Source organism: Plectropomus leopardus, chromosome 6 (genome assembly GCF_008729295.1).
Source record: "Plectropomus leopardus isolate mb chromosome 6, YSFRI_Pleo_2.0, whole genome shotgun sequence".
NCBI classification, from domain to species: Eukaryota; Metazoa; Chordata; class Actinopteri; order Perciformes; family Serranidae; genus Plectropomus; species Plectropomus leopardus.
In genome coordinates this window covers 25,750,544-25,863,039 of record NC_056468.1, presented here as the reverse complement: position 1 = coordinate 25,863,039, position 112,496 = coordinate 25,750,544, and the positions used below count along the sequence as shown (strand labels likewise).

Below are 112,496 nucleotides of genomic sequence, written 5' to 3'. Positions count from 1 at the left end.
AGGCTGCTTTCATGAAATCATTTAGGATTCATGACCATAAATATAAAGGAAAAGGAGAGTGAGTGTGAGCAGCCACCTCCTGTGATAACGTTTCATTTCACTTCTGTGACCGGCAGCCTATATTCCTCTTTGTCTTATCTTTTCCCTCTTGAGATGTGATGATGTTATCAGGTCGGTGTGGTCCCAAACGTTTAATTTCCAGTTTCTGCTCGAGGGGTAGAGCGCTAAATGGCACAAAAGTTAAACAGTCCTCCTTAGCTAAAGTCAGCTAGCAAGATGTGCGCGGTGCGAATACATCTGGGACTTCCCTCTTATACATCCGGGATTTGGGGCGCTGGCCGCGATTTCACCATAATGCATCCATAGTGTCAGGCCCCACTTGCTAAACTGAAGTGAGCACGCGCACACATGCGCAGCCGTTTGTCCACAACACTGCAGGTGCAGGAAAGAGGCGAGCAGCATCAGGCACAAAGACAAATTTGCACACTACTACACTACAAAAAAAAATATTGAGAGGAAATTGCATAAGTAGTATAATATGAAAAATTGCAAATATTTCATGAAGTAGACAAAGCTGGATTTGCTATTAATTTAAGCTCAATGACATTATTGTTTTTGACATAGGAAAGCCTATAATCTTCCTTTGCACAACAGTGCCCACTACTGCTGTCTAACATCAGATCTCTTAGAAACAAAACCCACAAATACAAATCCTAAATCAAATCCAGACCAACAAGTACTACAGGAACTGCTCAGCCATCTGCCTGACTGAGACTAGGTTAGACCACACTGTGCCAGACCAAGAGGTATATGTCCCTGGCCTTCAAATCAACCGGTTTCAAATGCAGCTTTTATCTCAGCTGCAATAAAGACTCTGAACACCTTTCACTAACCCTGACAGCTGTGCAACACTAAAACTCTTATGTCAATCCTCCATATGGTCTGCAATTTTTTTCTTGTAATGCCATGTGACTAATGTGATGGGATGTTAATTTTGTCATTTATGATGTAAGTGACACTGTTATGTATTGAGCTTGCACACCATGCTGTAGTGAAAGCAAACTTCAAAGACCTCAGCCTTGTGCTCATTGATAAATGATGGATCGATTCATGAAATATCAGGGTAGTTTTGACCACATACCACAATACTGATATTGCAACGATATTGTAGAGTTAACTGTTGGTGCTTTTACAAAATATGTGCGCAATGACAGTGATAGATAATCATCAGTAATGTGGATATAATGAGAAAGAGGGTTAAGGGCAATAACAGATAGAGGTCAGAGCATATTGGTGAGTTCAGAAATTACATATCTTTACTGTAATGCAGCCTTTACAACCAAGAGAAGACAACACTTACAATATCAGAATATCCAAAATCTAAGATGATATCTAATCCTATCTCATAGTATTGATATAATATCAACAGATATTTATATTGCTTAGCTCTAAGACCAACATAGTCACACCACCGGACAGGCTGCTAGTGGTTATCTAGTTAAACACAAACCCAGAGGAGACGCAGTATGAAGATCTGTCAGTTATAGCACCATCACAATGTGAAACAATTTACCAATGATGATCACTAAAGCACCTAGTAAGGCATGTTTGAGGCTACTAATAAAATTCCCTCGTTAAAAGTCATGCATGAGTTTTTTGAATGGGTTCTTGGTTAGATGCCTGAAATAAGGTCTGTGGTTAACTCAAGCTGAGGAGACTTTAATGTTTTGTTCTATGACATGAAATACATCAGTAAATACCCTAACTAGCAAACTTTGAAGCTTTTATATGTCTTAAAAACGGCAGTTGCTAGAAAGTGGCTAAATGAGAGTAAAGAATATCTGCACATCAAATCCCGCCAAACATGGCTTTACAGCCTGTTGCAGTGGCAACGTTAGATCAGACAATTGTTTATAGCCTAACATTATTTTTTTTTTACTCCTGGCCATTGCATTTAGGCTTAAAAAATCCCTAAAAGCGGTGTTCATTTGTAAGGATTGTTTTGCTGAACAAAATCTTTTGTATCATAAATGTTTGTTTGCAATAATCCAAAATCCAATGGAAAATCCCATAGGCTTTTTGACGACTGAACCAGGGCGAAGTGAACTTTCACGTGGGCCTACAGATGAACATCATCCCTAGGGCACTCTTTTAACCAAACTAAACATCCACAATGGAATGCAATTTAATTAGGGGTCGACTGATAAAATTATTAGTAGTAAATGAGACTGATAGTCGATATTTGGGATCAGTATGCCTTTACAATAAATATAAAAAGCTTTGTTAGAATCTAGATTATAACAAACTCCAATACAAAGCTTTCCTTAAATGCGTTTAGCAAATGTTTAACCAAAACCGCAACTTTTAACATCATACATCGAAAGTCTCCTGCAAATATTGGCCCCAATAATCGGCCCGGGCGATAATCTGTTGACCCCTACATTTGATTTATTGTGATGTTTAACTTTTCATTTGGGTTTTACTTGTCTTGAACATGTTCTTATTGATACTTATTATGTGTTGCAGTATATGTCTTGTTTTGCATGTTATGTTTTGTTGTGTGCAGACCTCAGGAAGAGTAGCTGCTGCCTTACTGACAACTAAATGGGATCCAAATAAAGAATAAAGCATGCATACATGCAAGTCTCCTTCATGATGAGGTGATTCATTTACCCCTAAACCTGTCCAGCTGCAGTGCCCCCCCGCCCCTCCCCAGCTGCATTCTGCTTTACAGTATGTGGTGCAGCAGACTATGTGCCATTTACACTGGGCCGCTGCTATACCCACATCTCTCTCCCTCTCTCATCAGTGCATGAGAAATTACCTAATGAGGAATGGGTCGCACATTTCCACAAACTCATTAACCCGCGAGCGAGTGAGACTAATTGCAGCGTTTGGGTAATGTGATTTCACATCTGTTACTGCAGCCCAGGACACAGTAGTCAGCACAGGGCTGGATCTGGTGGGCTGAGCCACACATAGAGCTAGATTTACCAGAACAACACACACACACACACACACACACACACACACACACACACACACAGACACTGCTGCAGCTCCAGCCTGGACAGGTGAAGCAGCAGTCAGTTTGGCTGTGGTTATAACATTTGATCAAATGTTGTCATGCAATATCTTGTAATTACATGTCTGTGTAGGATGGGTGGGCCACCTGCATTCAGACTGAAAAAAGTATAGTCTGCTGCCCCAGATAGGATGGGTAGTGTTGAGGTGAAAATACAGTTTAAGACAAATAAACAATGACTTTAAGGTGGTGACAATCATAAAGTATACAGCCATTAAAGTGAGAGATAATTAATTGAATTTGTTGTTTTTTTCTCTCTGTTCACAAAAGAATGTCCACTTATTTTGAAATTCAACAGCAGATTGAGAGGGTTGGCCAAAACAAATCCTATAAATAAGTAGATTAAACATCCATTTACATTCCTGATTTACACTGATACTTGTTTGCACTGACTGTAATGTTCAGTGAGTATAAACAATTGATAACCTGAGCTTAATTCCCTGCACATTTGACTATTGATTAAACACAAAAAAAGGAGATTATTTCTTAATTAACTGAGGGTCTTGCTTCGTTGGTTTGCTCCAATTAGTCTAGTCTGTAAAATAACACAATGTGGCCTGTTTACTGTATCAGGCTGTAAATGTAATAACAGTGTGATCCTGTGTTGTGCTGCTGCATGGCACACTCTTAAATAGCTTGGAAAATAATATTCAAATTGTTTTGTTTTTTTTTACTGTATGTTAGAAAACTTTAGGCTATTTCATTCAAGCTAATTGCGTATAACGGAAACACAGGGTTTGACACGCGTGCGCGCGCACACACACACAAACACACACACACACACACACAATGTGAAAGCACTGAGAGGAATAAATTATTTTTTTCAGGGTCTTGACTTGAGTTGGTATTTTCAATAATTCACTAAATTACTGCAAACAAATTTATGTTAATAGAAAAGGTGGGAACCAACTGTTTAATATGGGGAAAGTAATATACTTTTGTTAATTATGATTAATCCTTTGTTTAACCCCCCTGCATTGTTACAGAAACTCCAATTATAAGTTTACAGGCAGTGGGACTGCTTATGGTAATGCCATATCTCATCAATTACCATCCCGTGACCGTAAATTGGCCTCAGCGCTGACAACGAGATGAGGTTAACACGCTGATTAATTTGAGCTGCTGTGATTTCAGGCTCAAGTTGACACTTATAATCTTTGACACAGACAGTGAGGTCTGCTCACTTTCATAATGGAAAAAATTTATTTACTTCTCTCGGAGCTGCGTCTGAATTTACAGACATTTCACCTCACATCAGGATGATCTGAAATTAAAGTAACGCAATCAAGGTGAGAGTTTCTCTTATTAGACAACTGATGGGCAAGTAATGAGGAACTTTAAATAAATGTCAAATGATCAAAAGGTGTAAAAAGCTAAACTACTTAGTACTGATTATCTGTATTTTTGCTTTTATTGTGACATGAATGTAATGTAGAAAACACTAAGCCTAATAATAAATCAGAAATAATGAAAACTTGTCATTTTAACAACTTTAGGGTGACAGCGTGTCACTTGAGATTCATGAATGTCTCAGAGAACTGCTTTTGTCCATCGCTCTAAAAACATATAATTGATATTAGAATTTTCAGTGTTATGGATGCTGTCAATTTGTTTCCAACACTGTTTTTTGTAAGTTAAACACAAGCAGTTGGAAGACTTGGAGGAAATTGCAAAATATCTCGTATTTTTTTAACTTCACTCTCTAATAAAAATGTCCAGATTAACATGTTTTAACATCCATTTATCTAACTGATATTTTATTTATTGCTCATTGGGTTTGTACTCTTTACTTTGTGAGGGCCCTGACTGACAAGTGCCAGACAGCTCCCTCCTCTAACAATTGTATGTGCTGCATAAGAGGCCTGAAGTGTGCAGATGAACACAGTTATTGATCATGTGTCAGGGTAAATGGTAATGCATAATTTTGGGCACCTGTTGTCACGGCCACCATAGTGGGCGGGGTGGTGAGGGGAGTGGGACAGAGTACCCAGGGCTTCAAGAAGCCTGGAATGAGTAGTCATTTTTTTGGTTGGGTTTTTTTTAAAATTTTTTTTTAGACTGAACTTTGCATGAAAAAAATAGTGAAGCCTCTCTAAGGCCCCCTCCCCTGAAAAGTGGTTTAGTCCACCCCTGCACTAGGATTAGTCACTAAATGCAGCTAGAGCTGACTGAATGACTGCTTATTGCTCATTTATATTTCCTTTACACTCAAAAACAGATTTGCCCATTTCAAACATTGTGAATGTGACTGCCCGCATACTTCCATGCCCTCTTTATGATGGCATAATCATAGTCAGTAGATGGCACCAGAGGGGGGAGTAAAAAGTTTTGGACAAAAACAAACAAGGCTACGGTGGAAAAGGTCGTAATAATGTATCGTTTAGGGGGGGCTGCGTTGTAGTCAGCAATAGTCTGTGAGGCCATTAAATACATCATCACATGCAGACAGAGAATTATTTTCCCTATATTCATTCCCTTATGCCATTTTAAAAATAACTTCCATCATCTCCTATGGTCATGTCTCATTTGAATTACGCTACACTATCCCCATGATCTCTGGTGCGACTGCTCTGTTTTATCTGTATCCGTAAGCTTTCAGAAAACGTGTACAAATTGGACAAAATGAACTCGGAGTACAGACAGAAAACTCTGTCTGTCTTTGTATCTAACATTGAGCATAAACAAGCTCTTAGGTCATGTTTCCCTAAAAAAACACAAATTGGGGATTCAAAGGAAAAGGGAAAGAAAACGGAAAGAAAGCAAAAGGACTTTGTAAAATGAAAGTTGCTTGAGAGAGACATGCATGGGGGGGGGGGTCCACAGAGACTTCTTATGCATTGGGCCCAGAATTTGGTATTACGCCCCTGCTTGGTTTAACTCTTTATTATTTATTATAGATTTGCCAAAAGCTTATTGGTGCAAATTTCTTTTTGGTGCAAGAATACAAAATGAAGCCAGTACCTGTGTGGGTTCTTGTTAAAGTCTGTAGGCCTGCACTTACAGTTTTGTGAATAATAATATGAAAGCTACAGTGCTTCTGGTCCATCTGTGGCTTTAGATTAAGCATAGTCTTATTAAAACGCTTGAACGACACCAAAGTTAAAGCAACTGTTTGGGCATTATACTGTCTGTACAAACAGCCATTTGATAACTAGCTAATAGCAAATGTTGCTTCCCTGTGGCTGTTTAATGCAACCTATAACACGAGTAATCTCACGTTCTCTGGTATTTCTATAATAATATTACAACACTTCTAGTTTTGCTGCAACTAATTGATAATGTCATTTCTACTTTGTGAGGCAGCATCATAGCAGCAAACTCTCAAATAAAAGCTTGAGAAAGGCTGGTGTATACTATAGACAGACAGACAGACAGACAGACAGACAGACAGACACACACACACACACACACACACACACAGCTCTGTGACTCCTCCTGTTTAGTTACAGTCCATCCAGTCTGCTCAGTGGGATGACCGTCATGGTTAAAAGCAATGACCGTCACATCACAGCACTGACATCTTTACCGCTCCTGTCTGCCACACTGAGACCAGTCACCCTTCATAAACCCTTTAACCCTGTCACCTCAGACACTGGTCACTGAGCAACAACCACCAACAAGATGAGTTCGTGCAACAAAATTACATCTTAGGATATCATACACTTCAAGGTTGGTAAAAAATATAGTAAAGCATTTTTGAGAATCCAAATAAATTAGAAGTACCACCAACAACCTACCACAAAGGTAGGTCAGTACTGAGGGTCACAAATGTTTGTTTATCTAGGAATTTGTACAAAATAGTCATTATGATACCTCATCAACTTAATGGAGACATAAATCATTCTTGTTTTGACATTCTTGAAAATTACTTTTATTCATTTGTTCATTTTAAATTGGTACAAACCCGTCAATGTGGTGCATTTTGATGTAAGATCAAACATTTAAGAAATGTGTCAAGTAATAGCACATACAATAAGTTAAAACATGTCACAAAAAAGACCAGCGGGTACATAGCAAGAATGTTTTATCTACACAAAACATCCTAAAACAGCATAGGCCTACTGAAAGATCATTGTTTTTTTTTCTTCTCCTCTTCAGGTTTTCGCTCCCGTCTCATGCAGACGAGACTTAGGTCGCCTAACAAACCTTCAATCTGAGTGGGCACCATTTTCTCCTTAAATTATCCAAACGTTTAAATCCACATGCACGGTGCATGCCCGAGACCCAGTTCAATAGGCCCACCTACAGTATGGAGCATGTGTGGTAGGCTGTTACCAAAATTTATACCCAATCTTATAAATTACCGTTTGACATAACACAACTTCACCTGAACACAATAACGTGTGCGTAAAGACGCACTCAATGAAAACGTAAATACCACGATTGTTTGGCTCTCAATAATTAGGGCCTATAGTCTAGAGATCATTACAATAGATGTATTATCAATAGCTGATAAAATCCTTTTGAATTAACAAGATAAATAACCCCAAACCCAAGATATTTTTTCTTCCGTTTGTCCATCAGTGTTGTCCTTTTCTTTTTGTCATTATGTCTAGATGAAGTCACATAGTCTCCATTCTTTCGCATCTCAGACCTGATTAGCTCACTTGTTCTCTCGTTTTGATCTAATAGCGGGAATAAAAACAGAAAAAGAGCTGCAGGGTGGGGCTGGGAGAGGGGGGTGAGGAGGACAGGGGCGCGGTGGGGTGTTTTTTTTTTCTTTTAAGTCACTAAGTGAAACTCATGGACACTGTGTGCTCCAGAGCTTTGCGCCGCAGTGACGCGATGCTTGTCCCTCTCCACATGTCACTGTCCGGTGAACTACACAGCTGCGGGGAGCCCGATACGTTCGTGGGGCCGGAGAGAGAGGCCGACATTCCGGGGAAATGCGACTGGTAGAGATGGGACTGCAGGCCGGAGCCGTTGGAGGAAAGGCCGTTGGACAGACCCATGGAGTTTGGTGGCGGGCCTGGACCTAAGCTACACTGTGACAGAGACTGTGGCATGCCCGGCTGGCGACCCAGGGCCGGCGGGAGCTGCAACTGGGACACTCCCGGCATCCCCGTGGCCCAACGAGAGTCGTTGGCGTGGAAGGAGCACAGGCTGTTCTCCATTGCAGCCGCGGCAGAGAACTGTGGCAGCCCCGGTGTTGGGAGCAGCGTCCCCGGGGCGCGGAAAACATTGGTGGTCTTCTTCCTTTTCTTCCACTTAGCGCGTCTGTTCTGAAACCAAACCTGTAAGCAGAGAGACAAGACTGTGAGCCACCAGGAGGACAGACTGAGGAGCATTATGTCTGGAGCAGAAAAGTGGATGTTGATAACATGTTATGTGTTTGTGTAACCATGGGTGAAAGATACTATTTACGCACGATCATTTCACTAAAATCCCGCCATACAGAGACTTACCATAGGACTATAGTACGACATTATTACCTTTAGAATATTAGTACAACAAAATTGGAAAAACTAAATCTGACCGTGTTATCTTTCCAATGTTGAACTGAGGTAAAAAAAAAACAAGACATAAATGTGTAGGCAATTGGCCTAAGCACCTCTTATCAGAACATACTCGCCACTACACGCGTAAAATGCAGGAATTTAACGGAGAACTGTCTAATAAATTGCATTGGTATAGCCGATAGAACGATAAATAATGCATCTATTTCTACGTTATACCTCTAAAAATAAGGAGTCATAATGAGGTGACTGTAAATGCCAACCATTCTGCTACCGTCAATATAGCATCCTGTGTTCACACTATGATTTGGGCTGAAACAGTCAAAGTGCCATGGTTATGAATATCACTGTGAACATAAAACAATATACAGAAGGCGCTTTGTATAAAAATACAGCCGTCACATGAGGTTTTATTGCAGCTGCTCCGCAACAGTGGGCCGAACAATTTATCTTTCTAACATCTTATTTACAAGGAGATTAACTAAAAATTGCCCTAAATATTGTGTGGGCTTAAATACAAATGGCTCGCATTACTGTACACAATCCACGTGCAAATACCCATCCGCGCGCACGCGCGAGGACCACAAACACACCGACTCACGTGTGCACAGCCAAAAACGCACGCGCATCCCCGTTGGACTTTATAAAGATTTCATCATCTCCGAGCGTGATTAATGCGCGCGCGAGGCCGTGAGTCGATGCCTCCGTATTAAAAGTGAAATCTCGCTCTCATTCCGCTCAGCCATCCGTGAAACGTCGCCCAAACCCATTACACTCGGGGGGAAAGAAAATGCAATTTCTCATTCCATTAAAAAAGTACAATATATTCTTGGGTTCTATTAAGACGTCGCTGATAGAGCATTTTAAAGGAGAGGCTGTGGAGGCACGCACGCGGGGCCAGCACGCCCACTGAAGGCTGCACCTGCACGACCTGCACTAATGTTTACCAACAGCGAGCGCGAGCCGACCTGCACTGAGCGGCGAGGATCCTGCACTGCATAGAATAAAGAATTGATTATTAAGGTGACTAATGATTGTTCTGGTTTTATTGCTTTCAGTGGGATAATTTGCATGAATTTCACATCACTGGTTAATAACCCGTTCACTGTTATAAATAAGACTGAAATTGGTTGATAATGTGTTTGGTTTATTAAAGCCTGCTATGTTCCTGCATGGCTGTTCAAAAAAATAAGCACGGAATGTCTTAGCCAGTTGAAATTGTTTTAAAGTGGTTTATGTGTTAAATTTCCAAAAACACAAACTACTAAATACCATATTACATATTTATAAGTAAGGTTGTTGTTTTTTGTTGGAGTTTTTTTTTTTTAATGCCACATTTTCCCAGCCTAATAATTTTGGGGAAAGCGGTAATCTAATTTTTTGAAGCAAATTCTTAAACATCTAGTCTGAAATATTTTGGACAATAATGGGACCAGGGTATTTGTTATAGTAAGAAAATATAATTCTTAAAGCCTTAATATCGCCTATATATTTTTATGTAATTGTTGCAGTTCGACAGAAACAAACAAACAAAAAGTAAATTAAAAAAATATATATATAAACAAACAAAAAAAAAAGAAGAAAAAACGATAAATACTTTTGACCCCAATTTCAATATTTCTGGGGACTGTCACCACAGGTGGCGTTATACAATATTTTCTGAAATAAATAATAACCATCTGAATATTTTTGACTTCATGATGCCGGGTTGTGCTCTGCAACTGAGAAATGTGTCAGCACCTTGGACAGAGCCACTGGTATATTAGGGGCACGGCTTCCTGAAATTAAATACTGCTCTTCATCAGGCAAAACTTGAACTTATTACTGTTATTTTGAAAAATATAATTTAATTAAAATTCGCTTGAGTTGGTAAAACAACTGTTATTGGACCTTTAGAACACAACGAATCTACCTTATACACAATGCTCTTTAATGCGAGTATACAGAGGCTGGATATAGTGTTGTAAATAACCCTAAATAAGAAAATATTGCCAATTTATTATTCTATTTTAACGGCAACCTGCACAATAATACAATTTAAGTTATAGTTCAACGCAAATTAGACTGAACCATTGGTGCCAATCCACCAGTTAGCTGTGGGTTTTTTTTAAAGTATTTCAGCCAACACTTATTAACACCTGATGGCCACAAATTTTCTGTGCACAATAAAATCAATGACATAGAAAATGAAAATGATTTGAGGTAAATGAAATAAATATATAAGTGACGAGACTATCTTTTACAAGCGCACAGTGGGAACATTGGTCCTGCATTTTCATGTGAGTCTAGACTATTTTTTCACCGCCTTCAAGCTGGATTTAAAGGATGATTTTTGATTAATTTATCGTGCTGATAAACTTTGCAAGATCAAATCTGGACCTAAAGCCACGCCCTGCCATATAATGCCAGTGTTTGCATCCCTAAAATCCACATTGCATAAGTGTTTACCTGAACTCTGGACTCGGTGAGGCCGATCCTCAGCGCCAGTTCCTCCCTCATGAAGATGTCAGGGTAGTGGGTTTTGGCAAAGCTGCGCTCCAGCTCGTTGAGCTGCGCCGGGGTGAAGCGCGTCCTGTGCCGCTTCTGTTTCTGGCTGGCGGATTGACCGGAGCTCTGCTGCGGCTGTTGCTGCTGCTGCTGCTTCTCCTGCTCCTTGCCGTTCACCGGCATGCCGGCAGAGTTGGATCCCACAGTGGCGATGTCTTCTCCCGGCAGCAGAGTGGTTCCCTCTACAGAGTCCGAACCAGGGGCCATGTCTCCCGGATGCCCCTGGTCTGGCACCCCACCACCCAGCCGGCACTTGAGAGCCTCTCGGTGTCCGAGTAACTCTGCAGCATCCTTCATCCCTGAGAGGATGAGGAGAAGAGGGGCTTTTAGTGAATACATAGCAAATCTCACAGCGTAGCACATTTAAATGAGAATTGCATGAAATAGCTTTGCTTGTTTATGACAATAGACGTAATCCAAAGAATACAACAAATAAACTCGATTTAGCTTGGGTCGTAATTTTACACCGTAATTTTCGCTGTCAGATCATTCCTTATTCCTGACAAATTACTGTAAAGCATTGCTACAACCAACGATAAACCACTTAGCTGTTAACACAATTAACTACACAGTCTATCTATCACTTCACAAAGGTTAAACAAGAAGTTGAAATCTTACACTGGAGTTTAGGGCCGGAGTTTAGTGATGATAACTCACCGAGCCGAGCATCCAGGAGGTCGGCGTGAGAGAGCATCGCGTACCGCTCCAGGGTGAAATGCGCTCCAAAAAAATCCCACAACTTTGGGGCAATTTAAAAAGTATATATCGTCTAAATGAACGAAAATTCGGTTTGTGGTTAAAAAAGGAGGTCCCTTGCATTATAATGTCCTTTAGAGCGATGGGGAGGCGCTTATTAGTTGAAAGAACCCGTGAGCTTCCTCAAATAAGAGCCAATCAGAGCGGGAGCTTGGAAATGTCAGCAACGTGACTCCCCCCCTATTTTTTTTTTTTTTTTTACACACACATACGCACGCACGCATGCACGCGCGCGCACAGAGCCCAAAGGCGCACGAAACACTACAATTCAATTCAATCCTCTGCCATTCCGTCCTCTGATTTATTAGCTTTTCATGCTCAAATTATTCCACGTTAAACATCTTAATGTGTTTGTTTAATCTCATATAGCTCGTGCCATGACAGGACTCCTGTTTGTAGAGAGATATACGTGTAAAATACTGGAGATGAGCTCGTGCAAAGGCTGGTTTTATTTTTTTTGCCCAAGGTGGTGCGGTTATTTGAGCCAGAAAATGTACTGCCATTAAATAATTAGCCTTGAGAAAATCTCAATTTTCAAGTCACTGAACTGTGCCAATTAGCATGTTTACAGACAAAAGAAATGGAGAATTAATTTCCCAAATTAATGAAAAAAAATCTATAAATTAAGGCATTTTGAAGTTGATTACTCTTTGTTTTTGTTTGTTTTGTGTCTTTTTTGTAATACTTTTTTCCTGCTGACAAGAATAGCAGATTGTGTGTATTCTGTACACATGACAGTGTGAACTTTGGTTATAAAGGAGAAAAACGTAGTAGATAAGAAGCCTTATAACGCCAGGCCTCCTTTCAGCACCTCAGAGCCCCACTTCCCTCCCGTCCTTGGATCACAAACAAAACGAATATCGCTCCCATTCCCCCATGGCAGGTGATTTGTGGAGACAAATCGAGGAAATAAATAAATAAACGAGTACAGATGGATTTAAGCTCTGTTAGTGATCGCACGCTTTAACTTCCATCGACTTTTCATCAACGCGGGCGCAATTAAAGGTATTTAGGCCTGTTTGGTTCAAACAAAATCAGACGTGGTAGACCCTAAACGATTGTGCCCCTTTAGCTGTGGTCCATAAGTAGGTCTATTATACAATTAACAGGACAGCCATTGATCTGCGCTCCGCTCTTACTTCTCCAGACAGTGCTGGTTAGAGAGGGGCTTTTGGCAGATGTCAGAGTGAGCCTGGTGAATAGACCACCGCCTGGGACTAAATAGGTTTCTTTGCAGCCGCACAAAGGAGGCGTCCGAGCGAGGACTCCTCTCTCCCTCTCTCTCCTCCTGCACCACATCAGCAGCTCATCTTTTATGCTCCTCAACCGCAATCTGCCGGGACGCAGGGAAGTAGCCTATATGTGGCACAGCGTGAAAACTTAAGGAAATGGACATGGTGCATGGTCCACTGAGATGAGGAAAGCTGTGACCAGCTCCCGGAGGTTCAGGAGAAGCAATCAGCAGCAGCAGAGCCTCGACTCGTTTGACTCAGACGTGTAGACCAGGAGAGAGGAGAGGGACTGTGTGTTGGGAGTTTTAAGGCCAACCCTGCGTTTGAGAAGGGCTTGAGTCAGGAGAGACGGTCTGTATGCTTTGGAAGCCGTTTGATTTTCAGTTAGTGTAATCATGAAGACAACTGATGTAAAAATGTATTAAATAAATATTCTTTTCTAAAAAAAAAATTTAAATCGTTAAAATTCACTCAAAAAGTGAAAGTCTTTTTTTCTAAAATACTATTAAAAATTGCATTAATTAATATACGAATAATTCATAATTTATGATACTGTTATGTAAAATATGAATTAACTGAATTTAATAATAAATTACATTCATTTCATTTTAATTCAGGATTATTTTGAGGCCATTATGCTATTTGTTATAAGTCAAATCGAAACTTTGCATTTTTTAACAATTGGAAAAAATGCATAATGCCACTACTAATACTACTAATAATATTAACCATTATTCTCATTATCATAATTATTTTCATTATTATTATTATTATTATTATCATTATTATTTAATATCGTGTTGGTTAAGTAGTATTTTTTCTTTATTTATTGTGTTTCTTTTATTTCTATAGAAAAAAGACAAGATGAATATTTATAGCTACAGATGTTGCTTCAACAATAATAACATTATTCATTCTAATTCTAATAGTACTACTACTAAAAACAATGACAATACTACTACTAAGAATAATAATAACAACAAAACAATATAATAATCATCATCATCATCATCAATTCTTTTTTGAAGGCAAAATTCATGATGAATAACATTTAAATTTAATGATTTTTAAAACATCAAAAACACCACTTTTTTATTATTATGTCTTATCATTAATATGGACGTCCTGTATAAGGCACGTGTAAATATCAAAGTACTGCAGTTACTGTTGACTACTTATGTGAAGACCAACATGATAAATATTGATATTGTGGTGTGCTGCAGTGAAAACAGCCCGGAAAGCAGACATCCCCTCAGCTGTCCGATCCCCAGGCTGTAACTTATTGCTGTAATAAGAGGAACCCACTTGAAATGGGTCTATGTCTCACTCAGCCTCCCTAACTGGACCGCATCAATCTTCCCCAGTAAAAACACACTCACATACAATCCTCCCGGGTTAATGCGGCGCATCTAAGTGCGGAACGGCTGTTTACACGCGAGGAGACACTTTTAATGGAAGCGCACCAAAAACAAATGCAATTTTGTAGAGCAATTTCAAAGATCAAGAATTCCGTGTCCACCCTCTCCGCGGTTTTTTAGCAATCAAACTGCGTTAAATCCATTGCTCATATGGGCCTTTGCAGAACAGGTTAAAATAATACAAGGAACAGAAGGAAGATACAGGGATAGGATCCTTTACAACATAACCAAACTGTAACAGCATCAGGCGAGCTGCTTGTTTGTTATGTTCAGGCCTACTGCATCGCCTCGCGGGCATCTGCATTCACTCTGTTATAGAAATCTAAAGAAGGAAAATCGATTTTTACATCTGTTCTCTAACAAATCACACTGTGATTTTGTGCAGGTGATTTGATGACAGTCGGAGGAATAAGAAGCAGACCAATAAGTGCGTTGCATCCGAGCCTGAGAGACGCAGAGAAAGGCGAGAGCGGGGAGCCACAGACAGGCAAACCCATTAGAGGCTCCCCTCTCCGGCCACCCAGCCTGGCTGCACCACCCCGCGCATCTCATGCCCCAATTAGGCCCTCTGCCCTCCGCCTGCTCTCCGCTACTGCGTGATCTGGTGGACAGAGCGGTAATCACGGCCTCAAATAAAATAATCAGCAAAGAAGAGCGATTTCCTTAATGAGGAAGAGGAGGCGTGTGTCACGGAGAGTGTGCTGTGGTGACGGCGTGAGTGCGTGCGCTGTGTGTGTGTTTGGAGGTGTGTGGTTGTTGGTGGTTGGGGGGTTATTAAAATAGCCATGAAAGTCACAATAGGTGTCATTAACGCAGTGGTGTTCAGAGTCTCAGCAGCTTTAAATATGCTCATTACTTCTGCTGTTAAATTAGTTGACCCTATGTTCAGGCATTCTATGTTTAGGATAATTTGTAATGAACAGAACCAGCCTCTGTGTGTGTGTGTGTGTGTGTGTGTGTGTGTGTGTGTGTGTGTGTGTGTGTGTGTGAACAACCTCAGGTTGAAGTCAAAGATATACTGTATGTGGTTTATCAATATTAAGTTCAGCAGCTCATGTCAGTTAAAATCAAACATGAGTTAAAGTTTTGCCACTGTTCAATATAAAAGAAAAGTGCATTTATGACTGCATCAATTTCCAATGTATATTATATTCAATAGTACATTTGTAAATTTGGGGGGAAAGCAGGTGCCACACACCCCTCAATATTTAGATTTCTATTGAAATTTTTCAAAAGTTAGTGTCTGGGCTGCTGTAAATGTTTAAGTTGACTGAATTAAAGAAGATAAGTTGAATCATTACAAAATCCCCCCAACTTGTATTTTCAGATTCAGTCAAGTTAAAAATTTAAGGCAATTTAAGCACAGACACTAACTTTAATTTAATTTAATTTAAACTTTAATTTAAATCACTTTATTTTTTACAGTGAGAGAATTTATTTTGACAACATCAAAAAACACTTTCACCATAAATGTTTGCAGAAAAGGCACACATTGCCCCATAAAAATTCTCAAGAATACAGAAAATTAATTGTCTGGCACTTTTCATGGGCAAGGACCCCGAAATCATCTTGTTATAGGCCTTCCCTAATGTTGAAACAAAACCTACTGCCTTGCACAAAAATAGTAGTTTTAACAATAAGTAAACATTTGGAGTGAGTTAGTTTGATTAAATGCCATTGCATAAGTGTTTTGTTTGGGGGTTTTTCTGGTCACTCTGTGTGACTGACAGATGGAGAGAGAGAAAGTGAGGAAGTGGGGGTTATCTCTCGCTTGTCTCTAGAAAATGAACATATGGGTGCATAAAAATTCACCATAATGCAGGAAAATAAATGTTTGATGATCATAATTGTCTTGTGAAGGACCCCAAAACTCCCTGTTTCATAGATGTCCCAAAGTATTTAAACAAAACCTATGCCCCTGTTCTTTAGACATCTACAGCCAATGATACCAAGTTTGCCAACGCTTTACACCCAGCAGATCAGAAAAGCATATACTGTATGTGCACTTAAACTCTCAACATAACCACAACAATCCTGGTTCCTTCTGTAAGTGAAAGCAAAGCAGCCTCATGCTTAATAAAAACTGTAGTATATTTTGCTGTTGTGAGGATTTAATGTCTAATAAAAGCCTCTTGTGCACAAAGACACCATAAATATTGACTATTCAGCTAAAATTCTCTCAGTCAAACAAGACACTTTAACGTCTGATTAGTCACCTAATTGACTAAAGGGTGGCAGCACTAAACATTACACACAGTCACAGAAAGTCCTAACAATGAAAGGCTGGTGGGATTGTTGATGCTGGTGGTTAATTTGCATGTACAATCAGGATTTGTAATCAAATATAAATACATATATGAAGTTATCACTGAAGTGCCATTGAGCTGGATCTGCTAGTTGCCAAAACCCAAATGTTGGTTATTTGATAATTGCAGTTTAATTGATAGGTTGTCTGTTTTGTATTCTGAACCCTTCAAAATGATTAAAATCCATGAAGTGTTTGGTGATTAATGTGAAATCAAAGCTGTTTCCTCTCTGTCTGAAAACTGGACATTTTGGAAATACAGGGTTTTAAGGCCAGCAGCAAAACAAATCTTCTGTGAAATCTGTTTTGACAGCTTATTGGCTGGGAGCATCTACTGAGGTTTGCAATACAGTCCTGATAAAAGCTTGATTCCACGTGATCATGAGTCCTGTATGTTTTCATTATCCCTCACTAGTGTTGGCAGTATAAAGCAGCACTGTGCTTTTTTCTGCATGTTAATTTAATTTCTGCACATAAATATCTATCTTAACTTAATCACATTTAAAACAGAGGAAAAATATTTAACTAACAAGGTTGGGTCATTATGCATGTAGTCTGTAATCTCTTGTATTTACAGTGTGACCTCAGTCATTTGGGCTCCTCCAGCTGTCTACAGATCTAATTCCCTCTCCTCCCAGACACCTTGACTTCCTCTCTAGTTCTGCTCCAGCTATTAGAATATGTTCTTTCTTAAGTCTGGTCATTAGTTAGGTCCATTACTGTGGCTCCATCATTAGGAAGCTGTAATGCATCATTGAAGGTAATGAGTGCCTTACATTACAGGTGCCAGCGAGCCTTAGAAACACTGAACGGAGCCCTTTTCCACACTGCAGCTTGAAAACAACTTCAGTTTTATTCATTTTAACCAAAACTATCACAGTGAGGTGATAGTGGCATAATAAGGGCAATAATCTGATATATTTAATACATTATGACATATTGTATTTACATAAAAACTCTAGAGATGCTTTGTGAGAGTAAATATAATCAAGTAAAACATCACTTATTTATAGTTTAATAGTTCTAAATGGTGAGAATAAGGTACATATACCATGCTCACACACATATCCCTCCTGCACACACTCATGCTCCTAAAATACCAGATAAAAGGGGAGGACTTGGGTCAGTAGTGTCTCTGAGTAGCTTGAAATTAGAAACATGTGCTGGTAATTATCAAACTGCAGCAAAGCCACATCATGCAATTTAATGCCTCAGCAAATTAAAGAATAAATGGGATCAGTCTCTTTGACCTTGCTCACTCTGACTTGCCGAACTTGATCTACCTGATACTTCAAGTGTGTGACTCGCTCACTTTGAGACATATAAAGGCGCGCGCGCACGCACGCACGCACACACAGGACAATATATAGCCTAGCGTAGAGAGAGATAAAGATGCATGTGTACATAAACATACATCCTAAAAATGAGCTCTATTTGATTGTGATGATAGGAACAATGTGAAAGCAATGCAGTAAAACCTTGAAATAAAACGAGTGCGCGCACACACACTTGTTGTATTTCTCTGTTGTCGCCTCGCTTCTTTCTCCTGTTTTCTGCGCGTTACTCACCCAGCCAGTTCAGTTCGTCTCTCACTTCACAAATCCCACACTTTCCCATCCATCCATTCTCTTTATCATCCTCTCCTCGTCTCCTCCCTCTCTCTCTCCTTCCTCCTCTCCATCCACTCCGCCACATTTCTGCCGCTTCTCTGCTAAACACGGCGCACTACCCCTCCCAAGATTAATTGATCATCAATTTAGCTCTAATTTGGACCAAGTCAGCTGGTAAATGGGGCAGTTTTCCCTGATTGTTAGTGAAATGTGTGCAAGTACATTGATAAATTTTGATTATTTATCAATTACAACCAAATGAACTAAATCTATTGAATAAATTCTAGCCTGATTGCCATAATAGAGTTTGAAAATATGGCTATTGATAATGATTCCGGCTAATAGTCTTTTCCGGCCGTGGTTGCCGGCTTGTCGGAATGACAACACAAAACTCATTTTTCACAGAATCAGCTGAGTGAGTGCGAGGCCGATCTTTCATTAATCAGTCACATTACGGAGCTGATACGCCGTAATACGCGACGCTTTCCTCAGAAAGACTCAAACACTTTGTCATATTTTATGTCAATTACCAGTCATTTCGTTGTGTTCCATCAAGACATCATGTAATAGTTAACATATGCTAAGGTAAAGCTCCCCTGTCCCGCCCTCTGGGAGCTCCACTGGAGGATGCTGTCTCTGTGTTTGGGGGAAGAGAGAGCGAGTGAGAGAGAGACAGGGGGGCTGATGATGAAATGGGCCCTGCTCTTAATTTCTTATTTTCCTGAGCTGAAGCGCTTATGGGAAGGGTGGAGCACGGGCTTTTTTTTTTTTTTTTTTTTTAAATGGACCTGCCACTGTGTTTTCCCAAAGTTAATGGAAAAGCAGCTTGCTGGAAAATAGGAGAGGGAAAAATTGGAATTAGGTTCAGAGGCTTTCACACACAATAACAAGGGATAACTATGAGCCGAGGACCCATTTCAGCACAGACATACAAATTAGTGCTGTCATATTCTCGCAACCTCACGCGTTTAACTAAAAGTGATCTTTTGGGATTTTATGTATAATTTGTAAGAAAGGTGTGTGACAGGGTTGCTCGGTCTGAAATTGTAGCAGAGGGTGGAGTCAAGTAATGTGGGACACTTTTTGGTACATACCAAGAAAAATAGCTAAACTGAATATTACTTTACTTTTAGATTTTTTAATGGTTCTCTGCTATGTTTCCATGAAGAAAATATGATAAGTAAAATATTTTAGAAATTCTGAACCTTCAAAACACATTGAGAACCCCGACCTCTTTCTGATGACCTGTTCAGGTAGTATGAGACAGCTGGTAAGATAAATGGGACAAGTTGTGTTTTGTGTTTGTTTCTTAAATGGTTGAATCCATTATCAGTTCAATCATTAATTCAATAAATCACTAATGTAACCTGTGGCAATTCATTAAAAAAAAGATTGTCTAACTTTTCTGGCATGCTTTCCTCGTACATTTGCTGTCTGTTTCCTTGGTGCCATATCTACAATGAACATGTTTATACTGCATTTGTGTCACAACTATGGCTAATTCTGGAGTATTGCGGCTGTCATAGACTCACTGCATCGTTCATAATATTTTTTTCAGTGATAAAAATACTAAAAATGTCTGAAATGTGACAGGTTGGCACACAGTGGCATAATTCATGAATATACAGCAGCTGATTTCACTGTAGAAAAATGTCCAATTTTACCTGAACTTTTTAGTTCTGTATTACCCGAATGCATTAAGTACACCCTCAAAACCCTTTCTCATAAAAAGTAAAGTGTATTGCGAAAATATTTTTGAATAAAAGTCAGACAATTACCATAATGCAACATCCCCAAACCCTTTTGTTGTTATACACTTAGGTTATTTGAGCTGCAATTACCAACATGAGCACATAAACATGCCACATGGCTTTCCATCGAAGTTCTCCGACCAGTCGATTTTTGAATCTTTGGTGTGCCCATACTATCTCAGACCACTAAATATGATTGTTTCATGTAAAGCACAATTGTAATAACAAAACAATAACATGTTTGATGACTGGCTGCTCAGATTTAAAAAGCCAAAGGTGTAAAACCTTTGCTGTCCCATTTTACTTGATGCCCCACATTACCTGACTTCACCTTATAAAATGTGTGGAAATGATAGCATGAAATACTGCACTGTGCACTGCTCAGTGATTTGATCTTAAATGTGTGTTACCTCTGCAGCCTGACCGCTGAGAGAAAAGGGAAGGAGCTGAAATAACTGCGATATCAGCCTTCCTTTTTAATCAATGATATGAGCCCCTCTGCACCAATCATGGCTGCTGGAAGCAACTTAATGATCAGCATTTAGACTGGGCAGGTAAACCGCCGCGCTATGGAGCCAACACAGGGGCCAACTGCAGGTGAATTAACCCAGTCCAGATCTAATATGCTGGTGTCAGGTCTGGTTAGCTCATGGCTAACCGCAGCCTGTATTGGCAGTGGCATAGCATCCAACGTTGTCTCCCTCATATGCCAGCAGGCAGCTATCTATAATCGATGGCCACTTTTAATTGGACAGGCTGTCTGTTAGTGGACACTGAAGGTTGTGCAGGAGGGGGGCAGCACTGTATTTACCACATGTGGATAAATAGGTCGGGGACGTAGGAGGTTTTCTCTATCAAAAGCCAATCAAGGCCTCTGCTGTTGCATGACAGTCAATCATATTTGAAAATTTCACACAGTGACCCTAAACAATTTATTCCAGCCATAAATGCCGTGATAAACATGAAACACTATAGACTGAACCATTAATGTGATTATCAATATTTTCTTTTACATTATCCAAACTAGACAATCACTTACGCCACTGTGACCCTCCCATGCCCTTGCATTATATCAACATTGTAAACAAAGATTACAGTTTACCACAGACAACTACAATTGTTTCCATTGCTAAAAAAAGAAATAAAGACAACACCATTAATGAAAATGTCATTTGAGCCTAATTGAAGTGAGTGGGCCTATTATATTCAAACACAACTCATGTTCACTCCTCTAAAAAAATATAGGTAAGATATCGAATCAATAAGGTAAGACAGAAATATCTCCAGTAATGTAGTCAATAAATGAAATCAGACGCCATTAGCCTCATTTCTATACTGAGGCAAAGAGGTCAGAAAAGAGGAGAAATGTGAATTAATTCTCTCTAAGCCGGAACGACCTACTGACGCTGGGTTGAAAGGCTTTTCATTCCGTATCCACATACTATTCATTATTTCAAAAATGAACTCCACAGAGGTAGGCGACACTACCTTGACTAATAGGCCTAAGTGACGTTTCCTTTATTTCTCCTCTTGATTTGAACCTTGGAGGTGCGCGCGAGCCTGTGCACGGTTAAAAATATCACCCAGATGTGCGGCTGCAAAACTGCCCTATGTGTTATTTGGGGTAGCTGAGGCTCCATCTGATGAAAATTGCCTTAACTGTCCTTTCTCATTTCTCCCTCACGGTTGATGATTGCTACCCCCAATCCCTTACCACTACTCTGCTCCATTTTCCTTTCTATTTTATTATTAGGTTACTATTTTTTAAAGCGCTGTGAGGAGGCTGGAAGCAGGAGACGGAGGGCCACCGGTGGACATGCTGCTTTTGGCGCAGCCTCTAATTGATATTGAGCGAGCTGCTGGTGAGGAGCGCACAGGGCCACTGCTGGCTAATCTATGCTTTAATCAGCGTGTGTAATGAGAGTGGCGGCACGCTCGGAGAGAAAAGAGACTTACAAGCAACGTCTGTCAGGGTACGGGGGAAAATATTGGCTCTAATTGTCGTGATTAAAGAAAACTAGAAGACTTTGGGATCTTGTAGAAGAAGAAGGTGTGAGGGAGTCTGCTTTCCTTCAGCACCACCTGAGCTGAGCCCTCAGACGCTGTCCAAGGTGCTGAAGCTGTATACGCAGGTAACTGAAACACGGGCCCTATTCACTACCACTGTGTCGTGAAAAATATCTTTGCATCTCTTTTAAAATCTGGAATTTCGTAATTATTGTTCTTATATCTTGCGAGAACCTGATCACAATTCTGGTGAGGTCAGCTAATTAGCGCATGAGGTTGCTATTGTAACGGAACAATCCGTACCAAAGGGAGAGGGAGGAGGACAGGCAGGCGGAGGGCAGGCCGCAGACTGAATAGCAAGCGGAACATTAGTAGAGGTGTGTGTGGGAACACTGTCTGGCAATTAACAGGGCATTAGAGATGGCGCGCGCACGCTCAATCACATGCAAGCACAAACGTAGCCACGCATGCACGCACACATAGGCCTACACATCACATGACACAGCCTCTTCTCTGCATAGACACACATTTAAGTGGTGCATGCTCACATTTGCACACATCATTAAGTGTTTGCATGTACAATGTAATGCAAACTGTGAAACTTTCAATTGTTGTTGACACTGTCAGATGTGATTCAGCTGGCAATTCGCTGTATTGCATTGGAATGTATAAATTAATAATGGTTTTGCTCCTCCAAAGGCCTACATAAAACCCAAGGTCACATATTGACAAAATACACACATTTTGTCAAACAAAACAACTAAAATAACAAACTAAAGCTATCAAACACTAAAAATTGTGTTGATTTCGGGGGGACGCAGGAGACACATCCTCCTTAATATTTAGATCATGTGCATTTGCACAAGTGGACGGAGAAGGGAACACTTATTTTTGTTATTTTCAAAGAGAGATTTTTATACATACAAAAAAAGTTTAAAGTGGCAAAACGTTTGCCCAACCAAATCTAACCCTTCCCTTTTCATTCCTTTAAGGGTCATTCTGACTTATAAGAATAATAATAATTTGGTAATCACGTGATACAGATGCAAAACCGCGATATTGAGATGGCACATCTCGTTTTCTTCTTGACTGTCAAACTTTTTACACATATGTCCACAAAAAAAATTCAAGTTACAATAAATATACTGTTTTAACCAAACAATCTTCTACTCTTATTCTTTCAAGGGTCATTGTAGCTGATTATGATAATAGTAATTGTGTGAAACCGCATACCCTGAAACCGCGATATTTTCCAAGACCGTTATGATACTGTAAAAATAACCTAATAGCCCACAGTTGCAACTCTATTTGAGTGAGTTAGTTTTGACTGCATGCCATCGCACAGGTGTTACTATTTTTCTGGTCACTTGGTGTATGACTGGCAGGCAGAGAGAAAGAAGGGAGAGGCAGAGGAAAGAAGAAAAACCAGTGCAGGGCAGCCGAGCGCCATTTTACACCCAGAGCCTCAGCAAAGCTGCCTGACAGTCTGCCTGCGGCTAAGATTAGCCTCATCTATCCGGTGTCAGTGACGGTCGTGTCCAGAAAATCACAGCATAAACGGGTCTGACTGAGGTGTGTGTGTGTATGTGTGTGTATGTGTGTGTATGAGAGAGAGAGAGAGAGAGAGAGAGAGAGGTCAGCGGATTACAAACAGACTGAAATAGACTGCGGTGTTGTGGGAATGTGCGGGGAGGTGGAGGGATTGCGGGATGAATTGGGCTTCCATGTGACAGAAACAGAGCACACCTAAGTCTTCCCCGACCGGGTCCACTTCCTGTCCCCGGCGCCAACTTTGTCCTTTCATCAATCACACCTGCATGAATTTATATATAAACAATGTACACGCACGCGCCCACATTCTTGTTTTATTTTCGTGTAAAAAACGTGATGTGACTGCATTTATCTTGCATTTATCATTTATCTTGAACAGATATGTCGTTTTCATTATCACATAACTGAAGAGGGATTTCCCCCGAAAACAAAATGAGATATCCAGCAGCACACATAAGTGACAACTTCTCTAACAACATGATTGATAGCACAAACTGGAAAGAAATCATGGCACTTTTTAAAGGTTAGGACGCACCTGGAATCATTTGCTGACAAAATGATTACACTTGCACACAGTGGGTCCTGTAAATTTAAGAGATATGACTGATCAACCTCGGGTGCTGTTGTTGTAAATGATATGTTTAAAAACTCCTTAGCCGTCTTATTTAACTACAGTGATTTGCAAAATGAGGCACCTAGTGGGAAATTTGAAATTAGATGTTGTAATGTGGAAATCTGTGAGAAATAAAATCTTAGGCTAAAGGTTAAACCAGAAACTTTAATTATAATCTATAATTTCCTTAATCATAACAATGCATTTAGACAATTTAAAATGAATCAGTTGTTGTAATTATTAAAGAGGCTATTAGGAATGAATTATGCATTTTCATAAAAAAAAGTTGTACCCTACTTATCTTTATTTTTACTTTTAATATTTTTGCTTAAATAAATTGGAAAAATAAACACTGAAGCATTTTGTGCCCGTGCTCCCCATCTGTAAAATATACGGCGGCACGGAGAAATGGAGATATCAGGAGCGATCGTATTTATGAGGCTTTCTGACAAATAGGCGCAGTTACGCTCCACCGGCGCACTGCCTGTTTACATAGACCAGCTCCATTTCAGCGCCAGGCGTTTATGGAGCGTGTACGTGCGTGTGTATTGACGTGCGTGAGCGTGTACGTGTGTGTCGTCCACAGATGGCCTGATGACCTTGGACAGGGTCACCTGTGAGAAGGTGATGCGTCCCGGAGAGACAGGAGACAAACCAGAGCTTTGTGGACGCAGACAGCTCCAGCAAACCTTCCAAAGCTGCTGAAGTTTTGAAGGTGACTGCGTGATTTCCCCCCTCGTGCATCTGGAAATGCCAACATCCTGTATGCACTTTGCCTCTCCCGGGCTCCCCGTGCGCTCTAACTGCCTATTATGGCTCATATTGGAACGACCTGGAGTTATTTCCTTTACAAATAAAGTGCCTTTGAAAGAGATTAGAGAAATATGTATGAATTTCAGCCTAATTTATTTGATCATTCCACATTACAAAGCAGCGTAGTGCTCAAATGTGATAACAAGTTTTCAGTTCCTTTCATTATGTAAGAGAAATTAGACCTCGATAGGATTTCACTGGGGCGCGGTGGTCCCTCGGATGAAATGTAATTTGTGGGGAGAATTTGTTGTATCTGTCACAAATATTCCCAATTAGCCGCGTAATTATTTGAGGGTTTCTGCAATTACGGCTTAAACCGGTAAATTTGAAGCTGTAGCTGTCCCTAATTGCTCTAGATTTGATATTTTGCATATTTGCATAATGAGGAAATTGGGAGGAAATTGTGTTCATCCATTTGTGAAAAATTCTATGAATTTTATGAATCTGAAAGCCATCCCCTTGCGGTCGGTGACTTTGCCTCAGCTCCCAGAGGAAGCGGGGCGGGGGCGCGCGGGGCACGGTCACGTCTCCATGTGCGCTCGAGACGCACTCAGGGTGAACACAAGAGCTGTACAGTACTCTCTGCAGGAAATGATGCACAGATCTATGCATTGTAAATAATATAGTTTAAAATAAAATTACTTTTGATTGATATTTAGTTCAACCCATGAAAGTGGGGGGGAAAGTATATTAAAAAAAAGACTGCAGTGGATGGATAAGAATATACATTCGGAATTTGCTTTGTGTCTGATCATTGATTTATTTAACATTAGCATAAGCGCTATGGTTATCTTTTTCATTTTCTATCAGTTAACAAACAATATGGCAGTAGGGTTTTATTAAGAAGTCTTTGATTTTGTCATTAGGTTTATATTAGATAATTCATCCAGATTGGTCTGTGAGACTTAATTATGCATTATCACAGTGTGCTGATTGATATTGAGAAAGCTAAGTGTTCTATGTAATTGGTAATAAAGAAGGTAATTTTAGAAATTTGTCCAATCAGTAATGATTATGAGGCTGTGAGTAGGTAATGATGTTAACCCTAGTTGCCTTTTACACAGTCCACCTCCAGCATATCAAATACTAAATATAATAAGCTCTACAAAAAGAGGAAATACCCGGTTCACACACATTAACATTATTAGAAGTATTAGTTTCAAAAGTTAATGAGAATTTAAAAAATGAGTTCAAGAGGCCAAACCTCAGGCCCAGTATCACACTTCACCTCTCAGGTGTTTCTCAGATATTACATGAAGGCTCCACAGTCTGGTGATAGTGGTGGTGGAGTGTGTGTCCTCCTCATGTAAGGGCTTTAGCCCGCTGAGAGCCGTATATCAGAAAGCAGTAAAAGAGAGACGCTAAGAGCACTGATGAATGTCTGGGAGATAGATGTGTTAAGTGACCTTGGTACATTACACTCTCCTTCAAAGCCGCAGCAATGAAGATTAGTATAGTCTTTCCTTGCCACGCCAAGTGTGCTTGTGTGTTATGTGTGTGTGTCCGTTTGTAGTCTACTGGCTGTATCTTATCCACTTTTCCAAGAATGTCTAGGTTGTTTTGTTTTAAATAGGAATAGCACTTGAATAAAAATGAGTCTACACACATTGTGTGATTTTCAACTTATTGTTTTCTTTTCTCCCTTGTGTGTGCATGTATTGAATGGAAATATGTATATAAATGTGTTTCAATTTCATACTAATAACTGACATATATTGTCATTGAAAAGGAATGCTTAACTGTTGTCCCATGAGGTAACATTTTGCATTTTAATATAACTAAAGAAGCTTTTTATTATTGATTCAATTGTGGATTATTTACACAATCAATTTTATGGTTTATGAAATGTAAAAAAAAGATTAATAAAACTGCTCATCACAATTTCTGTCCAACTAACAGTCCAAAAGCCAAATGTATTCAATATACAATGCAAGGGTGCAGGTTTTGTTTCAACAATTGAAGGGTTTCCTGGATTCTGGTGATTTTTTATTCATATAAAAGTCTTAAAGTTTGTCAAAATTTACATCCTCTGCCAATTTCATGTTTTTATTGTGGGGGAATAAATGTACATGTTCTATAGAAGTGGACATTGCCCCTGCATCCCCACCACAGAATCTACATACATATGCTACAATCATATAAAACTGAAAAAAACCCTGTAAATCTCACATATAAGTAGCTAGAGAAATGGAATTGGAAAATTTGGGTTAAAAAAATGAGCAAAACTATCATGAGTACCAAAATAGTTTGATTAATTTTTCTAATCAGCTAACTGTTGCAATTCTATTTTAATGTTATTTCTTCTTAATTCTCCCAGAGCAAGGCTGTAGTTTCTGAAAAGGTGACATAGAGGTTGTTACAAAACAGTTAAACATTTGGCTCACACTGAGAAAATTTTGGATTGAGTCTGTCAGAGGAGACCCTGAATTACTGCAAGCGTGGTTTTATTAAAAGGGACGAAAGCAAGCCAAAAACAAACACAATCACATTGATTTATGAGAGGGACATCACACAAAATATCCTTCTTTAATATTCACAGGCAGCTCATAAAACAGGCTGCATAATAATTTTACCATTTCATGGGATATTAGACCATAATGACCACAGTCCACCCCTCTACACCCCACAGCCCTACAGGCTACACACACATACAGATATACACCTCAACCCCTGGGCAGACCAGCTTCGGGGCTAATTTATAGTTGAAAATGAAAGGCGAGCTTAAAGTAATGGCTCCTTACAGCCATGAGATATTATTTGCACCATCACTTCATGGATTCAGAAAGAGGAAGATTTGGAAACAAGGAGGAATGTGGGCTAAAGGAGGCAGCAGGTGAAAAGAGAGAGACAGAGAGAGAGAGAGAGAGAGGGAGATGGAGGCTAAACATCAACACAGGGATTGGAGGGCTCACAGCACACATTCTGCTTGTTTTTTTTTTTCCCGGGAAAAAACAACAACAGCCATGAATGTGTTCCCAATGAATCTACAACTACAAGCCTGAACAAATAGAATCACACACACACACAAACACAGCGGCAACAACAGCAGCAGCAGCTGAAACTGGCGTATTCTACTCTTTGAGTTAATGGGAATAAAATACCTCAGTGGATGAGTGCAGATGTGTTTGATACAAATAGTCATTTTCCTATTTGCTGCCTCATTGGGCATGATGAATGATGGAAGTCATGGAGGCGGTGTGATAAATGGCAGCACCTTGGCTCTACTGCATGGCCTATTGATTCTCCTTCTTTATTACCCCTCCAACCCAGCTGGCTGCTCTGCCCCCCCTTACACACACACGAGCACGCACACACATGCAGTGCTCGCGGAGTACAAATACACACGTGCAGCCATGTGCTTGGTGAATTCACACACACACACACACACGCACGCACACGCACACGTGCACACACACGCACACGCACACACACGCACACACACGCACACACACGCACACACATGCACACACGTACACACACCCACCCACACCCACACACACACACACACAAAGCATGCAACACATGCACATTTGGAGATACACAGAGCAAGGGATGACAGCAAGTAAAAAGAGGCAAAGAAAAAGTAAAAGGAGGTTGGAAGAAGGGTGAAGAGAGCGTAGCAAAAGTGTGTTTTCATATTTAACAAAGCCATGAGATGGTTGGCTCAGATGGAAATCTACATCCAGAAGGATGAAACACCAAAAAAAAAAATCCAAGAGGGAATGAAAACATACAGATGACTCAATTAAAGTGTTTTGTGAAGGTTGATTTAATCTTCCCGAAAATGTTTGGTTCATTTATAAAGCTCAATCTGTCAAAGACTGAATAGTTTGATGAGGGATTGGCCCGTGTGTGCAACGCCATCAGTCACACAGACAAAGCGGGCAGGATAAATCAGTGATATGACCATCTACTGAGCTCTTCATCATGAGGTAATGAGGGTAATATCCTCCTCTGCACAGTAGCATCCAAGCAGGTTTCAAATAGACAAACAGACGAGCGTGCGCTACCTCTGCTATACACATTCACACATGCATAACCACACTGTCAACGAGTGATGTTTGAGGAGCAGTGACAGGCGTTTTCTGGGTGACAACAAGTGCAGAGGTGAGCCAAGAGGAGTACTTCCTGTAGGACAGCAGGAAGTGACACAGGTCAGAAGGAATGAGGTTAGCCGAGGAGAGATAAGGCCTGTCAAAGACGAGTCAACAAAATGTCTCTATCATCCACTGTCATAAAAAAAAGAAAACACCACTCTGTTTCCAGGCTGCATCTCTCCAAAGGAGCACAAAGAAACAGAGTGATCAAACTGCACTGACCTCTCAGACTTCAATTTACCTGCTGCATCTCCTTGACCTTGAACCGCACAGATAATAATTCAGGGTCTTGGGCAGGTGATAAATGGTTTGTGTGCATGTGTGCACGTGCATGTGTCTGTGTGTGTCCATGTCTAACTCACAAAAGCCAGAACAAATGCAGAGGCAGTGAGCTAGACAAACAGAGCCAAAGCACACACACATGATTAAAAAACACACCTGCTACTTGAATCAGTGTTGTGTAATGTGCTAGATTGTAACAGAAATTGCTGTTTTGCAATTAAGATCAACTTTGTTCCATTAGGCTGCAGAATAATTGAATCTTTTTTTGGTCTTTTGCATCATGTTGTTTTCGACTTTTCCATTATTGGGATCTGTGTGTCACTGTTGTTAATATGGTCGTTTAATACACTACAAGTTATTTGGAACCACTTCCTTATAAAATGTATCCTAGACAGAATAAATAAAAACTAATGGTTTTACTAATGGTTAAATAATAATTTACTAATGCTTAACAGATCAGTAAGAAGCTATTAATAAGAAGTTTTGCTTGTCAGGTTGTGGCTGATGTTTTGTTTTTCTTTTAGGTGATATTTAGTTACAGATGTTGGTAAAACAACAACAAACACCCACAGGTCTCTTGCTCTGAAATAGCAATAGCTATAGCACTAAAATAATTTTAATGTTTTCATATATCAGGACACTTTACTTTCTAAGCAAATGTAGCAATACTGCAATATAAATGTACTTTTAAAAAAATCATGTGACATAAATGTCGTTTAAGTAAATACAAGTATTAAAATTAAAACATTTTTAAAGCATTTCTATTACTGATGTGTTAATGTGTGCACAGCATTTTACTGTTGTTGATGTTGGTTATTAATGTGGGGATAATTTTAACTATTTTATGTGCCCTCTCTAAAGAGGGTCTTATCAAAAATAACCTTTTTGGAAACATGTAAGCCCCCATACCCCAACAGCCAACATTTAGCATTGTATAAGCTAAGGTGGGAGTATATAAATCAATAGAGCATAGAATCACAATGTTTTGTGTGGCAATATTGTATCAATATATGGACGCCAAATATAAGTTTTTAATTATACGAAATTAAATGTCTGGTAGCCTACTAGAATAATCATTTTTTTTTAGTCTATCAAATACTTGTTGCTACACTATAATGTATTTATAAGCAGATTTTAGAATTATTGTATTTTAGGCACCCAGAAGTAGAAGCTGGTGAAAAAAACAGATAATTAATGACAAGTAAAAAAAAACTTCACAGAAAAAGTTACAAATGATGATAAATAGAGTATATTAATAAACACTTAAATGTCCTTCATTCTGCTTATAACTTGGTTGCAGTGGGTTATAAAACATTTCTTAAACTGATTTTAAATGCTAAATAAGGAGGTTAAAGTAATCTCCTTTGGATGTATGTATGATGCACATGACAGCATAGGTCAATACAGCTTCATAAGGTCACTCCAGCAACTTTTTTTTAATAGTGCTGACTGCATTTTTGCTTACGTGTGTGTGTGTGTGTGTGTGTGTGTGTGTGTGTGTGTGTGTAGGCGTCATGAGCATGTGCGTGTACATGTGCGGGCTTGATGGCTTCCACCTCACGCTCCCTGCTTTAAAAGTCCATTTGGACTCCTGCCTACAATCACCTTCTCGTCGTCGCTGTGGTAACGGAGCCAGGCCTAATTAGTATGCATTATCAATTAACAAACTTAATAGCCGGCAGATTGATTAGATCCTCAGTTATAGGGGCAGAACTCAGGCGAAACATGGAATGAAAAATAATCATATGCACAGGCTCGCATGCTCTCTCTCTCTCACTCGCTCTCTTTCACTCACACACAGCTACACACACACAGCAGCAGCTCACCAACCTTCTCCTCCTCCTCACTTGTGTAATTACTGTATGCATATGGCGGTGAGTGGATTGGGAATGAGGCAGTGTGAGGTTTTAAATAAACCTTCAGCTTATAATGAGTCAGGCCGCCATGGCTAGTTTAGCTCTGATTGTGCTCCACTCTAATGAATGACAAACCTTCTCCACTGCGCGCGCGCGCGCACACACACACACACACACACACACACACACACACACACACACACACACACACACACACACACAGAGAGAGAGAGAGAGAAACTGTTTAACTGTGTATCAATACAACAAAGACATGTGCAGTGTGTGGAGAAATGTATAGGGTGCATCTTTCACTCCCACACATTCACCATGCACGCTGTGTGTATACACTCACACACAGATGTAGACACACAAACTCATACCCACACACACCGAGAATGTAATCAGGCGTTGGGTTTACCCTCCTATCAGTCTAATGGAGGTTAATGAATGATTAGGTCTAATAATTTTAGAGTGGAGCTCTAGCTTAGCCGCACGATGCATCAAACGCCTAACGGAGTGAGAGCAACAAGAAACAAACTACCCATCAGTGTTGTGATGGTGACATGAGAGTAAAAGGAGAAAATATCTAATAATGCAAACAAAATATTATATTGAAATTTAGAGAAGCACAACATCGAAAACTTTTGCTTTTATGTACTGATCACCAGTTGTGCTGTCCGTGGTGCTGAAACCATTAGTCTGAAAAGTTGGAAGATACAAAAGAAAATATTCTGCTGGTTACATAAATAAATTTATAAATAAATATAAATATTTTACATTTTCAAACCATGTTTCTGCCTACACTCTTTCGTCCCTTTTCAAAAAACTAATATATCAATTTGAAATAACAGGCACAGTTGGGGAATCGAGAAGTCGTGGACAAAGCCTTTAGGTGTCAAAAAAAAAAAAAAGTCACAAATTTTTATCTTGGATTTCTTTTTCTGGGTAGAATAAAATAATTGTGGTACTTTTACTTGAAATTAGGGCTGGGCAGTATTTAAATATTGTAATGATACTGTGATATGTGACTATTTATTATCATCTTTCCTATGTTTTAAAGGCTGAATAACAGTTAAGTGATGTCATTTTATTAACTTACCAGACTGTTTTGGCTGTTCTGTTAACTGTGTTAAGTCATTATATCCACATTACTGATTATCTATCAGAAATGTCATTGTGTTAACATTTTATAAAAACACAAATCATCATCAATATCACTGAAACATTGATCAAAAAAATATTGTGACAAGTGATCTTCTTGATATCACACTGGCCTGTTTGATAATTCATTATTCATTCTCCAAATGACATTCTGACATGTTTGATCTAAAACTTTCAAATTTAAAGCAAAACTCAGAGAAATAAATATGACTAATTAAAAAATGAGCCAAACAAATTTACAATACAAGATAAACAAAATTAATAAATCTAAAATAAAAATGTGCTCCTCCTTAATGATCCAGTGGATCTGATCAATCAAACTCCTGACTTCATACTGACATTCAGAATATGACATATTTTTGACAGGCTATTGAAAATTATATATCTGACCAGTGGTGTGGTGGTAATTGATTAGGTCTGTGTACTACTCGGTAGATGGGTGTATAATCTCCTATATATTTGCCAAATTATTTGAAATTATGTGCAGTTTCTCAAGTTGAAAAAGACTGATCCATCTACCAAGAGTTTTTAACTGAATTCCACTCAGTGACCAAACAGCCTTTCCCTTTTCTTCTTTTATTCTTTCCTCAGGTTAAGCAGTTCAATTTGTCAGTTTGGTTAGACGACAGTTTTATTAGTTTCATCTCTTCACTAGTCTTTTAGTCATTAGCTGATACCTTGGTAGTAGCAGGTAGTTGGTAGCAGCTTAAAAAAAAAATTCATTAGAACTAACAATTATTTTTTGCCTGATTGGTGGGTATACTGTAAACTGACAAAAAAGAGGTGAGTATGTCCAGTATACCTGTGTATACTCTCCACATCACTAGATCTGACATAAAACATACTAAGACAAACTTTGCAATAAATGCCATGGTATAGCAGGGGCATTCTTTTTAAATAACCAGAAACTCAATCTGTTTTGTAATACTGGTGGTTTGCTGACATGTGTCATCTTCGCACTTAGAAGAATGGAGATACTGAGGCAACAGTCAACCAGTCAGCACTGGGATATGGTTTTCCTTCCTGAGCTGTGGCTACTAAATGCAGGACTATAGGCCCCATATAGAACCAGTGACCTACCACATCAGTGAAAGGCCAATTCATGGACATTAAAATGCAAACGTGCGCATATTTCACAGCGTTAAATTTTATGAAGCATTTAAAGCACCATCCCTCCAGTAGTAAATCCAAATGGTCTTATTTCCTATTCATAATATTCATACTTGCCTCCTCTAAGCAGCGGCATTAAAAATGTTTGCATCTCCACCAACTTAGAGGTTGAAATTAAACTGAGTTTGGCAGTGCAGACACACACATATTTACACATAATCACACGCGCACACGCATATGCACACGCACACACACACATGCACAGTGTGACTTTAGTGCAGATGTGCGCCTGGTCTCCTCTGCTGCATTGTGGCCCAGTTTGCAGCCATCTCCCTCTGATGTATAACTCGTTGTCCAAGCCTTAATGTTGATTTATTATCCATCCATAAATTAGAAAAATATGTTTGAGAATTCCGTGGCGCAGCCAGGCTCTGCGGACCGTCTGGGGATTGGCTGACGTGTCAGAGGCGCATATTGGCTCGCCAGGCAGCCTTTTGTTTCCCTGCACCAGCAGGCATTTAATGAGTGCTGATGGCTTAAGGTAAATGTGTTAGGACAGACAGCAACAACAGCCACAAAAACAGCCTGCTACATGGGAGAGACGTAGAGCCGCTAAACAGCAGAAACCTGCTCCTTTTGTTTACAGATGTCTGCGCATACTAAACAACAGCATGATTTTAATTCTATTTTTTTTTGTAAAGAGTCAAATAAAGTTTCACAAGCAGTCGATGACTATAAACTTCATGAGCGGTGTCTTTACACTACCTTAAAGACTGCTTTGCTAATTTTACAAAGCTTCTGCCTTCCATTTAGCAATTCAATAAAATGCCTCTCCAGAGCCAACTCATCATATTAGCTCCAGTTTCTGCAGTATGCAAGCCTATTTTTCTCTTATCCTGCTATTATCGAATAAGGTTGATTATTACTGGTGATGATTCTCCAGCTGGTCCTGGCTGACTTGTATACCGACATACATACTAATTTCTAATAAAGCCTCAGACATCTCTGGGGGTAACATGTTGCAGCACAAAGCAGACTGTGCCACGGTCCTACCAGAAATGTTTTTGTGCAGTTTGCATTAATCATAGAAGTAATCACAGGTCAAGGTTTAATTTTGTGACATAAAAAGCTGCCGTGATTTACGCCGGAGCATCATCCTCCATTTATCCAGAACAGCCTCCAGCTCTAGGAGACACACTGTACGCTGCATAATCAACACACTGAGACAGAAACATCATTGTCATCTTGTCTTGAGCTGACACTGTCACTTCATTGTCATGGCTGTTAGGTCTGCTGTGCTGATGTCCTGCTCTACTGTTTATGTTACAGATGTTGCAGTAATCAGAGCAGCAGTGTGTGAAGGACTCAGCCTGCAACCCCGACCAACATCACGCCTGCAAAGGTCATTGTGGAAATGCTGGGTGATGGTGATGGCTGGGATAGAATGAGACATGGTTCCACTGAAATAACCCATTTTTCTCACATCGATACTGCCGCCATCAGTGACTCTCTTAACTCTTTAGATGCTCATATGTCTCCCTGACAACCTTAAACACATTTAAAAAATGAAATAAAAGGAGTAATTTTTTAAAGCTTTACAAACTGCTACAATGTCAAGTTTTTTCTCTTGGTGGCTCATTGCAATATCAGCAATTAAGATAATTCAGTCGGACAATAACAAGGACAGTAAGGCGCTCAATGTTTGTTCATAATCCATTACCATATTTTAATCATCTTGCTAGAATTTTGAACCAATTACAGAGCTTGTCACAACATTAGCTGGCCAGTTTACTCTCAAAATGGCTTTATCCATTAGCTGGGATTCTGAGTGCCTTTTCTCATCTAGAAAACAATGAATTGCGCTTGTGGAAACCCATATCAGTCAAGACACAATTGCTGTTTTGATGCCAGGCTGGGTTGAGGAAACAACTGATTTAGGTTTTTGGGGGGCTAAAAAAAAAAGATGCCCGTGAGGCACACTCTGAGCATTTATCCTGGGCCTTAATGGGGTGCTGAGTTGCTAGTGGCGGCCATTGTTTAATGATCTCCTTGGGCGCTGGGAGTAAACTACTGCAGTAATCAGAAGGGTAAACTCAGCTATATTTCAATTTGGAGAGCCGCTCTTCCGTTCAGAGAGGCCGCTCTGAGACGATAAATAATAGGACTATTTAGCCTATCCCACAGGCTGCCTCTCTGACACCTACCCAAACACACACACACACACACACACACACACACACAAGTCAGCCTATAACAATTCATGTCCCTTCCATAAATCAGCCCCACTAAAAGCTGGTGATTAGCGACATCATTTAGCCCCTAAAACCCAAACAGCGACAATTGTTTCCTTCCCTGTTTTAGGGAGAAGATGGAGAGATGCACAGATGGTAAATTGGTTGGAGGGGAATGAACTGTAGCTGGATGACTGGACTTGGGGATGTAGAATAAATACAATGCAGGTTTCAGTTGTGGAGTTGAGATTATTTGGGCTATTTGTTGTGGCCAGTGATGCTTTCGACCTTGTGGATTATGAAATGGTCACAGGGGAGATGATAGTGTCCTTTATGAAGTATTTTGTTGTTTATAAAAAGGTCAACAAAATGTTTACGAGTGTGGATGTAACTAAGCACATTGAAAAAATATCAGTGGAATCTATCACTTGCTAATTTCATTATTTTGTAGTGTTTATTGAATGAATTCCATTTAAATAAATCCATGTATATTTTACATCTAATGATGGTTTTAAATCAGAATACAAAGCCAAATTACTCTTCTTTATTTCTACTACAAAACTACAGATAAATAAACTGGACAAATGTATAAAAAATTATGCAAATGTACTATGAGAACATCTTTAGTGGGTCATTTCAATACTTTTAACTTTTCCACATATTTCATTATTTTTATCCTCTGTTGAGTGATACAAAAATTGACAACATTTTGCTCACTCTTTACAACATCTAACAGACCCAGTGACAAACATGCGGTTGATATATGAATCATCTTTTAGTCACACACTTTTGTTTTCCCTCCCAATTCTGGTCCTAGAATAATTCCTGGTGCCTGTTGTGCCTTTAAATTTATATCAGTATATATGGACAAGTGCATTGTAATATTCCTCTACTTATTTTCTTTTCAAGAGCTCAGTAAGCCCCATGATGATTATTTTTTTATCGTCTATACATCAGTGGAAGCAATTTTCTAATTATGGTCGAGCACCATTGCAGCGTCAGACACTCCTGGAGTTTTCTTGTGCTGCAGAATGTCATGTTGAGAAGTGGAAGACTTAAAGCTCATAGTAGAGCCACACGTTGAATACAAATAAAAACAGTTGATGATGCCACACTGTGCTTTATGAAAACAATATATCATGTTTGGGGTAAAGACTATGAAATAAGAGAGCGTTTTTATGTTTTTACACTCTGGCCTGCTATGCAGAATAAATGAGTATTAACATCTCTACTTTACCATTTCTCTTTATTTTTGTTTGTTGAAAAGTTTTTAAAATATATTGCAGAAACAAATGCAATAAGTCAAGACTTTTTGGTCTTTACTGTTTGCATTGTATTTGTTTTTTGGTTAACAAAGAAAAATAGAGTTGATTACAAAAGCACAGATAAACAATAAAACTGCAGTGTAGTATCACTGAAAATCCTCCTAGACTTGCGACTAGGGATGTTCCTAATGACTTATTTCCCCATCATTTAAGAACACTTTTAGACAACAGGTGAAATTGAGCACAATTTAATCCATAAAACTAAGCAGTGTCTGGAAAAAATACTGCATATAATACAGGAGCCAACATCAAATTTTTCAATTACCAAATCAGATTCTAAATGCTGCTGAAATGTGTTGCGCTTTGCACAATACATTAAGACCAGAACACATTGTCTCACATAACAACAACTCACCAAATAAAAGTTAACAAGTAACAAATATTTCAGACAACATTCCTTAGGAATATAAAACCTTAGGGAACAAGCCAATTATTCCAGTGGCATTCTGACTAGGTTGATGCAATTGCTTAAAAAAAAAAAAGTTTAAGTGACTAGTATTTCTCCTGTTGACTTGCAAGAGTTGCAACATTGGTCGACTAATGACTAACATCTTTACTTGTGACGAGAAATTCTTTAAAACTGATCCTTTCACATGCAGCTTATATTAAGCAGTACTTAAAAAAAACAATATCTAATTGACCCGTATTCATTTCTTCAAAAGAAGCACAAGAAGCAGTTTATTGGACTAAAGACAAATTAAAAAAAAATATTTTCCAGCCAGTAATATCCTCATTCTGTGTTTAGCGAGAAACCAGTGATTTACACGCATCAATAAAATCAAACCGATTAAGCAACCTAACCTCACAATTTTCTCATCTACCATCCTGCAATACTGTTGTACTGGTCTCAGTGGAGAAGGATCAGACGTGTGTCTGATGATGGCTTCCTAAAGAGCTTCAATTAATGGCCTGTCACTTATCATTAGAACTGCTGAAAGGCGGGACACCAGGGAGCATGATGCAAACAAAGGCACGTTTTAGAACGTCAATTCTAAAAGCACCCATCGACTCTCTATTGTAGCGGCCGGCCTCTGAGGCCCTCATCCCTGCTGGCCCCAAACCCTGCTGTCCCTCCTGGGGGATTAGAAGGATCTGGAGAAATTAGCCGTTTGGATGACAAGCAGAGGCCAAAGGACGAGCGGGTGTTAATGTCCCCTTTTACAGGAACAAAAGCAGTGGGGATTTTAAATAACATGTCTCCATTGCCGCCTGCGTCCACTCCAGTCGCAGTGTGAGTGTGGTAGGCGGCTCAGCAGCATAATTGAATGAAGTCATGTGCTAGCAGAAGGAATCAGTGTGTCTGATGGCCTTCATCGCCCTGCATCTGTGGCTCAGAAATCAAGCTTGTTTTGATAATTTTAATTTACATGACTGATGCCAATTTAAAAGCAACACTACTCCAATATCGTGACAGTGTATATAATCTCCTCAAAAATTTCTTAAAAACTGTAAATTAGATTTTTTTAAATGTTTCTATTAGGGGCTAAAAGTGCCAACAATGTCACCATTCAGCTTGAAGTCATACATTCCTAATGCAGCCAAACTACCTTTAGTCCGGCACTAGCAAGGATGTTTACTCTTCATTACAGTTTCAGACAGAGGCAGGGAGATCCTCAAAGAGAACATCCACAACAACATCCTCTTGACTGGGGCTCTGCAGTGCTGCTTTTGTCCATTACGCTTGGCCTCCTCATTGACAGCCAATAAATCATTCATTTAGAGGCAAAGCAGGGAGAGAATCAAACAGCCATTTCAGAGCCTGAGGCCTTTCACTGTAGTGGCTGCTGCAGGCCACAGATCTAATGTAGAGTGGCTAGGCTGCAGGCGGGTGGAAGGGCTCTTAAGAGACAGGAGCGCATTGTTTGGAGAGACGGGAAACGCTGCTCTCATTAGACCTGGAGCTGAAAACCAACCTGAAAGGCCTGCTTCAATTTACCTGCCCTGTGCTTGGAATAAATCACCTCTGTGTGTTTGTGTGTGTGTGTGTGTGTGACATACACAACACATGTACAGCTGCAAACACATATGCACACTCATAAGCAGACACTTACAAAGAGCTTTATACATGCCTTTCAGAGCGCACCTCTTCAGGTTCAGAGTTGTTTTAGCGCAGCGCTTGTTAAAGGTAAAACCTTTTACCTCTCTGCCTCCGATGGCCCTTTTGTTAAGCTGCTTTCTCATTCAAATCAGAATCACAATTAAGCCTGTTCTGACTTGTGTTTTTTTTTTTTCTTCTCTGTTCTGTAGATTTGAGTACTTCTTTGCACAAAGTGACCCGCTGTAGTGATGGGTAGCTGGTGCATAAGCAAGATGACAGTCAGGGGCATTTGACTGCTGCAACAAGAGCTGCCTCTGGGCAGATAAGAAGAAGCTTACAAAGATATATGTAGGGTTGCCCCCTGAAAGTCTGAGATTCATATCAACAGTTGGAAATCCCTCAGCAGACTAAGACTGCTTTAAGTGGAGAAGTTACTTGAGATTTTTTTTCCAAGTCAGTTTGCAGCCTGTTTCTGAAAACTTTGGTCCCCTGATTTTGCTGCGGAGTGAGCGCTCTTCACTTTCATGCTGCACTTTGGTACAGGCAGCTGCAATTATTAAGGCTCAGAAAACAACAGTATCTCCTGTCTTCTGCTTGTAAGTGGTGAGTTTAAAGCTCACAGCAGCATCATATCATACAGTCTCTGGCTTTTTTGATGGTGTCAGCAAAAAAAAAATTGCGATCCATCATTCATGCAGTCAAGTTGTCTACTATATAATGTGAATGTCACAATAGTGACTACTATCAATAAAAAAGTTGCTAAGAGGCTAAGTAGGCTCTTAACTGTGACACATTCAAAGATCATGCTGAAGTTTAGATGTGTTTTATGGTGGTTTACTAACAGAAGACTAAGACATGCCGGCAAATGAACCAGTAAAGAATGTATAATAATGTAAACCCCCGTCCCTCGGTGCCTATTACAACTGGAAGTGTGAGAAATGCACATTATTTCCCCTACTGTCACTGTCAAACTGAAAGTCCTGCTGCACCCTGTTCAAAAAAGACTGAATAGACTAATATTCATTGAACAGTCAAATCTGATTCGACTGGCATTTATTCTGAGTCAGTTATATATTAGTTATATATCAGTCATATATATAGCTGTTATCATTTCCATGGACTATTGCCAGAAAGATTCAGGATAATTTCAAACTCAGATTTAGCCTTTGGCCTGTTGCCATGCTGAATTTTCACTAGAGCCAAAAACTTGCTCAGCGCAGCCAAAGTAAAGAGAATCTAATACTTTACACCAGGTAGTCAGGCACAGCAGGTAACACTCTGTGACAAATTCCAACACACACTGAGACAAAACAAAAGATAAGAAAAAGAATACATTTCACAGTCAGTGATATAAAGACCAGAAAAGGGAACTGACAGAGCAAGAGAGTGGCCTGGTAGAAGAAGGACGGATAGAAGGTAAGGACAAAAAAGAGCAGACAGGAGACGAGCTGGAAAAAGTAGGAGAGCAGGAAGCCCCTGCAGAAATGTGGCTGCGAAGATGTCAGAATATTTAAATACTGATGAGGCCCTCTGTCGCTCCTCGTCTCTGCTAATGACACACTCGTCAAAGCCAGACAAAAGAACCTGCAGCCTGTCACAACACACACACCAGGGTACATCTGTGTTTGTGTGTGTGTGTGTGTGTCTGTGTGTGTGTGTGTGTGTGTGTCAGGGGGATTGCCGTTCTGTCAGGATGTAAGGTACCACTGAGAGGTGATAAATCTCCTCTTCCTTGTCAGAGAGTGCTGGCACTGCATCCTCAGACACTTGCGAAACAAACTCCCCACTTGGGTCACTTTCTTTCTGTACTCTCCTCATCTCTCCTTCCCTCACTCCTCATCCATTTGTTCTCTTGGCCTGCTGTGTCTCCACCAGCATTCAAAATTAAGGTGTCACACTAGAGCAGATGGATTACACACGCATGCACGGAGTCACACACACACAACTCATAAATGAGGTGAAATGGAATCAGGCTCTTATTGAATGCCTGCTTGAAAAACTGGGTTTTGCCCGTAAGCACTGCACTCCGTTTCAACCCATATCGATCTCTGCTTGTTGTTTGTTTTGAAGTGAATAGTATGTTTGGACTAATGGCAAAGTCTTTGTCTCTCTGACTGCTGACAGGAAACAGCAGGTGATAGAGCAACATCATGAAAGGGACGGCCTTCTATAAAACAAGCAATGAGCACCGTGAAAACGGGTGCCTCACAAAACCCATAAGCCTGTTTGATACATGAACACAGAGTCATGTCAGACAATAATGTGTCCATGCAACAGACACTCAGACAAAGGGAAATATATTTGTTTGGGTTTTACTGTGTGACTACATTTCCAATTGTTATTGCAGCTGGAAACTAAACTTTTCTTCTAAATTGGCTTTAAAAAGACATCGTAAAACTGTCTTTCCATCTTTCATCGCCTCTCCTCGTCTTCTTCCGTCTCCTCTTTGTGACTTTAGCTCTAAAGCAGAGGAGAGTGTCAGCGAGGGTTCGGTTTGATTCAGTGCTATCTAACCTTGCTTTATGAAAGCATTAAATTGATGGTTCCAGACCAGCCCAGAGAAAATGCACATAAAACTGAGACTAACTGAGAGATAATAGTCCTCGTAAACTGGTCTAAGAGCTCTATAACTCACAACGTCCTCAACTTGTTCTGTCTTACACAGCACAAGCTGTCACATCCAAAATACTGATGCGCCCAAAGGCACAAACTGAAATGCAAATGCAAATAAAAGGGAAACCACACTTCAACAAATGAGAAAGATACAAGACTGGACTCTGCTATCTCTTCCAAATCTATTGATTAGTATTCAGACACACAAACCAACACTAGACAACAACTAAATCTAAGCTGGTAAGTGTTTGTAAAAAAATTAAAAAATTAAAAAAGGCATTTACTTTGCATGATTGTCAAATTGAGAAACACAAAATGCTTATTTACTATATAGCAGTCAAACCTTTAAGGGAATGGTTTTATATTTTGGGAAATACCGTTGATGGTTTTCTGTGGGAGAGTTAGATGAAAAGATCAACAGCAATCTCATATCTGTCTATTAGATATGGAGCTGGACCAGCAGCTTAGTTAGCTTCGAACAAAGACTGGAAACAGCTACTCAAAGTAAACACCTCTGACGCTCAATAATGCACAGGTTAACATTTGCTTAATTCATCAGAAGAAACCAGAAGAAAGTGTTGTACAATTCTGCAAATCATGTAGGTTACATTTATACCCTTCATACATATCATATCAATATTTTTAAAGTGACTATACAGGCCGACATTATAATCAGGAGGTAAAGGGGTTAGTGGATGACGTGACACCTGAGAGTGATACCTGCCTGGTTGCAAACCACTGTTTGAGACAAACTAACCACAAAACCAGTTGCTTTTTAGCAAGTCATCGCTGTTTCCAGCGGGGTTAATGCAATGATAAGTGGTTGGGTTTTTTTCAAAGATATCACTGCTTTTCTAGATTGGACTGTGCCACCAAACTGGGTTTTCTAAGGCAAAACATGATCTTTTCCTAATTACAGCCCATTGTTTTTTTGCCCTTAAACCTAACCACATGTTAACCACAGCATCACTGAAATGTAAAGAAACATAAAGTTTCAACTTCCGCTACATAATAACGCATAAATGAAATGTATCTGTCGTTTGAAAAAGCATATAACGCTAACAATTACTTTGGTAATTGGTTTGAAAAACAACACAATTTGTAATTTCACTTGTGCTTGTGTGCTAGACTATTTCTTGGCATGCAGCAATAACTTTCTGGAGTCTGAAAATTACGAACCAACAAATGTGTGTGGTCCATAATACAAAGTGCAGCAGGGTTTTTTTGGTAATGTGTCTGAGTACCTGTTTGTCTTACATATGGGCGTTTTCCTCTAAATTAACTGCTGTGTTGTAAAGTATTTCTACATTTTATCAATAATATATATTCTGCATGTACATATATGTCACTAAAATGTGGATACATGATGTATACTTGCATACATGCAATATTATTTTTCTCTTTTTTTGTTGATTAACATGACAGTTTGAAATGTGTGTGTAGCAGTAATAGTGGTAGCAGCTGCTGTCGGCTGGATGACTGATGAGCCATGTAAGGGCAGCCTTAAGTGTGTGTGTGTGTGTGTGTGTGTTTAGAGAGAAGATAAAGACATTTTACCCTCAGCACCCAACACTTTCGAGGTCTGCTCAGCCCCCATGAACCAACTCTGCTTCTGTACTCTGGGCCTCTTATGTCTTAAACATAACCATCTCCTCCATCCTCTTCCTCATTCTGCCTTTGCAGGACAACACAAATCACGCAGTGCAAGAGGAAGCTAAATTTTATAGGTCAATAAAATTTTTTTCCAAAGACCCCAACAACAAATAATGGACAGGGCAATGAGTGCTACTGCATATGCAGACGACAAGTATGGTTCACAGTGAGTCCATGTGATCTGTGAGTCTATTGTACATTTTTGCAGGTTGCGCTGTGTGGTAATGGATGGCCGGCGGGTGCCCGCTGACGTGTTATTCTTTTATAAAACATTGCCTCTGCGTACCGGAGCGCAGGGGGGAGCGTGTCACACTTGTGATGAATGACCAGAGGGTAACATCTTCACTCCTGACCCCTAACACGGGCGTGCATGCTCACACATAGACACAGACGTACATAAAATCAAGCATGCACTCATGCACATTCAAGTTAGTAAACAGTTTTTTTTTTCACCATGAAAGCACACATAAACATCTGATGCAGTGAATCCACTAAGCAGAGGGTGTTCCACATGCAGGGTAGTGACCTCTCTGTTTGCCTTCCTTTTCAGTGCACTGTGAATACAGAGAGGCTCCATCTTTGTATTCTTTTCAAAGCTCCTGCTTGAATTGGTTTCATCGCTTTATTATTTTTTATTTGATCACAGATCCGCCATTAAAAAAGACTTTTCCTTACTCCCCCTCATTTATCACACGGCCTGACTAACAGGCCTGCAGCCATCAAAGGTATCCTCAGCCATGTCTCCAAACAAAGCATGAAAGAACAACATCAAACGTAGCTCCTATTAACACTGGCAGAGCCAGAGCTGCTGGACAATGGAGGAGCTGGAGAGGTGAGTAACAAGCAGTGACCTTCTGCTTTTACATACACACACACACTCTTGAGCACGATCTAACAAGCAGCAAAGAATACTTATACATCAGAGGACTGAACCTGAAGAAGTGCAGCAGCAGAAAGAGAAAAGAAAAAGAAAGACAGAGAAAGAGATAGGAAGAGAAGGAGACATGATAGGGAGGAAAGCGAGACAGAGGGGATGAGGAGGGAGACAATGAGACAAGGAGACAGAGACAGAGTGGGTGAAGGTGGCGGAGGAGGCGGCGGAGGTTTGGTGGGGCGGGTGGGGAAGGGGAACAAGCAGCCAGTCTATTATCAGGGGTCTATAGAGAAGCATTTAGGGACAAATAGGACACCACCCCCCTGTCACCCCAAACCATTCAGCCCCTGTCAGCCTCAGCCATTCAGCCAAACCCCAGGGGGAAGTGGCAGAGGGGGGACAGAGGGGAGGAAGCAGGATCAGGGTGGTGGGGGGGCTGAAGATGGAGTACCCCGGTACCACCCCTCCATGATGCTTCAGATGCTGTATCTTAGCAACAGCACTCTGGGTGTGACCCATAGTCATATGGCTCCATTCAGTTTCACAACTCTTGGACACACACACACACACACACACACACACACACACACACACACACACACACACACACACACACACACTGACACACACTGACACACACACAGGGGCCCCGCAGTGCTCATGAGGAGCCAAAACAGGCTCTCATGTACGACAATTAGCACAGATCATGCCCCCCACCCGTCTCGCCCCAACCTGGCCATACCAGCAACCCCACAGGGAGCAAACTTAATTACCATCAACAGACAGAGGGGAGTTTATCTTTACACACTTAAGATGATCCACTTTGCACACACACACACACACACACAGAGGCCGAGTCATCCTATACAAAAACTCTTCATTTCAGCACGTTGTCAATCACATGCTAATTAAAACAGCATATTGATGGCATTCTGTTCTACCCTGATTTTCATATGGAATTAGTATTTAATGAATTGTGTGCAGATTAATTACAACATAATGATATTTAATTGTTACCAACTAATTGTTGTGGCGCTCTTTGTTTTGCAGTTGCTGGGAACTTTGTTTGGTTTGAGTTCAGAGAGGAACAGTTGGCTGAAGAACACTTCATTGAGCAACTTGAATTGTTTCAGTAAAAACAGCCTTTTAATCACAATTGTGTTTTCTTTTTTCATGAAAATTAGCGAGTAACGTTTCATGCAAGATAAGTTATATTAAAGATTGAGGATCAAAAGACATGCTTTGGGTGAAATGTTTTTATAAAATATACTTTGATTCTTTGGATCGATAGCATCTGTGCTTTATCTCCGCTGTCACCTTAATAGCAAGAGACAGACACACGCTCACAGACGCACGCACACACACACACACACACACACACACACAAAAAATGGTCTTAGTTTGGTAATCCCCCTTTCAGAGGGATAAATGTCTTTATCAGGCTTGTTCAGGATAATAGATTTATACTCCATCTATTATTTATCCAGGGATTATCACTGTTGCCTGAAGGTAGTGATGTACAATGTTTACCATGACCTTGGGCCACACACACATGCTTACACACACACACACACACACACACACACACACACACACACACACACACACACACACACACACACACACACACACACACACACACACACACACGCACACACATCCAGCACACTCAATTTGCCATGGAATTGGTGAGTGATAATAAACAGGCGTGCAATAATTGTTCCAAAGTCACTTTGTTCTTTTTCCAACTCTAAGGACCCTTGCAAGCCAATTCTGGGGCCTATTGAATAAGATTGTCTACTGAGTCTTTATGACTACTCATTAAAACACATTTTTATCATTTGTTATAATATAGCACACTCCTCTTCAAATGACATCATTAAACATAATTCAATCTTTACCTCTTCTTCATGTGTGCTGGTTTTCCTGATTTATCCCCACTTTTATTTCATTTTCTTGCCCGCTCCACTGCTGCACTGCTGCACTGCCCCTCTGTGGATGGTTACGGAGCTGCACGAACAACTGCACATACACACAAAAAAAAAAGAAAAGAAAAGGCAAAGATCACTGAAAACCAAACTGTCCACTCAAACCAAATTGATCTACAATATTACTGGAATACAAACAGACAGCATCAAGTTTGCACAAATGTTGCTGAGCACAAACACCTGGGGCGCATGCACGCAGTAACACACACTCACAAACACATTGCTCTCTGTCTGTATATATACACACACGCATAGGGCAATTTAGTAAATGTCATCAGGTCTGCAGAAAGAGAGGGAAATAGGCCTGCCTCCCATCTTTGTATTGGGAACACAGGTGAGATTGATGAGTAGCGTCTGTTTATGATATCGGTTATTCAAGATGAAAGATGAGGGTTTGTCGAGGGGTTCCTCCCATTCACTGTCATTGATTTACACACGCAAACACACACACACACACAGGAGAACATACCCACAGTGAGTGCCCTTGCATTGTCAATAGTCAAGGTTATTTCATATGCAGCAGAATATTTGACTAACATGAAACAGAGAAAATAAAAAAAATACTTTTGTTATGATGGCAGAACAAAGACTTCTTAAGGGACGTAGTCTCACCGGACAAGCGAGTAAGTACTGAGTGAACATCCATCAGCGGAGAAAGAACATAAAACTGTGGTTTAAAAGCAATAAAATACGGCAGGGAAATTTGTGAAGAGCAGTCAGGGTGGAAAACGAAGCACTCAAGCTAGAGGCAATTCTGTTCTGGTGAATTAAAACCTAAACCCCTTTCGCATTAACATCCACAGAGAGACAAGTGCTGCGGTAAGTGAATGTGTTGCCTGTGTTTGTGTCAAAAGCCTGTTTTTCTTCCTCCGCCAATTAGAGGGACTATGGCACAAAGGCAGCTAATTTTGTCAAGCTCCTGTAAATGGAATGATGGATGCTGACGTTTGGGAGGACAGGGGGGAGCGCTGTGAGTGAATGTACGCCTCGTGGTTACCCGGCAAGGCCTCCTTCATTAAAGCTCCTTCTAAGGACAGACAGAGTGAGAGAAAGATGCACAAACATTCCCTATTCAGGATGAATTAAAAACCCACAACACACTACTTTTCACAAGAGAGCATTCATTATGGAGGCCTAATGTAATGGCATAAAGCACAGGAGCAACAGCCTATCAAGTGCAGCAATTTGGCTTTTTTCACTTGTGCTGTTTCGTTGCTATAGGGTAATTTGTAGCACTCAGCAGGGCAGGGTAAAGTGAATCAAGATTAATTTACATGCAGGCGAACACTTAGGCAGAGGCAGAGCGGTAAGCAAACGCACCGTCTCTGCGGCTGAACGGGGAAGAGGGCAGCAAGGCAGAAGAGAGAGAGAGAGAGGGGGGAAAGTGTCAGATAATTAAGGAGCATCAAATGTGATTGCTGAAGGCAGTTAAAAGGCCACAACATGCCGACTGTGGTCGCTCTCAGAATGCAGCCTTCGCGTTTTGTAGTCGAGCTGCATTGATGGAAGCATGGATTCTAATGGGAACAACAGCTGTAAACCCAAGCAGCCACTCCGGATTCAGTCTTCATTAATTGTGCTTTAGTCTCTTCTCCTCTAAGCATATTATTCCAATACATTAGTTTGTTTTCATTTAGGAAAAAGAGTGCCGGCTCAGTACTGCACCAAGCAGGACAGTGCACTGCTATATTGGAAGCTCTGCATGAACCAAAAAGCAAAGAGGTTATTCAATTGAAACACTTGATTTAAATAACACATTGCCGTACATCACAGTGACACAAAGACAAAGAGTCCCTGAAGATGCGAGCTTGAAGTGACAAGGCTAACTTGGACAAACCGCCGCAAACATTCACATACAAATGCGACTACAAGCAGAGGGGAATGAAAATACTAAATGAGCTGTTTGAGGTGGACACACATCTCGGAGAAGCGATGGAAGCCGAATCCTTGCCCCGCTGAACAGACTTAACATATCAGAGAAAGAGATCACTGGGATGGGATAAAAAGAGAATAGCTGGTGGAGTTTCTCCCCTCTATCGCTCAGTGGTAATGGACCCTGGACCAAGCTTGTGGCAGGGGAATCTGATCAAGCATGCTATCCTGGAGACCCGTGCACACACTCCACATGCATGCACGCACACACAGAATCATTCTGTCAAATCTGAATAAACACAAACACACATCGGTTGGATTGTGGGGTGCAGCTTGGGGATTCGGGGCGAGCGTCTGGCATATTTGGCCATCTCAGATCTCCTGTCAGGGCCTGAATGCAGGATGACAGCAAGAGAGAGCCCGCAGCGTCTGGAGACCTGTCTCCATCTATGCATCTCTCACATAAACAAATTCTCCCATCGCTGTATTCAGACTAGCCTCTCTGCTCTATTACACACAACACACAGCTGCCACAAGCACTCAGACACCCAATCAACAACCACAGAGAGAGAGAAAGAGAGAGGGAAGGGAAAAGGAAGAGAGAAGGGTAAGAAAGAGAAAAAAGGCAAAGGGGGGAGAAGGGCAGCAGAGGGAGATGGAGGAGATGGAGGAGAGGAGAAAGCGAGACAGGAGCAGCGTCAGGGGAGATGCTGAGATGAGAATGTTGAGAGGAGGGCCAGCGCTCCGAAACTGTGCTCAGCGTTCTGTCTGGCCGAGCAGGAACCTCCTAAAAGCAGGACGACGACCAGCGTGGATGAAAGAGAAATGGGCTCTAGTGGGATGAGGAATAGACAGAGGCAGAAGTGGGGGGCTAAGGGTTGCAAACACATTGAACGCATGAAATATTAGGACCACCTGCTCTTTCCATGAAATAGGCTGAGCAGGAGAATGCAACGGTTGAGGCCAAATGTTGAGAGACTGATCCCAGTGTTTCGTGTACTCTGCGGGATCGAGCACAGCGGCTCAGTCGTCAGCTCTGTCAGCTCTTAGCAGTGAAGGTGTTGGGTTTGTTCACAGATCCCAGAATTTTTTGTGTTTTATGTACATGTTTGTTTTTTTAGTTCCTTCTGGGAGCTTTGGTTTCTTAAAAAAAACAAACAGTTACAATCCACATCAGCTGGAACAGACAATTCTCTGTCCTGCTGTGGAGAAAAATCCTGGACCAGCTCCAGTGACAGTGTTTGCGTATTGTACAGATTATAAAGAACTAGGAGGAAACTTGGTCACAATGGCATGACCCACATGATTTTACAGGAATATTTTACTGCTGATATAGGAGTTTATTATAGCTTTTCTCTGCTGGAAGTACATTTCATTAATATAAAGCTGTAACTAATGATTATTTTCGTTTTCGATTAGGCTCAAAGTAGTTAACTGATTTTCTATGAAATGTCAAAAAATAGCAAAAATGTCCCTCATCATATCACAGAGCTCATCTTCTAACGGCTTTTGTCAAAACAAAATTTCAATTTTGAGAAGTCGGAAATATTTGATATTTTAGCATGATGAAAGACATGGATCATTAATTAAAATATTAAAATTAGATTTGAGTCAAGACAGTCAACAAGTTTTCTCAGAGAGCTTTAAAATATTCACATATACCCTCATAAAAGGTAAGAACCACAGAAAAGAAACAGAAGGACCACCTCTGTCAGGACAGACAAACATGCAAGAGATGACAGAGTGGACACAAGTAGTTGCAGCAGAATCACTGTGAAACAGAATGAGAATATTGAGTAAGTAAAGACTGTTGTGAGTTCATTGTCTGTTAATTGACTATCAGCACTGCATAAAAAAAAAAATCAATTAAATCTTACATCTTAAACAACAATACAACTGGTCAGTGTTTTCAGGTCTCTCTGTCTTCATTTCTGCACTGTCAATGCAAAAGTGGAATGAATGTGAAGTGTATAGTGATTAATCAAAAAAGCTTCTTAACCAAAATCTTCACAAGAGGACATGTTCCTCACTATAGGGCCAAGCTGCCAAAATGCCGATGATTCTTGTATCAGGTGCTCTCTCTTACCAGCATAATAAACATATTAAAAAGAGGACATGTTGCAGCAGACATATGATCCGAAATTGGGGAGAATTTCAAAACACTAGTAACCGAGAACACAGGTTTCCCTGACGTTCACATGTAGCTACATGCAGCAGAGTGTGAAAAGTAAACATCTGCAGTAGCATGCCTGGAGCAGACAACGCTATAAAGAATTTGTTTCCAACTTTTTTTTTCTATTTTCAAGACAAGCTGACGTCAGTTTGTTACAGAGTGTTCAGAGCAGTCTGAGGTTTTAGCACAAAGGGATTATTTTTCCGTCATGATCTGAAACTTTGGCCATTTTCAATATGAACATCTGACATTCTAACTAGGGGTCGACAGATATTGTTTTTCAGGGCCGATACAGATTATTAATGGTTATTGAGATCAATATTTGAAACCGATATGCATTTACAATAAAAATGAAAATCTTCTGTCAATATTTAGAATTTGGACTATAACAAACTCCAACACAAAACTTGTTTAAATGCCTTTAGCAAATGCTTAATCAAAACCGAAACTTTCAACATCATATACAGCAAGTTCCCTGCAACTTTTTTTTTTTTAAAAAGTCAAGCTGAAATTTAAATTAAAAATAAATTAATAAAAACAGCTCCCTGAGATTTTACAAACCTCAGTTGTTGATTAATTTTATCAGCAATGATTAAAATAAAATGCAGATACAGATAATCTGCAAAATGCCAAATATCTGTCCTGATAATCGGCTAGGTTGATGATCTGTCAAAGTCTAATTATAGCATTATATATACAGTATACGACAGAAAATAAGAGAAAGAATCAATAGGCGCCCTTTAAAACCATGACTAGAAACTAGTAGAGGTTAAATAAAGCTACAGCTAACAACAGCTAATAAATATCAGGCATTCATGTCGTCACCTAAATGTTTTTAATGTCAGCGGATCTCCTGGTGTCCAGATATTGACTTAATTGTCCAAAATCCATCTCCATGGCAGATTTTCTTTTCTAATGGTGTTTGTCAATGTGTGTTCAACCTTTGGTCAGAGTTCTTAGAGACGCTGTAAGACTGAAGAGGACTAGAAGAAGTGTGTGGGAATTTGTAATGATTGTAAGCCCTCCTGAATCCAGATATACGTCGGGCAGAGAAGCACTTGAGAAATAAGCTAAAAAGCAAAAGTTAAAATGGGCAGCACAGTGAATGTGATAGGTGGACTAGAACACACCCAGAGACTGTGCTGTTGAGCCAGATTGATCTGCCACATTACAAAACATCCCTCCTCCTTCCTCTGAGTCCCTACTTTCTCTGCTCCCACCTCTTCTGATCAGAGTATCGATCCCCGGACCAGTCGATCGGTTGCTACTCTGTGATCTGGGCCGGGCCAATTACTTCAGTGAGTAATAGTGATTAGTTTGTGTCTAGATCAATCCACACTGATACAGGCAGAGAGGCTGTGGACGGGGCCAGGGGAACCACTGACTATTCACATCAGCAGCATATTTGTGAAACAACAACAGTGTCGTAGCAGGATGCAATGCATACTATATTGAATGTAATTGTTTCATCATTCAATCAAACCTCCATAGAGTAGATACTGTATCTGTGGACTTGTAGTTCAACTGAAGACCTACAGAGGCTCTCTGGACATGATTATGAAACAACGGGCCCCTGGACATAGATATGCAAAGGGCCCCACCTCTCCTTCATAAGAGCAAGACACACAGAATTTGTGGTTTTGCATCTCTTCATAGTGTTAATGAATCTTTTTGTAGTTTTGTGTCTCTCGATGTCTCCGTGTGGCTGTTTCATGTCTTTTTGGAACCATTTTGGTCTCATTGGGTCATTTTGTCTCTCTAAATCTAATTGAGATTGTTTTGTTTTTTGTAATTATTTTGCATTTTATTCAGGTATTTTTGTGTCTTACTGAGGTCATTTTGTGTTTCACTGAGGTAATGTTGTCTCTTTGTGGTCATTTTAAAACTTCTTGAGATTGTTTTGTGTATCTTTAATGTCATTTTGTGTCTTATTGGGGTAATTGTGTACTTTTGTCATACTTTTAAATCTTTTTGGTCTCTCAAGAACTCTCAAGTTATTTTGTTTCTCATCAAGGTTATTTTGTGTCTCACAGAGGTAAGTTTGTGTCTCACTGAGGTAATTATGAGTGTCACTGGGGATATTTTGTGTCTCATTGAGGTTATTTTGTGTCTCACTAAGGAAATGTGTCTCACTAAGGTAGTTTTGTATCTCTTTGTTGTCATTTTAAATTTTCTTGAGGTTGTTTTGTCTTTTGTAGTCATTAGGATCTATTTCAGGTCATTTTAACTTAATTAATTGGTCACTTTGTGTTGATCTGTAGTCTTTTTGTGTCTCGTTGTGGTAGTTTGCCCGTTTTTGTAGTTATTTCCTCTCTCTTAGCTTTTTATTTGCAAGTCTTTGTGGTCTTTTTGCATCTCTGTGTTAATTTTGAATTCAGGGGTCAGAAATCCACCCATGTTTCCAATTTAAATATTGACCCTTTTCCCCACAAAGAAATATAAAACGTATAAACAGACTGAAAAAACGCTGCATTCCTTCCTTATAGCCCATACTAAACACACATGCATACATAAGCACACACACACAAATCCACCACATATAGTTAGTGCTTAAATCTCAGCCTGTGGCATTGGTTTGACATTGTACAGGTCATTAAAGGAAAACTAGGACTAATGTCGAAGGCAAATCTATTTATGTTGATAGTATTCATGGGCAATCTTTTCATAACATTGATCAACACAGTTTGTCTAATAGGAAAATAATAAACAATTACTCCTGCAGACGAGAAGGGTAATTGATTTTCTTCTGTAAATTACTACCACCATCAGCCCTGCGTACACAGAAAGGTGATCATCTGCATAAAATCAATGGGATATGATCCTATCTGTATGATAATCATGGACTGTAACCAAGGAGCCTTCATTAGCTTCAGAGAGAGAAGGGAGCGTGGAGGGTAAAACAAAGAGACAGACAGAGCGAGCAGCAAGACTTTAAACAGATGGCTGCATAAATCTTGTCATTGCTGGCAGAAAGAATTTCAACATTTTTGTAATATCAGAAGTTAGAGCAGAATCAATGCTGCTTACATTGTATATGACATTTATAAAACTGTTAAATGCTTTGGACCAAATCTGATCCCCACAATGCTCTCGTGTTCGGCTTCTCTTGAAAACTGAAGTCAAACTCCAGCCAAACAGTATGATACTGTATGAATAATATGAGAACTGCACAGACTCTAAAAGTAAAGTATTAGAGACGAAGGCTGCATTAAATCTCTCTGATTAATTTCTGATGGGTGCTCACACCACCCCTGGTGTTCCCAGCCGGACACTGACTTATGGTGATTGGTAAGCCCACCACTGGACAGCTGTATGTATGACTGCGAGCAAGCCTCCAAATCGATACGCCCACCAATATTAATATCACCACATACGTCAACAAGCCAGCAAATGCTTGCAACCAGGACAAAGATTGAATGAAATGGATATCACCTACTAACACTATCAGATACTTAATTCACAAAAGCAGAACAAAAATATTAAATATAATCATTCTCTCTCTTTGTTGGTCTCACCAGAAAACAGCATTGGTTGTTTGTTAAAACACTTAAAATTACACAAAACAATAAGGAAATCAAAATTCCAGCACATATGAGGATGCCCAGGTTGACATTAACATAAAACCACATATGTCGACATTTAACTTGTTTGTGTAAATACTCTCAGAAGTAAATTGGTTTGTAGAATTTAGCAAACTGCAGTTCTACAATGACAAATGTGAATAAAAAGTATTTAATGAGCTAATCACAACATTTTCAGGCTTCATTTGTTAAGATTTGACAAGTTTTGGGCCAACAAAATACTTAATCAATTAAACACTAAAATGTTATGCGTTGGGTTAGGGTGGGGAGGGCTTTGAGACAGCATTAAGACCTTCATGTCACAAAATTAGATTTTCAGAAAGCACAATTGAACAGTTAATTCAGTAAATAACATTTCTAAATAAAAGAAAATCTAAATATTAATAAGAAAATTACAGACTTTCTTTTTGATATAAGTCAATACATTTCTGATTCAGTGTTTTGGGGATGTCATGAGCTTAGTATTTTTAATATCTTGGCTTTAAAGGGTGTCCAATTTTAATACTAAGGACTACAGTTCATATACTGTGAATGAATCTGGAAAGTTGCAAAAATGTTGATACGGAATCTGCGGAACAACGTATTTTTATTCCTTTTCTGCCAAAATAGGCAATCTTGGAATATGCTATCTACAACACTGTTTTTCTATTGTTATATTTTTTAAATGAACATTTAATCAAAATCACAATCTTTTCCTAAATTTAACCAAAGTGCTTCTGTTGCCTAAACCTAACTACAGACACAATTCCTAAATTCTTGTCTCAAATTTCTGCACTATGTGTGTCACCACCAAACCAATCACTTCACTGTGACACCAACGCAGTAGATAAAGTGTTTTATTAGCTCAAAAGAAATATCTTTCAACATATCTCAGGCACTGATAACACCATCACCGCACTGTAATTATAAAAACAGAATTTTTAGGAGTGAAGAGTATCTCGCCAAACAAAATTAAAGTTAAATTTGACTCAGGCGTCAAAGTCTCAGGATGATGTAATGATGCAAAGCTCACCAAGAGGCATTTAGTATTTCAGCTGATATTATTCTGTAGGTGTGCAGTTTATTAAACTACTAAAAACCCAAGTAACGCAATGAATCTGAGCCTCTCGGACAGTTGTTGGCTTCGCCTGGTTGATAATTCAGCCTTGAGCTACTTTAACAGTTTGCTAACGGTGCACAAGGTCTTCAACAACACTACAGTTTGTATAAGACGACTGAGATGTGAAGTGATGGCTTTGATGGTGGAGCACAACCTGTGTCAAGACAGAGAGCTTTTAGTGTGATTACTTTACTGTACCTCCATATCTCTGTGAATCAGTCTTCCCTGTCTATTTAGAAGCCAAACACAGACTTACTGTATAATGAATCTATTTTAGGCACCAACGGCACTCAAACCCCTTTCATTCTCTGTTCTCGGAGGAAAATGTGGTGCCCAATATTGTAAGACCCTAAAACCAAATAGAGGCCTTTTCAATAATAAAGGCTCTGGGCTTTTAAAGCTGAGAGAATGAGTAGCTGGAGACAAACAGTAAGAAGAGGCTTTCAGTATATTAGCTTCTCAAATCAAATCACTGTGAAGGGAAGACTGAACCAGCATTTAACATAGTAAGGAGGCCTGGACACGGACAAATAAAGTGAATGCTCTGTTTGAATCTGTCCTCCCTTCATAGATTTTAATGGCCTATGGTAAAGTGAAGTGCGTTAACACTTGATAACTACATTAGCCCGGGACTATTTTTTAAAGCACAGAAAGGGCTTAGCCCATTTACCATTTCCATTTGCATTATGCTGTAAATTGCACAGAATGAAATCAAAACCTTGGGCACACTCAGCCCGCAGCCTGTTATCAAATTATATTGATTTATTAAAACTAGTTAATTTGAGACACTAAGTGAAAATAAAGACACGGGCTGATATGCAGTGGCCACTAGCCAGCACAACACCTCACACAAAGCCAAGATTGCAGGTTTGGATGTAGTGAATATACAGCTGAATTATAACTGTTGAAGAAGTAGCTTTGTTCAGATTGATGTCCTGCTTTCGTCATGACCGGCTGAAAGGCTGGGATCACTCAATACTAATCAACAGGCTGGACACGAGCTGGTCTTTATCACTTTGTCCCCTTTATATGACTCCCAACCTTGGCTGTGCGACCAGTTGCCTGATTTCTCATTTTGTTGCACTGCGACTGACAGTGAGCAGCTCTGATTGAGGGGATCCATTAGGGATCAGCCTGAGGAAAGCCTGTTTGATGGATGAGACCAGCAGTCACCTTCAGAGCTTGCTAACAACACCTGTATCCTCTCTGTCACACACACACACACACACACACACACACACACACACACAAGCACAAAGTTTTGCTGACATATAACAATTCCCACGTAGTGTGTAGAGAGTGAGAGACAGAGAGATTTTAAAAGATGAAAATCTATACCGTCTTATCAGCAGTGACTGCTCAGTTCAACCTTTAGCCAAAACTAACAATTGATGAAACTATTCTTGTGAAATGAAGGAGCCACGCTGGGAAAACAAACACTTATTCAAAGCCTGACTTTCTTTTTCCCAACGGGTGAAGATGACAACCATTAAAAGTTTTGCACAACTCAGACAACATTATTACTAGTTATGAGCAATTTAAATTTCAAGTCAAGTTTTGTTTTCATATCAACAAAACATTCAGACCATCTGTTAAACTGAAACTTAAGTATGTTGGGCTGACAAAATATTTTGGAGACATGGCAGAAAAATACAAACTGGACACAGAGAAGACCAGTAAAGTCAGCTGAGACAGATATTTTGTCAAGGACAGCTTAAGAATTGAGAGACACTAAAATCAACGTATACTGAAGACACCAGCCCCATAAAGATGCTGTACATCCAATTAAGAAAGTTTACAACTTAAAGCTATCATCATTAATAACCTAGAAAAGTGCACACAGTAAAGAGAAGATCTCCACCAGGCTGCCAACAGAGCTGACCATGGTCGCTCTGGACAATACACACGGCGCTGCTGCACCTGGTCGAATCATCCCTACAGGCTCTTCTACAACCAAGATGGTGTTAAAGATAACAAAACAGGTGTTTTTTTTCCCCTATCTAATATATTTCCAAACTTAAGTAGATTATAACATACTGGGAAGTTCAAAATGACACTAAACTTGGAAGCCAGTTTTTAAGGCCACTGAAATGCCACAATGTTGCAGAAGACTCTAGGCTTCTTGTTTTTAGTAATCCGGAGTGTAGTTACTTAAATGTACAGATCATAGGTATTTTAAAAGCTAATTTTAATGCTGGGCAGTATACCATATTTTTCTGCATCACGCAAAGTTGTTGATTTTCACTATACCTTCTGCAACATAATTTAATTTTTTGGCTGTTAAAACCTATCCTTCAATCTCATACTGCAATTGTAATGCAAGGCACTAAATAACTATATTAAGAGACATATGTTTTTATTTGCACAGCTCAACATATGAATGCATTTTCTTATAGGTGGTGACACATGCAGTGAAAAAGAGAATCATCTTGGAAATAGCCAACAAGGCAAGATGACAGAGGTAAAACAGTAGGCTAGTTGTTTTTAGCTTGTAGCCAATTACCTCAGATGCATTTTACTCAGTGATTTTGCTATGTGGTTTTGTTGATAAAAAAAAAAAATAAAACAGGTTTTTGTACCCAGAACAAAAAGTTCAAAATGCGTCACAGATATTAACTGTATTATGTATGATTAATTTGAAATCTGAACAGGTTTCTGTGGTGCAGTAGGGGGGAAAAATCACCACAGATTTTACACTGTTCTTGTTGCTTTCACAGGCTGACAAGATGATCTTACTTAAAATAATCTTGGAAACCGATCAACTTGAAAAAGTAAAGTCAACATAACTATCGATCTGAATTTGTTTACTTCACATCTAATTGTTAAGACTGCTTGAATTTTAGCTGTAATTACTTAATTTTGTTAAGTTATTGCAACTTAAAAATGACAAGTGAAATTACCTTGCTCTAGTGTTGCCAACTCCAGTAAATCAAGTTAGTCTGAATTAACTTGATTATGAAAAATAGGATTCTGTTTTCTTAACATGTTTTAAAATATACAAATATCGTTGACTAGTCTGCAACCGGCAGAATACAGAAAATTTATAAGTTGCAATAACTTCACAAAATTAAGTAAGTCCAGATTTTACAGTGTAACAGTTATAATAAGAGTCTGATGTCACCTGCTTACATACTGGTACTGTAGTGTTTTGAGTTGCTTAACATCATGAGGAAATTTTAAGATGAGCTGACATACAGCTGAAGTGGTGTTCATGCAGTGTTCATGCAGTAATAGTATGGCCTTGTTTTCCAAACAAGCCTTGGATAAATCACTGAGGTATATATTCAATTTTTCCAGGAAGTGGCAGCTGTTTTCACCACTCAGCAATATACAGTATGTATAAATGTATGTATACACCTACTGTATGTGTGTGAGTGTAGTGTCTTAAACAGTCTTCTGTGTGTCTCGCAGGCTAATTGCTCTCAGCAGTATTATCTCATTAGGGCCCATCAGCATTTGACATTTAAATACAGAGCTGCTAAAAGCCTCTCTGCTTATTTAATATTAACATTACCATCCATCACATCCTCCAGAGAGGCAGGGCAGGCACAGGCCTCGGTCTTGTTAGCTCCTTTTCTCCCGACTCCCAGCTCTTGGAGACCCTGGGTAATTTTTTTTCTTAAATCACCAATTGGTGCATTTAATAAGAATAATGTTGTTAATAGCCACAGCACAAATGTGGCAAAAGGGGAGAGCACAATTGTATTGCATGTGCAGTCAATGAACATGGAATGAAATAAGGAGGGGATGCCGAGATGAGTGAAGATAAGCAGGAAGGTGAAATGGAGGATGAGAGATGGAAGAGTAGGGAGGGATGGGAGCAGGTGAAAGAGAGGGAGGGAGGTCAGCAGAGCAGTGTTAGAGAGGGGAAGGTAGAGCCTGATGGGCACCAAATGAACAAATTATGACGGGCTCCATTTTGCAGGATGGGGTCACACACCCCCCCATCCCACCCTCCTCTCTCCTCCACTCCTCCTCTCTTCTCTTCTCTCTCTGACAGTTCAATTTCCCCCGCTCGCCTCCCTGCTCCTGCCTGCTAATTGTGAGTGAAGCCTTATCATTGGGCCCCCCATCCACCCTGGGTCCGAGGCATCGCGGTGTCTGTGAGAGGAGACTGGAATGTCAAAATGTTATCCGAGACAGCAAACAGCCAGAGAGACGGAGGTCACACACAATAAGACCGGACGTTCATCTGGATGCAGAAGCACAGGATGCACAGACAAAAGGAAGCCTAGAAGTATCTGTGCAGAAAATATAATTCATAAATTCATTTTATCTTGTCTGCAAATTTGTGAAACAAACAATCTCCACATGCTTTTTCTAGTGTTTAGCTTCTTGTCAGTAGTCTGAAAGATTGGCTGCAGCGAAGGATAACTGAGTGCCAGGTGTCAATCAAATACAATCATGAGAAAACACCTCCGTTACACTGGGGGCAATAAAACTGATCCAATAGATTCTGTTCTGAAACATATTGGATTTTGAGACTTAGAAAATCAAACTCACGCATTCACAGCAGGAGCAAATTCTTGGCGCTGGATTGATTCATGTGCTTTATAAAAATGGTACACACACACACACACACAGACACACACACACACACCTCTACCCAAATCTTGGCTGAGAGCACTTGACTCTCATGTGCAAAGTGGAGCTGAGGCATGTTATTTACAGACTAGAGGAGGCCATGTTTAAATGACACCTGAGGATAAAGCTCATCTCACACCAGTGCTCAGCCCTCTGTCTCTACTTTGTCATTTGAAATTGAAGCATTGCCGAAGAGCATTTACTCATGGTTTCCTTTTTAGTCGCACTGTTCCCCCTGTTCGCACGAGACAGAGACAGATAGACAGACAAGCTGAGAGATATGAGGCAATCTTTGCTCTGTGGGGAGCAGCTGGCTGTTGGATAGGTTGGGGTTTAAAGTGCTTTAGTGGTCAGCTGATAGGGCTGATCTAAGGTCAGAATAATCTGAATGCAGGAGGAACTATCAGAGACGACACAGGACAGAATCACTGACCCCAGACGTCCCCCATCTCAGGGAGCGAGATGGAGGGTAGGAATGGCATAGAGGGGAGAAGATTCAGAGCAAGAGCGGGAGAGAGAGCGCTCATCTATATTCCAACACTGGTAATGAAGGTTAATTCATTGGTTAAGGATTAACAAGGTGCAAGAGTATGATAGGCAAGCAGTTGCCTTCTTGAATATAGGTTTAAATCAACCCTATTATGCGTGATGTAATTTCAGCTCCAGAGCCCCGCCTTGTGGGAAAGTAATTACGCCATGACTTCAAGGAGTCTTCTTAAAGTAAAACTACAAACCTGTGGTGCACTGATACAAATCAGAGGTGGGCCATTTACAAGACAGACCTTCTCATTAAACAGCATGTCTACAAGTATCAGATAATAAAGTTTAATGTTTTTAAGACCTTTTCAAGAATATCTTAAACCAAATGTAAGGCTGATTTTTGGACAAATCTTTTTTTTTAAATTTTATTATTAAAGCATTTCAGGTAAATATAAAGGTAAGTGGTATATACAGTGGTGAATGTAGTACCTGAAAGGCAAACTTGAGTAAAAGTACAGAGATCCTACCAGAAAATGACTTTGGTAGAAGTTAAAGTCAAATATTCAAATATTACCTGAGTATATCTGATATCTACCTGATATTTAGTGTACTTAAGTACATTTAATATCCTAAAATTTATTTTGATACTTAAGAATTTAAAGTACAAATACGAGTAAATGCTGGTAATAAAAAAGCAAGCACTTCTTCGTTACATTAACACCTACTTAAAAATGGAGCCTATGATATACTTGAAGATAAACAAGGTCTTTTTTTTTTAACTTAAAAGGATTTTAAGAACAAAATCCAGTTTTCTTTCCTCCCATTCCTTAATTAGTCCATCTTTCCACCTTTCCTTCCTCCCTTTTGTCCCTATTTTGTAAGTAACCAAGATGTCCTTGACATCAGAAATGTGGACTTTAACAAAGAAGAGCTTGACTCATTTTGACAAAGAGAAATTACAAGATGGATAAATAAAATCAGATAAAATGTTTGTAGCAACTAAGACATCAAAAGTTCAAATTTAAGACTTTAAAGACCAGCAGACACACGGTTAAAATAATCACTACCTTCACAAGTCATTCCACACTGTGCAATTATGTCAGTACGAAAGTCATTTAACCCTATCTTAGATGCACTAATCTTTACATATTAAATACTCTGTCTGCCACTTACAGGTGTGAACATATTTCTAGCATCATTTTAGTGTTGTGTTTCTGCTGCATCCACTACACGTCAACTTGACAGAGGACAGCATGGTGTAAAAGCTGCAGGACATCTCTTGAATTTATTTAATGGAGAGAATTAAATCTGAGTTCTTTAAATGTTGAAATTGGGTTGTTAATTGTTCATTTAAGGGGAACTATGCCCATTTTCAAAATGTATACATGTTAGTCCTATGGTCAAAGACAGTCCAGATTATTATTAACTCTCCCAAATCCAAAAACTAGAGTGGTAAACCTCAAACTTGTGATGTCATCAAGTGTAAAGTGTGGAGCTGCTCCATAGACAATGAATTGGGAAAGATGTTCTAGAGGACACTGAGAACAGCCAGGGGAACGTTCTGAGTATATGGGTACATTTTTTGTTTCAGGACTGAGAACGCTATAATAGAATAGGCTAAAGTTCATTTGGCCATAAAAGAAAGCAAACAAACAAAATGTGGGTCGACAAAATCAGGCTACCATTCGTTGTCTATGGAGTAGCTCGAGACTTTATATCCTATGACATGACAAGTTTGAGACTTCTCAGGCGTCTGTGTTTGTTAAGGAATTGCTCATGCTCACAAATATTGATTGGATTTTCCTTGGCCGTGGAAATAACTTACTTGAATTGTTAATTTAGGTGGTCTTTTCCTTTAATATATTATAGGGGTAATGTAATTATACAAATCATTAGAACCGATCATTGTACTATATTTGACTACATTATAATGTTGATCTTACTGTAGGTGATCTTACAGTGCTTGACTCTTTATCTGCATTCTGTTAGGTAAAGGGGATGTACAGCAAGTGGTATTTTAAATTAGGCCTAATTGTACAAAAGCTAAACCAAATGCATATACCTCAAATCAAAACATGATTTAAGACCCATCCATACTTTTATAGTAAGTGGGATTCGGAACATTTACACTTAAAAATAAGATTACTCAATATTTAAAATAACCCATGGCGTATAAAAAAATGCATCTTTTTCAAGTCAAAGAGAATCTAAGGTCTTTTCTCACGTGGTTTTCCCCTCTGTCTCAGTTTTGTTTTATCTTAATACAAATTTTCACTGATTTAAAGTTACAAATAAAAGTTTTAATGTCAGAAGTGGCAAACCGTGTTAGTTCTGGTTATTAAAAAGTAGTATGATTAAGGATATACTTGTTCTACGCAAGTAGAGCTGCAAAAGTTAGTTGAATAATGTATTAATCGACCAAAAGAAAATTAAGTGGCAACTATTTTGATAACTAATTAATCATTCCAGTTGATTTTCTTTGTCAGTTATAATAGTATATTAAGGTTCTTTGGGCTTTGGACTCTTGGATATAAAAAAAGAAAATTAAAGGTTTTACTGTGAGCTCTAGGAAATTGTGATGAGCATTGTTTTCACAATTTTTTTTTTTTTTACAATTTTATGGACTGAGCGATTAATTGATCGATCTTGAAATTAATTGGCAGATTAATCTGTAATGAAAGTAAGTTTTAACTGCAGCTCTAGATGTAAGCCGTAACAAAACACTGATGTCTATTTGCATCCCTGGAAAAAAAGTATAGTATATAGTTATTGTTTAAGCTTAAAATTTGTATAAACACATTTTTGGGCGGGCAAATTGAGGCAAATATCAAACAGAAGATACACACGCTGTATTAAAAGCTCCAGTAATTTTTAACCGTGCAATCTTTCAATTTAACGAAGATCTTTGTCAGGCATTTTCAAACCATCACCATAAAGCACTACTCTGCTTTTAATACAGTTTGTGGATATTCTGTTTGATACATACCACATGACTGCAGTGCCCTCTGTTCAGTTCCAGCTGGGGACTTTTGTTTCATGGCCTGCCCCCCTCTCTCTAACCGTGTTTCTATCTCCACACTGTCAACTGTCAAATAAAAATTACATCAGGACTACCCGAGCAGATAAGAGAGGACTGCTCCTTTTGGAGCATTATATGAATAACCGGGCTTCAATACTGACACCTGAAAATATTAGTTGCGGTACTCTTTGACAGATCGAAAAAATGTACTTTCTTTACAAACTGACAAAATTAAGAAATGAATCTGCACATTCAGTTAATAACTGGGTTTGATCTCAGTGTGTGAGGAAATAAGATGGACCTGACCTCCAAGGCAAGCCCAGACTAACTAATGACAGCCTGAGCTAAGCTAATATTTCATCATCAGCTAGCCGGTGTTGGAATGATCTTGATGCTATTAGCAGACTAATGGCTAAATACTCCGGCACTGCTTAAAAAAGGAGCCCGCCACTGACACACTTAGCATCCGTTGGCTCGTTTAGCATGGACATAAATGAGCATGTGAAATGGAGACATGAGAGGGATGGGCACACCAGTGACCCCTACATATATACATGCACATCTATACAGATACATACACCACACACACACACACACACACACAAGCACAAGCACGGACATGGTGACCCCTACACGGTTGATGAGACGGGAGCTGATATGCGAGTCAGACGGAGCCACATTTGTAAAAAGCGATAGCCAATTACGGCAGCCCGGGCTGGGGGATAATAGCCTGCCTGTCAGGCTCTGTGTGCAGAGTATGCGAGTGCATGTATGTGTGTGTGTGTCTGTGCCTGAGCACGTAGTACCCAAGAGTGAATATCGGGTTCCTATTCTCATCTATTTGCCCTATATCTCCATTCCTTAGATATTAATTTCCGAGCAGTGCTGCAGCACAGGGCCCAGGTCGTTAGTGTGATTCATCTGGGCGTCAGCCAAAATGGGCATGAAAAAGACAGAAAGAGTAAGCCATGTCTACCAAAATGGGAGGCATATTTCTGTAAGATTTCAGCACCATGGAATAATGGGGAGGTTTTTATCTATAATATTCTCTATCCCTGCTTTAGATTACAAATGATGTGAGGTACTGGATGAAGCAGAACATAAAGATGGAAAATAAAAAGATTGGTGAAATATAAGGAGCATATTCCAGCGCATCAGAAAGAGGAGAAAGAACTACACTTATAACATCAGTGATGGTATCTTATCCTCTACATCGTAGATGATACTTAAAAGCACTACAACAAGGCAAAATCATGTGCCAAGCGGTGAATCTCAGTCACAAAGACATTCAATGAAATACAGCAGAGACAGACAGAAAAGGCAACAACAGGGACATTGGTTTGAAAGCTCAAACATCAGTGTTTGTCCTGTACTTTCCACAGACACATGATCTCCTCAAGGACTCAGCCCTGTCAGCCACAGTGGCCAGCCACCTGAAACAGAGGAATGATAGACTATCAGAGGAAGGGAAACTGTTCAAGGGAATTGTGTGGATTTAGTGGTCTAGTGCTGACACATGGCTTTGAGCATGGTAGAAAAGCACTTTAACTCTTCAGTGCTTTTATCGCATGTACACACTCCATAAAACATGGAGTCTATGTCGTAGTGTGGCTCACACAGTACAGCAACACACACACACACACACACACACACACATACGATATATATATAACACATGCATAACATTCGCTCAGAAGCAGCAAGGTTCTCAAAAGAACCCAAATCTTCTGTTTGTTCTTTCTTCAGAACAATTGTGGTATTAAAAAAAGGATGATATTTATTTGTAGGACAACACTGAGGTGAAAATCGCCCCATTTTCATCAACAAAAACCCAATGGAATTTTACACATTTTCACCTCAATTCGTAAAATATCGCTGTTTGGTCAGTGCTGTTCACTTCTACTTATCCTACTGCATTTGTTGTTGACATTCTGGGACGACATGTCAATTGACACTTGTTAAATGTGTTGTGTCTTTTCTGTGATGATGCTTTGTAGTGTCATTTAGTCACTTGTTAGAAATTGCCTGACACATCAAAGCTTCCAAATTTGTGAGTGGGGTATGAACTGACATATTTTATGCCATATTTTATACAAAAAGAGAAAGTCACTTAAGCTGGTGTTGACCACAGACCTTATTCCAGGCATCTAACTAAAAACCTATTCAAGAAATCCACTGACTTCTAGACGAGGGAGCTCGGAGTGCTAAAATGCTCACTAATATCTGGGGTTTATGACTAATTTCTGTACAGTCAATAAGAAAAGGCCAACAACAGATCAAGAAAGATTGTCAAAAAGCTTGTAAAGCCGTTTTTAACTGTTTGAATTCACATTACAGGTAACATAGCACATGACGTCATTGGTTTACACTTTACACAACTTTTGCATAAAGTTTCAAGATGTCATTTGTTCCTGCATTTGATGAGATTGGATTGAACAGAACTGACATTAACTTGATCTATTGTCAAAGTGCTTTTGTCCTTTTTCAGCTGTGAGCAGCAGTTTGATCACGCTTTGTTATCTGCATTCGTAGTATTTTTGCTATAAGCTCATTTCCAGTGGCAGGACCCACACAGACAGAGATTCATTCACCTAACCAGACTCCTGTATGCATAAATGCATTTTGTCCGTGCCGTTGCCATCTTATCATTTCCATAAAATCAAATCACAGAGAGTAAAAATAAAAAATATAAAAACCTACAGAATTGAAACACACTGCAGCACAAAAAAAATGTTATGGATCTGCTTTTTATAGCTTTATCTGATTGAATTTAAAGTGGTTCTCTATAAAAAAAATTGATTAACTGAAAATAAATTATTTTTCAAGGGCTGGCGGGATACAAGCACATGAATTTTAAATCTATTCTGAAGCTGTAAATAGTTTTACTCTTGTTGTTCATATCTATTTGTATTGTGATACTGGAGAAAAATGGTGACGATATGGTACATTCAAGTTTTGACAATATTAGTTTTCATCAGAAAGCCTCTCCTTGTGTATTTATATACATAATTCATATGTACTTAAAGAAATCCCAGACTGGAGCTTTAATGCTGAAAAACAAACAATGAAGTTAGAGCGTATCCTATGCGATATTCCCCTCTCTCCTATTCATCTCCGTAATAGAGATGCAAGCTCCGTAATGCTCGCTGGGAGCCAAGCATGAGATTGAGGATTTCTCACACGCCATGCATTATTCATAGTCCGGAGCAACAGAGTGTGTAAGATGAGAATTACACAGCATGAAGAGAACAGGGGAGAGGGGACTGAGGGGAGCAGAGGGGGAGGAAGGAGAGGGGAGCAAAGGTGAGAGACCGTGTGGTAGAGAAAGAGGTAAAGGAGAAAAGAAAAGAGCGAGACAGTGGACACTGTCAGACCCCCATTTCCTTTCCCTCTCAGGTTAACCCCAGGATTGTTTTTGGAGTTTGCGAACAGTGGGGTGGAGGAAATGAATATGGAACCAGGAGCCCCAGATAGCTCAACCAGATTGGCACACAATTTGCATTTGTTAAATGTGCGTCTTGTGAGTTGGTTTGTATTCCGAGCACAGACGGAGTAGTGAAAGGGAAATTTCAGGGTTCTGTTATGATTCGTGTCCGGCCTTCGTTCTTCATAATGAAAAACAATGGGAAGTGAGTCAGGGTTGGAATTGATTTGTTTAACAATCGAAATGAACAAAGTAGGAGGCATGGACCAAAATAGGAGGCATGCTTTCTTAAACGAAAGCTCGGGACCACGAAATTGCAAGATTGTGGCTGATACAATTTGACAAATGACTTGTACAGAATGATATAGAGCATTTTTCATCAGAATAATTGTTAGATGGATAAAAAAAAGATTTCATGTCCATTACAGTGCAAAAATATTCCTATGCTGACATACATGAGGCTGGCCAACTCTCTGTGCACTTAATTTACAGTTTAAAAAAAGTTCACAGAAAACGCAGGTACAATTGTACAATGTAAAAGTAATTTATCAGCAACCATTTTCTGATTGTAATTACTCAGGATATGCAATATGAAACAGTAGCAATAAAATTTTAGTTATTCCTCTAATGACCCCATTTGCTTGGTCTGAAAGCCTTTCACAGCACAGGACTAATGTTATTAGTGTGCCAAGTTAATGGAATATTACATTATATATTTTTTCCTTCATACTTAAATACATATGTGAGCATGTGTGTGTGTGCCTCTGTCTGTGCGCATGTCTCCTCAGATGCAGCCCTAATGACAAGAATGTGATGGTTACTGGCTTTTTAACTTCCCAGTGATGAAAAGCCAGTATTAATTTAGGCTACAGATTTCATTTGTTCCGAACAGGAAAAACAATATAAATCACTTTTAGAGTGATTAGAGAGAGGGTTGGATTAATCCAGGCCTGATTAGGGCATTATGCTGGCTTGTTATGGACACACAGGGTGACTGACGGTAATTACTGTCTGTAATAGGAGAGCACACACTCAGTCAAGGCATGAGCCACGGCACAGTGTGTGCGAATCTGTGTGTGTGTGTGCGCATAGTTTGACAGAAACTGGGGTTGATAATGTTTGCTTTTCACCAATTACACGTTGAAATATGTAGACTGTGTGCAATCAGAGCACGAGCTGAAAGCAGCCTTGTGTGAGAGACAGCCGCAGATATCGAGAGGAGTTTGCAGAGGGAGAGGTGAAAGAGTCATGGCTTTGTTTATGATTATTGATATCCTTAGACAAACATATTCACCCGGATAATAAAAACAGATGGCGGCAGGTAAGGCAAATATTACCCCGTGGAAAATTAGAGAGGTGCTAAATCAGCAAATCGAACCTCAATGCGCACAGACACACATGCACGAACCCGTGCACGCACACACCTGAGTCTAATCCATACACATAATATAGACAACAACAGAGTGGAGCATGTAAGTCTGCAAAAACTGTAGCACTTAAATTAAGGGATATCGTGATTAGTTTGATTTTCTCATCACTTCCGCACAAAAATAAAAGTATATATAAATCTGGAGTAATCAGTTTTATTTATTTTCAAGCTGCATTAATGCCATGGGTGTCTTGACAGCACTAGAACGCATACAGCAGATTCAGCAAAGCCTCCATATGCCAATATTGTCTTTATTATGGGGAATTTCCTGCAGGTGTAAAGCTAAATATCTTTTATAGTTTGGAAGCAGACATAAGGCACCCAATGAGATGTGTCCCATTAAAGGCATGGAAAATAAGTATGCATATTTAGCACAACGCTGCACATCTCTCCTCCAACTGCACTCTCCGTCCACCCAGAGCACTCCGTCTCTCTCCTCCATGCTCCTTTTCCCTTTCTCCCCCTTTCCTCTTTCTTTATGGTGGCAATTGTTCCTTTTCATCACATCATTGGTTGAAAGAGAACTTAAACACGCCGTTGGCTCAGCAAGAGCTCCACATGATTTGATAGGCTGAGAGCCCCCCCCCTCCATCGGTCCCTTTGGGCTGTAAAACAACAGTCTAGAAGCTTATTTTATGAGTGCACGCCTCTGCTCTTTGCATGTTTATGTCAAACATTTGGAACAAATGGCATCCATTGGCTGGAACAACACAGATAAATCTAGTCAATTCATGGGCAAGGAGAGCAGCACAGGCCACTGAGAAAGTGGCCCACTTGATGGCTGACAAGAGGAGTGCTTGCATTATTCAATTAATACCTGAAAGGGGTATATTTTATGCAGCATTTACTAAAGCATCCACTAGTCGATGTGCGCAAAGCACGCACAAATACAAACGTACACCCACACAAACACAGGGACTTGTGTTTGCATCCTGGGAAAAGACTGGACTCCCCTTCCATTTTGCCAAATCAAATATACAGTGAGAGCAAGCTAAAAGGCACTTTCAATCAGCCGCTCTGGGTCTGTCTGTCAATCTGGGAACAACAACAATCTAGCCTACTTGGAGTGGTCTAGTCAACATCCATTCCCCAATAAATTCAATCAGTGATGCTTTGTGTGTGCGCGTGTGAGTCGCGTGTTGTGTGTGTGTGTGTGTGTGTGTGTCTAAGTGCAGGTGTTTATGAGAGAGGCAGAGCGAAAGACAGAGACTCTTTCTGACAGGGTTGTTTTAAAACAACAAAGGATCATTTTAAAGTGACACCTGGATGTATAGAGGATGTTGAATATTCAAGGGAAAAGATATAGACACATCCAGGTTGGAAATACAGAATAAATTTTACTTTGAGTGTAATCCTGTTCCTCATTCACAGTGACAATAGGAATCTCTAGTCCACCAAATAATCTTAGAAAGCCAAGTAGCAGAGTTAACAGCCTGAGCTAATGACATTGATGTGGAGGGCTGCACGCTGGAGTGATTGTCTGACTGTTTGAGACCCAAAAGCAGTACTAGCAAGCTCATCATGGACCCACACTCTCATTATTTGGCCACAAATGGAAATGCAAATCGCTCGCTTTGCTGCGGACGCCTCAAATTTATTAAACTAAAAGGTTTAATTTCCATTTTTCTCTGCATCAGCTTTATTTATAAATGTCGTGCCCTATGAAGACCCTGTTATTTTCTCCCTCTCCTGCAGGCTCTTAACAAATCTGCTCATTAATATGGAAATGGAGAATCAATCGCTTTTCCGGCGACAGAGCGCCGTTTCCCTCTGCGGTGTGTAATCTGCTCTGACTGGTCAACAGCACAAACAAATCCGCCTGCATACACACACCATATACAAAGCTATACATTACCACATATCTAAATACAGAAGTTATATCACCATCCACATCGTTATTTAAGAAAAATGCATTTTACTATATGGTCATAACATCAGTTCACAACTGAATTTTCCAGCCCATCCACATGACTATCGGACTACTGCCAGAATGACACCAGATGTTGCAGCATTAATAACCCATAATATCAAGTCCTGCTTATCCAACCTTTTCAGAGCCCTAAAATAACACTCATAGACCTTAATGAGATCTAATTATGCACAAGGTTCTTATTCAGGGCAATATGACGATAATTGCATCTGCGGCTTTTAACACTTGGTCGTCATTTTGGCCAGTAAATTGCTTCGCTCTTCCTCTCCATCTGTCTGTCTGTCTCTTCTTTCTGTCTTTCCGCAGTCAACAGTGGGGAGTGAACTATCACACCTATCCACTCTGGTCCACGACCTAATGAACATTTCTAAATGGCCATGACCAGCTGGTTAAGAGACTAATGTAGCAGCTATTAGCCAAAGCGGTTGTTTCCTCACAGAGTCATCTGTGGAAAGCAGCATAAGAAAAGGCAGAAGAGAGTGTGCAAGGACAGACCTGTTATCATACTTTTCTTCTCCATACACACATATACAGTAGATACGTACACACACGTTGTACAGCATGTTTATCTTCCACATTCTGCAGCAAACAAACCATATGACGTATTCTCAACCCACAGTGCATTAGTGCTTATTAGGGCCTCAAGGTGTGTGAGTGTATGTGTGTCTTATTAGGAAAATTCAGTTTCACTCAAGGTCTCGGCATTGCGGTTGCAGACCACTGGCCATTGATTATTCATAGAGTCTGTGATTGGGTCCATTAATACAAGATTAGGGAAGGAACCGATGCTCATTTTGTGTGTGTGTGTTTGTGAGGTTGTGTGTGTTTGTGGGCAGGAGTTGAATGGTAATGAATCCACAGTTTGTGTTTGTCTAGAGTCTATCAATGCAAAATATTATGTAGGTACATAACATAAAGCAGAATGAGAAAATTAGCAGGGTATGAAGGTGTTTAGTTACTTATTAACAAAAGCGGATTAAGGTTAGTTAAACATATTATGTGACAAGCCACTATTAACCGAAGTAACACAGTGCCTTTGTTTAAAAAAATTAGCAAAAGGATTCAAACAATAAAAGGGAATATTTTAACCTCCATCATTTACCACATACTGTAAGATTTCCACCTAATAGCATTTGTTCTTCAATTGAAACTTAATCTGAGTAAATGGTGCTTAAATGTTTAAATCACATTTACAGGCTGTCAACTGATGTGATGTTCTTCACATGGTCACCCTTTGTTTGAATGAAAATAAATTGATGGCAAATGAGAAAGGATTCTGCAGAGTGGGTTCAAGAGACCTATTGGATCGTAGCTCCCCCAAGTGGCCGTTTTGGGAAACTAACATAACCGCTACAGGAGCTCTCAGGGGGTCTGGTACTTCTCATAAGGAAGAGTGAAATAAAATGATTTCCAGTAAATTGCCCAGGATTCCTGCCAAGGAAGAGGTCAGTGTTACATATCCTGAAATAAGGAGTCGGGGTTCGCCTCTCCAGCTCTCACAACCAAGATACCAACTGAGCAGCAGACACTTCCATACATCATCATCCTCATCATCATCATTACCATCATTAACATAATCATCACGATCATCATGTGGAGGAGACTGCTGTGGTATTTGACCTACAGGAGCTCAAACACTGTAGTGTGCATACAGTACACATATGTACGTATGTACTAATATAAAAATTTGACCCAGAAAATGTTAAATAATTTCCTTGGCTTTATTTTAGTCAACCTTACAGACCATGTGAATGAGGTTTTCTTTTTAATTCCAACCGTATTTTGGGCATAGTTAAGTTTTAATTGTGAGAAATATTCCCTACAGTGAAAAAATACTTTAATATTTAGGGTATCTCTGGAAAACAAATAAGGAGATGGTAAAGTGAGGCAACTATAAATTTAAATTTGAGGTGACATCTTTGGGATACAGAAAAAAAGGTATTAAAACAATAATAATTCACAGCATTATTGAATGCAGGCACACAATGGTGTGCTTAATTGCAGTGCATTCAAAACTTGACTTAAAATAAAACTAGAGAAGCATGATGGGAAATATATAGTTAAAATATCAACAGCCCCCGTCAGTGTTTTTTAATTTTGTATTATTATCATTGCTGGGAGTAGTGATCTACAACTGAACCAGTAGTTCGACTACATTTTGCCATAGGTTGTTTAAGTCCAGCTACATTCATATTTGCATAGTGATTAAAGTAGTTAAATGACTTTTTTGCCATTTTTGTGCAAATTACTGCAACTATTAGCATTTTTGGGCCATAAGAGGAAATAAATGTTTTTTTTTCTTTTTCATTTAACCATTGATTCTCTACTTATTGTAGTGGGGAGTAACTGGCAAAGCTGTGCTTTCAAAGTAGCTTCCCCAACACTGATTATTTTTAATAATAGACATTTTTATATGAAGCAATGCATCATATTTTCATATTCCTCAGCTCATCATACATTTCGTGTCTAAACTCTCAATCTCCAAAGTAACTGCAGCTTTAAAATGTAGAGGAGTAAGAAATAGAAGATTTCCTTTAGGAAAGTATACAGTAGAAAAAGATGGAAATGCTAATGTTAGGTACAAATACTCATATCAAAAATGGACTCAAGGTTAAAACCAACCTGGCAAAGTGGTGGCAAAACCTCTCAGGTTGAGCATCTGCTGTTTTTTTTTGTGTGTGTGTGTTTGTTTGTTTGTTTTTCTTGGAATTTGCATAACCGCATATTTGTTACACCACTAAAGTACAATATCAGCTAAAGCAGATCCTGTGTTATTAACCCTGTGGGGAGGGAGCTCATAACCTGAGGGTCCCGAACGCCACTAGAGGTCACCAAAGCTTAAAGTTTTTCGGCTGGACTGGAACAATACACCGCTGGTTCCCAACCTGGGGTCTTGAGCCCACTGTGGGTTGCCAAAGCTTCCCAGGAGGTCATGAGGCCTTCTTGATTTTAAGGGCTGTTTAAAATAAACAGTTGGCCTTTCTCAAAATTTTATTAATTTATGTGAAGATAACTAAGTGCAACTGTATTTTTTTAAGTTTGCATTAATGCTCAACATTTTTTTTTATTTAATCATGAGGCAGTGAAGACATGAAATTTGACATGGGAATTTTTCAAAAAGAAGCCTTCAAGGCATGTATGATTGTAGGTATTTTGAATCCTATAAAAAAGTAAATATCAGGAAAACTCATCATTGATGCAATATTCACAGGAAATACTCTGCTCAAAATTACTAATTAATGAATCAATTACTAATCCAAAACAAACCTCCTGCACTAGGTATTTGGGTTAATTGCAAAGTTTATCAGTTGTTCTCTACTGTTATTGCTATGAATGTACTATAATATAAAATATCCCTAAAATATGTAATCAGTTTACTATATAACTATATAGAAGTCCCTCAAGGAAAATGGTTGCTAATTAGTGTACACAAACCAGCCACATACTAGGGCTGTAAGAAAACTTTTTTTTAAATATACAGTAGGCCTTTTTCTTTAAATCACATTATTTTCTGTAAAGAAAACTAGATTCAATTGATATTTTTAAAGTTAAACTGAAAAAAATCTCACAGGATAAGGGCAGGGCAAATGCCAAACTTTCTGTTAAAGCGCCTCATCCTGCATCAGAAAATGACTCAGTTAAAACAACCAAAGAGCATACAGAACAATGGAGGAATTTCATGGGAAAAGAAAACACTGAATTTGTCAAAAAAAGAAGCCTATTACAAAGCTATGTATGATTGTTAAAAAAAAAATAAATAAAACAAAAATAAAACATACAACAGACAGAAAAGCATAAATATCAACCCTCTCTGCTGCCCTAAGGTCTGCAGGCAGCACCATGAAAACTCGCGTGAAATTTCATGTTGAAAATAGATCATTTAGGGGGTTTTCTGTGCAGTCAAACTTATTTTTATGTTGTTGTTAAACAATTTTTGACCCCTAAGACGACGTAAGGGTTAAACGAAATCATCAACGTTGACGTCTCAAATATAAAATGTGTGACTTTATATGTGAGACACCAGAGAAAGGACAGATGTTGCTCATCTCGGTGCACTACAGAGGTGTGTTCAGATGTTTCTGTACCTGTCCAGGCGTCATGCTGTCCGTGGTGCTGAAACAGTGACGCAGGAGGTGCCGCTCATCACGCTTCCTCTCCTGCCATTTTTGTGCTACTGGCTCGCTTGCTAAGCAAGGGGTCTCCATCAGCAGGAGGCGGAGAAGACTGCGGGCAAGCAGAGAGAGGCAGTCAAATCAAGAGACTGAACCTTCCCTGGAGAACCGGGGAGCTCTTTCACGCAGGAAACGGTTGTTAGAAAGGCTGTACAATGTCCGATTTTGACAGCAACCCGTTCGCAGACCCGGACTTCAGCAATCCATTTCAGGTAGCTAACCTAGCCTCCGAGCTAGCTTACGTACGCTTCACAGCTCAATGAGGCCAGTCTTACTTTAGCATCCCTGCTAACTGACTTAGCTAGCAACTTGACAGCTAGCTTCTCCTTGCTATCCGGCTAGTTAGCCGAACGAGCTAAACATCATCCACATTATTTGTCTTACCACTAACGCATTATATAGCGGCTCAGTTTGTAAAAGAAGCTGAGAATGATTACACAGCACGTTTCTGTCGATGATGTTGGCGTTTATAACGGTTTAATAACCTTAATGTCAACTAAGAACAAAGACACATGATGTTAGCCGGCTAGCTCTGCCCACCGTCAGTAAACATTAGCTGGCACCTGCTAGCTTGGTAAATAAGTTAGCTAACCGGCTCGTTAGCATCAGTTAAATGCATCGTGTACATACAAAATTTAGTTTGGAAGCAGGATTGGGAGATTTAAATGTGTTATTAGAGATGTATAGTGTCACAGTAGTGCTCCAATATAAACTTAACTTTGCATTAATTTAATACTCCGCACGCACACACACCGCACTCAATATTAGCACTACATACTGTCAGAAACACTTTATTTCTCTTTGAGTGGAGTGACAGTACACAGATTTCTCTAGCAAAACGTTAAAAATTCCTATAGTTAAGATAATGTTTTTCATAATAGGACAACTACAGGCCACAAGCTGTTTATTTGTGTCACGGTTGTGCACAGAATAGTTGATTCTTCCTTGTAAACTAGCTTACCTGCCACGACGAGTGTGTGCCTACAGTCTGCTGGTTTTCATCTTAACAGCACACCTGAGCGGGTGATTTAAATGTGAAGTCCCGCCCCTTCCGACAGGTGCGTTCATCAGTGGGTGGAGTCTTGGTTGTGATAAAAACCTGCGAAAAGTTGGCTCTTAAAGCGACAAAGTAGGGCACGATAGGTTACTACGGACTGTTCTCTCATGCAGACCTTTTTCCAGAAGTGGAGGATGTATTCAGTTCCTTTAATTAAGCGAAAGCACTAATACCACACTGTGAATACTCTATTAAGATATAGTATAATACTATTAAACGTAAAAGTCCTGCATTAAAAAATGTCACTCAAGTAACATTCCGAAAGTATAATCAGGAAAATGTACTTGAAGTAAAAATATCCAGTCTGAAAAAATCTAAAACAAAAAGACAAATCATAACCTTAAAGAAAAGAAAGAAACAATTACTGAAGTGTTTGTAAAAACTGTTGCCAAAGAACCCAAATCAGAATAAAAAAAAACACAAAAAAACTCAAAACTATTCAAAGAGAAAAAAAACAAGTAAATGACTTAAATGTTTATCACAATAGTTGTACTCACTCACTCACAATGCACTCTTCCTTTATCAAAATCTGAATTCATAAAATAACTAGTAACTAAAGCTTTCAGAAAAAAAGGTACAACATGAAATGTAGCGGAGTAAAGTATAAAGTGGGATGAAAAGAAAAACTCAAATAAAGTACAAGTAGCTGATTTTTTTCACTTAAAGTACAGTGCTTGAGTAAAAGTACTTAGTTGCATTCTGCCACTTCCGTTTTCACAGCAGACATTTTGACGCGGGTGAAATTGATAACATTGACAATGGCTCAGTTTCATTAAGGGTCCCAGTAAGCTCTTTCTGTGAGCCAGCATGCACAATGCCAGGGCCTCATATAAGTGGAGCACAGCTATCATTACTGTTATAAATACACCTGTGCCTTTCCCACTGTGACATGTCAAAATGTCTGCATTGAAAAAGGTCTATTAGTGGTCTTTCCCAGTTTCCCCTGCCTCTGGTCCCATTCATAGTGTTTCAAATGGTCACAAAATTAAGAAAGACTTCTTCACAAAGCATATAATAAGATGAACTTTTTTTTAATCATGTTTCATGTACAAACATCTTTCTATTTCCACCTTAGCTGTTGCCAGTACAACCATGATAACTGTCAGCTGTGTTGTTGTTTTTGTCAAAGAAATTTTAGAAATTATAGGTTAGCTTTCAACAACAATAAATAAGCAAGAAAAAGACAGTGTTGTGCTCAAGGACTGTCTTTGTAATATGAAACTCAAGTAAAAATGCATTTGCTTTTGAAGAAAATGGTCAGCACATGGGAGGAAAAACAAGCGTCAGGTACTCATGCGTGAATCAGGAGCAAAAGCACTTGAATTAAGTTGAATAGCCTTTATTCAAAACATGGCTGCTTGCATTAAAACACCTAAAACACAGACCAGTTTGACCCTCAGGTCATCAGCGTGAAAAAGATGTAGACCTTAGGGCAGTGATACTCAACTTAAGACCTACAGGCCAAGTCTGGCCCCCAATAGGGAGCCGTGTGGCCCCCCAACCATTTTCTAATTCACAATAAAAATAAAGTGATTCACACTGGGAATTGTTTTGGTACTTTTTGAATACATAAGGTGCCAGAGTACATAAAACAGCAGCCGCGACTGCCTCTTGTCATTTTGCAAAAGTGGCCCCCAAGCAAAGCAAGTTCAGTATCTCTGCCTTAGGATCAAAACTGGTCAGTGTTTAAGTTGTTTTTATGCAAGTAGTCATGTTTTGAATAAAAGCTTTTTAACTTAATTCGAGTGCATTTGTTTCTGCTCTGCATATGAGGGCCTTAAGTTTATTTTTCCTCCCAAAATGATCTTTTAATTTTGTGGCTGTAGTTTTTCCCCCCTGAAACCCTTTATGCTCCTCTCTGTCCTTTAGGATCCTTCGGTGACGCAGGTGACCCGCTCTGCCCCTCCTGGTGGTCTGGAGGAGTATAACCCCTTCACAGACGCCAGAACGGTCAGCTTAACTAGCGTCGCCATCGATGAGTGTGTGCATGCACGTGTGCTTCTGAGTCACTGACCTCATTTAATCCACTATCCTCTTTCTCTCTTCCTCCACCTCTCAGTCACAAAGGATTTCACTGACAAAATATGACTGTGGCCTAATTACAGTTTTGATTCAGGGTCTGTCCTTTGATTGCACAAATATTAATATAGTGGGTCTATGCTGGTTTGCAGGCGGCCCCTGGGAATGCCCCCAAAGCTACTCCTGCCCCCTCTCAGCAGAACACACAACCTGCCATCATGAAGCCAACAGAAGAGCCGCCGGCTTACTCACAGCAACAGACTCAGGTACACGCTAAATCATGTTTATATATATTGAATCAATTTTAGTTTTTAAAGCACACATACAGACACTCTCTTTCTTTGTTTCTGGTTCACATTTCCTCTTGTTCTCCATATATTCATCTATTTTCTGATGGCCCAACAGCGGCGTAATGAGGTACTGTCGTTCATGTGATGTTTTCTGTACCCCTTCATGTCTTGAATAGTGTGATTTCTTTTAATGCCCGTTTCCCACTTGTAGTGTTCCTCTTGCAGTACACATTTACAGTTAGTTTAGTACTAACTGAAGATGACGTGTGAGCTAACAACAGTAGCAAAGTGCTTTTCCAATCATAACCCCTTTTTCGCCCTTCTCAAACTAGCACACCTCTAAGCTGAGTGGAAAAATACCTTCATTACTGACCTGACTGGATATCATAACTCCTGTCAGTGAATTTTAAGAGCATGTCTCTGTCTGTGTTAGGACCAAGCGCGTGCTCAAGCTGAGTTGTTGAGAAGGCAGGAGGAGTTGGAGAAGAAAGCGGCAGAGCTCGATCGTCGGGAGAGAGAATTACAGTCCCACGGAGCCGCGGGAGGTCAGTCAGTCAGTCGCTTTATTCACTCACTTTCCTCATTAACCTCAGAGTCTGAGTGGCCATTCTGAATCGAAGATAAATTATGACTATTTATGACAGTTTTAAGTCGTTCTACCATGGCAGCAACAACATTTTGTTCTATTTGTCATTAACATCATATCTCTAAGTCACAAATCACATACAGTTCACATTAAACAATCTTCATTTATTTACCAGTAATCACTCCAAAGCATTCAGTCCACACAATTATATTGTGATTCATAATGAACTATTATTTATTTCACTTTGTGTTTTTTTGTTGTATTTCAAATAGCAATATTTTAAAGAAGAAATAAAAGTTGTGAATTGGGTAATGGTTGTGTCAATAGTGTGAAATCCCCAAAATTAAACTTGATAGATTGTAATGAATGAGTCCACTTAAATTGAATTTCCTGCAGATTAATAATAAATAATTTGGTATAGGAATGTTCTGGTTTCCGTTTGTAGTTAGAGTAGTTCTGACCAATCATGTTTTAGCAGCAAGTAAACAGCGAGTTTAGAGAGGCAAACCACGTCAGCCAAAATGCATCACAGAACGGATCGACAATTGCCTGATGACAGTGTAGCTTTAGAATAGCATTTTGTTTTTTTAATTGTTGCAAATATATTTAGAGATTGGCCAAAATGACCAGACCACAGAAGAGGAAGTCCTGGCCCAGACATCCGCTGGCTACACCAGATCTCCTGAAATATTATATGTATAGACATTTAACCAAAGAAGCTATAACACAGGCTATCAACATTGTAAATGACCTAGAATTCATTCTTTGCTCTGGTTCTTTTTTAACATTGTTGTCTTTGTCCACACAGGACGTAAGAACAACTGGCCTCCCCTGCCAGAGAAGTTCCCCGTTGGCCCATGTTTCTACCATGATATCGCAGTGGACATTCCTATAGAGTTTCAGAAGACCGTCAAGATCATGTACAACCTTTGGATGTGTAAGTGGATCATCTCACACACCCCAAAACAGGCAGTGTTGTCTCTTGTATAAGTCAGTTTTATCATTGTCATCTATTGTTTCCTCTTACACACTCCCATCACGACATGTGGGTTTACAAAACAAACATCTCACTACAGAATCAGAAAATAAAAAATACGCTGAAATTTGAGTGGGTTTGTCATCGAGCACACTTGACTTCTCATTCATCACAAGGATATTAAAAACAGAGATTTGTATTGGATTTTCTGAGAGTAAAATATAATTTGTTGTGTTCTCATACTGAAAAATTCATTTTGTTGTTTTTCTACCAGTTCATGCAGGAACGCTCTTTGTAAACATGTTCGGCTGCTTGGCCTGGTTCTGCGTGGATGCATCTCGCGGTGTAGATTTTGGCCTGGCCATGCTATGGTTCCTGCTGTTTACCCCCTGTTCTTTCGTCTGCTGGTACAGACCACTTTATGGGGCTTTCAGGTGAGGAGATACGATTACGGCGCTTTTTGCAGCAGTGGAAAGAAACAGACACACGTCTCTATAGACAGCCATAATGTTCTGATAAAGCAAAAGGCAGTATTTTGCTAGTGCTAAACTAGTAAAACGAGGTGGGCAGTTGACTTTAAAAAAGCTCTTCTTTCTCGAGGTTGTAGAAGCTCATTTTAATTCTCCTCTCCCTTTCTAACCGTAGTCTTACTAAGTCCCCTTTTTTCTATATGGGTAGAGAGTGCCTAACAATTCATTGATAAAGAATTAACTGAAAGGAAGATGTTTTAGAGACAGAGTTGTAAAAAATGCCATTTGTTTTACTTTCTTGCCCTTACATTGCTTTCTCACTACCTCGTTCTCTGTCTCCACTACAGGAGTGACAGTTCATTCCGCTTCTTTGTCTTCTTCTTCGTCTATATCTGTCAGTTTGGCGTTCACGTTTTACAAACTATTGGCATTACTGGCTGGGGAACATGGTGAGTATTATTTTGCGCTTTTACTTATCGTGTACCTCTACGAGTGCATTCTGAAGTTCGCTCACATTGTCTCTCTTTTGTTTTCCAAGTGGTTGGATCGCAGCTTTAACTGGTCTGAACACCAGCATCCCAGTGGGCATCATCATGTTACTGATCGCAGCTCTGTTCACTGCACTGTCTGTGGGCTCACTTATCATGTTTAAAAAGGTAAAGCAATCACAAATGTGTTTTAAAGACTCTACCTGCAACACTGCAGGCAGCATCTCATTATGTGAACCAATGAAAATGAAGTTACAATCACATTCATGATGCCAGCAGTTTGAAGTCTATCGATAAATGTTCATATTGTTTTAATATTGGAGACTGGAAGCTTATTATCGTTAAGTAAAGCTAAACAAAACTAAAAGTAGGTGTGAAAAACAACAAACATTTTAGATACGTGAAATAAACATATAAAAGTAGACTACAGAACAACAACTAACTGAAACTGAATATTGTGTTAGTATGAAACTAACCAATAAAATAAAAATATATGGGAAATTTAGTTAGTTTTATTCCTTGTCAAATGTTCAAATTTGTCGATGCATCAAGCATAAAGAGGGATTAGTGTATATGCTTATTGAGAATATCTCCAAATGCTTCACAAAGTGATTTGTTTGTATTGGTAAACCTATTGCAAAGTTCTTAAGTCTTTCTTTTGACAAATACTTGTATCTTGTAATTTAGAAAACTAATACTGAAACTACTAAAAATTAAACATTATTAAACAATAAAAACTAAATTGAAGCAAGCAAACTCACTCTGGAAACTAACTGGAACTAAATTGAATTGAAAACAAGAATGCAATCAAAATGAAAACTAATGAAAAATACTAAACTATGACAACTCTGTAGTGGACAGATGTACTCTAACATACTGACAGTGACAGGAGATGTTAGTCCAAGCAGCACTACCACTGTGGAAAGAACAAACAGGATACTGTGTGTCATTATTAGTCACTACTTTAGTTGAGACAAATGTCAGAGTTGTGATTAGACAGGAAGTGAAACATCAGTCTAACTGAATCTTTCAATGCTGCTAAAGGTCTTGCAGTAGATCTAAATCACTTGACTTGACACCAACTAATTTCCTTTTCTTCTCTTTGCAGGTGCACGCGCTGTATCGTACCACTGGTGCTAGTTTTGAGAAGGCTCAGCAGGAGTTTGCCACCGGGGTCATGTCGAATAAGACCGTTCAGACTGCAGCCGCCAACGCAGCAGCTAACGCTGCCACCAATGCTGCTCGTGGGGCCTTCAAACCTCAGCCATAAACTGAACACACTCACACATACATGCTCACATGCTCAAACATACAAGCATTAACATACACATACACACACACTCAAAAAGTTGGAGATGCACAACTCTGGCCCTGCAGGCTCTCAGATCAAATTGATTCTGTGTATGAATGTTGTTATGCTAAGATCGCCATGCACACTAGCTCGCACGCACACTTGCACCTGCTCAAAAAGTGCAAAGAGTCAGAGGCCAGAAATAACAAAGAAGTTAGTCAGATAAAGTGACCAGAGTTGTCCACCTTCACTTAAAATCAAATTTCAGTAAAGAACAACTCCTGCATCCTTCCTGTCTGCTTCTCAGTCAGATGATTGTCTGCTCACATCCCTCGAAACATCCACTAAGTGACTCAAGGTATGCTCTGAGTGTGTGGGATCTCATCTCTCTCACTCGCTCCTTCGCTTTCCCTGTTCCTCTGTCACCTAGAGGTGGTCCTGGGTCAGGCAGAGGTTCGCAGTTCTAGCATACCTTATTATTGCCATGGTGATGACCTCCAAACAGCTTCCTGCCTGGGTAATACAGTATAGAGTTATGAAAAGTGATAATCTGATCATAGTGTTTTGCACATAGTTCAGTTTTCTTGGTCACATACAGAAAGCGCAGTGTATGTTTGAATGTCTGGGCCTGTGTGTGAATGTGAACTTTTTTTTTTTTTTTTAGAATCATGGAGATCTAAAAGGTAAATTATACCTTGTCCTTCATCTGTGCTTCTATTCTGAGACATATACCATCCAAGTAGAAATGTGTCGGTATGTTCTTATTTAAGGTCCTGTCTGCGACCGCCAGCAGTGCTCCAGTGATACCTGTCAGCTGAACAGTTATTTCCAGTTTGTGTGCTACTTTGGTTGGCGATGTGAACTGGGCAGCATCTTTGTGGCGATACTGAGATCTGACAGCATGATAACGACATGCATGTTTAGCACACTAAAGGAAGCTGTTTCTTTGGCTAAGTCAGGTTTGGTTTCTGTGAGACGTGAGCTGTAAAGTTGTTGCATGTCGCGGTGACTGTTTGACTGATTGACAATGTTTGGATCTATTTGTGAAGACAAGCTGAACACCCAGGTCACCAGTTCTCCCCACAAAGCTAAAAGGTCATACCCCTTTTCCATCAACATGGAACCGGTCTCAGTTCCTGCACATAATTTTGAAAACTACAGAGCATTTCGACCAAAAATAACTTGGTTCAGAATCCAAAAAGTTGGTTCTCAGCTAAAACCAAAAAACACAGGTTTTTCCTGACCTGAAGTGCAAAATTCGATGACATCAGTAGGTGTGTCATATCCGATAGGTTGGAAAGAGAGGATGGTGAAGTCAAGTGAGTGAGAAATCGTCAGAAAGTGTGAAGTAGTCCCATTAATGGTTGATCCATGCTTGTTTCTTTGGGTTAAAACAAATATTTGTACAGAACAAAAGTTCACAGGTAATCAATCAGTATATTTACATATGTTAGAAAAAGTCTACTAATACTGTACTTTTTAAAACACATGTAAACATGTTAGTCCGACAGAAAGAAGAAATTCTCAAAGTCGGACCAACACACATAGATAATGCAGTCAGGGTTGATTTTCTCCTTCATGTATACGCCTCAGCGAGACCTGGACTGGCCTAGACATTCTGCACTCCATTATCCCCACACTGGGCTTTGACCCAGAGGTCAAACAGCATATATTTGTAGAAAAAACACAAAAAAAAGAAGGGAAGAAAACAAAACAAAGGTACAAAGCAAAGCGCAGAGTATGTACGAAATGTTCAGCGCTGAAAAGTTAAACATGTGAACAAGGTCTAGTAACAATCAGCTGAAAAGAGGCGCATCACCACCTGAGAGTAGATTTACTCTCAGTCAAGCAGATCACAATCACCTGAGAGATGATTGTGCTTGTGTCTTTATATTGCTTGCTCCGCTTTGTGATGATGATTTGAAAAAGCCTGACGAAGATCTCTGTTAGATCGAAACGTTGCACAATTAAAAATTACTGGCCGCTTTTAATTCAGTGTGCAGATCTTCTGTTTGATTCTTGCCTCGACATATCACCACCTTCTGTGGTGGAGTCAGACAAACTTCTATCAATAAATCAACTCGCCACCAGTGCTGGTATACTGGGACAAGGACAGAAGTCCAATTACAATGCCTAATTTAACTGTAACTGTGCTTGTAAACGCTCTGATTGTCATCCGCGTTTTTGCTCCTATCGTTTACTTCCTTTGTGCATGTTACAGCGCCCTCTGTCAATGACACATCCTTGATTACAGTGGTTAAGCTCAAAACTGGTGGAAACACGGACTGGTTCACCACCAAGGCTTCAGGAATCAGTTCAAGAGCCAGAGCTAATTTGGTGGAAAAGGGGTATCAGATACTTTCATGACCTGGTCCACTAAAGGCAGGAAAAAAATAGAAATATTCACATTTTCTTTTATGTATGTATGCATGGTGTTAACAGACAACTATGTGGCTCCATCTCAGTTGTTTTTGTAGCCCTTCACACTCGGTTTAAAACTAACGCTGCTATGAATCTGAGAGCCGCTGGGTCGTGTCCTCCTGCTGTCATGTGTTTTAGTAAGGACATTCATTCATTCATTCATTCAGAGGAAGAACTAAGAGAAATGACCTGCCTTTTCTCACAGACCTGGACGGTGGCGAAGCTATGATTTTTCTAGAAATTAACATGCATACATAAAATAGTAAAAACATTGACACTGTGTATATGTACACTACATAGACTAACAGCCCGTTTGCATTTTTACAGACAAAAGAAGTCATTTGTTTTTCCTCTGTCAGTTACTGGCGTCAGAAGTTTCATAGCCAAATTAAGATAACAGAGGATCAGACTTGATGCACATCCAGTGCTATCACTAAGATACATTAATTTATATACAATAATAACAGTGTTATTCAGAACTAAGTTGTACAGACTACTGTCACTGAAGTGAAATATGGACGTGGGTTACATTTGTGTCGTGCTTTAGCACCTCTCATAGTGGTGGTGAGTGTGAAAATGTGCATGATGGATGACTGATGACTGGTACTGCTGTTATCACAAATGTATGGAATGAGCGTTAAAATTGGCTGAATACTCCTCAGAGTGTTATAAAGTTGAAGGCAAATAATTTGGACATACATCTTGGCAGTATTGTTTTTGTTTGGAAATATTTTGTTTTCAAATTCATTGCACATTTCTTGTTTTACGTTGAGCTTAGAGCAAAAGACAAACATGTTTTTATTTATGGCATAATTTAAGTTGTTTGCATTTCAGATTGTTTGGTTTGTTTTCACATTATGTATTATGTTTGTGTGGTTTTGTAATGACATGATCATAGCGTCAGCTAGATTTAAAAGTGTTCAATGACTTTGCAACTCGACCCTGCAAGAAGTGTGCTTGTGTGGATGAGGATGTGTGTGGGACTGGTGTGAAAGACAAAAAAAAATCTCCCTCAAGTGTTATTCTATGTCCTGAAAAGCTGTGAGAAATCTACCAAATGTCCATTTAGATTTGTTTTTAAATCTTACTTTGTGATGTGTTCCCTTGCCATGTTTTACTCAAAATATTACACATCTTTTCGTTGCTACAAACACCCACATGATTCCCATGTATCTATACTTTTAAACAGTTGTTAACATGAAGCCATGCCAAAGTGGGTAATTTCTTGATGTGTTTTGGCGAGCTGGTCCGCAGTACAGAACCACGTATTTAAAGTTTGCTGACACAAAACTGTGTTTTTGGCTTGTGTCCATGTTATTTCACTGAATCAGAGAAGAAACTCATTCAAAAGGGACACTTGTATATTTTGTAAAGTTGAAAATTTGATCCCCATTATCAATCACATGTAAAAAGAAAAACGTAATGCACTCTTGTCTGGCCTTTGTTGCATGTGAAATAGTTTGAGTTTTGTATATTTATGGTATTAACATGAAATAAAATTTGAAAGAAATACTGGTTGACTTATTTTAAGAAATTACATACACAGATAACTTTCATCAGCTTCTTATTTGTGTGAATTGCCACATATTTGCTTTGGATCAATTATATAAACTAGTTGCTGCCAGTCTAGTAAACCTGTGAAATGAAGCAATGGCTCCTCCCCTTGTTACAGTTCATGTACATACAGGAATTACAAACAGTTCATCCAGAAAATTTAGACAGGTTTAAGAGGATTGACAAAGGCAGTATTAGTAGCCATATTTGATTTGTTAGCAGCAAGTTGAGTATCAGGTACTGACAACCAGCCCTAGTTTTCATAAATACTGCCTAATTACACTTTGTCAATCCCCTTTTCCAACAACAGTAGCTTTCAGGGCAAAGCAAGTCGGGTATCACTGCTTTAGTTCATCAGCCAAAATAACCCAGTACTTAAGCAGTGTTGAAACTTACTCAGTCAAACAATACCTGCAATTGATTCTTTTTGTACACAGACCTCGAAAAAGCAATTGTCAACAATTGTCACAACCGTACTTTGATTGGCAACTTGTCATTGGTCCACTAACACAGTACTACAGTCCACATTGTGTGGTGTGAAGTCAAGCATGTTGTACTTAAAGGAGCTGGCAGTTCAGCCACCAAAACCTAGTTATGGCAATACTACACACCTGTGGGATCTTATAGAACTCCACCTTCCATTCACATGATGGGTATTGAAGAAAGTAGAAAATAAAAAGGTATCAAAAGAAGTACTCTATTGGTATCAGTATAAATGTGCTGGTAGCTTGTTCATTTAAATGATACCCAGCCCTCATTAAAACCGTTAAAATTTATTTTGCAGTCCTGGTTGTAAAGCACCGGTCTAAGCTACTGTTGTGTGTTTTCTACTTTACACCTCTAGGTGTCACTGTTTTTTTCTTCAGAAAGTTGGGCTTTAACAGGAAAAAACATGCATGGATTTAAGAATGAAGGCCTGGTTTATTAGAGTACAAAGTACAGACTGTATCTCTCCTCACACACATCAACCTCTCATACATGCAGCATACAATGTGCCACGGATGCTGTTCCTCTTTTGTTAATGTAACAAAAACAGCGGACAGTCAACATATTAATTTAAGCACAGACAGACTAGAAATGTCTCATTCTCTCGGTCGACTCATTCTCACACTATAGTTGAATTATTGCACGTCATCTACAATGAATAAAAGCAATCACATGATGTTACATTTACAGCAACTTAATGAAGCGTGGCTGGGAAAATGAAAACAAGTGTACAAAATGAATGAAGCAATGTGAACGGGCCAAGTGCAAAACAGAATATCAGGTGATCTCCAAAAGCACCAAACCGATAAAGAGGTCCGCCTTAAAGGGATAGTTTGAATTTTTTTGAAGTGGGGTTGTACATATCCATAGTCAGTGTGTTACATACAATAGATGGCTGCTGACACACTTCAAGTTTGTAGAAGCAGACTGAAGTACCACCACAGGAGATAAACAATGTACTGCTGTATAAACATGAAGCACATTAGTTAAAAAACATATTTATAACATTCTTACTGCTTTATCTTACTGTCAGACAACAATTCCCAATGGGGAAATGAAGCCGTTACATCGCTCTGTTCACAGCCGGACTCCACTGAGAAAAACAGTAATTTTACCTCGCTGAACACGGGAGCTGCTAGTCTACCCCTGCCTCGACCAGTTAGTTATTATCGTTGTGTGACTTTGGCATTTGACCCTTTGAAACCTGGATGGACATCACTATTTTTGTGTTGCATTCAGACACCTTCACAAGTATTTAACCATTCAAAATGTAAGCAAATTAGTTTGACTTCTTTTGAAAGCATGGAACAAAAGGCAATGAGCAACTTGGCAAGAACGCTCCGCAAACTGCAAGAAATTGGTAGATTTGGAAAATTATTTTAAAAGATGCTTGGGAAAAATGTCCAAAAAACTAAATTCATTATTATCATAATTGTACATTTTAAATTATTTTACAGGATTATTATTTTTTTAAGCACCTTTTTTCCAGGTTATTTCCTTGGTTATTTATTTTTTCTTTGTTTTTTAAAATAATTTTCAGATGATTTCTGTGTACTTTCTAAAAAGTTTTTGTTGAGTTTTGGTTTATTCCTTCATAAGTTACTCATTTGCGTCTATCTACATTTTTTTAAAAGACATCAAGCCAATTTCCTAAGGTCTCAAAGGGTTAACAGGGTTAGTTTGGATTCACTTAAGTCACACAATTACACAGACAAACTAACTGATCAAAGAGGCCGTAGACCAGTTGCTCCTGTCTTCAGCGAGCCAAAATTACCGTTTTTGTCATAGGACTCTTGTATCTTTGATGAGAGCACATGAAATGAAACTGCTTCAACGTCTGGAGGGACTGTTTGACAGAAAGGTAAAGCGATAAAAATACTCTCAATATCACATACACTTAACACAATTAATTTGGATTTTTTTTAAGTGGGACTTTGTTTAGGTGGCTAAAATATATTTTACTACTGCCCCCGTTCACAACAGCTTAGCTTCTGTGTTGGCACTCCTGTCACTTCTCCAAACTGGGAGTGTGCAGACAGATGTATGTAATTCACTGACTATAGATAATACCCCAATAAACCCCACTTCAGACAATCTGAAATATCCCATTAATCACAGCAACACTGATGGCCCATTTTGCATTCATCTAGCAAAGGCTTAACAGGTACCTTTTGAATTTGTACCCACTTCTTTTCATAGCACACCACGCAGATCTTGTCTGTGTGGTGTGCCATGATAAGCTCTGGTGCTGCCTGCTTTATCTCACCGCGAGCAAACATCCCCTCATGAAAGTTCACCGCAGTGAAACATAAGGCAAGTCTCTGTTCCTTTTCTGCTCTGTTCACACACTCTGTCATTTAATAAGCTGCAAGAGAGCCACAAACAATCCGTTTAACAGGCGAAACTCCCTTTAAAGTGAACAATCCCTTAAGTGGCACATGTGAAGTTAGCCAACATTTAATGTCTGTCACACACGCAGACACACTCCCACACATATGCAAGCTGTTGTTGGGAGTTTTAATGGACACATCTGCTAGTATTCAGTGGTTTGTTGAGGTTTGCAGGTGAACCGTGTGAGTGAACATTATAATGACAACTTGCAAACTGTTTGGCAGTGTTTAACCCGTCCACAATTACACTAACGACACATACACTATCAATTTCTTTAACCAATCTCCTGCTATTCCAGTACAGTGGCTTTTTTAACCCTTTGAAACCTGAACTAATAGGTTTGATTTCTTTCAAAAACAAAGGAAGAGGGCAATAAACAACTTCACCAGACATGGTCCAAATATTAGCAAGAAATTATTATTTTTTAAAGTTACAAGAAAATTACCTGAAAATAAGTAACATAATTGTAAATAAAAATAATAGCCACTATAAATATATCTTTCAGGCCATTTTACCCTATTTTTTGGTCATTTCTTATTACTTTTTACCGATTTCTTTAAATTTGTGGGACATATCCTGCCACGATGGTCGTTGCCTTTTCCTGCATGTTTTTTCAAACCAATTTGCTCAGGCTTCAAAGGGTAAAATAGCTTGTGAAAGGCGTCGAAATGCAACACAAGAAAACTGATGTAGGTCCGGGTTTAAAAAGCTTAAGAAGAGAATTTTTACAAAAATAAACAGTATCTTGGTCGTATCATTGAATACATCTACAGGTAATGTTCCTTTGCCTGCTGCTGTACCAGAGCCTTTTTGGCAGATTAACCTGAAGATGTAGGTAGGCATGAACCCTATGCCCAACTATTTAAAAACACAGCTACAAAGGAGTCTTTCTTCTTAACAATATCACTCAGACTAACGTTTATCTTCCCTCCACTGAGCTACAAGTGTCCATTTAAGAGAAATTACAAAAATGAGGACTTCCCAGAGTTTCTCAGGTTTTCAGAAGGCTCACAGCAGGCAGATCAGACTCTTCCCCTCCTCGATCTCCTCCTGAACCTTATCGCTGGAGGTGGCAATCTCAGCCTGCGCAGACAAAACAGCACACAGGAAGGACCCCAGCGTCCCTCCTATCGCTGCATAGAACGCCCAGCCGAGCGAGCACAGAGCCGGCCTAAAGGGCGAGGCCTCTGGGCCGCAGTAACCGATCACCTTCTCTGAACCCCAACCGGCAGGGTACAGCATGAGGCCCACCATCAGCAGCAGGCCTGGAGGGAGAGCAGACGACGAGACAAGGGCTTTAGTCACGTATACGTAAACACTGGAGCTGAAAGCACAAACAGATCAGTGCAGCTGCTAAGACGGTGACTCAGCTCTGGTAAAGAATACATGTATTTTTCAGCTGACAAGCAATTGATTTGTGATGAGAGTAAAGACCACATTTGACTGCTTCCACAATGATGTCACAGGACGACAGACCTGTGTGGCCAAACACACCTGTGGGAGCTCATTGTTGTAGAAACATGCGGCAAGACTTGGAGAGGTTTCGTTTGAATATCTAACCTCAAAACTAGGAAAAGTGCGATGGAACGCCACTAGATGCTGCCAACTTGTAAACTCAACAGCAACAGAAATTCCCTAAAGGCTACAGCATGATTATGAAACATACAATACGCTTGTGTAGGCGTGTAGCCACTATAAACTCACAGATTACAAATTATTAGCATTAGGTTTAGTTGCAAATGAGACATAGCCAGTCAGCTTCTTGAGTTTGATTCTTTTCTGCTTTTTCTGAGCTCAGTCACCAGAACGTGCAGGTCAGAGGCTGCATGTTGAGCAGGAACTTTCAGTTTCCTTCCTTTAAACATGTTAACCCTGGGTATGCATGGCAATGAAAAAAACACGTATAAAATTGTGTATATGTTTGATTTTTTTTATGGTGAAGTCATTATATATACATTGTATATATATATATTTTTGCAAAGTCAGCTAAAAAGTGCACACTTTTTCTTCTTCTTATTCTTTTTATTTTACTTCAGACCTCTGTTTTGCAGAAACTGCAGTAGATCTTTGTCTCATCTTTCTGAGTTATGTTCCCGAAGATGTTTTTTTTTTAAAATTTGGTTTGGTAAGGTGACATAGTGGTATGGTGTGTGCATATATACACACACAACATATCACATTTTGTCAGGGAGAGAACTATTAAGACCTGAACTAATTTATGTCATTGTCCTTGGTGCTTTTGAAGTCTGAAATTAAGAATTAAGATATTTGATATTAGATAAAAAATAAACTAGAAAATTAAATCATGTTAATTTTGAGTTGAAATTGTATGAGTTTTATTCAGGTGTGTAACATATACAATAATATGTAGTAATGTTTGTGGTGTCCTGTTGGCCTTGTGGCTGGTTTGATTTAAGCTGCGGATCTTTATTACATGTCTCTCTCTCTCGCTATCCTCAGGTTTTTCTTTTCTGTCTCTAATGTACACAACTATACTCAAATAAAATCAATTCCATTTTGAGTGAAACTGATTCCTGAGAGCACAGTTTTTGTGTAAGATCTGGACATCATTTTTCTCTGTCAGACTTGTTAAACACACACATATAGATGTCTCACCTGCGATGGCCTGAAGCAGTCCGCAGATGTTGAAAATGCTCTTCCTCAGGATGCTCTGGAAGCACAGGCTGAAGATGGAGATGCAGGCCACTACTCCGAGCACCAACATCCCTGCTGCCAGAAACAACATGGCGGCCTGCCAGAAGCCACTGGCTACTTCTCCAAATGTCCTCGCATAGGACCCACAGCTGACCCCGACTCCCCGTGCCCCGACGCGCAGGCAGCGGCTGTACAGGCCGAGAGATGGTCTGTACTCCCCCGAGTCCACTCCCGCCCCACTCGCGCTGGACCGAGGGAAACCCAACAGCCAATCCGAGCTCATGAAGGCAATGAGCTCAGCAAAGGCCACTATAATACTGAGCAGCGTCCAGAGCATGGAGCGGCATGTTACAATAACATGGCACATGGCGTTAACTCTTTTTAAGGTGGTTACAACCAATGATAAAAAAAAAAGAAATTCTTGAAGCCCTTTAAAGTGACAGAGCACTGATACTTGTTTAAATTCCTTTCCTTACAAAGAAAAAGATCCAGAACATTCCCTGTTCAGATTTTATCCTCACTGAGCAGATGTTTTTCCTCCTCTCACGATTCTTCCTTCTTTGAAGCAAGGTCCGGCTCTGGTCATCCCAAACAGCTACAATGCACCGAAGCAGCTTCCCTCAGCCATGGTACCGTCTGAGAGCACACCTACAGACACAGACACACAGGAGGGTCAGGGACACACTTTGTCTACAATCGTCTGCATGAAGTGGGAGAAGATTACATGCACACGAGGGAGGGAAAAGAGGAGCTCATTATAAGAAGGATGAGCAATGACTGATTTCCAAAACAATATCTGGAAGCCAGCTGCTTCTCACATCATGTGGGTTATTTAAAAAAAGAAAGAAAGAAAGAAAACCCATACAAACGAAACAAACGCAACTGTTTAATCATTTAGTGAAAACGTATTTGCTGTCGACTTACACTTCTTTGCTGTATTGGCAAGACTCCGGCAATACAACACATACCACAATACAAAATTTATTTAACATATTGGGATGTTTTGCAATACTGTAAGCAAGGCGATACAGTTTGGTATTTTTTAAATCTAACTTTAGGGAAATCTGTCATAGAAACCACTCCACAATATGCATAAAATTTGAGTAGAAAAAGTTTACTTTTTTAATGCAATCAGAACAGAAGGATATGTATTTATCATAGCTCCTGTAGCACAATAATAAGCTCGAGAGACTGAAATGGCAGAGTTATATGAACTGAAGACAGATTCCAGCACTGCTATGTAGCAGTCGGAGGGAAACCCGACACAACACGTGTAAACTGTGTGAAAGTCCTGCCATTGTAAGTTAAATGGAAAAATGCAAACTGATCTGGCATTATTAGGCAATAATGTGTGGGAACCACATAAAGTATACTTTAAACAGCAAGCTGAGGGCTGTTTAAAATCAGTTCAATGGCCACGACTGGCCCCTAGGCCTGACTTTGGACATGCCTGCCATACACAGTGAATCATCAAGTTCTCTTGTGTTTGTCACACAGGAAGTCTAATTTGTACCATTGTCATCAAACAGACCCGAGATCTTCCCACAGGGCACTACTTCACATTCACTATCAGCCAGCTGTGAGTGTAGCATGAGCAACACTTCCAGATGTCTGTTGGGACAGTTGAGATGAATCACACACACACACTCACACACACACACACACACACACACACACACACACACACACACACACTCAAACACAAACACACACACAAACACACTCACACTCACACTCACACTCACACTCACACACACACAACTGCAAGTTTATGCTGCCTTCATTTTACTCACACTGGGCCTTTTTGTGATTGATTTTATCTACAAAATGACAGGAGCCCTGTGTGTTTTGCCACTGAGCGGCTGTCAACACAGATCAGCGCAGAGCTCTGTTACAGCACGCCGCATTTCACAGTAACAGACAGTGTAACACGCAGATCTCCAATGCTGTGGCAAGCACACACACGACACCAACTCAAGCTCTGTCGTTCACTCAGCTCGCTATTTAAAAGTCTGAATAAGAATCTTTGTTCTTTATTCAACAAGCAATCAAAACCTGATTGCAAATAACTCGTAACCTGTTACAGATGACATCTTCAGCGCTCTCAGTCTCATGTGCGTGTGTGAGTCAGTGTTCAAGCGTGTGTCTGAGCGAGCATATAGGTCCCAATCAAAGTGATTGTGATACTGTTGCTATGTTATGATTTCGTTGCTGTGGCCACACTGGCCTCCACACAGCCGTGGTCTCGTGGGAGCACGCAGGGTTTCTCAGAAGCCCTCTGATGTCATGATCCAGCAGTATGATACACACAGGAAAATATGTGGGATCTGGTTTAAACGCAGCGAGGTCGACTCTGCTGTCTTGGTGCATCTCACTGCTGGAGTCAGTGATTTCCCCAAAAGGTTGTGAAAAGTTCAAAGGGCCTATTCATACAAAATACTAAAAAAAAATCTTTATTTCCTTATCTCTTGTGGTATCTTGCCATGGAAATATTGTTGGATTTATCTGCCCAGGTTTCGAGATAAATGTTCCACCCAAATATAATGGATGCAAATGAAATTTAACTCATGCCACTCAAAACAATAAAATAGTACCTTGATGATCTTGGTGATATGCCATTTTCTGTCATTTGATTTCGTCAATTCGACGTGTATTTCTGTGCTGGAGGATGGCATTGTTTTCTTTAGTTTTGCCCTGACAAATCAGCCCGCGTGATGTTCCCATCACACCCACATCATGTTTAGTCACCACAGAAGATGTGGTAACAAAGGATTGAGCAGTTCTTCTGTGAGTCAACCTCAAACAATCTGCACCGTTGTATCCATTAATTCCACTCTTGTTGCCACTTTTGTGTTAATTTCTGTCCCCCTTTTTTCCTGGATTTAGCTGTATTTCTGGCTCTAGTTTAAGATGATTAAGTGTCCATACCCAATCCCATTTATAAAGCTTTGCTTGGTCGATTGTTACTCCAACAAAAGGAATCAGCCATCAACGAGCATAACATCAGAGCTTTGGACATTTGAAACGCTGAAACAGTAATTTGGGCATATTAGAGTGCTGAAGAAAGGCTATCAAAATATATTTAAACTAGAATTGCTGTCTCACAGTTGAATGTGCTAGTGTAGTTGACCTTTAACCTTATGGATATAAAATGTCATCGGTTCATCACTTTATACAAATTATTGTGAAAATTGTGGATCAAGATCATTTTTTTCTAGTAAGACACATTGCCATTTAATTAATTAATTCTTTTAAATATAATTTGCCTACATTTTAGCCTATTAGATTGTGGGCAGAAATCTCTCACATCTCAAATTCTGGGAACATTCTTGCATTTCACAACTTGATACCACTGGAGGTAACCTAAGTGAGAAGTACGGTGTTTTGGGGTTTTTCGTAATGTGGGTGACAGGGCTCTTTAAAAGTGTATCAGTCTAATAGATTTATAAGCTTCACATAAAAGATAAGAGAGGCTCGTTAATCTGATAATAGTGGACAATTCGGTCATGTTATTGCTGTAATTCTTGGTGAATGTGTCACTGTTGGTGATGAAAAGTGCAGCACAAAAACATTCATTAAGAGTTACAAGTCTGCCTGATGTCCCGAAGGGAATAAATGTGGTATTAGGTTAAACATAACCTCCCCGCCAGCCTCCATTCAGGATGGTAAATCATCCCACTATGTCAGCAGGGAATGAACAGGGGATGTTGTGTACAGTCTGATACGATCTGAGTCAGTTCAAGGCCAAAACACTTCAGACATTTCCCTGGCCACAAAATAAGAGTATTATCTCATGCCACTAAAAAAGGCCGGCTGAATCATCTGAGGTCGGGGTCGAGTAGAAACCAGCACATCTGGGTCATAATAACAAAGTCACAGGCGTGACAACATCTGAAGAGCGGAGGTATGAGATTTGAAACACTGAACATGCGGCTGTAATTCTGTTCAGCCGGATTCAGTCGTGTCTGCAGTTCATGGCTGTGTTTTCAAGTAGTTCTGCTGGGAGAGGTTTGTTGTGCGAAAAGTTTGTGTTCAGGTTTGCTTTGTCTCAAGCTTGACAGCGATGCCTATCTGTAAAATTCCCCGTAAGGTTTATTTGATTCTATCTACTTCGCTCGAATTTCAGGGGCATTTTTCCACTTAAAATTAGCTTGTTCTCATTCTACAATTTTGCATCCTAATTAGAGATTTCATGTGTGAGCCAAAATACACAGTCTACATATAATTACCCAGCTTGAAGATAAACCGCTGGAGTAAATTTTAGTTTCAAGTGAGCTGAAAGTTGGAGCAGGATAAAGAAGCTATAGTAACATTACCATCCATTATCAACCAAAAAGGAAACTGCAGAAATAAACAGGAAGCACACAGGAAGCATCAGTGTCTGTCCGACAGCCTCTGAAGCACAGATATGCATTGTGAGCACGATCTGTCAACCTATCTTGTTGCAATCTAAGTTGTCGATCCTGAAACAGGTTTCTGCAAAAAATAAAAAATAAATAAAAGGAATGTCTGCAGAAACGTTTGCATTTGTGATTCTACTTCCAGGAAATTAGAGAAAAAAGTACAATATAATCAGGTATTTGAAGTGTGTTTATGTGTCTGAGGAGGGTTTGGGTGCGCCCTATTCTATTACAGTCCTCGAGTTTATTCCAGGCCTCCTCACAAAACCTCCTTATTGTTATCACACTTTCACACAACAGCACTCGCTCAGCCTGACTCACCACACTGACGGTGTTTTACCACTATTTATAGCAACTATGACAATACAGAAACGTTGTTTTTTACATCCTGAATAAACATATGTGTTACATGTTTGTTTGCAAGGAGCCACCCAGGCTTCAGTTTTAGTTTCTCTGTGCAGTTTGAGTTTATGGCTGATTATAGTCCATCCAGGCCGGGCATGGTACTGTCTGTTGAGACTACGATGCCCTCAAATTAGCAGCTCTGCCTCTTTAAACTACAGGGATGGAGCCTAAACATGCCTCGTCGCAGCAGTCAGCAGGCACCTTGTGTGATCTCCCCCAAGTTCTTACAGGAAATCTCTTCAGTCGTACCTCATCACAACTCTCTGTAGTCTCACTGAGGACGGCCCTCAGAGGGAGGTGAAGGGACTTTATCTAGTGGGGCAAAAAGCAGAGGATTTGGAGGAAGTTTGTTGACAATGAGCATTACTGATTCTAACAACCACAAGAAGCTTGAACATAATGAACTTTATTTGATACTGTCTTCAACACTAGATTGTTTATGTTCCAATTATTTGAACTCGAGATTCTAATCTCAAAGTAAATCTGCTGATTTGCATGTGTCTCTAAAATTTAGCACGAACGTTAACTTGGACTCATGCATGAGATGATTACATTTTGGTGGTCATAAAGGTCAAAGGTCAAGGTCACTGTGAACTCGTCTCTCTCGTTGTTATGAACACAATATCTTAAGAACACCTTGAAGTAATTTCTTCAAATTTGGCACAAACATCCACTTTGTGTCAAGGATAAACTTATCAGACTTTGGTGGTCAAAGGTCACTGTGACCTTGCGTGTGGCTCATTTTCAGCATAATGTTCAACAAAAACACTTTTCTGGCCATTACTCAATGTCAAAACCCAGAAACAGAAGGGGAGAGTTTTGGTCAAATACTGAATTGCCCGACTTGAATTGTGCTCATAGATCTTCTAAGCTGCAGGGTTGAAGATGTGTGTGAAGTATCCAGGTTTTCACAGACACAGATGTAAACTGTAACTGCAACTTGACTGATTTGTGAAGGTATAAAACCATGAAGTGAGTAGTGTTTGTGTATGTGCACACTACAGTGTCACTTAGCGAGCAGTAAGGTCACTACATCCTGAAACTGATTAATACTTTCCGCTTGTTTGCTGCTTGTAGAAAAGACTTCTGGGAAAGTGCTTGAACAGCACTGCCATGGCAAGGTCAAGATTCTCTGTGTGTTTGCGTGAGCGCTGAGGGAGAAGCGCTTTACACTTCACGGCACATCAGACACTCCGAATTATGACTTATTCATAACCCGGGTGATCAAGGCGCTGTGGGTGAGAGGTCTCTGCCTCCCAGTTGCTTTTGGTAGATATGTATCTTCAAACTGTCAGATCTTTGTTGCTGCAGCTCTCCATGCGCCTGTGGAGTCACCGTCATAGATACGCATCATCACCAACACTGACAGACCATGGGGTCTTATGCTTCTTTCATGAATCCTCTACGATGCTGAGCCTGACTGATGATACAAGAGATAATGCTACAAGATGAAAGCAGAAATGTGGTTCTGCATCTGATCTGGACCTGCTCATTCCCACACTGCTATGCTGTCCTGACACAAACCAAGCCTGCCACACAGGATAATATGCATGTAGTGAGGGCCTGAGGCCAACTCACACACGGTTTTCCAATCCTTCATCCAGCGAGCCAACATGAACAGTCTCCATGCTGCTACGAGACAAACTTTCTCTCATGGAATTTACAAAAAATACAATCCACGGGCCGACAGCCAGACATGTGGACTACACGTTTGGCTGTGAAAACCTGTTGGCCTGTATGCTCAATAAAGTTTCTACTAATGAAGCGGAACATCGGTTTGAGCCGAGCCCTTTCAAAGCCCCGGACGAAGCGGCGAATGTGGGTCAGTCATTTGGCAGTTGGCTTGAGGAGCCCGCTGAGTAGTAAATCTAGAGTAATTGGTCTGAGATATCAGCAAATGCTCTGGTAGCATGCCAAGGTGCTGAGGTAATGAGTGCTGGCCACTGTGGTCTGTTCTAGAGAGTGAAAGTGAACAAGGACTGAAGGTGGGTGGTTGAGATATCCAGTTGACCCAGATTGTTATAGAAAGACGTTAGAAACAGAGAAACTATTCCATTCGTTTACATAAATATAAAACTTGTGAGGGATGATGGAAATGTTGTGTTTATCCATAAAGGCACGAGCCTGTCCCTGTTTAGGAAAGCGTGTTTGAGCTGTTGGATCACCCACCCAGATCAGATGACCCCCAGCAGATCTGGGCTGGGAGGACTCCATTAGCTCATTTTTTTCTAAACGCACAGATCCTGAACCAGAAACCTCAAACCAAGGCAATCTGTTCCCTAAGCTGCTGCGCCTTGTCTGGTCTGGTCATGCAGCTGGACCAGCCAGGAGGAAGGCCCTCAAACCAAAACCACATAAAGAGGCTTCATCATCTTCAGGGCTGCACAGCTACTCAAACAAAATGTGGAAACTGAAGAAAGCACAGGCTGCTGATGAGGGTTGAAATTCCCTTTGTGTCTCAGATACACCTTTTCCATTAACATGGAACCAATTCCACTCTGGTTCCTGCATCTTTTTTTGAATTGTTCTTCGCATTTTGACAAAAAATAAATTGGTTCAGAACCAGAAAAGTTGATTCTCAGCTGGAACCAAAACATATCAGGATTTACTTGACCTGTAGTTTGAACCGTAACGACACCAGTGGGCTAGTCATAGTCTACAGTTTAGAAAGAGAGGATGGAGGCAGCAATCGGGAAGTCAAGTCAGAAATTATCAAAAAGAGCATGCAGTGGTCTCACTGATAGCTGGTCCATGCTTGTTTTTAGGGTGAAAACAAAAATCTGTAAAGACAGAATAACACATTGCAGACAAACGATGTAGTCCGCATTGTGGGCTGGTTCACCATTAAACACCAAAGCTCCAGAAACCTCAACAGGTTCAAGAGCCAGAGCTAATGTGGTAGAGAAGGAGATGGGACTTGAGTAGGGCTGTATCGGAGAATTATGCCAGTTGAGATTTTTTGTTTTAACTTTTATTGTTTTCATGGTTCACGTATAACATACAATTTAGTCTTTCCTTGAAGTAACTTAATTGTTTGGGTTTTTTATTTTATTTTATAATGTTCATTTTGGAGTTGGATTCTGATTTTAGATTTTTGTTCTATGTTGTATGTGACAACATTCATGTAATACAGTAAACAAAATAACAGCACAAACAGCAGATTGCAAATGCGCGACAACATATTTAGCCAACACTAGAAATCAAACAAGCCCTTGAACGTGAACCGCTTTCAGTTGAGAACTGTCCGCTCCATCAGAATCATATGCCTCCCATCTTATCCATTACCTTTATCAGTGCCAGCATGTTTTTCTGACAGTTGCATATTGCAAAACAATGATGTTAAACTCATGCGTCTGCACCGCTGGAAAGTTGCAACGAGAATGAATCATGGTGGAGAAGAAGAAATAGTCCAAAAGGCATTCATTTCATTAGGAAAGATGACAAAAGCACTGTTGTTATGTCTGTTAAATGATCTTTTCAAATAAGGGTCGAAACATCAGCAGTACGCTTAGACATCTTTCTAGCCAACGCGGTCTTAAATTCCAGGAATGTCATGTATCTGACTCGAACACAACCGCCACTGTTTCCTAACCGAGCAGCATATATACGAGGGTAAATATCCTGTTATGATAAATGGACTTGCACTTGTGTAGCTCTTTTCTAGTCTTCTGACCCCTCAAATCGCTTTTACACTACATGTAACATTCACCCATTCACACACAATTTTATATTATGGTGGCCAAGGCTACCATACAAGGTGCCCCCTGCTGCTCAGTTTCAATACATTCATATGCACTTCCACTCCAACAGAACAGCCATCAGGAGCATTTTGGGGTTCAGTATCTTGCCCAAAGATATTTAGACATGAAGACTGAAGGAGCCAGGGACCAAACTGCCAATCTTCTCATTTATGGACCACCCGCTTTACCTTTTTTTTTTCTTTGCATAAGAAAACCTGAATTACAACGAAATTTGTACAAATCTTCTCTCATGTCATCTACACTATGTTTAGAATCACAGCCAATAAAACCAGAGTTCCTACACTTCAGGCAATTCGGATTTAAGACTTTTAAAAGAATTGTCTTGATGCTACCCAGCACGAAATTTCAGATAAATTTTACAATAAGCAAAACTGAAGAAGAAAAAAACATGAGCTGACATTAATTACTTGGGATAACAGAGGATTTTGCCAAAATATTTATTGGAAAATAAAGCATGACTGTTTGGTGAGGCATTTTGTTACTTACTTTTTTTGGTTAAAACATTACCAATTATTTTGAGATTTTACAATGCAGCATCAGAAAAAAAAAATCATTAAGTCTTACTTCCAATGTCTTAGCATGTTGGAGACTTTTGAAAGATTGATTTAAGACATTTTAATATCAATTAAGGCCTTAGATTAAGAAATGCAATGCCTTTGAAGACTTCTTAAGGATCTGGGTGAACCTGTATAACAGTTGTGTTGACGACGATGAAAAACTGTGTAGGTCTACTTTTTCCCCACACAGAAAACTGATCAGGCATCAATTAGATTGATTGATAAAGAATCACAACGATAACCAGAATCGAAAAAGGCACTATCATCATACGATCTTCTCAGTTTCCATCCCTAATCTGAGAGGATCAGGAAAACAAAAACCGTTGGAGATATGAACATAGTATGATACCAGTCAGAGTTGGGCAGGACCAAACATATCCCTCTCTCATAAAAGAATGCAGGTAGGCTCCAGGTGAAGTGACGCAGAATGAAGCAATGTAGTTTGAATACTGAACATACACCTCCCACACACTGGGAACATATCACACCCTCAGCGCCCAATTTCTCAATCAATTGCCTGTTAATTTTCAAGGAAAGGCTCTGTTCTGGCACAGCAGAGTGTATGACATAATAAGAGACAAGCCATAACATTAGTCGGAGTAGAAACACCCATCGCCTCAAGAGATGCCTTGTAAATTTTCATTTTCATCCACTGAACAACAGATCGACACTGAGCTCCTCTTTGCCCCCCGGCACTCTGAAACACAGATGTGTGAACCTGTGAAACCCAAACCATGACTATACCATCCGAGGTGACGAGAGAACAAAGCCTTTCGGACAAAGATGTGAGAACATGCGCAACAAACTAATGAGTTATACATTATGACTCCCACACCTAAAAACTTGTAGCCTCAGGGAGGCAAACATCCACCTGCTTTCACAGGATGATACAGAGAGACGGCAAAAGAGTGAGTCATGCAAAATATACAAAGAGACACAAGATTAACGTGAAGCTTTCTCAGCCCTCCCAGATATTATGAAACAACCCAACTGCTCTCTTCAAGAGCTCTAACCATAACCATGTGAGCCGCTGCTTTGGTAGCCCTCCATAAACAGCGCATGAAAGAAGAGAAAATGTTTCCCATGGATAGGCATTTACCACAACTTGTGTCTCATTAACTTCAGCCAGTGAGTGATGGCTGCCATCAAATGCATGTTTGGTGCTCCAGAGTTAGTTTATATTTATTTTACAGACCTAGATTAAACACTATAAAACAATTCAAGCTGTAAAAAGCCATTAAACGTTATTCCCCGACTGTGTATAGAGAGTGAAGACGTGCCAGCAGTTCTAACTTTCAAATACAAGCGGGGGGCCTGAGGTTTCAATGACAAGAAGAGGCCCTGAAATGTAAACAACAAGTCAACAGCAAAAAGCCCTCCAACAGTGTGCTGAAACAATACGGCTCACTTTATGACGCACAAACACAAAAACAAATACACACCAATAAACTGTGAAAAAGTGCCAGCCTGTGCTCACTCGTCCGGGTGTAATTGCATCAAAACGCATGACTTCCCCAGAGAAAAGTGTGAGCCAAGCCCGTTTGTGCGAAAGTGTTTGTGCGTGCATGTGCCAAAAAGCTTGAATAAAGTCGGCCCTCTTCATCTGGTGCCACTCAACTCAGACAAAAGGCCGCACAAAGACGTGCCGACACCGGCCCCCTCACTCACTCTTCAGCTCTCAAAGACATGCCACCATCGGCCCAGAATGCACTCCTTCATTCTCAAAGACAGGCCGCTGTGGCCCCTAACCTATTCAATCTGTGCAACACCCCGGCCCCCTCACTCCCCATGCTGACTCTGTGGTGGCCCCTCAGCTTCTGACGCACAAAGCCCCTCAGTGACCCTCACATTTCACTTACACAAAGACAGGAATGACATGCTCCCCCCTCACTTCTTCAGCTCTCTCGATTGTTTCTACAAAGATGATGAATGAACACACAAACTTTCTTCTCTACACTGTCCCTTTTTCAGAGATGACTGACGCACCTCATGGGTGTTTCTTGCATGTTGACTAATAACTAACAGTCGCATATACTTCATATGTTATAAAAGTTTTTTGATAGGTTACAATTCGACCTTCAAGGCATCTACTGGTTTCCATTAATTTGCCATATGAAAACCTGCAGAAACTTGCTTGTTATGTACGTAATCCATCATAAGAAACATTTTGTCATCGCTAAGCTACCACCGAGTGGTAACATAGTTGTGAAATTTGATGTTTTTCTCTCCAAGATGAGGAGCACTGCATCGACAAGTTAATCTGGCACTAGTGAAGCACTGAATATAGAAAGAAAAAAAACAGGAACAGGAACTTTCTTGCATTAAAGGGGAAGTTCACTAATTTTACATCAGAAGATCAGTATGCTTGTCATTGAAAGTACTACATGGCAAAATTTTAACACCCATTAAGGAGAATTTACAAATTGCAAGATGATTTCCTTCTCTAATTAACTCAGTGAAGAACAATGGCGTCTTGGTATCCACCAAATAACCTAAAACCTGTCAACCTCTAATAAGCAACAATGTAAACTAGTGCGAGCAGATCTCCGCCAGGCAGTCAAGCAACCACCAGCACTAATCATAGCCACTCACTGATATGGACAAATTCTTAGATTTCTAAAAGACATGTTTCAGAAGCTCCCAGAAGCTGAGAAAAATATGTGCCTTCGTCTATTTTTAACATTACTGGACTTTGAACAGTATTAACTTCATTTGCACACTAAAGCACAAACAAAGCAGGAAATAACAACAATACACAAGTAAAACAGACAAAAAAAGAAACCATTTAACTATGTAGCCTGCTTACTTTTTTATGGTAGCACAAATATTGAGAAAAAAAATAGTATTTTAGTCTTAGTATTAGTATTTTAAGTCCACAAAATCATGCAGGCAAAATGCTCTGCTTCTAGATGCCCCAGGTGTGGAGGACGGAACAAAACCAGGTCCCGACCAGACTACAGAGACTAGCAGCCAGAGGAATTGTCTCGGCCAGCTTCGTTACAATCAAGATGGCAGTGAGGCTACAAAACAGGGACTATTTCATCTGGTAACACGCCAAACTTTAGTGGATATAACATATCAGGAATTTATCTGAGTCTCCATTTCAAAATCTGACTGCAAAATTTCTGTGGATGTCAGCTTTTATAGCTATGATGATGAAGGCAAAATATGGACTGCAACAGTTGGTGAGGCTTTTTGTTTTTAGCCAAGTCAATTTCCGGAAAACTTGCGTCAAATACCAGCCCGCAAGAGGAGCGAGTAGTCAGCAGTTAATGACAGAATACAGCAGTCAATAACACAGATTTTTCAATTACGAATCACTGCAACTGTGAGAGATCCTTGAGCACAGTCATAAATGTAAACACAACATATTAGGCTAATTGGCCATGTAGTTTGCAAGCTTAGCTGTGGACAGACAGGTTTACACACACACTGATGCACACTTAACACATGAACCCCTGCAGGTTTATGTCTGATGAAGATTAGGATAATTCTCAATAAGCAGTTTACAGCATAGCATATACAAAACTATCTGTAGGTTTGTTAGTGTTTTTCTACTCATAAATCCCTGAACTTCTTCTTGGACTCAAGACTTTCCACTGACGTCCAAAACACACATGCACGGGATGAAATCAATCACAGAAGAGGCGGGATTACCAGTTTATCTACTGTCTGTAAACCTCAATCCATCAATTTGACATGAAGCCACAAGATAGTATTTTTGCGTTTACTTCGAAGCACAGCTTTTCACTAATGAAAATATCTCCCTTTGCTATCACTACCATCCTGTGCTATGCTGCATCCAGTGACACGTAACAAGTTTGCACTTGTCGACTGGGGGCTGTCAAAACTCATTCTAGGAAAAGTTAGGCAGGTTCGGGCAATCACAAGTCAATTTCAGCATAAGTGCAACATAAAATAACTCCTGGAATTTGTTGGACTTAAAAAAAAGCTCATTTGTAAAAGTTTTTGAATACTCTGAGTGATGATGGCAATGCCCGTCTTTCATCACTTCACCATAGTTTGTCCTTGAACTCAGCAAGAATAAACACTACACGTTTTCCTGGTTTTGTTTAGGTTATGATGTAGCAGCACTTCCCCTCTCGGTGCAGTGTGCATCAGGCAGAGCTCCATGGGTGGCTCACACATAGATGGGCCCCCTCCCTGCACTTCAAGGACAAGGGGCTTGTGGTGGAAAGAGAAACTGAGAGCTGCTGAGTCCACATGTGTGAAAGTCAGTTTTAGTCATAAAACACTTAAAAGTGCTGCATATTAGGCTTCTAGTGGAGGTGATGTATCTAATGGGCACAGTGCTGTGATGCCCAACTGCTGCCAGATGTACCTGAACACAAAGCTGCAGCTGGAGAAATCTCGATCCAAAAAAGTCTGAAAATATCAAAGTCACCAGGTGGCATCGGCATCACAATCAATGAATCATGCGAACAGCTGCCAGTAAACACTTTTATGCAAGTAAAAGCTTGATTTTGAGTCTCAAATCAAGACTTATAACTGACAGTTAGAGGAACTTTAAGCTGAGAAGGACTTCTTGAACTGAGTGTGTGACTCTGTCAGCCAAAGAGGAGGTGTGTGAAATCAGTGCCTAAAACAGCAAAATAAAGTTTCCTTGTCACGTTGTTTTGTACTCACAGTAAGAGGAGGTGGAGATATTTTGCAGGCGCAGAGGTGAAGAAGCTGTCCTCTCTGTCTTTTGTTTTGACTCGCTGCTTCTCCTCCCGGTGCAGCACGAGCGCTCATTCACGCGAGTCTCCTTTCTTCAGGACGTTGTTCTCCTTCCTTCTGCCCTCACAGAAAACCGTCCCACTATCAAATGACGTCGGCCTTTCTCCTCTTTTCTCTCCTCCCTCCCCCTTTTCCCCTCCCCCGCTCGGTTTGTCAGGCAGAAAGAAGAGGAGGAAGAAAAGTTGCAGAGATGATGTGAAAGATGATGACGAGTTCCTGGATTTCGTCGCTTCGCTTCCCATAAACTCCTGCAATAAACGCGTCGAGGCTGATTGATTCACGCTTTATTCTCAGTTTTGTTCTTTATCTGTGAAATGCGATTCATCACAAGTTACAAGTTCTCCCTATTTCCTTCCCTTGTAAGAATCATTTTCTCACACATCTTGGGTATAAGTAAGAAACACTCAGACATACTGAAAAAATGTGATTTGGAATAGAAAATAATGGAATCTGGATTTATGACAATGAGATTTGAAATACAATGACCCATCTCCAACTGAACCCATCAAAAAATTAACAATAACAGTACAAAAGCAAAAGTAAAACCCTATTTTTTGAATAAAATCTTTGTTAAAATGCTTAATTTCAGGGGAATATTTTATTTTTTCAGTAGGGGAGAATGGGGTTGGTTGTCACATTCGGTATACTTCTCTCCTCCCTAGAGGGCGCTGTTAAGAATTATTGAATTTTTCAGATATGAGGTCAGAGGTCATCTCCACAGTGGTCTCAGGATTATGACATTTAACATTCAGGTGAGTGTTTTTCATGTCAAAATGTAAAGATTCATCTCTTCCGTGCCTCTCTTTTAGACTTTTATACAATGGGTTTATGTAAAACAATTATTACCATAACACATTGTTCTACATGTGTGTCCCTCCGAGCTGCCGTAGCAGTAGTGTAAGGTTTTGGGGAACTTCCACTTTGAGGGATTCAGGAGTTTTTGGCCAAGAAAAAAAGGGCATCACCAATGCAGAAGACATATTTGACAGTCCATATCTTTTGGGCAGAATAAGCTTAAGGAGAGTAAGGTCACTCCACAGCTACCAGACACTTAGGTCTCTGTTACACATAGCCAACACAAAGGGAATCTATTAAGCATAAAGTTTTTGAGGTATACAAATTAAAGTAAAAAAGCCAATCCTGTTCACAAAAATTAGTACCGAAGATTTATTCAGAATTTTCTCCATAAACATTTCGTTTAAGTCTTGAAAGTCAAAACTTCAAATATCAAAATAAAATCTCAGAACAATGGTGAGAATTGTGGCCTTGATACTGAATTGTTAATCTTCTGCATCGAAAGATCCAATATATGTTTCTCTTTTTTGTTTTAAGAACAGTTGTGTCATTTTAACAAGTAGCATTGAGACACCTGAAAGACTTGCAATTTACTCTTTTTTTAAAAAAAAAAAAAAAAACAAAACTTGGATGTATCCTTCAAAGAATAGTTCTACATTTTGAGAAACACATTCATCTTCTGTCTTGCAAAAACACCCTGGAAAATCACAACATGTTGCTTTTACACTTTTGCTTTGGTGCAGATTAGACAAACATATAGCACGTAATATAATGACCTTTAAATGTGCTGATAGGTGGACAGAGCCAGCCATGTGGTTTCCCACTGTTTTCAGTATTTATGCTCAGTTAAGCTGTAGGCTGTAGCTTCATCAAAGTGTTGGTAAGAATGTGTTGTCAATGGCGGCTCCAGAAAAGAGTTGAGATCACAGTTTTCCCTCTGCATGCTGCGTCTCCTCCTGCAGAGAAGAAACTGTGCTCTTTCCTCTTGTCTCACTCAGGGAGCTGAGCTACAGACATAAACCACACTTATTACACTGCGGTCTGTGGAACGGTGACAACTCAGGGACCGACTGTCACACTGGGACCATATGAGCATTTTAGGGAGGGCAGATACACTGCAGCAGGGAACAGTGAATGACACGGGGCCCCAGCTGCATGTTTTGAAGGATTCGTGTGGCTTGTAAGCGATGTTAAATGGTGACGGTGATAAACTGCTGGAGGAAGTCTGCAGAGATTGACGCAGGCCCTGCACAGTTCTGTTCAGAGTCACTAACATAGCAAGTAACAGTGGTTTCATTTACAGGCAGGTTTGGAAAAACATGCTCATATTTTTATTTTATGCAGGATAGAACAATCGTCTTTTCTCAGGTTTGTGCACTGCTTTCTGGTGTGTTTTGGAATATGTATATTAACGTGTTTAAAATATTCCTGTTTGTCTTTAAGTCTGACTTAAATCATAAAGCAGTCGAGAGCAGTTCCAAGAGCCAATCTATCATTTATTTCCATTTACTATTATATATGAAATGTCCTATAATGAGCCTCGCTTTGATATCGTTTAAAGCGTGGCTACAGTAACATCCTAAAAGTCAAATGCAAAATCGATGAAAACGGATTATAATTTGCTGTATTACGTTACTTTGGTTCCGTTTCTATGGGATGTCTTTCCTTTACTTAAATTTTAGCTACCTAATTTCTCTTTAGAACATTTTACTTATTTATATATAATAGTATTTTGTTATGTTACACTGGCACCTCAGTTTGTTCATGTATATGCTCAGTGCTGTTTAATACAGACTCACAGGTTTCTGACTGGTCTTTTAAGTTTGTAAATCTTTGCATCTGCAAAGCACATTGTGCTTAAGCTGGAAAAGAGTGATTTTTTTAAAATCCAAAATATAAGCAATTATAACCACATTTTATTTTGAACCAAAATGTATAGTAATAGTAAATAGTAAAACACCAACTAATAAACAATCATATTTATTGCTGCTTAGGAAAATATGGTCTATTTCACAAAAAAACTCTTTCTTTAAAACGGTATGAGCTATTTTTTGCTGTACGCAATCATTGTGGGGAAAAAAAACAAAAAACAAAGTGAAAGAATGCAAGAGCATGAGTCAATCTGAGTAACATATTTAACAGTAATGTACTTAATAAGAGCAGATTTTGGGAAAGTCCGATCACAGGGGGCCTGGCAGTAGTAGCAACAGTTTGGTGAAGCTTTAGTGCAGTTATTGGTTAGACTATCAGAAATGATAGTGAGCAAAGATCCCATAGAGGTCTACTTGTGACCACTTTTTATGTGTTTGACATGCATCATCTTGCCTTTTCCCCCATTTTTTTCAGTGTTTGTGACTGTGCAACTCAAAAATAATGAGTTTCACCACACTGGTATTTACTGCTTTCCCACTGCATGCTTTTTCTGGTATTTTCTATACAAAAGCTTAAAAAAATCCCAGGAACTCCTCTTCCCAGCCTGTTAACACCAGCTCTCATTTCCTCTCTGGGATGCTGCAGTGGGAGTTTGTTGAGTGCAGCTCTTCACACCGCCCTCCTGACATTCTTCACAGCCTCAAACTTCATACCCTACAGTTTGTCTCCTCGCTCACACGGTGCCTCGCTTCTCCACCGCGGCCGAGCCACTGTGTCATTTGGTCGGCCCTGCCTTCAGCACTTCCTCTTTCCACACCAGATCTGTCTGTGTGTGTGTCATCCTGGTGAGAACACTGTGGGAGGCAGAGAAGTCTGTAAATAGATAAGTGCGGTCAGGATAGCGCTCTGGTCTCAGGGGCAGGAAGATGTTCTTAGCTGTAGGGCAGCTCCATGAGACTGAGGAGACGCTGGGAGAGATGATTGGGTTTAATGGTTAGAGGCTGTGGGGAGGAAGTTACGCTCTCGTTGCAGAAATGGTGCCATGATGCCATTCTTGGTACATGTGTGTACAGATATGTGTGTGTGTGTGGGAAAAAAAGGGCTGGTATAATTGTGTTAATTGCAGAAGTGCTTTGGATAAACAGCTCCACTGGTTCTAAAACTACCAATGGATAAATCATGCCAGCTATTTAAGATACAAGACGGTGTTTACATTCATATTAAGCATCCAAAGACTAGGCTTGTTGAGTTTTTAGAACTAATCAGTACTCATAAAGTCTTGTTTTGTACATTCAAACTTCAGCAGAGGCCTAGAACCTTCCACAGAAAAAACACATTTAGGTGACAAATTAAAGTAAAAACGACAATAAGTGTCTCAGTAAGGTGTTTGGCCACCACCTGCCACCAGAACAGCTTCGGTGCTTGTTGGCATTGATGCTACAAGACTCTGAACTCAACTGGAAGCATAAACACCATTCATCCAAAAGTTATTCCAACCTGTTCTCATTCCCACATCGTCAAGTGTCAACACTTTGGCACAGCCCTTTAGTACCTCTGATACACAACTGAAACATATTGTAACACGTGGTTAATGTTATGAAACATTTGGGGTTGAGTTTAGGCCACAAAAGCATTAGGTTTGGTTTAGGTTAGGTTAATTTATCAAATAGCTCTTTCAGTGCTTAAAGCCACCTTCCATGTCCACATGCAATGCGTGCGGATGCGTCTGATGATAACGCAGTGGGACAGAACGGATGGCGTGCACCTAAAATGCTGATAGACAGCATCAGGAGATAGCACTGCTGGTCACCACACACATGGGTGGGGAGGTGGATGGGTCCCACAAATAACTGACTTTCGTGCGGGAGTCCAGAGTTTGCTTCCTGTGCGGATGTGTGTGAGTGTTTTGGTTTTTTTTTTAAATCTTTTTATGTGCCCCTTTTGCCTAAAAATAACCTTCCGTCACCAACCATCCATTAAAATCTGCACTGCTGTGTGAACAAAGGGACCGTGCTGCTTCATCCCACCACACGTGCATTTGTTGACATCATCGTGACGTCATCCCGGAGCGTTAACAGCTGATGCACAAGGATACCTAAAACATCATAGGCTGATGCCTACAGAGCAGCACCATGTGACGAGTTTGGAGTGAGAATGTGTTGGCGTGCAATGACCGGACATAAGTCAAAACAATTCTGACTTTTGGTTTCACATGGGACGTACATATGCTAAATAAGTTAGGCTACATAAGTTACATAAATTAATATTTAAAACAACACTAACATTTGGTTTCACACAGGACACAAACAGCAATCACCTCCTCCATTCCACCTTTTGCCAACTTTCACGCTTTTTATACTGCAGCAGTTGCTCTGAGCGTGAAGTATTGTCATGGATGGGTTGCACTGTCATCCTGAAGGAGACCCCTCACATCAGGAAAAAATCTTTCATCATATGATTATATCATCATATTTATTTGCATCATCATCATATTTATTTGTGACCCGTTCTCCCATAAGGGGACTTTTTATCTTGCCATCTTGATCCAAAATCCGGGTCAACTGGGCCTGCTCAGCATTTTCTTACATGCTACAGAGCATGTTATGATATTCACCTGTATGGAAGCAGCTCTGTCCGGGTGGTCTGTCACTTGATTCAAGGCCTCTACACAAAATGAAGCTTTGCCTTAATGGCATAAATGAGATCTTGTATATTAACAAAGTCAAAACAACTAAAATGACAGAATGATTAATTGTTTTCTCTAGTTTTTGCAAACCTATAATTTTGTTTCTTTTAAAATACCTTGAGCTTATTTTCTTCTTCCAGTCCTGAAGAAAGAATCCAGTTAATTAGGGGTTAAAATGCTTTAGTCCACTGAGGTAAACATAAACATACAGCAGGCAGCCGTGTGGTCAAAGACCTGGCATTTAGAAAAACAGGGGAATCCGTTACTTCCATTTTTGTTTTGGGGCTTTCCCAGCGGTATGTAGTTTGATGTTAGAATGAGGTCACAGCGGGACACATGAGACACAAATAAAGTGTGACATAAAGGTGACACAGGACTTTGTACCACAAAAACACAGGAAAAAAGAGCGAAACAGATGAGTTAGGTCACTCAAACAGAGTACACTGGCCATACTTGGACACGCCAGGTATAATTACAGTCTTTAGAAATTAAGACTATATAAGACAGAAAATGTTGTTTTGTCTCACTGTGATGGATGATCAAGTTGTATTTAATTAAATTTCATAAACAAAAACAGCAGGGCTACTCAATCTGGGTCTGACTCATCAGTGTGCATGCAAATACCTAACCTCAGGATGATCTTATATGGTGATTTTGAAGAGAGCTTTTGGCTCACAGTGCACTTTACAAACATTTCAACTCTTAACTTATTCAAATGTTATTTATCCGACAAACCTTTTACTAATTCCAACATATTAATCAACCTGCAGACACAAGCAATGATCCTCAGCATCTCCTCCTGACTCATTCCCGAAACATCACATTAAGCACTCAAACCTAATAGCATCAACAGTGACACACTGCTGTTTGTTTAGCCAAAATAAACACAAATGTTGGATGCAGGTGACTTTATAAATAGTGTTTGGACAACACATCTGTGGTTGCTAACAAACACGAAAGAAACAACACACCAGCTAACTTTAATGAAATTTGAATAGGGTCATTCCTGAAGAATGCTTTATAAAAATCATACAGTTGTGATTTTATATATAGAAAATCCATAAGTGATAGTATATACTACAAGTATATTTAGTGCATATGTTCATCTGGCTAGTATCTGATGATAAACTCTTCTGCGCTGATCTTTATGTGCATTTGAGGAGTTGCAGACTGTAGCTGTTCAGTTTTCTGTACTGTCATGCTGTGAAACTTTACTGTGGGATCAGAAGGAGCAGTTAAAACACAAGTTACTGTAAACCTTCTTTACATTTCCACACATTTACAGTCACTCCTCAGAGGTCATAAAAAGAGGAAAGTAATGAAAAGACCTGCTGCTGCTTTATAACAGAAAACTACAGGTTGGTTGGATCAAACCATCCCTCTCTTTACGTTATGTGTTCACCTGGTGTGAAGCAACTTCTGCTGTTGCACAAATGAATCTGTGTTTTGCAGCTGATGTGCTGAAAACATTTAACATTTAAATAATTTCTATATAAATGCATAGAAGTGAAAATACATTTTAACCCCTTTGAAACCTGAATAACTTGTTCTGATTTCTTTAAAACAAAAAAAAAAACATAAGACATGGCCCAAAGCTTAAAGCAAAAAAATAGTTTTAAAGTTACAGATGAATTACCTAAAAAGCCAAAAAACAAGAGAAAATTACCTTGAAAAGGTGCTAGAAAAAAAAACAAAAACAAAATATATATATATATATATATATATATATATATATATATATATATATATATATATATATATATATATATTATGTATTATATTTTTTAGCTAAATTTTAGGGTTGGGAATGACCAAAACAAAAAAAAAACAAAACACATACATCACATGAGTTGGCTAAGGGGGGCATAAGTGATTATGTGCTAAATACAAGATACAATGAAAAAAAGGGAAACAAACAATACAAAAAAATGATAAAATAAATAAGGGGTTCCTGCGAGCCTCTTGCGTCCTTCCTCTTTTGAGTCAAGGGTGGACATGATTTGTGACCCCAAAGAGAAGAAAAAAGTACAATTTGCATAAAGATAAATATAAAATAATAACAATAAATTAAAATAAAGACTCTAAAATACACAAGGGCTAACTACACACAGGTGAGAATCACAAGATGCAGGTAAAATGCATGAGATAATCAACAAAGGCAAGAAAACTCAGGAGGTAAAAGTCTAAGTATGAGAACACTTTTCAAAATAAAGCAGTAGATGGAAAAACACATGAAAATAACTTGCTGTGGTTTTTATTACAATGTGCATAATGTTTATGGGACTGCATAACTGAATGGATGAGCTACGTCTAACCAATATCTGTTATGGCACATTCATATGAATATTTACTACAAGAGAAACGTGGTCACTAACAATATAAAAGCTTCAGTACTGATCAGTGACCTCTTGTCATATCTCATGTTTCAACACTCACTTATTCAGGTTTCAAGTTTCTTGTC

At 39.7% G+C, this 112,496-nt stretch overlaps 3 protein-coding genes across 5 annotated transcripts; 1 reads left to right on the top strand and 2 right to left on the bottom strand.

Annotated features, from left to right (window-relative positions):
* Positions 1–6,991: 6,991 nt before the first annotated feature.
* Positions 6,992–74,131, bottom strand: LOC121944011 (homeobox protein orthopedia B-like). Of its 2 annotated transcripts, XM_042487659.1 has the most exons (4): positions 74,049–74,131; positions 46,286–46,406; positions 10,990–11,387; positions 6,992–8,319 (listed from the first exon to the last, which is right to left on the bottom strand). In XM_042487659.1, exons 3-4 carry the CDS (start codon positions 11,383–11,385, stop codon positions 7,816–7,818), a joined length of 900 nt encoding a protein of 299 aa, XP_042343593.1. In that variant the 5' UTR covers positions 11,386–11,387; positions 46,286–46,406; positions 74,049–74,131; the 3' UTR covers positions 6,992–7,815. The 2 variants fall into 2 exon arrangements, with proteins under 2 accessions (XP_042343593.1, XP_042343592.1); XM_042487658.1 differs by lacking the exons at positions 46,286–46,406; positions 74,049–74,131 and adding an exon at positions 11,707–12,576.
* Positions 74,132–74,138: 7 nt separating this feature from the next.
* Positions 74,139–85,243, top strand: LOC121944009 (secretory carrier-associated membrane protein 1-like). 2 transcript variants are annotated; one of them, XM_042487656.1, is made up of 10 exons: positions 74,139–74,347; positions 77,062–77,142; positions 77,364–77,477; positions 77,617–77,628; positions 77,935–78,046; positions 78,896–79,024; positions 79,338–79,497; positions 79,881–79,982; positions 80,072–80,189; positions 81,130–85,243. In XM_042487656.1, exons 1-10 carry the CDS (start codon positions 74,291–74,293, stop codon positions 81,289–81,291), a joined length of 1,047 nt encoding a protein of 348 aa, XP_042343590.1. In that variant the 5' UTR covers positions 74,139–74,290; the 3' UTR covers positions 81,292–85,243. The 2 variants fall into 2 exon arrangements, with proteins under 2 accessions (XP_042343590.1, XP_042343591.1); XM_042487657.1 differs by lacking the exon at positions 77,617–77,628 and having other exon boundaries at positions 74,141–74,347.
* Positions 85,244–88,860: 3,617 nt separating this feature from the next.
* On the bottom strand, positions 88,861–104,750 carry LOC121943866 (LHFPL tetraspan subfamily member 2a protein-like). The gene is made up of 3 exons (XM_042487447.1): positions 104,590–104,750; positions 90,781–91,467; positions 88,861–89,429 (listed from the first exon to the last, which is right to left on the bottom strand). Exons 2-3 carry the CDS (start codon positions 91,184–91,186, stop codon positions 89,173–89,175), a joined length of 663 nt encoding a protein of 220 aa, XP_042343381.1. The 5' UTR covers positions 91,187–91,467; positions 104,590–104,750; the 3' UTR covers positions 88,861–89,172.
* Between the last annotated feature and the right edge of the window lie 7,746 nt (positions 104,751–112,496).

Coding starts and splice junctions, on each gene's coding strand:
- LOC121944009 (XM_042487656.1), top strand. CDS start 74,291: ATGTCCGATTTTGACAGCAACCCGTTCGCAGACCCGGACTTCAGCAAT. Junction 78,047..78,895: donor GTCCCACGGAGCCGCGGGAG/GTCAGTCAGTCA, acceptor TTGTCCACACAG/GACGTAAGAACAACTGGCCT. Junction 79,983..80,071: donor ATTACTGGCTGGGGAACATG/GTGAGTATTATT, acceptor TTGTTTTCCAAG/TGGTTGGATCGCAGCTTTAA.
- LOC121944011 (XM_042487658.1), bottom strand. CDS start 11,782: ATGCTCTCTCACGCCGACCTCCTGGATGCTCGGCTCGGTGAGTTATCA. Junction 11,388..11,706: donor CTCCGGCCCTAAACTCCAGT/GTAAGATTTCAA, acceptor TCATCCTCTCAG/GGATGAAGGATGCTGCAGAG. Junction 8,320..10,989: donor TCACCGAGTCCAGAGTTCAG/GTAAACACTTAT, acceptor CTCTGCTTACAG/GTTTGGTTTCAGAACAGACG.
- LOC121943866 (XM_042487447.1), bottom strand. CDS start 91,186: ATGTGCCATGTTATTGTAACATGCCGCTCCATGCTCTGGACGCTGCTC. Junction 89,430..90,780: donor ACTGCTTCAGGCCATCGCAG/GTGAGACATCTA, acceptor CTCTCCCTCCAG/GCCTGCTGCTGATGGTGGGC.